Raw genomic sequence first — 144,179 nt, forward strand, 5'->3', positions numbered from 1 at the left:
TTGCACATACATTGAGTGTGCAACTTGTAACCGGGTTGAATGGGTCAACAGTTGAACCAACTGGGTTGGATAGTCTTTGACCAAATGATGGGTTTCATGCAAATCAGACCTAAAGTCTTGACTGAGTGATGGTTCAAACAATTCAACCAATGGGGTCAATGGTAGGTTGAAAACACTGCTTATAATATCCAAGTTTAATTGTTATTATTTAGATATTTGATATTGTTAATAAATTAAAATTAAAACAAACAAAATATCATAATTAATAATAAAATGGACTGAAATGATTATAATATTGTATATCTTCTATTAGACTTGAATGTATGTCTCTTTAGTAATTACACACCAAAGTTGTATTGAATAATATTTGGTGCTGATGTAGGCTAGCCAGGCCCAACCCACTAACACCTGATAGCGCCAGCCACAGTAGGGGGGAAGCCCCACTACCTTCGTACGGAGCCAACCGCGGAGCAGTTAGGTGTACTCGCAAGGACCTATCGCCTGACTTCGTACGGGCCTCATCTGGTGCGTTTATCTCCACCTGCCTCCAGCTCGCTCAAGTATAAATATGAAGTAATTCTCCCTTGACAAGGGATCCAAATCCCATAATTCTTGTACAACTCTCTCATTTACTTCCAGCACCTACCTCGCTTCCTTAGCATTTACTCATAGGGACCCAGTGCATCCGAGGACTACCATTGAGGCCTTGTCTGCACCTCTTCCTGCCTTACACCTCATATTAACTTGAGCGTCGGAGCTTCCACCTCAGGTCTCCACCTGAGGCGTCTAACACCTCTTGTTTTGTAGTACCTTGGATCTCCAGGAACCTCATTACCAAGGCGACGACCTACAGTCCTCGGCCTCGACTTACCCTCTTCAGAGTCCTCAAAGCCTTCGGCCTGCCTTCAGATTTGGGAGTGAATTTACCCCATTGCCCTCAACTAATCCGAGCCGCAACAGGTACCATTGTTGTTTTTACATAAAAAGTTTTAGGTTGATCAATATAAATTTGGTGAGAGATATGTCTTTTTCGCATCGCATAATGAGAGTCACTTAAAGTATAACTTAACCACCCCCCCCCCCCCTCCCCCCTTTGAGCAACTTTGGTAGGAATAGCAACGATATGATGATATCAAACCCAATCCAAGTTTGTGAATAAATGCAATTTAGTTTTATATGGAAAAAAACATTTATTTTAGGTCCCATTCTAGGTAGAGACAACAAGATGAATTTGACAAATCACATCACATTAGGCCAGGTTCAAAGTATTAGAAATGCCAAGTGTATCGGAAAGGCAATTTTAAGAAACGTAACGAGATACACCTTAGATACACATAGATACACTTGGAAACACTATAAATACTTTAATAAATCATAAAAATACATCAATAACACTAAATATAAGACCTCAATGAGGTGTATATACATTAAATTAATATATTTTAATTATACTTTCATTAAAAATCCTATGATTAACTATAATTTATAAATTATAATTCTAAAGTTTTCATGTTTTATGGGAGGGGAAAAACCCAACTCTCCTATCCAACCATAAAACATGCATTGGCACAAATTCTAAGTGAAAATATAATCAATAATTATTTATTATTTTTTTCTAAAAATTATAAAAAACAAATAAACATTATATATATATTCAAAAAAATAGTTATTAAAGAAGAAATTTCAATTGCTTTGTGGATATAATAGATCATCTATAGAATTATAATATATTTAATCATTGTGATCAAATGATAAAATTTATTTATTTATTTATTTATTCTAAAAATAAAAAAAATAATTATTAAATAAGAAATTTCAATTGGTTTGTGGATACAATAGATCATCCATAGAATTATAATATATTCAATTGTTTTGATCAAATGATAAAATATAATCAATTATTATTTATTTTTTAATTCTAAAAATATAAAAAATAACAAAAATATTAAAGAAGAAATTTCAATTGTTCTATGGATACGATAGATAAATCCATAGATCTAAAACATATTTAGTGTTTATAGGCAAAGACAAATTACATTTTCAAATTTTTATTAATTTATATTTCCCCAAATATCTTCATGAAATTTCCATAAATTTATTAATAACACAAAAAATTATGATTTTGAATGTAAGAAATGTAGATCAACATAAATTTAAACATTCAAAAAAAAAAGAAATCATAAGATATTATAAAAATTTTAAAAAACTTGCTTATTTTTGCCATATTTTTTCAAAATTTGAAAAATTTTCAAAAAAATTAACAATTCACACTTGTTTCTTGCAATTTTTTTTTTGCAAATCTAGCACTTTAGGAATGATGTTTGGAGTTTGAGTCATTCGAGGGTGAAATAAGGCTTATTTCAGGGAAAAGAAACTTGTTTTTCCCCTTTATTTTTTTCTTTAGTTTTTGGCCATATCTTTTTCGTCGATACGCTCCAATACATCCCCGATACGCCCTGATACGGGTCCGATACGCATGAAAAAAAGACAAGACGTCCGATTTCCATCTGTATCCCATATCTATTTTTCAAAGATACAATACGATACGCCCCATATCGAGCGTATCATATCAAAATTTTAAACCTTACATTAGGCATAAGTAGATAAATATAAAATTAGTCTCCCAAATCAAATTAAAAAAAAAAAATCCAGATTACATATGCTGAGATTTATTTCATAGATGGTGGGTCCCAAACAAAATATGCACTTATAGTGGCCTATACCGAGTGTAGGGTCATCAGAAAACATACATAAATAGTCTCTCTATCACTTCAAGCACTAAGACTGTATTTGGTTTGATAGGAAATAAGAGAAAAATAGAAATTTGAGAAAAAGCTATAAAGGAATTTTACAATTTTGTTTTTTAAAACAATCAAAACAAAAATACCTGCCACATCAGAAAACTAAATATATTTTTACTGGTGTGACAGTAATTGTTATCTTCTAGACGGTATATATTTGGATTTTCAATTTTGAATAAAACTCATCTATTCATCTATTTAACCCAAAACTCGCATATAAATGCAGTTCATATCTAACATATTTCATCATTTCTCAAAATGACAAGCAACCATGAACCATGCACGTATGTGGTTCAAACAAAATTAGGGCAAAAGCTTGGGCATGAGGTCACAATACTGGCTCCTCCCATCTATTACGGACAAGGCATGCTGACGCGTTAATCTATGATTGGGTTTAGATAGTCCATTCTACCCACCTCATTCAAAGGCGTCATTATCCAAGGTTGTGAAAGGGTACAGACCTACTCCTTTTCACTGCTTTTAAGAAGGTGAGACTGGTCCTTTTCATGGTAGATGTTAAACCCGAGCCAAACAATATATCATAATAAAAGTTCAAAACTTAAATTTTCAAAAAAATGTTTGGCCTAAAATGGTCATGGAGTAAAAGATTTTCCCTCTTAAGGACTAGATTGTTTTTCGGTTAGTCATTTATCGGTATTCTTTTTATTTTAGGAAATTGTCTAAAACATACTATGAGTTTTCAGCACTTCTCTTAAATTCACCACAACGTTTCAAAATGTCTAAAATTCACCGGGCCAGTAAGTTTTATTTTCCAAAACATACCTTCCGTTAGTGCATTGTTAATGCTTCTTAACAGAGATGTCTATATCAGCATAAATAAGAATTTTCATGACCAAATTATCCTTGGATGGCGAGTTAGAGGAAAAGGGTCTTTTCAGTTTTCAATTTTCATGTTTTTTTTTTACATTTTTAGTGTTTTGCTATAATTTCCAGTGTTTTTGACATTTTTCTATTTTCTACAATCTATAAATTTTCCTGTATCTTTTGTTATTTATTTGCAATTTCTATGTTTTTCTATAATTTTTGGTGTTTTTTCTACAATTTTTATTTTCTGATTTTGTTTGCAATTTCTATAATTGTTTATATTTTTTGAAACTTTTGTGCTTTTATGTATTTTATATTTGAAAATATTTTTTTGAATTTTTTCTATTTTTCATGTCTAATTATTAAAGTATATGTATATATTTTATATTTTTCTATGAAGGTTAAAATGGTAATATATTAACACCCATTAGTTTGTTTAACGTCAAGTTAGTGACATGGTGAGTTTTAGACATTTCGAAAAGTTATGATGAATTTAAGAGAAATGCTGAAAACTTAGGGTGAGCTTTAGACAATTACCCTTTTATTTTTAGGTAAAATTGTATAATGACCTTTTTATCCATAATAGGTCATTATTTAAAGGATAATATTGTCCTATAATGCATTAGCAATTTTCCACAATCAGAAAATTTATTTACACAAGTCTCTAGAGGGTATTGCTTAGGTAAATGACTCGTTCGAGAATTGTTCTTTTACATGGGACCCACTAATAACAAAACACAATTGTAGATTTTTTTTCTATAAGACCCACCAACTTACACACCCCCATACAAACACCCTTAATATTTGTACATGGGTTTTGATGATTGTTGGTCCAAGATTTTACTATCTAGCCAACCAATATTTTTTGATATTTTAATATTTTAATTTTTTTAATTAAAAATTATTTATTTTATTGATCAATGCAAAACAGGGTTGATTTATTGTTATCAAACTTTAGAGATGACAATTTGACTCGTGCCTCTGGACTCGTAAGGATGGGTTGACCACTGGTTGGGGTTTGAGGTGGGTATGGTATTTGTCCACCCCACCCCAATTATTTTATATGACAATATATATATATATATATATATATATATATATATATATATAATGTTATTATATTATATTATATAAATCAATTTTATATAAATTTTAAAAAAATAAAAAGAATAAATTTATAAATATGCAAATAAGAATGACCAGAGCTGGCCTATTCCCTGTGAAAACGGGGATGAAGTTAGAATTTCTAACTATGATAGAGTTAGGGACGGGGAGAGGACGGGGCATTTGAGTTTGGGATCGGGAACGGGCATACAAAAATCGGGCCCCGCCCCGCCCAGTTACATACAAAAATTTGGATGTAAATTAAAGACTTTTTATCCAATTCAATGTTAAAAGTGTCGTCCTCACGTGAGGATATCGCTACTATTCCAACACCTCCCTCATATAAGGTCAAAGTATTACGGTGTGACATGTCCCATCTTATTAATGAACTCTTTGACTCATTGGCATTCAAAATAATTTAAAAATGAATTTCGCTATTTTTATTCTGATTATGCATTACAACTGTTTCTTCTCTGGGACTGGGAGTTGGAGGAGTGCGTCGTCCAGCTTGCTTAGGTCGAGCCCGTGACCTTGACCGATTTGATTATTTAAGGGATCTTAAATCGTGCCGTGTGATGGTGATTCCAACAACGTGATTCTCTTAAATCCAACGGTACTTACCATTTCATTGCACCGAGATAACATGGTTTAAGTTTCACCTCGCCGGAATCGCACTTAACGGTCATCGAACGAACCGATTAACTACTAACAACCGCTCGGTAGAAAAACCGGCGAAAGCAATCTACCGAGTACCAACCACATCCACATGTTGTCAGTGGGTCGCTCAGGACTCAGTAACTACTACTGACTAGATGGGTCCCACCTCACTCACTACCATTGGTCATGGATGCTGTCAAGGAAACGTCTTACGCTATAAAAGAGTTGTACAGTTTGAGCATCAGCTCTGATCGTGTGGGCGGCTGGATTGGGTATCAACCGTGGAATTAGTATCGGCGGTGGGAGATGTGAATCTGACGGTTGCAGAGTGAGACCCTTAGGTGCAGGTAACCGCACGGCATTGTCAATCAAGGTAATTAAATTTCACGTGCGTCGCCGTTGATTTATTAGATAAATCAGGTCGCCTGTCCACCATTTATACTTCGCCACGTGTATTGTAGCTGTTCTTTTTGTTTTCCTTCACTTCAATCTTCTCTCTCTCTCTCTCTGCGCTAAAAGATTCTGATTTCTGAATCTGATATCTCCGTTCAAAAAGCAGATCAGTTAACAGTAATCGAAGCTTTTTATCTCTGGGTCTCTGGGAAATCGAAAGATTTTTAGGGTTTCAAAAACCTCAAAGCAGAGCTTATCCATTTTCTTTTGAATTTTGCAAGGTTCCAACAAAATTGAAATGAAGAACCCTTCTTTTTTAATTTCTATTTATTTTTCTTATTTTTGCTGGCAATGCAACTGATATTAGTTGGATCTGTTGCGTCCAGATGTCTGTCACTATAATCTATGGTTGTTGATTCTTTGTACGCATGAACGAGCTCTCGCTCTCCAATTGTCTATCCTAAAATAGCAGAACTGAGAAATTACATGATTTCTTCCTTTAGGAGCTCAGAAACTGTTACTCCTCCAATGTCATGGAACACAAGTACAAGCTCAAAGTCGTTCTGAGCTTAATCTCTACAACCTTTCTCATTGCTCTCATATGTTTGATTTACTTCTGGCGAAAGAGATGGGCGAGAGGTCAGACTGGAGAGAAGGACAACCTCGAGTACAAGGAAGAGTACATACTAGAAACAGAAGGTTTGATCGGTTTTCCAGGTGGTGAGAACCTCACCATTCATGATATCTTGGACGCTCCCGGAGAAGTCGTCGGGAAATCGAGTTACGGGACACTGTACAAAGCTAGTTTACAGAGGCATGATTCAGTGAAGTTGCTTCGGTTTCTCCGGCCGGCGTGCACAGCAAGGATGAAGGAAATTCTTCATGCAATTCAGATGCTGGGGTACATAAGGCATCCGAATTTGGTACCCCTTCAGGCCTTTTATGCGGGAACGAGGGGAGAGAAACTCTTCGTCCATCCCTTCTTTAGCCGCGGTACTCTGGCTCAGTTCATTCGAGGTGATTTTCTTCAACTTCTTTTCCAAATTTGTCTTTCTTTTATCTTGGGGAAATGGGTTTAGAGATTTTGAAAAAAAAAAAAAAACATTTCGGGGTCCTGGTTGAATTGATTGAATTGGCAAAATTAATTGAAATTAGTTGAAATCAATCTGCATCACATTAACCTCGAATTGGGAAAATTTTCAACTTGATGAAGAGTTGGCTTAAATTTCTGTTTCTTTTTTCCATTTCTGGGTCTCATGTGTTTCAAAGCTTTTCATTTTGTTTCTATTTCTTTGCATTTGCAACTCGTAAGCAATTTTTATGTTGTGTGGTATTGCAATTTGAACTATTTGCTCTTCAATTTCCTTTTTTCTTGCATTCCCCATCTTATTCTTTGTAGTTTATAGTCTTCAACCGACATGTTCATTTACTTCTTGCTCTCATTTTGGTAGTGTATATCCATTTTTTAATTAATTTGATTTCTTTTTACGAGATTCCATAAATTAAAAAGCTGAAATCAAGCTTAATTTGAGGTTCTTGATTGATTGCATCTCACTGACTTAGGCACAAAATATATTTACTGGGATCCCACTTTTTGCAATATTTTGTTTATTTTCCAAGCAAATTATAGGAGTCCCCAATTAAACTTGCACCGATTGTCTGAGATTATCCTGCTTCGTTCTTCCTGTGCACTTAGTCACGTAAAGAAATCACTTCAGAATTCCATCCTCAGTAGCCACTTCTTCTTTGTGAATTATCATGTCTATCTCGATCACTTTCTGCTTCTTCCATAATTCCATTACGTCTTGTAAAAGAATGAGATATAATTGCCATCCATCATTCTTTAGTTTTTTCTCTGAAACTTTTAGATTTCTTCATTTTAAACCAAATTCAGTTCCTATTCAAACTTTTGTTTTTCTCATCACCAAGTTGCAGTTTTATAAAATTCTATTTCAGGTAAAAAAAACTAAATGCAGAAACTATGTTTTCTTTATTGACAGGTGGAGATGGTGAATCACACAAATGGGGCATCATTTGTAGGATCTCCATTGGTATTGCCAGAGGACTGGATTATCTTCACACTGGATTGCAGAAACCCATTATTCATGGAAATCTCAAGTCAAAGAACATTTTGCTAGATGGAAATTACCAACCGTATGTGTCAGATTTTGGCCTTCATCTCCTTTTGAATCCAACTGCAGGCCAGGAAATGCTTGATGCTTCTGCTGTTCAGGGATACAAAGCCCCTGAACTGATCAAGATGAAGGACGTAAGTAAAGAGAGTGATATCTACAGTCTTGGGGTCATCTTACTTGAATTACTTACCAGGAAGGAGCCCATTCTTGCAAACTCATCACCAGCTCAGGATCTGTATCTGCCAAGTGCCATGAGAAATGCAATTCTTGATCATAGGCTCTCAGATGTATTTCATCCCAGCTTACTTATTAACCAAAGCAATGACCAGAAGTCAGTCATGGAAGAGCACCTTCTCATGTTCTTTCAGTTAGCAATGGCTTGTTGTTCTCCTTCCCCAACTTTGAGACCGGATATCAAGCAAGTTCTTACAAAACTTGAAGAAATTGGACAATGAGAGCTGTTGGATTTAGTATACGATGATGACCATTGATCACTATTAGAGATGATTTGAAGTAGAAAACTAATATTTCAATAATCTAATCTCAACAGAGTTGGTGGCTACTGGCCACCAAAGCGATGATGACTTAGTGTGACAGGGAAGGTTGGGCATTCCCCTCGAGCTAAAATGGAAAACTTAAGCAGTCTGAGGATGATGGTAGAGTTGGTGATTGGACATGTCATGTTCAAGGTTTTGTTTGGTTTTCCAAGTAAAGAACACAAAAGGATTGTGATCCCAGCTTGGAAAGCTACTGATGAATAATTCTACAGGACAGAGGAAGAACCCATCATAAAGCAAAGAATTGAATCCCATTAAATACTCAAGAACAAAATCCCTTGAGAGGGAATTGATCAAATTACTAAGACAAAGGAGTTCGGTCAAATTGCTTTCAAAGGTTTACTGACGGCAAGTAGGATCAAGTTCATTGGGGACTTTTTTCTTTCTTTCTTTCCTTTTCTTTTTTTTTTTTTTTTTGTGAGCATCAAGAAAATTTGTACTCTCTAACCCAAAGTTAGTCCTCTTCTTAGTTAAAGTATTTTTATCATTTCTTTTCTCTCAGTTGTGTGCAGTGTAGTTTCTTTTTCTTGAAATCTAATGCCGCAGGACATTGACTCTATTGATAGATGAGTGTCTGAGTTTCTATCAGAAAAACTTGATGATCAAATTCCTTTAAACCAACAGTAGCTTTGTCTCAGGTAGCTACCCATTCTTGAATCTATAGACACTAAAAACAGCATCAATGCAGGAAAGGCAATTCTGGGTCTGTAATAAAAACTATCTTCTAAACTTCCAGTTTTGTCAAGATTGGTACATACAAAACCTGATACACTGTTATCCACAGTATGTAATAGTGCATAGGATATTTTATTTGTTCCTTCTTTTATCCCAACTGTCCCCTCCCATTTGACTATCCACATGTCTCCCTAATCACAATATTTTAACCTTCAAGTCATATTCTTTGTTAATGGCTTGGTTGAATTGTGATCTTTTTGGTTGCTTTATAAGACATATTCAGATCATAATTCATTATTTTAATACTAACTTTTATACCAAGAATATGAGAACATGAATGTAATACCTAATTTATTATATTTTCCTTTTCTGGCATTCCCTTCCTTTCTCTTCCCCTTCATTAGCTTCGCTGGCATAAGGTGGTGGGTGTGAGTGGGTTTCAATGTGCTGTACTTGGGTTAAGGTTTAATAAATGATATATACGAACAAAGAACAGCTTGGTAAGTGTCCATCTTTTCCAATTAGATAGCCTTCTGAAGCTAAGCTAAAGGTTGTAAATTTTGAAATTTACTGGGATGTACTACTAGCTGTTTGAGAAGTGAGAGTACAAAGAGAGAAAACAGGCAAAGCCAGGTTTTGAATCCTGCCCCAATGATAAGAGCATCATCCTGCGGCTCTTGCTATTTGGGAATCCTCCTTGTAACACTGCTCACTCAGTGACCCCCCCCCCCCCACCCTTCCCAAATGGCATGTCTGAGAAGTGAGAACAAGCCAATGGTTCTATGCAACATGAACTGAAAAGCACCAGACAACATGGACCAAGAGGTCCAGTGCTGTATAGGCGATGATGTCTAGCGCGGTATGGGGTGTTGTTGTGTTGGCATCTAGTAAGGCCGGGTGCCGCCTTGTGGGTCAGGCTTTGCTGGAGTTTTAGTAGGCCTAAGTCTCAACCCTCAATCCATTCCTTTACAGAATAAACTCTGCCCCGTACTCTCAAAGTCCATGGATGGTCAGTAATCAGTACAAACCAACAAATTCAGCTCTCCAGTCTCCAGGGCCCTAGCACTGTAGGAAGCAGGAGGCTCTGGGCATTGTTTGTAAAACTGTCAGCTTAAACGAAAATTTGTTTCTGTCTTGGACAGTTAACAAACAATAGTATTGTATAATATACTTATACAAATAAAAATAATCTGATGATCAATTGATTAACCCCAATTTGGATGAACTGCAGCCCAAAAGGCATACAAAACAAAACCAGCCCAAAGTTCTTAACTAACCTAGCCAATAGTATTGATTGGTGAAAACTGATTTGATTAAACCTCCCCACCCACAACCACAAAAAGAAGTTAGAAAAAGGACTACTGAATGAAACCATATATTCTCTTAAGCTTTAACTGTGCTTCTGGACCCTGCACACAGCAAATTTGGTCCCGGTCCAAAGTACTTGTTGGCTCATTCTCTTGGCCGGGACCCCATTCAGCCGTAGGGTCTCATCCATTCCAAGAGCCCACATCCGTACTCCTTTAACCCAGATCCAATATATTCTCCCGCTTTTCAATTTTCTTCCCTTGAAAGAATCTAGACTAGATGTAGATGGATAGTTTGCATTTAAACAACAAGTGGTCCACTGACATTTACATGAATGACCAATATGACCCAATCATTCTTCTCTAGTTCTCTCTCAGAATTATTTAAGGGAATTTTTTTTACCATTGGCAACTTGAATTGAATATATGGGCAATTAAGTAATACGTATGGACAATGAAAAGTTAGTTCAGGCACAAAGAATCTGTATAGCATTCTGTATATGGGCCATAAGAATAAATACAAGCTAAGGTATAGAGGAACTGAAAGTCTGAAACAAACAAAAATACAAGAGACATAGTGGACAAATTGATGTCACCCCAATGATCTTTGTCGATAAAACCAATAGAAGCCTGATTGCCAGAGGCCCAAGCCCCGTCAGTATTAATCTTCAAATGATTAAGGGCTGGTTTGGACCAAGAAATAGTGCTGTGAGAGGGACAAATGGCAGCAGGACCAAGATGGGCTCTAATAGATAGCAAGACATATTTGTGAGAGAAAGAAAGAAATGAATGGCAATCAAATAACAAATGAAATGAATACATTACTTAACTTAGTACACAAAATATGTATTTAAAATAATAGGGTGATAAATGAATCTTGAACCAGGCCCTGCTTGTTTCAATTCTCATTATTTCTCATTCTTTAAATTTTAAAATGGACAAGATGAAATTCCAAAAAAGAAAACTCTATGCTGATTATCATAAACCGCCAATCCAAGTCTCTAAAACTGTTGGAATAGATGTTTACCAGCAGATGACTGGCGGTCAATGTCTGTCAAGATAAGTTTCCACAGTAGTCTACTAATAAATATCTATGGTAGTCGTTTTGTAGGCATAGAATTTCTTAAAAGAATAAAAATAAATAAGACGGAACAACATGGCTACAAGCAACATTGATTGAGGGTCAGTAGAGCTGCAACAACCATGGAGTAACATATTGACCCGTATCACAACCAGAGGAATCAGTGTCAATGATGTTGTTGCTGCCCAGAGCTGACATGCCCAATGAGAGTGAACCTAATTATAAAAAGAAAAGTTATGCATTTGTACAGTTGTCTAAAGTGATAGGTGAGAGAATTTATCAGGGTTAACGTAGCCTAAGTGGGGGTTTGGGACAATACATTCAATAAACCGATAAAAATTTGGGTAAATTTCTTAAATGATCGTTATACCCCTATGCAAAATTACATTTTTATCCCTATTTTTAACTTTAATCCCTCTCGGCTTGTAGTAGCGGCATTTCTAGGGAGCTGCAAAGGTTGCCTTCTCTTCCATCGTCTGAAGATCAACACAAATGCGAATCCTCGGATCTGGAGCCTGAGCCATGGTTAGGATTTTTGCAGCGGGAGAATCTCTCATCGGAGATCTTCGAGAACATTGATTCGAAAAATCTTGAACCAGCGGTGAAGATCTGCGTGGACAGTCTTCAATCGTCGTAAAACGCCCAGCCAGCGAAATTGCGCTTCTTGGTGAAGAATAGATTCGAAAACCGAGCACTGATCGTCTGTCCACGAAGGGAAAAGTCCCCCATCACGAATGCCGGAGGCATAAAGCCTCTCATTTATGTTTTACAGAGGTGTCGAAGCAGAATGCCGCATGTGCTCTACTCAGCCTCTCGTTAATCGAAGACAACAAGGTTTTAATCGGTGCTTGCGGAGCGATCCCGCCGTTGGTCTCTTTGCTCTTGAATGGATCAAATCGAGGGAAGAACGTGCTTACGATGCTCTACAAGCTCTGTTCTATGAAACAAAACAAAGAGAGGGTCGTTAATGCAGGAGCCGTGAAACCGCTGGTGGACTTGATTTTAGAGCAGGGGAGCGGTTTGACGGAGAAGGCGATATTGGTTATGAGCAGCTTAGCTGCAATTCCAGAGGGTAGAACTGCCATAGTGGAAGGAGGGATTGCAGTTTTGGTTGAAGCGATTAAAGACAGTTTGGTGAAAGGGGAAGAGTTCGCGGTACTGACGCTTCTGCAACTATGCGCGGATAGTGTTGCGCTCTCTCAGACGGGCACGACCGCCGTTCGGTAGAAGTCCGTGGTGGTTCCAGCGCTGTTCGTCGTCGACCGGAGTCAACTTCCGCTGGATCTCCGTCGTTCAGTATTTTGCAGCAACTGCCGTCGGTGAGGATAGCGATGGTAGCCTGTTTCAGAGGGAGTTAAAAACAGGGATAAAAATGTAATTTCGCATAGGGGTATAATGGGCATTTTACCTTTTTCGTCCATGGGTACACTTAGTCAATTGTTAAAAATAGTAAGAATATATTTAATCAATTTTCAAACAGTAAGAATTAACTAAATCACAAGGGTAGTTTAACTAAATCATTTGTAACAGTCCGTCCTTACCCTAAAAATGATTTTATTTGATTGGATTGTAACAGTCAGTCCTTATATAACAATACATTCCATAAAGAGAGCCACTCTACATTTCTATGTCCAAATGCATCCTCCATTCCAAGATTCAAAATATCGATATGCTGGTAGAGGCATATTGGTAGTTATTTTTTTTTTTTAATTCAGATCAGAGGGGCCAGTTTAAACCCCGTGTAGATATACGGAAGAGCTTCCGATACAATACATATCAATACTTTAAACCTTGTTCCATTCTAGTGTGCTGCCCTCTATGAATAATGCTCTGGTACTATAACTCGAGCTTGGCAACAACTAAGCCATTAAAATGTAGCGTGAGTTAGGCGGAACAATTTTTCAAGAGATTAAGAACAGATTAGCTGAGATTGTGAAGTGGCAAAACTAGCAAGCTCCACTTGGTAGTCCACAAGGTGAAACCAACAGAAGAGTATTACAGAGGGCCGCAACCAGTACAACTTTTAGAGGATGGTCAAGCTCAACCTCCCTAGATTCGATGGGACTCACCTACAAGAGTGGCTCCTTCTTCTGGTTAGGCTGTACTTTGAACTAAACTACATCCCAAAGCAGTTGGTTGTCGTTTCGAAACCCCTTATAGTGATGCAACCAACCCCTAGGGATTTTCTACTCACTTTTCATACCGCTTTCTGCCCGCCTTGGAATCACACATCTCTATTATGAATTAAGAGATGTGTGGCTGCAATTTATGACGGGTAGAGAGTGGGTAGGAAAAGTGAGTAGGAAATCTAGGCCCATCTCTTCATGTTTTTGTAAGGAAAAAGTTCACTGACTCTTTGGCTAAGAAAATGCAAATGCAAGCATTGCCTGTTTGGTGGTACTTTTGAAAGTACTTTTAAAAATATAAAAATAGTGTTAGAACGTGTTTATTAGGGTGTTTTTTTACTTAAAAAATATGAAGTAAAAGTATCAAAAAAAAAAGCACAAGCCAACTTTTGGTATTCCATGCTTTTTAGCCTTTTAATATAATTTATACTTTTCAAAACGTATGCATCCACAACACATATAATATTTATGCATTCCATAATAGGATAACATATATGAATGCCACGTAAAAGTATAAGCACATTAATGCATTTAGTGACACATAGTATATAATATCGTTGACTTACCTTCAGGTGCCACATGACATCTACATGTCATTAATCCAACATTCAAATGCCATGTGATATATATAAATGCCACATGGCATCTATATATTATTAATTTATATTTAAATGCCACATACCATCCATATATAATATCACGTGGCATTTGTACATATAAAACACTTTGTTGTATCCAAATGTCATCATTTATTTTTACTTTGAAAAACATGTTTTTAAAAAATTTTCATCCAAACGTAAAAGTATGAAACCAAAAGTATACCACATATCTTTTACTTCTGTATTATTGAAAGTACAAAACACGAAGTTCCACCAAACAGAACTAAGTAGAATTGAATTAGATTATATATCAGATTGAATAGGAATGAATAGCCATATATTTAATTTTTTGCTTTTAAAAATTCAAAGAAACAACAAAATTTTAAAAGGGTTAATAAAAAGCACTACGAGCAACCTGAATTGGACACTACATTTCTTTTTTGTAGAAAAGACGAGGGTAACTAACTCCTCGGCGCCAAAAATCACTCAAACAAAATAATGTCCCTGATATTTATGCCAAAGATAACAAAAATGTGAATGTGTAAGTATTAATAAAAAGATAAATTGTATATTAGCATTTGGCCACATATAATATCACATGTGATTTGAAACTTTCAAAATCCCAAAATTAAGAATAAGTCTACCTCCTCTCGAAGATGCCCCAATGCCATCTCAAAGTCATAACCAAGAATCCCTTGACTCAACACTTGATAAAAATCTTGGACATTTGGAGAAAGTTCCCCCGATATACGCAACATATAGAAGAGACCAAGGCATCAATGACCTACTGAGTATGAGGGTACTTTGTGCTTAGATTTGTTCACATGCTGGGCTGGGCTGGGTCGGGCTTGATAGGACACATTCAGGCCCGAGCCTGGTCTTCGTATAAACTCTGAAGCAAATTCAGAAAAAAGATTTTTTTTTCTTTATTAAACAACAAAACAAATTTATTTATATTAAATGACTTCAAAACTGAAAAGAGAAGATGAACAAAAAATATATTATTTTATTACATAAAATATATTACTATAAAATAAAATATTATCAAATCAAACTTGGGCTTGAACCTGACTTTTTTTTTTTTGAGAAAACCCAAGCTCAATCTAAGAAAGTCAAACTTGGTGTTTTGGGCCCGACTAAGACCGGACTAGGCCGGGCTCTTCCTCTATCAGTACATGGAATAGACCAATTCGTCAATTCCCTACTTTTTCCTTCAAACCAAACACACCCTAAACGTATTTAATTGTTTATAATATTAAAGGGCAATTCGATAATTTTACTACCCACCGAATGATATTGGACTAAAGTGACAGTTTTTTGGAAATTCGGGATTGCAACGACACTGTGGGTTTTAAAGCTCCAGCAAAGTGCGATTACCCTAAAGTACATGTACTAATAGACAATTTACCAAAAAAGAAACAAAGATCGGATAGAAATGTCCACTTCGCTGAAAATTGAAGATAGAGAATCTGGATTCGTTTCTGGAAGTAGAAGTGTACATTCTTCCCTCCCTTCTCTCGCGTCTCACTGCCTCACTGCGTCAGTTATTCACTGTTCGTCTCCCTTTCTCCAGCACCCAGCATTATCTTCAATCAGAAGGACTAACGCAACCCCCAGCAGATGCTGTAGAACTCGAAACCTTGCAAAGGAGCCATGCAAATGCTCTCGACCACTTTGCTTTTCCATTCGCCTGCATTTATATGTAATGCCTTCACCTTCATATTCCTTTCATTTTCTTTTTCCAAGAAAGAAAAGCGAAATTCGTTTCCCTTCTTCCTAGAAGGAGGCGGTTTGGCGTATTTTCAATATTTAGACTTAGATTAAATTAAAGATACAGAAGCAAGAGAAATATTTTGATTCCAAGTAAGTTGGTTTCTTCAATGTTTGTTGGTATCTGTCATTTCCCATCTGAGCTCGAGCTGGGCTCCAAATGAAGCTTCCTCATTTTCTGACTTAACTTTCTGCAGTGACAGTAGTTATTCTGGTAAGAACAATGGTTAGCGATAGGCTTTAGCCCTTTTTTTTTATATATTTATATCTCACAGTTCATCGCTCAACACCTTGGCATTAGGACCGTACCTGTCCAAGTTTTCAACTGATAAGGAAAGGGATGGCAGATAGGTTCCTACTAATCTTCGTACCTGTCCAAGTTTTATTTTTTCCCAAGTTTCGATCTGATAGTTTGTATTATGTATTAGTCAAAGCTGAGGATGAGAAGGGTTCCTACTAATCTTCGTAGTTAGCCTACCAATTTGTGGTTTAGGGTTTTTACTTAGTGAAGTAATAATATCCCATTTGTGTTTTAGTTGAACTGGGCCATACTTATATAAACAGGGCATTATAAACTAATGGGATCCTCCAAATTTTCGTAATCAATTCTTCGATCATGGTTAGCTTTCTCTACAGCCTACAATTTCTTAATTCATGAGAGGACTTGATTCTTTAGTCGTTGGGGTGAGCTGCGGAGCGTGGACAATAAGGGTTCTACTTTTGGTTTGTTGAATCAAGACATACTTGTATCAATAAACATGTTGTCAATTTCTCACATCTCAGCTCCATTTTTTTTAAATATTCATTGGGACATGTGAAAACACAAATTATCCTCTCTGTTGTATATTCAAAAGTTGTTGCTTTATATTTATTTATTTTTTAATAATTTCTCAGCAGGCAGACCTCTGTTGCCAAATCTAGCAGTTAGAACCTTCAATATCCGAAAAAAGAACATGCTGCTTTGCTGCTCCAAACCAAAAGATGAGAAGTAAGAGAACCTCATTTCACATTCCTTTTTTTGTGCTTGATGTAAATGACTTAACAAATATTATTGATCATTTCTTTAAGTGCAGAGAATGGCATACACTCGGACTGTTTGATGAAGATAATTTGAGACGTAGGTGCTTCCTGTTCATTTTGGTTTCATCTAGCATTTTTCCTGCCACTGCATTTGGAAAGACTAAGAGCCCATATGATGAAAGGCGTTTGCTTGAACAAAATAGACGGATACAAGCATCAAACAATGCACCTAATGACTTCCCGAATTTTATTAGAAAAGGTACAACTTATTCATTTTACATTGTGGTTTTCTATCATGTACACTGAGACACTGAGGTGTTGTTTCTTGTGTTTTATGATTTATTGGTGTGCAATATTGTCTACACCATATTAGCAATACTACCATACGAAATCACTATGATCATTTCTTTGATTTGGCACTCCATTCATTTGCATCCTTAGTTGTCTTCGTTTCCATCATCTTGATCCAAATACATACTGAAAACCTTAATCTAAAGAATGAAATTGGCACCAAGACTTTGAATTCTGAACTCTGGAAGCCGAGAAATTGATTCTTGTGTTCTTTCTTGGGGGTAGGGAGTGGGGGGATAGGTCAAGTGACTTGGTTTGTCCAGGTTGATTCAGATACATGTGATTAGTATTTGCTGAATTAAATTCAATAGGACATCCTCAAGCATCACGAGTTACACATGCTGTCATTCTTGAGTACTGGTGCTTCATTGGAATTTTTGCAAGCTTACTTTTGAATTTTCATGCACAACAATGATTAGAACTTTCCTGCAGAGCTCCATATGTTTATACTAACATTTCAAGTGCAACAGGTTTTGAGGTTAAGGTAGTAACATCTGATGATTATATAAAATGCGATTCTGGGCTTATATACTTGGATATTGAAGTTGGAAAAGGTGAATGCCCAAAGGCTGGTCAACAGGTTTCTTTCTGTCATTGGCTTCGAATGCCACTTTCTTTTCCTCTTTTTTGTTATGAATATTACCGTCTTTCTGTGGAAATGACTTGTAAATCTAGGAACATGATTACTAGAATAAATTGAATGACATTTTTTTCTTTTTATTTCCATTGTTGTTTCTATAATTGATTTGATGTCAATTGCCCAACTTGTTAAAAGTAGTGTATTCCTTAAATGAATTATCTGTAGAAAATATATTAGAGTTTGTTTAAATTGTTAGAGCAGGTCTTCTTTATAGTTTATCAATAATGGAAATTTCAGTAAGAACTGAAGGGAGTTGTAAAGAGAGAACAATTGTAATTTATCAAAGAGAGGTATAGGCAAACCAACAAAAAGAATAATCTAAAAGGAATCACCCATATACAACTAAGTTCTTGGCTCTCCATTCTTTGCAAGCTTGTCAACCAACTTATTGGATGACCTTGTATTCCATTGGAATGGGATGACCAACCTTGGAGGCCAGATCCAAATGTTGGTCCCTAATGCTGAGAAGCAATCCCTGTGGAACCATAGCGAGGGTGATGGATCAACTAATAACCACACGGCAGTCACACTGGACTATCATCCCTCAAAACTTAAACTGGTAGAAACTTCTTTTTTTTCTCCAGAAATGGAAGGTATCAATTGTATTAATATCAAAAAGATTGTAAAGATGTACAACAAGATGTCCTACAATGGGACCCAATACAAGTTACCCATAAGTACAGGACTATTATCCATGCACCATACACAAAGTATACGACTCAACACGATAAGAAGAAAATTTCACATCTTTTAGTTGTCTTAGAACCAGTTCCAGAGAAGAACTTTGGTGTTCTAAAATCCTGGCATCATATTCTCTCCAAACAGTCCAAGTAGTAGTCAATGGGATAATCTCCTAAAGAGATTTTCCCCTCAATTTCCTAACGAATCATCTCTCTGAAACATATTTAGAGATCTTGATGTTGGTAATTGGGTGAAGAGATGGGATTCTGGAAATTTTTAAATGGAAAAAAGAAATTTAAACAGCTGACTCAAGGCATGGAAATTAAGTTTCAATGGATTAAGAGAAGTGCAAACTCCTTTGCTGAATCACTTGCCAAACAAGGGATGGGAAGAGATAGTCTTTTTTTATTGCAAACGATTACATTAAATAACTTTCCAGATTTAAGTGCAGCTGTCAACCCCCAAGTAGGTGTTGAGCCCCAGTTATCTTTCTTAAAAACTGCCCAGAACATACTCTCCCTCACAGTCCCTTGTGTAGCCAACGTGTCAGCTAAACCATTAGCTGATCTCCTTGTCCATTTGAAGCATGCATCGATCTCCCTTGTTGTATTGTGGATTTCCCTTATGGGCTGTCTATAAATCCAGGCTCCCAACTTACCAGATTGCAGCCACTCGATCAACAATTTAGAGTCTCCCTCAATCTCAATTTGGTGTAACCCCAACTGTTTTGCATATCTTACACCTTGAAGCAAGGCCATCACCTCCGCTCTCAAAGAAAAAAAATCTGACTCTTAATATTCACAGGTTCAGAACCCAAATTAATGAAAAGGTGGCCAACTATTTTGATTTCCCCTCCTTCCTCTTGTATCTTACTTTCTTACTCCTATTCTTAATAAAAGTTTCTGTTATAGAATCATTGTATGAATGGAAATAAAACTTGTTTATAAAAGTTTCTTACTCCTATTCTTAATGAAAAGTTTCTTACTTTCTTACTCCTTTTTTACCACCTTCATGTATATTATATGAATGGAAATAAAACTTGTTTATATTTTTTGAAGGGACAAACTTTTCCTACCATAGAATCATTGGTTGGAATGAGAAATTGAAAACCTGTTCAAGTAAAAGAATAAATAAGATAAGAATTTAATACAGTAAAACTGTATTTAGTGTTTAAAAACAATGGTACTTTCTGTCAATTATAAAATATATTTTTTGGATTCAGAACTATTACTTTTATTATTAAGGGCACTTCATTAAAATATCCATTTGTATCAATTCCGTCTCTTTGGATAACAGATACCCTCTACTTTTGTGGTCAAAGGGAGTATAAGTTATTTGGTAAACCCGAGGAGTGGTATAAATATTTAACCAAAATCACAAGGGAGGTAGGTTATGTACTGAAAAAAGATGGGCATAGTGCCAAACTCATCTTCTCATACTATTTTGAATCTACAATAGCTTTAAGTAGTCCAGAAGAAATTTCTGATAATGATGAAGATTTGAACAGAATGGAATGGTGAAACAGGATTCATGTAGCTGGCCCTATATAGTTGCGATAAGGCTTAGATGACGATTTCAGCATAGGATATTTTTTTGACTTTATAAGGTTCATGAATAGAATCTTTTACTTACAAAAGAAACCATAAATTGGATTTACCGATCCTATCTTCTGATGAAGTATAGATCCATGTTTTTCGGAACCCATTGATGGGACTTCACTAGAAACTATCAACCCTCTTACAAGGCATGTAAGGTTCACCTACTTATCAGGCTGGGAGACTGATTGTTAATAGAGGCCAACTGTGAAGTGGTAATTAGATGGATGTCTTTGATTAACGAGTCCTTGTCTTTTCACACTGTAAAGTGGTCATTAGATGGATGCCGTTGGATGATGAGTGCTGCCTTTTCAGATTTATGCTTAGAGAGGCTGAGGCTGTTGACCTGTTGCTGCCCTCTTGAACAGCTCCTTCAACCAGATCCCACGTATAGCTTTTCTCTAGCAAGAGGAGCTGGTAGACACACACACACGTTAATACAATACTCAACCACTAATTCGGAAAAAAAATATGAAAAACCAAGACTGTTCTTCCTAGGAATTTCCCTTTTTATTAGAGTTTTGAAAACTTCAATTGCTGGCATCCATTAGTAACAAGTTCCAATATATGGGGATGAGTGGTATAGGGCTAATGTGAACAGAAAGTGAACACATGGCAAATCATGAGGTTTATCTGGTGGATGGTCTGGTTGTATGACATTTTTTTCTGTGGCTTAAATGGGAGATGCTGTCTAGAGAAGAACTAAAAGGTGGAAAACATTCCGAAACTTCAAAGAACAACACAAATAAAATCAACGACACACACGCACATATATATAAGCATCTCACTGGTCACCATATACTATTATATATGAACTGATGTTCTCCCAATGGCAGGTTACCTTTCATTATGTTGGCTATAATGAATCAGGTCGCCGAATTGACAGCACCTACTTACAAGGTGCTCCAGCCAAGATCCGGATGGCCACCAATTCATTGGTTCCAGGTGGTAGTTTATCTAATATATGTAATTACTTTTTATGTTCCCCTTTACATGATTATATTGGCTGATAGACATGGATAAAAATGATGCAGGGTTCGAAGAAGGAATTCGAGACATGAGACCAGGGGGTAAGAGAAGAATAATCATTCCTCCAGAACTTGGACCACCAGTAAGCTTCGTGGTTCCCAATCTCATTAATATATATATTGCTATGTTAATTTCCCTTCTTTTTTCTTTTCCCTCATTTTCCTATGCATAAGCTGTAATTTGGAATCTGGATGTACAAAAATAAAAAGATGTTTGGTATCTTAATTCACTTAAGTGTCTTGAATTAGTGAATAGTTTTTTTTCCTTCATGGTGCAACTTGGGCAGGCTGGCTCAGGTTTAAGATCAACCCACACCCAAGCCTGGACTGAGCCTGTGGTTAAGCCTGACTTGCCCAACCCAGACCCAGCCTGAACTGAAATTTGACATACTCGGGTTGGGCTTGGATGGGCTGGGGCTCGGGTTGGTCAATCTGAGTTACCTGTGCGTCAGGTTTACTGTATTAAAAAGTTACCCCAAACCTGTTTAGCATCAGCAATTTGAGCCATTAAATATGGATATAATACATTTTATGCATATGCATGCATGACTGTGCGTCAGGGTGGATTTGGCCTGGGCTAGGGTTGGACTAAAATTGGGTTAAGGGCTGGATCCAATCCAGCCTGAAAAATAAAAAAGAAAACCCACGGTTTTGTGCCCTTAATCCCTAGGTAATTAATTCCACTTTTATATTATCTCCAAGTAGGAGGCAATGTCAACTTGAACATGTCTTCTGGTTGCAATTTTGCAAACCGTTTCTGGTATAGTTTTCCCATATTGTGGTATCAAGCTTAGGGCTGATAAACTGAAACTGGATGATCTTGAATTCTGCAGGTGGGCCCATCAACCTTTTTCAGCTCAAAACAATTTGAGGTTTTCGATGTGGAGCTACTAAGCGTGAAAGATTGTCGGAGGAGGACCATAGGCTTTTATTCAGATGTTGTGTGCGATTAAATAATCTCATAGGCGGTGCTTCCAGTCACCTGATCCGTGTACACTCACTGGAATTGTACAAACAACTTTTAAAACAAATTACAGAATATTCGGTATGCCATTTCTTCATATTCATTCCCACATTTATCAAATCTTACCCTGTTCCACTAGTAAAAAATTTTGTTTTGACGGTTAGGGGATCCACTTTCGATTAATAATACGATATTCTTTAAATTAAACTCCACTTTGACCTAAAGAAGAAGAAATGTATTGTTCCCGTCTTTCTGACCCACCATTGACCCAGCCGGTTACACCATTCAACCAGATACCCAGAGTTGAAAATGGGTCCATTCCTCTAATCCGGCAATACTTACAAAAGCGTTACCTGACCAAATCCCCAAACAGATAAACTGGTAAACCGTTCAAACTGTCCATTGGCGAAGATACAAATAAATTTAAGTAATTAATTATATCTGACCCATTCAACCCATATGGTCAAAAAGAACAAGTTTTATATCTGATCCATACGTATCGGCAGTATCGGAGCCTTTCCAATGTGCCCATATAAAGGATGTTTCGGATTGGCAAGTGGTTCAGAGGATAGACCGGCCTTAAACTGGCCCCTTTGAACCTTGGTTAGACGGACAAAAGGCTTGGCACTGACTATGATGATAAGTAACAGTCAAAAGGGCCATTAGCCCTTTACCCATTGTTATATTTTTCTGTATTTTTTATGAACAGGATTTTATTAAGATTTAAAAGTAACTTGTTACACCGAGGGTAGCCTCGGTTACCCCTGAAAATTAAAAACTGAGATCCCATAAAACATTGCTATTGCAGTTACAACGTAGCCCTGAAACAGTATTCCCTGTGAACCAGCTATTTCGAGCAGTCTTTACAGCCTTGCATTGGGAATATCTCCACACTTATGTACTTTATTTTATGGGGAGATATTCCCGATACAAGGTTGCAAGAGGTTGTTGGACCGGTGTGATTACGAGCTTACCCTGACCGAAGCCGATCTCCGGTCTTGGTTGGGGGGTTAATAGCTTGATGCTCAAATTACCCGCTCTCGAATATGACCCATATTCTCGCAGCTCAAGATTTTACAATTGCTTATTCTTCCAAACAATGAAATTGAATTCCGGGTATAAATAACCAATCATTTTGTAACCATTGCCCCATCTTTTACAAGTTTGATTAAACAAAAAACTGAAAAATAAAGAGCGATTATATTTTAAATATTTATTAGATGCAAGATCATTGTATTAAACGAACCAATAAAATGAGAATAAGATACAATATTTTACCAAAAAATATTTATTTTCCCCCAAAACGATTAAGATATAATAGAGATACGCATCTTTTTTTCCCAAAATTTTGTCCAGAGCTCACAAGACCTGGTGAAGTGTATATATCTACAATATTTACCATCTGCATCCTCCTTAGGCTTTCCTGCTGACAATTGCAAATGATATCAGCCATACGGGGGAAAAACCAGGATTACACTTTGTTAACATAGTGGTATTGGCTGATACTTCTGCAGAGACTTGCTAATAATACCAGATTAATGGCAGGAGGAAACCAGAATCAAGCTTTTATTAGCATCATAGGTATTGCCTAAGATTTTCACCACTCAGTGTTTCCATGTCCTTCAGAATATCTTGGGCCAAAGACTTAACAGGCAGCTCAACATCCTCGAGCAGTTCTCCGAGAAAAGGGATGGTCTCAGGCAGGAACACCAGGTATTCCTCCTTCAGATGCTCCAGTAGGTACTTCACAACTCTCAGACCCAAAATACGTGACCGGACTTTTTCACTCCGGGTCTGCATCAACACCTGCATTTTAGAAGAACTTGGAATCAAAATTAAAAACAAAAAACAAAAAATTAAAACTTCAGAATTTCCATACGATGGTGGTGACAGATGGTTAATGGTATAGTCAATATTTTTCTAGTAAGCCACCTAATTCTGTCCAATGCAACGAGTAAATGCTCCAGATTGATGATGTCAAGAAGATATTGAATAATTAGAAGATGAAGAAAAGAGCATAAATAATATGAAGTCAATGAATTTATGAGAAGAAAAAGAAGAAAGCAAAGAAACCATGGAAAATAAAGTGGCTGAACCCTTGTTTTTCTAAGATAAAAAGAGAAGAAGGTATTCTTCAAAAAGGAAATTAAAAAAAAAAAAAAAAAATTAAAAAGTAAAATGAGAAGGGGTGTAAGCCCACTAGCCCCAATTTTTTACCCAGAAAAAAGAAAAAGAAAATCTTCAAGTTCTTTACTTTTCGAATCAAGGTTTTGAACTCTGTAAAGGTTCAGGACTACAACACCAATTGGAATGATGACTTCAAGGAACCGGAATCTACTTTCCATCGCATTATTATAATTTCATCTTATTTCCTAACAAAATAACTAGAGTAGGGTGAACCTTGGGCCTCACATTCTACACTATTCTTTTTCTTCCTAAATTCTCTATGTTTTTTTATTTCTTTTCCTCTCTTTGAAAACCATTAAACATGAATTAAGCAACGCCATATGTAATTAAAAGCAAGATGTACAATTAGGATAGTTATTTTCATTCTGTGACCTTCTGTTGGACAATAAAAACAAGGCATGCATCAATTCCTATGTAACAAGGAAAATGGCACTTGTGTTCCAGGGAATGTTTAGTATCCAGAAGTAATCTGCAACTGATATTAAAATGATAATAGAAGCTAATTGTGTGTACAAAAACCCTTCACTCACCTCATGATTAAGAGGTTTCCATAAAAGGTCAGAGCCTGCAGTAACAGCCATCTGTCCCAGGCAAGAAACCAATGTGTCATCAACTTCGTTCAAACATGGCAGATCTGGCAACTCTTCCAAAGATGGTGGTTCTACTACAAGCTGTGCAACTATAGGTTTCAGCAGGATCTGCAAAGAGGCATGTCATTATAAATAAAGCCTGAAATCAACCAAATCAAAGATGGATTTAAAGAGAGAGATGCTCCTTCACTCTCTCTTCACATCGTTCCTGTTCTAGTTTTATTCATTTGTATATATTGACAGCATCCATGGCCCTCGTTGATGCCAAGGAAAGGAACCAGTACGAGACCCACCATAACTGACTATGAACAGATGTATAAACAGCAAAACACATGAGAAGAAAGAAAATAATATGCGGATAATCAACTCAATAAGATGAATCACAACATATGGAAATTGGAGTAATAAATCCATACAAAGATAAACATCCAAAGGGTCTCCCAAATGAAAAGAATTCATATTCCAATCAATTAAAATAGAATCTTTTTACTTCTGAACTATTTCAGCACATCTATTATTTTTTATTGTCTTATTAAATGCAGAAGCTGGTAGGAGCACTGGAAAATATTCATATTTGTGTTGCTTATAAAAGGGATATAGTTTACAGGACTGAATACAATTGGACATGGTCACTACACCAAGTTCTTCCAATTCAAATTTGGAGTATATATAGGGGATCCTCTGTCAAAACCAAGAAACAGCCTTTCAAAGTGAAGAAAGACATGGAACACATGAAGGGCTTGACCAATCAATTATATGTGTCCCTTAAGTGCACATCCTAACCAAAAGCCTCAGTACTTTTTCTGGCAAATCAATTTAGTTTATCAGATCCCCTTGGCTATACAGAAAAATACTGCTTATGTTTTCAAAACAGAGAATGTTAACTAAATGAATCACAATAATAAATCAACTAAATTAGTATTCCTTCGACATGTAATAAGGGTTGTCTTTGACTTTTTAAGTAGCCTTTTTTGCATGAGGGTAGTAGTAATCAACAAAATTACTACCCCATGTTTTCTTTTTCTTTTCTTCTATTTGCCTATTTCCAAAATAAAACTAATATCTCATGATTGTATTTGTTTGTAAATGCTAGAAAAAAAATACTAAGGTATGTCCACTTGTTTCTCAGTTATCATCATTATTTAAAATGAAAAAGCAGATATTAATCACTTGCCTGGAAATTAGATGAATCGAGAAACTTCAGGCTCCCAGTATCATAAAGAAAACATTTATGTAAGGATGATAAGATAAGTGCCCTGAGATGCCACTGTCCAGGTGATAACACTTCTTTCCCTGCTTTTTTACTACTGTTCTCCTCCTGAACTTTTGCCTTCTTTCTCTTTTTGGAAATTCCATCAGATGGTGTATTGGAACCATACACTAGATAGCGTGTGCAACTGTCGAGCAAGTATTTATAATAGGGAACAAACAAAGACCTGCAATAAAAATCAAAATTCATTTACAAAACTAATTCACCATAGGCCAAACCCCTAAAATTGAAATATATATATAATATATACAAATTTGTAAAATTAAAAGTTTTTTCAATTAAACTGTAGATGCATTGTACCTTGATTTGAAGTGCCCATGAAATTAAATTAAACATGAAGGACAGTGATCATACAGGGAAAATGGTGTTGTGTAAAAATTGCCCAACTAGTAGTTGTGTAAAAACAATCAATCAGATGGAATGTGACGATAGTTAAAAGAGTTCTCTAGGTTAAACAACAAACCAACCTCAGATTTAGTACCCTTATCTAGGGGTGGCAATTTTTAACCCAACCCACCCATTTACTTGGCGGGCTGTGTGATCAACCCATCACCCAACCCACCCATTTAAATGGATTGGGTTGTGGAACACCATTGGGTTAACCATTATAGACATAAGTATTAATTCCTTAGCCTTTTTTTTTTTAATTTTCTCCATTTGAATTAAATAATTTATAATTAATGCATTAATTTTCTATTAATAATTTAGTTTTGTCATGAATCAATACACTTCACCCAACATAAATCCAAATCAATTTGACCCAAGTCCGGACAAGTTCAACGCGGTCTGACCCGATCCAACATATACTGATCCGGGTCGACCCGAACCCGAAATAGACCTCGAGCGGGATGGTTCGGTGCTACTTGCTCTGTCCAATTTGGGCCGTCTGGTCCAACCAATATTCACACTCCAACCTGACTCGGTACATGTCAATCCAGGTCGACCCGGATCCGAAACGGTTTTGGGTGGGATGATTCGGCCTCCGCGTGCTTTGTCCGCTTTGGGAAGTCCATCTGACCAATATTCACATGACCCGACCCGATTTAGCTACATTGACCTGGTTCGGGTCAGCCGGTCCGTTCCCAAACCCGTGCACAAACCTCATATGGTCCGGTCCAAGTCAATCCACCATTGACTGAACCGGTCCAGTCCAGTCCGACCGAATTGATCCAGATCTAAACGATTCAACCACCCTTGAACCTAAGTGGTTTAAGTTGGTCTGACCGGTTTGAACCTAAGTGGTTCGGTCAAACCCGGAATCCGAACATAGTCAAATGGCTTCGCCGCTTGTGTAAAAATAACATGCATGTAATGTGATTTGAACCTTCACCACTTATGTAAATAATATATACAATAACCACGAAGCTACAACCAACTTATTTGTTAAGAGAGAGAGAGATTGTTTTTAAGTCCATAAATATAAGATTAATGCGTTTGGGTGGGTTGGATTGGGTTAAAGCGGGTTTGGGTTGGCCCAAACCCAACCCATTTAATTTTATATGACTGGGTCACTAATGGGTTGGCGGGTTAGATGGGTTGGGTTGAAACTCAACCCAAACCAAACCCAACCCAACCCGCCCAATTGCCACCCCTACCCTTATCCGTCCCTTATAAAGTACAAGCCCAAAAAACCAATAAGACTACTTGCACTCCTATTCTTGAAAAAAAAGTTCAATGGTATTAATCAAAACTCACAAACAGAAAATAAGTGTTGGCATACTCAGATGAGATTCAATATTGAAAGACTCACCTTTGTTGCTCAGCAAGTTTGTTGACCAATCTGTAAAAGGAAATAATTCTATCTAAATTCCTCCTTTCTGCACAGCCACTTTCTTCCACTTCTGACTCTGCCCATTCAAGACTCTGAATAAAAAGAGGCCTGAACATGGTCTCAGTAAGCTTCATTGTTAGGGCAACCATTGCATTGATAACACTATGCTCCACAAAATCAATATTTTTTACTGATACAGGATGTTGTCGACGAAGATCAAGTGCTAGTAAGCATTGTTCAAATATTCTAACATGATAAGATCCAATAGATGATCTATCCATCATGCCAACTAGTCCTGCTAGCATTTCAAAACAGACTACCAAACTGGATTCCCCATGCTTGATAGCTTCAGGGTATATCCTCACCAGAGGTGAAAGAGTAAGGCGAACCTGTATAATTCAGATGAAATGTGATAAACAATTTCTCAAGTTATTAAAAGGGGGAAAAACAGTGCTTGTTGCTTTAGTAGGGATTTTCAGTGGGTGAAAACTTACTGGGATTTTCTCAATGACAAGTCTACGCACTACACCAGCTTTTTGATTCATCTTAAGATCCAATCCGGAAGCAAATTCTCGATGCAGTACCAACAGCTCAATAATATCAGCAAGATAAGGATTTAGGAAAGAACCAAGCTTGTCCACAATTGCCTCCAAGGTCACAAGAATTGACATCAGAGGAGATTCCTTGAAACTAGAAGATCCAACGAGAATGGTATCCTTCCCATGTTTAGATTTTAGAGACAAGCTCGAGGCATCACGAGCCCTCTTTAACAAGCTTGCCATAATGTGGGGGAGAACAGATAATGCCCTTGGACCAAGCACATTGATCAAAGCACCTGTCGTTCGAAGACAGCTAAAAGAAACGGCTAAGTTGCATGAACCAATGTGCTCTGCTACAGATTTAAGGCATGTGCTGAAGATGGAATTATTATAGGAAAACTTGTTTGCTAAAATTTCCAGTGCAGAGAAAGCAGCCAGCCTGACAGGGGTTTCCGCATCGTCCATAGGATCATCAATCAAATGAATAATTTCCAAACACATCTTGTCAAATGTCTCCAAGTCATTCTTGTTTAAATGAAGCCAAGAACTACTTGAGTTTTTGTTCAAGTTTCTTTTCTCCTTATGCTTCAGTTTATCCATGTCATGATCTTTTACCGTCTCACATAAAAGGCCCAGAGCCTGCACAGAAAAGTATAAATTTTCCAGCATCATAAAGCAGCTTTAAATAGTCTAATTGGGATAATTCACAGACAAACAGGTTGAAAAGAATTACATAAACAGGGGAACCTAGCATAAACAGTAAATCATTAGAACAATTAGCTACTGGTAAAGCAGTATGGATCTGATATTTATTATGAAATAGATGAGCTGGTTAGATCATCCAACAAAATTGACCTTAGCAGAGTGGACACCTAGGATCACTATATGATCACTATAAAGCCTGAATATGACTCAAGTAGGTAGTTTAATTATGCCACTATACCTTCTTTCTCACATTTCTGTCAGAATGCCTGAGCAACAAAGTAATGCCTTCAAAATATGCTGAGGGAATCACACTCTTTGTAATTTCCCTAAGAACAGTATCTACATACTCTTTTAGTTCTTTCCTTATGGCAATAGGAATATTTATTTCCTTGCTTCTACTGCTGAAAATTTGCGTGTAAGAAACAACCTGCTCCATAAGTATTCCAAGCATTCTCTGTAAAAAGTAAAGAATTAATAAGGTTTAAGTATCAAAAAATATGCCAAACAAAAATGTTCCCCATAATAAAAGTAATTTAAAATGATGATGTTGGTGGAAAAATCATTCATCCAAATATAGTAAACATATAAAAAATTTCAGAAATATCATATTAAAATATTGTAAAAAATTAACAACTGATGGAAACATTATAAATATGCATGAATACAGCCATTTAGATTATAAGTTTGTTTTAAATCATCAAAAAAAGCAAACAAACTGAGGTTGAAAGACAAAGTAATACATTGTGAAGTTGTTTTATAGACAATTCAAAATTGATAAAAAGCTGGTTAGAGAAGGATGATGAGATGTGGGATTACATTAATGAAAGTAGGAAACTTAAGTAGTTGACCCAGGGTATTGAAGTGAGATTGCAGTGGGTTAAAAGAAGTGTTAGTTCCCTCACAGATGCACTGGCCAAACAAAGAATTGGAAGGGATCAAATGTTCTGGGCTATTCTGTCATAGTTGTCAAGGTGACATCTAGGCGGGCACCCTTTGAGGCTCACCTCGCCTAATCGCCAAGCAGTTTTTTACTTCCTACTATAAAATACTTTTTTGTTCATTCTTTTTTGAAATTGTAATTATAAAATAGACATTATTAAACTAAAATAATCTTTTTATTGTTTTCTTATTTATTAGGGTTTAATCAACACAAACATTGCTAAATGCTGTATTGAACCCTCAAAGACTTCAGAACCTGAACCAATAAGGAAAGGAAGAACTTAAAATTTTATCTAGTCAGCACATTTTATTCTTCCATATACTACTACTACTACCATTACTTTTCTTTTCTTCTTTTCCTATAACAAAAATAAGGGTTCATCCCCTATATTTTTTGAATTTTATTTTCCTTCTTTTTCTTCTCATGAATATGTTGATTTTCTATACTTCAATATGAACTTTATATTTTTCTTATGAGAATTATGAATAATTATTAAGGAAATATGGTTATGGTACCTAGGGAACTACCCTAGGATCTATGTTTTCAACATAAAAAAATCCATCGCCTAGGCGACAAGGCACCCCCCCCTGTCGCCTAGCCACGCCTTGGCACCTTGAAAACCATGCTTTCTGTACTTGTATCTTCTTTCATAATTCTAATAAAATGTTTCAGTTATTGCTAAAAAAAAAAGAGATTGTTTTATAGACTTTAGGAGTTAGAACTAGTGAACTACAATAACAGAATAAGCTCAAGAAAAAATTGAACTCATAAAATGTGCAATTTATGATGCAAACTTGCACTAAACACCACAATGCAAACCTGCACACCCAACACATTCACACAAAGACCAAGAGTAAAAAGAGCAAAAGGCCAAAAAGAACAAGTACAAGGAATTAATGGTTCAGCCACTTCTTTCTCCAATCCCTACCCCTTATTGCTTTACCTTGCTAACCCATCAGTAGGCCTGTTGAAATTTACTTAATAAGTTTCCTCAACTGCTGTATTTCATTGTCGTTTTATGTTGCTGAATTTCCACAAGAACTCACCACTTGAGGATGCTCTTTCCTAATAAAACAAGAACTACTCCACCATTCTCAACACCCCCATGGGCATTTCATGTTACAGTTTAAAGTTGCAGCCTCCATTACTTCTTCATTAAACAAGAATCCTCCTCCATAAAACCACTTTTGCTGAAAGACAATGATAACTATCTCTTTCCACTTCATCTAAAGAATGATAACTTATTGGTCCAAGTTTTCTTTAATGTCCATACCACATCATCTGAAGAATTATTAACAAGTGGTGGTAACCTTAAGGTTCAGTCTTCTAGAAATTTACTATAACGCCCACAATAAGCTACTGAATTATCAGTTTCCACATGGAAGGGCTTTCCCATGGTGTCTATCGGCTTTGGAGGGAGGCCCCACCCAAACAGCCCATAAGAAATTTTTGGCTAAAAAAAAGGTTTCCATCATTGAAGATTCCTTAAGGCTATGTTTGGTTTGAAGGAAAAGGTAAGGAAAGACAGGGAAACCAATACAAGGGTTGTAAAGGTTTCCCTACGTTTCCCATCCTTTCCCTACATTTTCCTTGAAATCGAACGTAGCCTAAGTAGCTACTCCAAAGCAGACCAACCAAAGCTTCAGCCCATCTCAAATGAGCCATAAGAATTTTGAGCCCAATGTTCCATGGATGTAATCGACACGAACAAGACTTATCGTCAAGTAGTTCAGCAACTAAAAGTAATCATAGGTTTGTATATAAAACAGTAGGGGCATGTCACAATAACCATTTTCATCATAAATAAACACCACAAAAGACCACTGGTTCCTAAAGGTAGCACCATTTAAATTCCAGAAAGACTCCATCATCCAAACCTTATCCCAACTAAATGGGGGCGGTTACATGAATCCTATTTCACCATTCTGGGCTGTTTAACTTCTAGAAAGACTTCTTAAATCAAAATTGTCAAAGCAAAACACATATTGGGGCTCCAATCACGCAAGTGCAAAGCTTTTCTATACAAATCTTTATAGCATTTTGATATTTTGTGCACCATATCACTCTTTTCATTACATAATAAACCAGTGTGTTTCTATTATTTTCTTATTTTGTTAGGGTTCAATCAACAAAGATTGAGGACTTTGAAGACATGAAGCCTTGTAGCAATAAGAACTTGAAGTTGAAGACCTTGACTTGGAAACAAGGAAGACCAACCCGATTGCAGGTATATTCATTTTACGGCCCCATTTTCTTGTTTCTCGAGGATAAAAACTGAGGCTCCACCACTTCTATGCCCCTTCTTATTTTCTAAATTCTTTTCCTTCTTTAACTGGTACAGAAACAGTCTCTATGCCCCTTCTCAATTCTGAGGTTTTTATGCCTTCTGTTTTCTGATGATAACTGGGACTCTGCCACTTCGCTGATTTTTGTCTTCTTTTTCTCTGAGACATAAACAAATGATCCACATCCTTATACCACCTTCTAATCTTCTTCTTCTCCTTAATAACCATGCAGAACATGATTTTTTTAACTGTTTTTATTCTTTAAGCAGGAAAATGATGTCAAACCATTAGTCCCTTACTGTAGGGCTGCAGCTTGGGTATGTTTGGGACGGGGATTTGTTAAAATTTGACCATGAATTTTATTGTTGCTTTTCAGAAAAAAAAAAAAGATAAAAAAATGAATGGCCACAGTTCAAGGGCCCAATTGAAATAACACTTGAATGTGAGCCTTGAGGTATATTTTTATCCTTTAACTGTGCTTCATTCAACCTGGAACAGTTTCTAGATAATCCATTGCTATGAACCGAAGAGAATTAGCTTAGGATTTAAATCCCCCCTCCCAACTGAAATAACATAAATAAATCTGTTGTTTAGGCAACTCCCATTTGGGTGCTTAGAAAACTAGGTGACTAAACACTCCACTGCCACCTAGCTTTGCCTTGGTGCCTTGACAACACTGTTTACATGGTATATGTCTCAAAGAAGACAATAAAACATAGATGCAGAGTGGTGGAGAGTGGTGTTTTTGCAGGTGATCTATGGTCACCTTTGTTGTATCCTTTCTTTTTTCTTTTAATAAATTCTATTTTATTACCAAAAAACGTCACACAAAGATGAAATACCTGAATGCTCTCTGAATCTTCCCCAGATTCAATCTTGAATATCAATTCTGTGTCTCTTAATTTGTGCAGAATAAATTGTAAAGCAATGAGCAATTCCATAAATTGCTGTTGGCACTCATTATGCTTTCCTATTTGCTGAATAAGGATACCTAGAGATGGAAGCCATATAATACATGAATATTGCTCGACCACCTGTACTGCAAATGTGTACTCCCACTCCGTGCTAGCCATGGCACTAAAACATATACTTCCATCATAGCATGACTTACTTGTCCTTGAAACCAATGAACGAAAAAGAAGGACAAGCAGTGAAGCCAAGCTACTTTTTTCACCCAATGTCCTGTGAATTAAGAATAATGTAAGTAGATGTAGAGGGAAGTAACTAACTCTACAGTATTTAATGTAAAATACCTTAGTAGGTATATTATAATTGTCAGCCTTCTGTGCTCAGCAATTTCAGGCAACACATTTGTGAATATCTGGAAGATGCATTCAGGAAATTAGAAGAAGCTTATGTGACAGCATGGCATTCACCAATAGCAGAGAAGAGATGTTCACTGCTTTAACCATACCACTACAAAATAGTTTAATACCTGAAGCAATTCCACTGCATCATCTGTTTTAGATAGCCAGCATGGAACTATAGTAGATATCAGGTCCTCAAACACACGTTGTGAGTGATTATCACACTAAAATTGGTAGAAAGCAAATTAAAATGGTCAAATTGAAACTGATGACATGTAACATAAAATGATTGTAGTGAATTGCTTATGCATTTGGACAGAAAAAATGTCTACAATAAACAGAAACAATTACCAACCTGTGTAACAGATGACTCCCCAATGATGGTAAATATCTCACAAATATGATCTAAAACTTTATCAGGAATGACCTTTGCAATAGAAGATAATAATGAGAATACATGATTTCGAGTTGTTCCATCTTTTGCAGTATGTGCACATTCAACTAACAGTTTTATGTCAATTTTGTTCAGAATTTCACCCTGCATTTAATTCACATTCTCATGTTACAAAGATAAAGGTACCCAAAAACGGCAATTTAAGACAAGATAACTCTAGTTGTCCACCAGCTTTAATACAGGACAAACCTGAAGAGGAATATTAGATAGGAGTGAAGCATTAATGTCTTCAAGAATTAACAAAGTTGTCTGTTGAATATAACATATTTGACTGGAAACAGTCTGGGAAACGCCAGTTGAGGCTTCAATCCATTCTTGATCCTGGCCAACCAGCCTGAGAAGCCACTCATCAGTAAAGCTTTTCTTGAGAAGCTTAAATAAAGGCCCTATCAGAAAATGTCTGCCAATCAGAAATTGGATAGAATCAGTCTGAGAACATGAAAACAGACTTTGAACTATGCATGTTAATGAATTCTGGGAAAAGAACATGGATATAGTCACTTAAAAGGACCTGTTGTCTATATCTTTCTTCAGAAGCAAAACATCAAGAAGAGAAACAAGTAAAGAAACTACATCTCCCCCCCTGTGAAAATGATCAGGATGTAAGTCATATCTCTGATGCTTTGTATGTTTCTTCTTTCTCTTTCCATTTGATGAACCAATAAGGTGCTCCTCTTGTGCAAGAATGAGCTCAAGCAGCCTATCAACGGTTGTGCAAGATATCTACAAAAATTGAAGGCAAAGCTGTAAATGATCACATGTCAGATCCAAATGTTTAATCAGAATAAGGTACAAAATGACCCCATCCCACCCCATAGTAGTCAAGGAGAACCAATAATTCTAAGTGATAAGTGGTCACCTCCACCTAGGCAATGGAACTGACAAAGAAAAACCTTAAATTCTAGGTAAAGCTCCAAATAAACCAGCAAGCATAAAAATTGAAAAATGTCAATGTTTTTTACTAAATAATAATGTACTTCATATCACAATATAGCAAATCAATACCCAAATAAAAATAATATTCCAAATCTATTATTAATTCTAATATTTCAAACATCATATTACAATACAGTAAGTACTCTTAACAAAGCAACTGCACAAAAAATATTAGAAACAAAAGAAGACTAACTTTTTACTCATAGACTATTTAAAGGAGAGAATAGAACTGAAAGAGAAACAAAAAAGGGATGGAACCCTTGCTTCTGCTTAATGAGAAAGAGTAATAGCAGAAAAAAAAAAGGAGAAAAAGAAAAGAAGGGTTCCTCTTTCTTCCCTTTTCTTGCTCCTTAGAAACCTTTGATCTGTTATACGTCAACGGTTAAACCCCAACACAGTGATACATATAATTAGTATATCATGAGATGTATCAAGAAACATACTAATGAAATGCACCCATGATAAAATAAAATAAATTGAATGGCATATCAAATTTAGCCTGCTTGATAAGAGAAACAACCAAACTCTCATATAAGACAAATGAAAATAAGGGGGTCCAATCTATGCTAAAATGTCAAATTTAGCGGAAGACACAAACATTTAATCGAAGAATAGCCTCTCTGGCTGCATTCTGTATATCGCCATTATCATTGCGAAACAGAAAAATAAGCTCCTGGAATAGATGATCCTGCAAGGAATAAGAAAAAAGTATGAAAAACAAGTGAGCTTCCATGTTTCAAGAAAGAATAAAATGCTTTTAGCAAGGAAAGAAGGAAGGAGCCAATTGGAAACAAGGAGGATGTAGTTGAGAAGATACGTAGTCATTTTGAGTACTTCAAAGAACATCAATTACAAATAAAAGGTCAACATTAAATTATCACAAATAAGCTCTTAAAGGGCAATTTTAGGAGAAAAAAAAAGAAAACAAGGATTATCAAACCACCACAAGAGTAAAAATGCATTTTAGGTGATATTGCATTAAATAAATTATAATATTTATAATATCTGGCTTCGGTCACATTACGAGCCAATATCAGTTCCCAATGAAACTGTCAGTATAGTGAAACCTCAATTCCCATATATTAGAAAGAGGAGCCAGCTTTGAACAGTAGGAGGACCAGGGGATGAGCAAAGGATCTTGTGTAGAATCCTCCAGAAACCCTTAGAAGTAATAACCTGGCAATGTGAAGCAGAGGATGCAATCCTTCAAGGCTTCATAAGATGTTTTTCCACCTTGAAGATTAAATAATTCCTTTCCTTTTATACCCTCCCCCAAAATTGCCAACATGAATGATATATGTACAATAAATACAACCCCTAAAGTAGAGGACACATCTCTAACATTGTTTAAACATTTCCAAGACAAGTGGATAGATATAAACGTTTCCATCCAATAATTTTTTCTCTGTAGCCATTACATTCGATGATCTTCATTAAGCTGCTTTTCACACAAATTGTCATATCCTAGGTCAGGCAACGGAGAACCAAGTTTTTTTCTGAGAATAAACCAGCAACCGTTTTATACTTAATGGATTGGACAAATATTTAAGAGAAAAAAGATTTAAGGATGAGAAATCCAATAATGATAGATAATCAGCTTCTATTAGTTTCTACAGGGCATCAAAGAGATACAAAATTCTTCCTTTCAGCCAATAAAGGGCTTGATCAAATTCAAGTGCGATAAGATAATCAGAAATCATAAGATTGGGAAGGTAGCACACAAAGGGTTATCACTCCACTACCAGTTCGGGACTTTATAAGGTGCCCACTCTCCCAAACAGAAGACCTAAGTGAGGGTTGCACTTGGGGATAACAAAGATTAACATCCCATCCATTGTTATTCATCCTAAACTTGTAACAATTGATAATGACACAAACTAGCAAATTCAAGCACTCCCCATCCATTAGGAGTGCAGTGATCCTTTGAAGGCTTCAAAGGACTAAGGTTAGTAATTTATTTATTTATTAAAATGAATATAGATATATACAAACATTTATATTTGAAAAATATTGCATACTCTATTACTCCTTTTTCACTTTCATATATCAATGAAAATATCTATGGGATTAAACTGCTTTAATAGGTTCTAATTGAAGAGATAATGACCTGATCCTCTGCCTCCAAAACCCTATATAGTGAAGAGCTCATCTTTCGCAGGACAGTGACACAAGGCAATACAATGGCCAGATTTTCTGAATTAGTACCACCAACCTGGAAAGAGACATTACAACAACAATTAATATCACAAAGAGTTAGGAAAGAAAAAAACCTTAAACAAATGCTTTCAACCAATTATTGGTCAGGTCAGTCAGTCCAGTGACCCTACCATAATCCCAGTTCAGTTCAACCTCTAACGTGCTAAATTATTAAAAAAATAAAAAAGCATTGACTTGGTCAATAACAAGTCAAAACATCTGGTTGAACCATGTGCCCATCTGACCAGTCCAATGGATTACCAGTTTTATGTTTTTTTTTGGAATTTTTTTATAATGTTGACACCAAGGCTTGAATGGTTCAACCTCCAGGCCAGGTTTTAAAAAACTATCTTGAACACCAAATCACTCAACTGCAATTACTTACTTGCAAAGCTTTCAATAGAAAATCTATGAGAATATCTTGAGCAAGTGGAGCTTTCGGCATAGCGCATACCTAAGAAAATAAGGTATGGAAGTCTCATTAGAAACAACAGCAATGAAAGAGAAAATGATGTATTAGAAAGCGAGGACCAAAAAAAATTAAATAATTCCATTATATCCACCTCCAGTAAAAGACAAAGAATTTCAATTTCAATCTTTGATAATTCCAAACAGGATTTGTCAACCCCAAGATGATACTGACTGCGCCTTTTCAAAAGTTCAGACAGCAATAACTTTACGCCTTCTACATCCATTATTGCAGTGCCCATTCCTTTGAGTAAAGATAAAACCATAAGCTGCAAAATATAAAAATAAGAATATGGCATTTATATTGTGTATTTGAGACTTTTCTTGCAGAAGGCCACTGAAGAAACCATATGATGCAATTATCCTAATTTCTAGAGCCTTTAACCAACTGCAGAACAAAATCATTAGATCGGAAATGACAGAATTTGAGTACAGACCTTTCCATATGCAGAAAGTTTAAGCGCAGATGTCAAGATGAAATGAGAGATGAATACTTTTGTAGGCTTATCAAACCTGAGAAGGTTATTCAACAAAATTTGTCACAATAAACCATGAAAAATCTTGGCAATAAATAGAATTCTTCCAAAATACCAAAACAGAAATAACTAAACTAATATCTTCATGATCCACGTATCCCACCTAAACCAGAAATTCTTGGTAGATGTTTTTTAAAGGAGTCAAGCAGAAAAGGAAAGATCATGTGGCTTTTCACTTTGACCAATAACTGATTAGAAATTTATAAGACCACAAATAATAAAATCAATTACAAACAAAAGGTATAAAGGAGTGATAGTACAACAAAGTGAGCTGTCAAGTTGATAGACAAAACGTAGACCACAGTACTTCTACCCCAACATACAAACAACCCATGATTAAAAGCAAAGTAGCCTTTTATGAGGAAGGGGAGGATATCCCCATTATAAATACTGTCTAGCAACTCCCTCTCTTTCCAGAGAATCAGTAAGAGCGCTTTCTGATCAAGGAACCAAAATGATAGATGCAACTAAAGGCACAGGACTGCAGCTTAATTCCTATTGTACATGATATATGCACTTGAAGGCATATTAAAAAAATACATAGAAGCTCACGGCTCACAAAAAGAACTAACTAGGTTCCAGATGGAACTAAAACCTTACAAATCAAGCGATAAACAAAATGTTTCATACAGTGCCTACACTATAAAACAATTTTCCCAAGCTTTCTGCTATTATCACTAATCATCAAAATTTGAGGATACATAACAGAGTGGAATGACAAAATAGGATTCATGTGGCCAACCCAATATGGTTGGATGATCATTATTCTTCAACAGCCAAATCAATTACTGAACTTTCATAAGAGTGACCTAGAAATACAAAATGCATCATCACAATATGCCTGGGACAGCTAAAAGAGTGCAACAGAAAAGGACAAAAGCTAAAACTAATTTTGGTGAAACGATGATTTTGATAGTCTGGCCCAATACCCAAACTTAAATAGAGGACTTCAGCACCACCACCTAAGGTAATTCCAGAAACTCATGCATCTGAAAATGCATGCAACTAAAATTCCCCTTAGATATATGAATGCCATGGGTTGTTAAATATTATTCATCATATGATCAACTAGATAGGGATTTATTAATATAGAAGTCCTAGTCATAGTTGTCAAGGCGTCACCTAGGCAACTAGGCGCCCTTGGCTGGGCGGCTCGCCCAACGCCTTGACTTTTAGCAAATAGGCACCCTTCTAGGCGACTAAGCGCCCACCTAGGCGACAAAAATGACAAGGCAGGCGCCTTCTATAATGTCATTTATATTGATGCATCTTATTAATGTATGTGTTACTACATTTTATTATATGTTATATATATACACACATATATCAAGTATACTTGTTTTAATGTTTTACTATTGAAATTTAAAAGATCAAAGGGTTTTGAGGAGAGAAAAAGAAAAGGAAAGAAAGAATAGAATAATAAAGTTCTTTTTTTCTATTCTCTCTCTCTCTAATTAAATAAAACAGAAAATCCATCCTTGTTTTTTTTCTATTTTACTTTCTATCTTGAATATTTATCATATAAAGTTAATAACCTACTTTTGCTGCTAATTAATATGAATTTGCTCTATTAAATACTTATTATAGTAGTATTATTTTTGAAAATAAAGAAATTAATACATGTAAAAGATTTTTATCTTTTAGATGTGATGATTTGCCACATTTTTAGAGGAAATTTAATGTTCTTAATAAAGAGAATTGCTATTTTTTCAATTAACATACATGCTGAATGGTATATAAAACTAGGAAACTAGCCAAAAGTCAGTTTTTTATATTATAAAACTTTTACCACCTAGGCGACTAGGCACCCCAATGTCGCCCAGAATCGCCTAGACGCCTTGAAAACTATGGCCCTAGTTTCACACCTACTACTTAAGGCAATTGTAACTAGTCTCAAAAAGTTTTGGATTTGGTTATGGATTATTGGTGTAAGCAAATTTTCAATTCTAAAATCATTGGTACTCCACTAGTACAGTTGGAGTCAATATTAAGTCAAAAGTCAATGTCAACCTAGTTGAATTGTTTCATTCTTGCTTATTGTTGAAGATGGAGTTGTCAGTCCCTCGTTAGATTTGGGTCTCCCATGGTCAAAAGATACTGATGAACTCTCTATTTAAAACTAATGAACCAAACTGATTAATAAGTGTTTGTGAATGACATCCAGAGTATAGGTAGTAAAATCTTCATTGTGAATACCTACTCTCTTGACTCCATGATAGTGCATCAAATACCAGGAGCCTACTGGTCCACTACTCATCCAGCCAATTGTCCTATTTGTACTATAGTAAGCATTAGCAAGCATCTAACTCCACTAATCAGGAGTGAAGAAATATGGGATGGGAACTATGATGAGTAAATATATTTATAGGCTTGCAGCATGGTAACTAAGAAAGTGCCATGAATCTATCAAAACAGCAATTTGAAAAGTAGATGTTCGATCATGGATAAAAATTTGGCAGGATTTGGTTTGACAACCAGCAATGCAATTATTCCCTTCTTTATTTTTTGTTGCCACTACTAAGAATGCATTCATAAAAGATAACTAAAATGTGCATCCACATGGTGTGGTATGAAATCAACTATTCCTACATTATCCAACTAGGACATGGATATGCACCTAATTGTGTTTCCTGAGTTCATTCTTTCTTCAAGAAGCTGAGGGCTCAGTGAGGGTGACAGAGGGGTAACCTCTGACTGCAACAAATGTAGAGGCTCAATCCTAATGGTGTTTCATGAGTCCATTCATGGTTTGGACAGCTTTTACCATGAAATGCCCCATAAAGGATCAATAGATTAGAAGGGAATACTTCTTCAAACTGTTTCCTCCAGCTTATACAAATGGGTCCATGAATATATCAATCAACCTTTTTTTCATGGTGACCTTAACCAAGCCCTACTGGTAAATTTCTTCAATATCATTGGCGTATGCTGAATCTTTCTAGCTATGATTAGAAAACCTAGCTTGTGCAAGCAGATTAAAAGTGCCGACCAAAAGAGAAATGGCTTAATAGAGCATCGTTCCTTTTGAAATTACTTGGACATTGTGGAAGGGAAAATGAACATATCTATCAAAATTAAGATCAGCCTGTACCATTGTATATGACCTATCAACAGTTGTTGTTGTTTGTTTCTTTGTTTGTTGGGCAACCATGGAGCCCCTTGTATAAATCTAAATCTATCTTTTGATAATATAAGATACTTCCTCAGAAAAAGAAAGATATTCATCATCCTACTTCCAACTAATCCTTCCTTCACATCAAGGAATATATGTCCTTTGAACTTCTCATGCATATGCATGAGTGATACCAATGTAAAATAGCATGCAAAACATGATCCAGCATGTTAAATATTTCACTAAAGGTTCTTTACTCTTATAATGAGCACCAAAATAATTTATCCAATGAAATAGAGAAACAAGCCAGGCAGGAGATCAAAACCAAGGGGTTGACCACCATCAAAACCAAGGGGTTGATTGTGTTCCCACATCTAAAGCTACAACAGCATGTCAGAAAAATTGCAAGCTGGATGCCTATGATCAAGAAGATACATGATACTACTAAGTGTCAATAAAAGAAAGAATGAAATAAAAATAACAACAAAGTATATAAAGGAATAGAAAGGTGAAACAGGGACTCTAATGAGCAGCCAATGTATACAATAAATGTCATTTTTTTTATGATTCTCTAATACATAATATTTTCCTCCATATACATCCATATTACCATAAATGAACACCTAATGAGCAGTTAATGTAGACAATAAATGTCATTTTTCCTGTAAAATGTTATTAAAGAACAAAGTTAAACAACTAGACCTCTTTAAATGTATACCCAGGGTCTTGGGTCCATATCTGTCCTGATTCTTTCATCTTGCTGAGTCACAGACCTAGACACATCCATGCAAAACGGGTCCCAAATATCCAGGGTCTTGGGAAGGTGGACTAGATATGGACCCAACCTTTGGCATTTTGACATTCTCAGTCTCAAGCCTGCATTCTGACACAGCCTGATACGTTACCATGACACTAAACAATGACCCCTAAAAGCATCTCCTTTTCACAGAACTAAATAATTTTCATAATAGACGGCTTACAAATAGATGGGAATGATAATTTTGATGATAAAAACATTAAAAGGCACCTCTCATCAATATTATCTGGCACTAAAAGGCTACTGCTGGAGCTCAAGATAGAAGTCAAAAACGATGGAAGAAAGATTGGGTCTGATGAAATCAATCTCTTCTGCTGAACCATTAACCCCAAAAGCTCCTTCAGAGGTACCCACTTGCTATGAGCCAACAAAGTATCCCCACCTGTCATTTTACTATATTAGAAAGTGCCAATATTCACGCAAGAAGAAAGTAGAAACCAAAAAGGGGAACATAAGAACTTCTTCCTTGATAGAGAATACACACCATTTTTACCATTAGAAACATCAGCATGGCACCACAGCCTGTAGAGCCCTTCAATGCAATCCATGGCAGCAACTCGCATATCCTGAGCAAAAAGATAATGGTACTTTATGATTCAAGAAATAACATTTGAGAGGATAATGGTGTACCAGAAAGTATATAAGATTAAACGGACCAAGTAAATAAAAATGAATTTTGAAGACATCTGCAAACATAAAACCAGATTAGACTAGAGTGACCGGTGAAAGCACAAAATGAAACCTGGTTGTCACTGGACAATGGAACAAAAAAATAAGGAAAACCAAGTAGGATTTCTTCTGGCTGCAAGTGGCTGTTTCTTATATTCTTCTCCAAAGATGCAAAATGAAAACAGATGGCCGCAAAAGAATGAAGACTCTCAACCTGAAGTGCTATAGAGACACCTAAAAAGCAAAAAAAAAACAAACAAATATGAGACCACATATGGACAAGACATTCCCATAACTGAGTCATAAGAATTCAATCATCACCAGTTTAAGAGGCAAAACTCAACAATGCATTGACCTTCCACACAGAAATTTATGAACCAAAGCATACTAAAAAAAATTATATGGAATATTCAACCAAAACATCACTGATAAAAAAGCACAACTAGTTCTTGAATTCTATAAATAACATACAAAAAAATATGTAGAAGTAAATAATAAAAAAATAAATAAAGAACGTGTCAATCTGATGTTTTTAAGGATGCACCACAAAAGCAAAGATAAACAGGCTAAGAGAAAGTAATAAAGTTAACCTTCTTCTGTAAAAAATTTGGATAGGAAGTGGAGAGGAGAAACGTTGCACTTCGTCAAAAGGAAATGAAGATGTTCCTTAAAAACATGCTTCAATTGAGAAGCTGTAAAGAAAACAAAAAGATCCTGAAGTGCAAACAACCATTCCCTATTATCAACCTGCATGGAGAAGAAGATATATAATTAGCCCTAAACATTCTTGTACACATGTGACCACAGGGGAGTAAGGGAGATTGAAGGAAGAACGACAGACCAAGGTGCCTTGCGGAGCAGTAGAAATAAATCCTTTTAGCAAAGTCCAGTATATGCAAATCAAAAGGTTTGCGTTTAACGCTTTAAAATTGCAGTCAAACAGCTGGCAAAAGAATGCACTGCAACCCTTATCCAACTTTTCCACATTGAACTGCTAATAAAACAATAAAAGAAAAATGAAAGTAAGCAACATCAGAATAGCAGTATTCAATTTTACAAAACAAGTTCAAGTACCAATTCCATTACCTCTTCCACAAGTACAAAATCACCCTTAGCCTCAATCTCATTCCACTCTTGTTTAATAACTGGGAAGCAAACTTGAAGTAGTGCTAAAAAGCCACTAGTATCTATCAAGCAAAGACAAAACTATCAGTTACAGAAAAATAGTTGTCAAAAAACAGTTCCAATGTGATACGCTTTTCTAATAATAAATAAAATGCACTAAAATAAAATAAAAAAAAAAGAAATGGAAAAGCTAGATAAATATAGGCTTGGTAAGTTGCAGGAAAGGATGAGAGTGTTCTGTTCTAGCATGGGAAAGATGTGGTGGTTGAGAAAGTAGAAGCTTGGGTGGGGGGCTGGGTTTCGAATGGGAAAGAGAGAGCATTGGGGGTGAGGAGGTTGAATGGGGGGTTGTTACAGAAGAAAAACAGTCCCAAACAAAGAAATAAAAATCTGATTAGAAGATGAAGAAACAAAAAGAAGACAGCAAGAAGAGAAGAAGAGGAAGAGAACGATGCAACAGAAAGGGATGAAAGAAAAGAGTTGTCCGTACTCGCACTCCTTTCCCTAATCCTTTTAATTAAAAAGATTAATCACTAATTAACAGAAATTGCAAGTAAGCCCTTAGTGGGGCAGCTAGCTATTTAAAACATAAGAAACTAATGCCAACAGGCCCATAAGAAAAGGTCCATTAACAGAACATAACATAAACAATAATAAACAACACAACTGTGGGCTATGGGCCATTCGGCCCATCTTCTCTACACTCCCCCTCAAGCTTAGCATAGATGTCAATCATGCTCAGCTTGCTTGTATCATGTTGTAGCTTCGCCTTGTGAAACTCTTTTGGTAAGAATATCAGCTAACTCTTATTCAGATGCAATACAAACTTCTCCAAAAGTCACTCTTTGTCGGATGAAATGCTTGTCAACTTCTATATAATTTGTTCTATCATGCTGTACAGAATTGTGGGCAATGTTAATGGCGGCCTGATTGTCACAATACAGCATCAGTGGTCTGTCATACTCAACACCCAATTACTCCATCAGGGACTGAAGCCAAAACAACTCAGCAACTCCATGTGCTGAAGATCTGGCAACAACTAATTGTTTCTTGCTCCTCCAAGAATCAATATTACCTGCAACCATACTACAGTACCCCGAAGTTGACCTCCTATCATCAATGTTACCTGCCCTGTCAACAGCTTCCAGTTTCATTTGGTCATGCTTAGCAAAAGGAATACCTTTCCTTGGAGTACTCTTCAAGTAACATAAAATCCTCTATGTTGCTGCCATATGTGTATCTCTAGGGGCATGCATGAACTAGCCAATGCAACTAACAGCAAATGCAATGTCAGGGTGAGACATACATAGATATAGCAGTTTCCCTAGCAACCTTTGAAACACTCCCCTATCCTTCAACAGTTCTCCATCAAAAGCAGAAAGCTTGTGACTCGTATCAATAGGGGCAGCCACCGGTCTTGCTCCCATTTTTTCTGTTTCAGTGAGCAAGCCTAGCACATACTTGCATTGGGATATGAAGAAGCCATCTTTATACCGAGCCACTTCAATACCTAAGAAATACCTCAATTCCCCCAAATCTTTGATCTCAAACTTTGTATCGAGGAAGGCTTTCAAGTTATCAATCCATGTCACATCAATGCCAATCACTACAATGTCATCCACAGACTATACGATATACCACTAATGAACCTCTCCTCTTCAGAAAGAGGGTATGAACAGACTGAGTTTGTGTGTAATCAAAGTTAACAAGAGCAAACCTAAACCTCTCAAACCAGGCTCTAGGTGATTGTTTGAGCCCATAGAGAGACTTCTTCAACCTACACACCTTACCATACATATCTGGGCCATACATCCCTGGTGGGAGAGACATATAAACCTCCTCAGGTAACTCTCCATTCAAAAAGGCACTTTTCACATCTAGCTGATAGAGGAGCCAATCTGAATGAGCTGCCAAAGATAGTAAAACCTTTATAGAGGTCATATTCGTAACAGGAGCAAGTCTTCAGGTAGTCAATCCCATACATCTGTGTATAGCTTTTTGCAACCAACCAGGTTTTGTACCTCTCAGTGGAACCATCAGCATGATATTTGATGGTATACACCCACTTATAGCCCATTGGCTCCTTCCCTTCAAGCAAATCAACCACTTCCCATGTGTCATTCTTGTGCAATGCCTCTATCTCGAGTTTCATAGCATCCCTCCATTCTAAAGTAGAGAGTGCTTCTGATATAGACTTGGGCATAGGGCGAGAAGAAACAAAGGAAATGAAGGAATAATAATGAAGGGGAAATAAGACCATAAGAAAGGTGTATAGAAATACAATGTGTAGTACATTTTTGTTTACCTTCTCTAATGGCAATAGGAACATCGAGGTCGGGGACAGTGATTTAAAAGGCGCGCCTAGGCGCAAAGGGAGGCGCATTTTGGGGTATGCGCCTCACCCAAGTCCTAGGCACACCCCTTTCAAAAGGCGCACGCCTGGTGCACCTTGTGCCTCAGCCTAGGCGTGCACCTTTTTAACATTTTGTGTTTTTTGTTGTCCATTCATTCATTGCAATAAAATATCTTCTTTGAAGGCAATGAAAGTTACAAAATCATTATTTTTTATGTGAGAAATAAGAATTTCAGACCTTAACATAGACTTGTTTGGGCTTGCTTCGAGGGGTGTGGTACAAAGGCGACTCAGAGAATCAAGATGCAATATGTTTTACATCACATTAACTACTTGAAACAATGCAATTAAGGAGAAAAAAAAAGAGATTGTGGGTTTTACATGCTTGAAAATGCTTTATGTGTTTGCTTTTATTAGTAAACTTTCATTTGAATAAGCTTTACATGTTATGTTTATGTATTTTAATTTTAGATAATAGGTTTTTTTAAATATTTATTTAAACTTTAAGTTTATATTTTTTATTAACATTATGTTTAATATATTTTGAATTTTTTGCTATTTTTTAAATGTTTTCGCTTTTTTTTACTTTTTTTATTTTTAGCTTTTTTTTTGTAATTTTGCACCTTGCTTAAAAAGGTGCGCACCTCGCCTTGCGCCTTAGGCACAAATTGGCCCTTGCACTTTTAAAACACTGGTCAGGAAAGGGGGGCTGCAAGGGTGTGAGCTCAGCAATTGTTGTCTCTCTAGTAACTGGAAGTGTAGAAGGCTCATGTGATGTTGGAGAAACAATCTACTCACTCCTAGTCTTTTGCCACTGGTTCCACCTGTGAATAGTAGGAGGATGAGGAGGCAATGGTGGACAAACAGGAATAGTGGAGGGACTAGGGGATGATTGTTCCCCTCTGGACTTCAAGAGAAGAAGATTCAAGTGAAGAAGACTCAACAGGAACCGGAAGGGGGAGTGCAATCAACTGTGACAAATACTCCCCCTTTGAACGATGCTCCCCCTGAGATGAACCATAGAAAGGAGTAGACTCAATAAAAGTGACATCCATTAAGACAAAAATGAGTCCCACTACTAGGATCAAAGCAACAATAACCCTTCTATGTGGAGGCATAACGACGGAAAATGCACTTATGATCCTTTGGTTCAAACTTATGTTTCTAAGTACTAGAAATGTGTACATAGCAAGTACAACCAAAGACTCGAAGGGGAAGAGAAAAAAACCTTCTTATTTGGATAAAGAAGATTAAAAGGAAATGTAAAGCCCAAAACTCTAGAATAGCATGCAATCGATTAGGTATGTTGTTGTAAGAACAGCGTCCCCACAAAACTTTGTAGGAACATGTGAAGCAAATAAAATGCTCCTTGCAACTTCAACGATATGACAATTCTTCCTCTCAGCTACTCCATTTTGTTATGGAGTACGAACACAGGAGCTCTAGTGGATAACCCCAAAGTCAGTGAGATAAGAAGTCAGATTTTTCTCAAAATATTATGTTGCTTTACCGGATTGAAATATCTTGATTCTTGTATCAAACTAGATAAAGACAAATTCATGGAATTGTTTCACAAGTTTGGGAACCTCATCACAAGATCTCATAAAAAATAACCAAGCATACCAAGAAAAATCGTCAATGAACAAGATAAAATATCGATAGCCACAAATAGAAGGCAAGTCGTATGGCTACTACACATCAGAGTGCACAATATGAAAAGGAAAGGTGGATCTCTAATTACTCTAAGAATAAGTGTTTCTACAATGTTTTGATAATTGACATGACTCACAATGCAAACTAGACATGTTAACTCCTTTGAACAACTCTAGAAATAAATGACTCAAAGCAGAAAAGGATAAATGACCCAAAGGAAAATGACATAACAAGACACAACTAAAGACTATAAAGAAGTAGACCCAAAAGCAACTCTCTCAGGTTGTCCTTGGCTTTGTCCAGGAGTATCCAGCAGATATATTCCATTCGCCTCATGGCCACTCCCAATCACTTTCTGAGACTTCAGGTCCAAAACAACACAATAAGAAGGGGAAAAAAGGTTATACTATAGTTTAAGGATTTAATTAGGTTGCTCACTGACATCAAATTAATGTGCAGCTTAGGGACATGAAGGATAGAAATAAGGGAAAGGGAGTCGATGGCCTTGATGACTCCCTTACCAAAGATGGAAGCAAGAGAACCATCAGCAAGGGTAATCTTATCATGGCCAGAAAGTAAGTCATAAGAACTAAATAAGGTAGAAATGTTGGTCATATGATCAAAGCGCCAAAATCTATAATCCAAGGGATTCTACGATTACCTGAAATTGTTGCACGGTTGGCAGTAGCACATATACCTGAATGAGCAAATGCAAAAGTAATTGAATTGCTTGAAGAATTGGAGGTAGCTACACTCTCAAGATGACTAATCATCCTCCCATATTTCTCATACTCAGCCTTCATAAAAGATAACTGCTCACTAGCGGCTTTCTCATCAGTTGCACTCCTGTCATTATCTCGAACTATAGCTGCATTGGCATTCCTAGTCTTCCCATTTTCGGCCTCTTTTTAAAACAAGGTGGAAGGTTTGGATGCAACTTCCAAACATGTATCCTTGGTATGTTTCTACTTCTTGCAATACTCAAATATAACCTCCTTCCCCGCAACCACCTTAGGTTTCACCCCCACATTAGCAAAGTGGTCAACTGGAATTGCCCCTTGAACCTGAACCAGCCTCCTACTCTCCTCACTGCTCACCATGGCATAATCTTGAGAAAAAAATACATTGTCTTTAGCTAGGATATTCCGTCTGGTAATGTCAAATTATGGATTCATCTCTGTCAAGAATTCAAGGACTCCATTCCTCTCAACGAATTTCCTATATGTTTTCATGTCCTTTGTACTTTCCCAAACAACAGTTTCCATGAGATCTATCTCATGCCACAAGGATATCAGCATTGAGAAATAGACTACTAAAGGTCTCTCCCCATGTCTCAAATTGTTCACATCACTTCTTAATTTATATGCTTTGGCCACATTCAATTTTGCGAATAGGTTTCAGCAACACTATCCCATATCTCCTTAGCAGAATTCATACACAGATTGTGTTGAGTAATTTGGGGTTGCATAAAATTCACTAACCACCCAATAACAGTGTAATTCTCTTGCAACCATTTTTCATGAGATGAGTCATTTTCTTTTGGTGCTTTCTTGCTACTGGAAATATATACCCACTTGCCTCTACTACAAACATGTATCTTTACTGATAGTGACCATGCTAGATAGTTACTCCCATCAAGCTTAATTGTGGTCACAGCCAATAAAGAATCTATGGGTGCTCCTGGAACCTGTCCGGGCTTTAGCCCAACTTATTTTCAACTCCAGAACCATCCATCTTCCTCAAAAAAAAAAAAAACCAAGACAATTTTCAAATGACAAATTAGGAAGACAGAAAAGAAAAACACCAAGTACCAACCTTCACAGATCCCCAACAGTATAATTGTGACTTACCCAACACCCAGGAGAAACAGAGAAATAGCAACCGCTCCTTGTAGACTTCACAGAACTAAACTCTACTTGGATCGATCTTCAAGAAAACCAAAAAGGACCCCTTCAACCACTGAGCACCAAGGTGAAGCCTCATGTGGGACCCGCAATCAGAAATCTCCAAATAATTAGGGTTTTGGTCAAGGTTCCAAAAATTGTTTGAAAGGTGAACAGAGTATCTTCTTTTCTCCAAAAACCCACTACCAACTAGGCTAAATATCTTCTTCAATCATTCATTGATTCAGCTCCCCATACACACTCTGTATGGGATTAAAAGAAAGAAAAAAAAAAAAGAAAGAGAAAAGGGGTCTGCTCTGATACCAAGAAGACAAACAGTCCCAAACTAAGAAATAAAATCTGATTAGAAGATGAAGAAACAGAAAGAAGACAGCAAGAAGAGAAGAAGAGGAAGAGAATGATGGAAGAGAAAGGGATTAAAGAGAAGAGTTGTTCAAACTCTCACTCCTTTCCCTAATCCTTTTAATTAAAAAGATTAATCACTAATTAACAGAAATAACAAGTAAGCCCTTAGTGGGGTGGGGCTAGCTAATTAAAACAAAAGAAACTAATGCTAACAGGTCCATAAGAAAAGGCCCATTAACAGAACAGAACATAAACAAAAATAAACAGCGCAACTGTGGGATATGGGCCGAATGGCCCATCTTCTCTACAGTTACTTTTCGTGTTCCACAATAGGCAAGCAACAAAGTGGGTATTAGAGTATGAGAGCTCAAGAAAGAGAAGCCTTGATCTGCGACTTGATTGGTGGTTCCCAGCACTAGGTGAAGTGTCTGGAGGTAGAAGGAGACGGACAGTGTGGATTGCGGTCAATGGCATTCCGTTACACATGTGGAGTATCTAAACATTCGAAGAGATAGGCAATAGGTGTGGAAGACTTTCGAAGTACAATGATAAAAATTGATCTTGGGAGAAACTGGACATGGCGAGGATCTTGACAGAGGCAAAGGATACTCTCAATCTCTTTATTTTTTTTCCAATTTCATTACTTCAAATAGCTAATTTGATGTTAAACATTATGTATTCCTGATTCTACAAGCCACCTTTGTACCATGCCCCTCAAGGCAAGCCCAACAAATCCATATCAGGGTCTTAAGTTCTTAATCCCTATATAAAAAGATTTTATAAATTGTCTTTTAAAATATTGATATGCCTAGGACATGGGCAAGGCACATACCCTAGCAGCCATACAACTGATTTGATTTACCTGGTTGCCATCCCTCATTTGTGTCGCATTTTGTTAGAATAACTCTACTCCACAAGCTGCACCCTTGCTGCCCCTCCAATACCATTTGTCTAGTAGTGCAATATTCAGTTTTCTTAGTCTTCATATTCCCAACCCTCCATTTTTCTTTTGTTTGTAAACTTTCCTCAATTTAACAAAGAAGACAACACACTCTTGATTAAGGTGAGTTTGCCCCCTTTAGTTAAATATTTTGCTCACCAACCACCCAATCTTTTCTCCACCCTCTCTACTATGGGTTCCTAAATGGATTTTGTATTGCACTTAGCCCCTGAGGGCATTCCCAAATATTCGATTGGTAGCTTTCCCACCTTAAAACCCCAATAAACTGCCCATTGTTGTAGCTCCTGTACCTCCCCCAATACCATCAGCTCACTTTTATGTACATTTTAGATGTAACCCTTAAACCACTTCAAACCACCACAGGGTTGCCATCAAGTATTCTTCTCTCCCACAGTAAACCGTAAAAAAGGAATCTCTATTCTTCTCTCCCAATGGTAAAACCTTGTAATAAACCACCCATAGCTGCTCTCAAAACCATGTTACCCAAAGCCTCCATCATGCATAAAAATAATAGGGGGAACAAAGGGTCACCCTGTCTCAAACCCCTTGAACCCATGAAATGATCACAAGCCATGCCAATAACCAGTTCCTCCACCTGGAGCTAAAATTCATTCTTCCTAACAAATACACCAAAAAAAATCCCAATTTACATGGTCATAAACTTTTTCTAAATCCATTTTACATGGTAATCCAGCTCTTCCACTCCTAATCCACGAATCAATTAGCTCATTTTCTATTAGAACTCCATCTATCAGTTGTCATCCTTCAACAAAAGTCCCTTGAAAAGCTGATATAACACTGCCTATAATTGGTTTCAACCTTTTGGCCAACACTTATGATAAAATTTTGTAAATACTCCCAACTAGGCTAATCGACCTAAAGTCCCTAAGAACGTCAGCACATTTTTTCAAAGGGATTAGAGAGATAAAGGTACAGTTTAGGCTTCCCTCTAGTGCAACAGAAGAATGGAATTCTATGACAACATTCATAATGTCTTAAACCCCAACATCTTTTGAAGAACATCATTGTAAAATCATCAGGTCCCGGAGATTTATCACCTTCCATTTCATTAATTTCCTCCCATCCTCCGATTCAGTAAACTCTATATCTAAAATTCTGGCCCGTTATTCAGATAGTCCATTGAATTCCAACCCATCCACATTAGGTCTTCTTCTCCATTCTTTATTAGAGAACACAGAAAAAAATTGTATTGCTGCCTCTTTAATCTTTGCTTCATCTTCCACCACTTCCCCATCAATAACCAGCTTCTTAATCATGTTTTCCCTTCTTCTACAAATTTGCCATTTTGTGGAGAAAAAAGAAAAAAAAAAAAAAAACTAGTATTTTTACCACCCTCCTTCAGCCATAAATATTTTGATCTCTGTCTTCATTTCATTTCCTCTTGAAGAGCTAATTTATCAAATTCTAGCTTAGCTTGCGTTCACTTTCTTTTATTTTCTTATATATTAAGTTTTTTTTTCTTTTTTTTGAAGGTGGCACCTCACTTTGATCAGGTGTGTGCCTCACACTCAGGCTCTAACAAACCCTGGTGCTTTTATTGTACATTTGTACTTAAAAAATGATAAAGTCCACAAAAAAACTCTGTAGGAAACTTAGTAGTATAGAAAATTCTCAACAAAATGGAAGCTCCATAAAGAAAGAAATGGTGCAGAAAAACTACAGAATATATTAATGAAAACATGGACAATACTAAAAGACAATGATAATACAAAAAAAAAAACACATATGATGAGAACATTCAATGGCATTAAGGTAAAAAGAAAACCATCCAAATATAAGGTAGTGTACATAAAAGCAAGCATCAAAGGTAAAAATGCATAGCAAAAAACAATGTCATACTTACTTTCCCTATGGATCACAAATGACTGCATAATAACAAAGAAAATCAATGTCCTTGACAGATCAAAAGCATTGCAACAATCAGCTAGCCAGGGCATATATTCTTCAGGTTGTTTGTAGAAAGCTTCAGCCAATGCCCCAATAGTACCCATATTAATTGAAGCTACAGTGCTATGTTCCAATTTCTGCATAAATTCAAAATCTCAATTGAAAATCAGCAAGAGCATAGTATATTATTTTAACACCACCATGAAATTTAATTCTGAATGAACAAGTAGGTACCACAGGGTATCCAAGAATACCAAGATAATACCAATTATAAGAAAGAAATTAAATTATCCGTAATCCATGATATTTGCACTTCAACATCCAAATTAACAACTACTTAGTACTTACAAAATATAACAGTCACTTCGCAAGCAATCAAAAAGTTGATAGAAAGGAGATAAAGGTCTTTCATTCCTATGCATCTCTTTCCTGGTTTTTCTTTAGATTTTCACTGGTTAATATTTCTTAACATGCAAATTCACTTCACCACTTCTTCCCCACTCATGTGCTTTCTTCCTTTTGGCTTTTGGCTTCATTTGGGAAGACTGCAAATACAAATGTCTGGTTCATAAAAATGCAAAGTTGCTTTAATTTTGCAGTTGCAATGATAATTTCGTACTCTTGCCAAAGATTTTAGTTGTGATGCATGCAAACACAAATTCCAAGACTGGAATGAACTTTTTTACATTGACCAAATTTGAGTGCAAAAGCTTGCATCCATTTGTGGATGCAAACTTAGTTCTCATTTTGAATGCAAACAAGTCTTGCAATTCGTGTCTTCTGTCATTTTCAATACACAAATGGATTCTTATCAAATGCCTGCGAACCTGAACCACAGTGCATAAATGCATCAAACCGGCATTTGCACTCTTCCCAAATGGAGGTCTAAGGCTTAAGAAATCAGGTCTAAGGCTTTAGAAATCAGCATTGTCAAACTAGTTCAAGCTTGGAAGCTTGAAACATAATTAAAAGGTTTCACCATCATCTAAACCTTGACTCAACTCCCAACTATATGGAGACATCTACATGAATCCTATTTCGCCATTCTGTTCTGTTCAATGCCATATCCGTTTTTAAATTATGAACCCTTAAACATATCTTTATCTTACAACTTTAACCCATGTCCTTTTTAGTCTACCCCTAAATCTTCTAGCCTCTTAACTTGTAACAAACCGTTTCTTCTTATTGGTGCTGTAGATGGTCTTCTCCGCACATGACCAAACAACCTTCCAAAATAAGTTGACTTCTGACCCTGTCCTTTCTAATTTTTCCACTCGTAAATCTCAACATTCAAATTTCTACCACACTCATTTTTTAGACATGTTTCCTGACAATCCCAAAAAAATACTAACCAAACAAAGAACTGACTAATCTGGTGTTTTCAACTACCACTTGAATAGAGAGTGTTTTGGAAAAATATTTTGTAGCAGGGGCATATTTTACTAGCAAATATTAAGTTTCTGATGCGAACCTTAATTTATGTACCTTCTTTGTAGCTCACTGCTTCTAGCAGAGACTCCTCTTACTTTTTTCTCTCTTTTTTTCTTTTGAACAATAACTGCAAATTCATTAATATTAAGAAATATGTGTACAGAAAAAAAGACTGGGAGATAAACTCTCTCATCTACCCGAAAATTATATTTTTACAGTTGCGCCCAGAATATGTTTTCTCTTCCCACCCCTTGCTTTGCCAATACATCAGCAAAGCAGTTTACATTTCTCTTGACACATTGTATTCTCACTTCAATATCTTTGGTCAGCCAATTAAACTTGTTCTTTCACTGTTGTAGTCCCACGGCTTCATTTCTTTACTTGTTAACCATCCTACTACCAGCTTTGGATCTCCTTCAATAATTAGTTTTCTAATATTCAGCAGTCTTGCCCTTTGTACTCCTTCTATCATAGCCATAATCTCCGCCCTTTGTACTCCTCACTTTTTTCTCTCTTTGCAATAAAATATTGCCATAATAATAAATATTTGCACATATTACACAAGTAAATAAAAACAGACATGGGAACATCTTTTGCCAAAAACAAGATAAAGACACATGGACATTCACTGGTGAAGGCCAGTGAAGATCAAGTGCACTTAATGAAGTGAGTCATGAAGTATTCCTATCAATGTGAACCACATTCAAAATGTCTCCATGTAAATGTAGCCACATTTTAACTGACAAGCACTTCATGCACACTTCAATCACCACAGAATGCCAAAAATTTCCATGCAAATGCAAGCACATGAATGCTTGTGCTTGTCACTACAAAAATGCTTATCACTAAATACATTCTTTTAAAATTTCGATAGTGATGCATCAAAAATCTTACATACTTGTTTCTCAACCACATTAATAATACAAGGGCTTCAACTAAAATATATAATTCAGGTACAATGAAACAGAATAAAAAAATAGGCAAAAGAGATGGAGGAAATGTCATGCATTTCCTGTAAAGCAGCAGCAAGAAGCAACAATATAAAGGTGCAAACGAGAATAAGTGTTTGGTTAAAATGTAAATGCTTCAAGCAAATACAAGCCACGGCCATATAAAAAGGACAGTCAGTTTCAGATTCCTGAAAAGCATAGTGTAAATTTCAAAAAAATGTGTGTTCCTCTTGACTTCAATTTTCAAGAGAAGATAAACTCTGCCCCTTTATACAATGTGAAATTGAACCATAGTAATCACAACCACCAATTATCAAAGACATGTGAATCTTTTATAATGCTTCATTACAGATTTACAAGAGATTACATACTGATAAGTAGGAAATGATTGGTAGCTCAACCAAGAAACTTGGCAACCACACAGATACTTATCTTTAGAAGAAATGAAAAAAAAAAAAAAGCATGTTATATCCACAACAGAAATTCACCTTCTGTGTGGAGATCATATTATATGTTCCGTCAAGATTGTGGTAGAATGGCCATTTTGATCTCTTAGCCAACTCCAATGCCTTCATATTTAACCTCCACATCTGTAAACGAGGGGAAAAATTACAACCAATGCCAAAAGGACAAGACACAAGGAAAGTAAAAGACAGAGAGAACCTATACCAAATAAATAAACTTAATTAGTAAAGTAATGTGTGTGAAGTTTTAAATATGAATGCAAATGTGGCACCTTGGGTAGAATTAGAAGTAATGGAAACAACAAGGTAGCAAATTCCCGTGAATAGTCTAGCTGATCTTGGAAGAACTGAATTGCACAATCAAGGCATGACAGAGCAACATCAGAGGCTTGAGAAGTGTGGGCAGATGGACCTGTAAAAGAAAACAAGGAATGCGAAAAAAAAGCATACATTAAGAAATCTGTTAACTGGACACTGTGCACATATGAAATCAGTGTAGTGAAATTAAAATTATAATGGTTGTTTCTAAGTAAATAATTTTTCACAAACTATAAACATGAAAAAATGTGACTATACTAGTACTATAGTACATTTAGTTGTGCAGTTGTGCTAGCCAGTATTACAGGAGAAAGACTAAAGGGGTTTTTTTTTATCAATAGAAAGACTAAAGGGTTTGGCTCTGCAGACACTTGGAAAGTGTGCAGATACTCAGCATTTTGCATCACTTTTTTTTACGATTGGTAATGATGAACTTATAATTAAAAAAGTATTCATGAATCGAAGTTTTGTTAAATTGTTTCTAAGAAACTCTGATGTGGAATTTATAATCAAATTTTGTAAATCAAGGTTTTGATAAAACATCTCTTAGAATTTCTTCTTTGGGGGAAAAATGGTTGCAGAGATTGCCTGTGAAGCCTTGAAAGCTTTGAAAATCCATCATAAAAGGCATCCAACTATCGAAGTTCTAGTTGCCAATGGGTGGGATGTTGATCTTGCAAGACATGCTATGTTATCCTCTCCTTGAAACTCCATTTCAGTGCTCCTGGAGTCTATCTCTTCATTCATCAGATATAATCCATTGTTTATTCATGATGGATTTCCAAAGCTTTCAAGGCTTCACAGGCAAAGAGATACAACAATGGATGGAATGTTGATCTTGCAAGACATGTTATGTTATCCTCTCCTTGAAACTCCATTTCAGTGCTCCTGGAGTCTATCTCTTGATTCATCTGATATAATCCATTGTTCTGAAAATATATAATATTTAGGGAAGATTTGTCAAGAAAGTGGAAAATACTCCTCTTTGCCTATTGTACCCTAGACTCTATTTCCGCCTATAAAAACTTACATATTGTTCCTTGCTACTCAATTCATTGGGCTTGTCTTTGGAATTTGGTTTTAGAAGAGGACCGAGGGATTAGAAGCCCTTTGAGGTGATTCACCTATTAAATTGTTGGATGGAGTATGCCTTAATACCATTGCTTCGGAGTCTAGTGATTAATTCACCTACTCCTCTTAACAAGGATATCTGGTCAATGCTGATCACCAAAAGGTTTTCCTAATGAAAGAATAGCATTGGTTCCAAATCTGCATAAAATTCAAATTTTTGTTCCTAGATGGCCCATTTGAAAATTAATACTTATGAGATGTTTCAGTACCTTAAATCAATCAACCATAGTGATGGAGAGATTAAGGAGGATTTTGCCCATTGAATGAAAGCACGGCGGTGGAAGTGGAGAGGTGCATCTGATGTTTTGTTAAACCCAGCATACCAATGAGACTAAAAGGATAGTTCAATAAGACAATTATATTACCAGAAGTGCCATATGGGGTGGGGTGTTGGGCAATCAAGAAACATGTTAAAATGAAACTAGATGAGATGAGGATATTCAGAAGGATGAGTGGCAAGACTAGAAAGGACAGAAACAGAACTGAGAACAATAGAGAGGACTTGCAAGTAGCACCAATTAATGACAACATGGATGTCAACTAGGGTGATTTGATGTAACTGGAGAATGGAGGAGCTAAGGCTCCACTCATGGCATACCCCACTGGGGGTATAGTATTATACCATTATCTATTTTCCAATGGTATAATACTGTAATGAGAGTACAGTACTATACCAAACAGAAAAAAAAATAGATTTATTATACAGAAATTTATCACTAAGTTTCAGCATGATACTCTCCATTATCAAAATATTCTGATTAATCTATTCAACATTCCAATTATGTTCTCTATCCATCATTCCATCCTCACTTTCATATCCAAAAATGTGTCATCAAGGGTAATCAGTAATATGAGCAAAATAGACAGTAAAATATTTTCAACTATGATACACAGACATGGATACCGGAGACAGAGATACAACTCTTCATTTCCTAAACTTCAGGACACACAGATATGGGTACAAGAATCCAGTATGATCTGATTATATCATGCTTGTAGAAGGATTGAAGCTATCTGTTAGGTACAATTCTATTAAAGAGCATTCCAACTGCAAGTAACCTTTTACGTCTCCTTGAAGGATTGAAGCCATCATTCTAGGAGGCTTTGAAAGTCTAAAAAGGAAAGTGTTTTTGACTACGGCCTCTGAGCTGATATCTTCCCCTCTCTTTAAACATGTGAGCTTGAGCAGCTGAATGGGAATCTCTTTGAAATATTGCATTCTTGAGATCCTGCCTTTCAGCTCCAGAACATCCCCTAGCCCAGACCTGTTAGTGACTTTTATTTGAAATTTGATGGCAGTTTCAGAGGAATTGATAGCCGTAAAGGACTTTCTGGCATTGGAGGCATATTTCAGACTCTAGAGGAAACATTCTTTGGGTTTCAGTGCACCAGCTAGCATTGCTGATGCTTCAGAAACTGAAACCCAAGCACTGCTTACTAGTTTAAGACTGGCTAAGTCTCACCATGCTCAGTCTCTACTTATGGAAGGTGACTCGAGTAACGCGATCAGATGGGCATGCAGTCATAAGAGGAGGCCTTGGAGACTTGTCCATCTGCAAAATAAGATTTGGGAGATTTTTGAAGTTTTTAGCTGCAATTTAGATGGATTCTGAGGGAGTTGAATCCTTTAGCTGATTCTCTTTGAAAATCAAGGGTGGACAGCCTGACAGAGTTTATAATTTTCTCGGTATAGTGCTGACTTAGTACCTTTGTAACTGATTTGGGGTTCTTTTTTGGGTTTTTTGTACATCCTCATGTACGGCCCTCCCCCCCCCTTCAATTTTTTATTAATGAAAGTTATCTTTTTTCCAAAAAAAAAAAAAGGATTGAGGCCATCCTCCCCTAACAAGAAGACATACCATTTACTAATTTCCTGTCGGTTTTACTAAAGTCATTTGGGAATGCTGTACTTTGTTTGGGTGCAGGTGGACCCCCCCCCCCTTGAATGTGCAAAGCTTATTCATTTCTAAGCCAAATTGACCAACAAAAAGTGCCAAGATTATGTGGAGATGTATGAGGGCTGCAGTTTGCTGGATCGTTTGGGAGGAGAGAAACTTGCGGATCTTCCCAGAAAAGGAGAGAAGCTTGGAAGTAATATTGGAGACCATCCATATTAGGGTGAAACATTGATTAAAAACTTTGGCATTGTTTGCAGAATTCTCAGTCAATGAGATGCTAAAAAACTGGAAGGAGATTGCAGAATTAACTTCAATTAAGAAGGCATCAAACTCTTGTTGGATTCCTCCACCTAATGGCTTTATTAAACTGAATTTTGATGGCAGCAGTATGGGTAATCCTGGGCCATCCGGAATAGGGGAGCAATAAGAGATGAACAAGGGAATCTGTTAGCGATGTTTTCTGGACCAATAGGGGTGGAAGATTCCTTGAGGGCTGAGATACTTGCAGCTCTTGAAGGGGTACAAAGAGTCAAGGATATGCATTTTAAAAAGCTGATCATAGAAGGAGACTCCGAAGTTGTGGTCGACTGGTTAAAAGAGGATAACTCTAGGATATGGAATTACAGCAATGAAAAGAGAAAATTTAAGCGGCTGACTAAGGACATTAAAATTCAGTACAAATGGGTAAAGAGAAGCGTAAACTCACTGGCAGATGGTCTAGCTAGGCAAGGGGTGAACAGAAACTCTATATTTTGGGCTGTTTTGTAATTGTATTTTGGTGTTCAATGGTTGTACTCGGAAGCTAAGATGGTTTAGCCCCTTTGCTTTGTAATTTCTCAAATTTTTAATTCAATCCAATTCACAGTTATTGATCAAAAAAAAACAAGAAGACAACACCCCAAACAAAACTTCCACAATTCTTCCACCTGTCCTAAAATCTCCAAAAACAATATATCAAATTTAATCTCTGAAAACAGTATATCAAATTTAATCCATATTTGTTTTTGTCTTTGTTCATCTTCACTGCCTAAAAAGAACAAACCCAAATTCTTCCACCCTTGAACTTCTCTTTCAACAACCAATAAGCCCACCTTCGTTGGATTCTACCTCGCCTTCCATCTCCAAACAATCATCAGGATTTCATATAGAATATTACATAACTGATTAATTCTAAAACATTTATTAAGAGATTTACCTGTGGCTGCTTTAGTATTTTTGTTGGTCTTCTCAGAGCATAAAGTGTTTCCTTTACCCTGATCCAAATCTAGATAAACCTTGTAACAATAACAATCTCATTCATTCTACAACATCTAGTTTTTGAATCATATAATTTCTCAAGGCTTACATCTTGCCAAATATAACTAAGTTTCCACAATATACAGATTTTTTATAGAATGGTATGATTTTCCAAAACATGTCATTTTACATATTCTTAAAGTATTAATGCTAAAGAGTCTAGAAGTGTCAATTTAGATTCCAATGCCATACAAGTAAGGTATTGTGTCCAAACTGGTATGCTAGGCATGTATAGGCATCTAGGAATCATATATTGAGTCTATTTACCACAAAAAAAAAACTAAAACTAGGAGAAATTAGATCTCAAGCACCACAACTCGTCTTTCCACAATAAATTAAGTCAAAGTATCAGACAACTCACTGCTCATATAGAAAGGAGAAAAATAAACTGGCATCAAGAACTGAGGTTACAAACTACTCACTGCTCATTAAAATGTCAATACACCGCAAAATTATACTTCGAAATGCTTCAAGAAGGCAATTAGCATCGGCAATTCCAGAAAGACCATCCAAAGATAGAGCCTCATGGACTACACTTAGGTCATAATCATTTAGGCGGCGCAGTATTGCTTCTTGAATGGTTATAAGTTTCTGTACCATATATAAAAGGCTGTTAGAACTCAATGATGGAAAACACTTAATCCATTAAAAATTCTTCTGAAACAATGCATGGAACCCAGAAACCCAAAGAAAAGGTCCTACATAGAACAATTAAGACATAACAAGTCATAACTATAAAAACAAACATTAGAGCAAGACCAATTGAAAGGAAAGCAACTGTAGTTAAAAAGGGAAGCAAGCGGCATTGATGGGTGCCCTAGAGGGAGGTGAGAGAGATACTGAAGCTGATGAGATTTCTTTCTGTGCGCCTCAATTCTTATGTGACAGTGTTATGTGTCATATGGGCTGCGTTGGGCCCACCAGTCATTGGTTGGGTTACGTGAGTTGTTATACATAAAATCACGTTGTTAGTGGTGGTCGATATTGTTAGTAGTTGTTAGAGTCAGTTATTAGAGTTGTGTGGTACCACATATGTATTGGTTCCTAAGGAGACATGGAGTAGTAGAAGTTTATATGTATTCCTTACAATAAGAGGTCTCTCGTCTCCCTCAAAGTGCACAAAAATAACGTTATGTCTTACCGAGATGCAATAAAATGGTATCAGAGTCAGTTATGAATCCTGGTTTTGAACATCAACTTGCCCAACTACAAGGAAGGGTTCGACCGTTGGTGGTGAAGAAGAGAAGCTTAAGGAGAGAATGGACCCAAATGTTTGAGCCCCTCTCTGCTCATCTCAATCAACTAGAAGCATCCCATAAACCTTGCAGGTCCAGCCCCTTTACTGTTTACACTTCTAGCCACTATTTGAACAATGATGGTGATGACAACAACAAGAAAACAGTTATGCACTCAACTTGCAGTTTCTACTCTACATTGGAGGATATGAAAACCCCACAAGCAGAGCCAGAAACAAGAAGCACTCAAATCCAGAACCTGAAATGGTGAAGGAGCTAGAGTCAGAACTGGCACTAGATCCAATGGATCTTACAGAGAAAGAGATGGAGGCGGGAAATGCAGCTTGCAAGAAAAAGGATTTTGAGACAGAATTCGACCATTCTGATTCTTTAACAATTGCTGCTTCTTGCCATTTAAGCAAGAACAGGTTCTTAACTGGAGGATGATTGCATGGAATTCACTAACCGACCCACTACTATGTATTTTTCCTACATCCACCTCTCATAGGTAGGGTTATACTACCCCGGTTTCTTCTTACTCCGAGTGATGTAACCCCATTTCCCTCTACTACCCCATTTCTTCTTACAACTTTCATTGCCTTTTAAGAAGATATTTTAAAAAGGCACACGCCTGGGCTGAGGCGCAAGGCGCATCAGGCGCACGCCTAGGCGCACCAGGCACGCGGCTTTTGAAAGAGGTGCGCCTAGGATCTAGGAAAGGCACATACCCCAAAATGTGCCTAGGTGCGCCTTTTAAATCACTGCTGATACCAAGTTGTAAATCACATCTAGAAGAATCTGAATTTAAAAAAAAAAAAAAGGAGAAAGAAGGAGATTGAAAAGAGGGTAGTGATTGAGAAAGAAGAAGAGAGAGTAATTCAAAACCTCTCTTCAGCCCCAATGATCTCTTTTATTCTTTTGTTGTAAACAATACGAACAATTACATGAGTGCCCTTAGTAGGGCGTCCATCACTAAAGATAGCAATAAACAACAATAAAAAAAACAGAAACAGACCCATAACTAAGGCCCACTGCCTACTAACACAAGTCATAAACATAACTTAAATAAAAACAAAGAAACTAAGGCCCATTCAGCCCATTATCTCTACACTTCCCAAATTGTCCAGCACATGGCAGCTCTTGCACATCTCCATTATATTTTCCTCTTCTTTGGCCACCTAACAGAAGAAGAAGCAAACATACTTTGTACATATGGCAGGGGGTCCACTTATAATCAAAGAGAGAAACCAATCCCAAATAGAGCAAGCAAATGGCCAGGAGATTAATAAGTGATTAGCAAGTATCCTATGCCTTTCTTAATTTTCTTTACTTTCTTATACAATCCAATCCCAAATAAGACTATCTTCAACCTGTTAAAAAATTTTTAAACTAGAACAGTTCTTCAATTTTTTTCTTTTACTTTAAAATATGGTTCGTATCTACTTCCTTTCGGTCACAAACCACAACTCGTTCATTATCTCTTGCACTGTTCACATTTCACAATAGAACTCTTGTTGATATTAAGGTTTACTTCCACTTTATTTCCTTCAACCAACTTATCTCAACTTATCTCTGAGAGTTTTGTTTCCCTACTAACTCCAAATTATTCCTGAAATCTGTGTTTCCATTTCCTCCTTCCTCCATCCTCCAACTCTTTAAATATCTTCTTTACAAACATAAAAAAGAAGAAGGCAGGATAGACTGACCGTCTGACAGAGGTAGTTTAGTCTCACTATTCCACAGACTAGAGAAATGGCTAAACTTGAAACCTTTAAAGAGATTTTTGACTGATGTCAATTTGACCAAAGTGCTATCCACCTTGCACTGCACTTTCTCAACTACATACCAGCATACCCCACTATTCTATTTTATATGAGTATACCCCACTATTTTTTTTATCGTATGCCCACTTCTATTTTCCATGGCATACATACTAGCATAAGTGCTTAAAACTAGGGGTGTCAATGGACGATTTTTGGGTTGGATCCAATCCAGTCCAAACCTTATCAAATCGGATTTGGACGGTCCATTATAATTATTGGATTGGGCCAATCCAAAATAAATTGGTTCATATTCTTATCGTAATGAATCAGATCTAAACCAAATTCCCAATAATTCGATCATGAGGCCAAACCCTTGTCCAATTTGAAACCGATCAAAACTAAAGCCGACATGAAAACACTTTTATGAAAGCACTTTTTTGTGAAAGCACTTTTACGAAAACATTTTAACAAAATCGTTTTTATAAAAGTACTTTTATGAAAGCACTTTTACAAAAGTACATTTACGAAAGCACTTTTATAGAAGTACTTTTGCGAAAGCATTTCAATAAAAGCACTTTTACAAAAGAACTTTTATGAAAGCACTTTTATAAAAGCACTTTTATGAAAACACTTTACTGAAAGAATAGATGACTTTCAAATTGTTTGTTGTTTCTTGCATTCCCAAGAAGTGAGAAAGCCCCCTATAAAAACATACCACCCTGAAGTAGATCATTTGGTGTCGGGGCAACCTGCCTAATCTGCGTTAGCATAGGCCCTCAACTGAATAGGTGAAGAGGAAGAAAAGAATAGTCATGAGATAAAGTACCACGAACATAACGAATAATCCAATGTACAGAAGTCACGTGGGGTTGACAAGGAGCTAAAACAAATGGCTCACAGCCTAAACCGCATGAGAGATGTCTGGATGGGTCATGGTGAGATAAATGAGAGAACCAAGAAGTTGCCAATATTGAGTAGCATCAGGAAGAAAGTTGCCCTCTGTCTTAGACAACTTAACAATGAGCTCTAGAGGAATATCAACCTGTTTGGCGTCCATAATACCAGCAAGTTTAATAAGATCGTAAGCATATTTCTGCCAACAAACAAAGTAACCTCGATCACAATGTTGAACCTCCAATCCCAAGAAATAAGTAAGAGAACCTAGGTCTTTTATATGAAACAAATTATGAAGAAGAGATTTGAGTTCCTGAATTCCATCCTCATTATTTCTAGTCAATAACATATCATCAACAAACAACAAAAGAATTGTGATTCCTTGAAGCTTTTGACGGAGAAAGAAGGTGGTCTAAAGTACTTTATTTATATCATGCACCAACAACATCCCGAAATTTCTCAAACAATGCCCAAGGAGCCTTTTGAGTCCATATAGGGACTTCTTCAACCGACAGACAAGGGAAGGATCATAGTTGTATCCAGTGTTTTAAAAGTGCAAGGCGCAAGGGCCAATTTGTGCCAGAAGCGAGAAGTGCAAGGCAAGGTGCATGCCTTTTTCAAGCAAGGCACAAAAAAAACAAAAAAAAAAGCTAGAAATCAAAATAAAATGTTAGAAAATTAAAAAAATCAAAAATATTAAACATAATAATAATAAGAAGAAATATAAAATTAATGGTTTTAAAAAACCTAGTATCTAAAATTAAAATACATACACATAACATGTAAAGCATATTCAAATGAAAATTTAAAAATAAATTCAAACATATAAAACATTTTCAAGCATGTAAAGCCCACAATCTCTTTTTTTTTTGATAAATGATTGAAATTTTATTCATGATATTCAGAATGATATTACAATACAGCCTGCCCAAAGGAGAGGCGCGAGCTGGTACCTCTCCACAACAGCAACAACGTACTACCTCAGACTAGTAAAAGAAAGTTTACAGAGCTGCCCAGAATAAATGTTCCCTTGATACCCACCCATCCGCTATGGTATTAGCTGTTCTACCCACCCACTGATAATTAACAGTCATGTTCCTTGAAAACCAATTAGCTTTCCTCATAATATCCCTGTAGCACCAAATCACTGAAGCTGGATTTTTTAACCAACCCACAACGACTTTGAAGTCTCCTTCAATAACCCGCAATCTCTTTTTTTCTTCAATTGCATTACTTTAAATAGCTAATGTGATGTAAAACATATCACATTCCTAATTCTACGAGTCACCTTTGTGCCACGCCCCTCGAGGCAAGCCCAAACAAGTCCATGTTAGGGTCTTAAATTCTTAATTCTAACACAAAATAATGATTTTATAATTTTATTAGCCTTTTAAGAAGATATTTTATCAGGTTTAATGAATGAACAACATTAGCAAATACGGGGTTCTCGGAGCTTGGTAACACTGATTCACCAATATCCCCGCCCAAACAATCAGACGATGGTTCTCCCTTGCAAGATATTCTCTTCACATAATAAAGATAGCCCTTTTCCTGATTGCCCATCCAGTCCTCACATAGAAGTAAACTCTATCAAGTTGAAACGGATTGCAAGCAAAGGGACTATAAATATAACAGAGGTCCAGGGTCCTAGAAAAATCAGGACTAGCTGGTTCAAAGGGATTGCAAGCACAGGGATCCTATCACTTCCACTGGTGTTAAGACTCGGACTTTCAAAATCCACACTCTACTTGTTGTCAAAGGATATGCATTGAACAACAGAGATTCTTAAAATTGTACAAAATAAGCGAGGAGCAGGAACTCATGCATTTGTTAAGATGAGGGTAGTTTTTGTATATTTTTTGTACATAAGAGATACATATGAGTTGAGTAGCCTTAGAAATTGCTTCCTTTCTATTAAGTACAAGGGCCCTGTATTTAAATTTTACCCTTATACTTTACTAATATATTTTGTTATTGCAGATCAAATGGAAAATGTAAGTTATCAAAGCAAGATTACTAATACCTGTGGATCAACAGCCTTATCTTTCAAAAGACCAGATTTGCCCAAAGTAGATAGCATGGCTCGTCGAACCTCAGCCTATGCCATATCAGAAAATAATCAGACAGCATAACAAGTTTGATAGGAAATACATGTCAGTTATAGGAACACAAAAAAAAGTCCGTACAAGTCTTTCAAACAGGGAGTAAGGAAGAAAGAGACTTAACAAGAAATCAGAAAATACGTCAAACAACAGCATCAAATCTCTACCAAGTAGCAATATGGCGTACCTTTGGATGCTCCAAAGAGAACCAAATTTTCGAATCGGATATCTCCACCGGCCCTTGCAAATTCCCATCCAGCAACAAACACAAAATCTCAAAAATTGAACCTTCCATCATGGAATGAGTTTTGGAATCCTATAAATGTTTCAAATGTAACATTTCAAATTACAACTATATCAAACAGCAGAGGAAGAAAAAATAGGTAGTCATCTGTTAAACAGACCTCCAATAACTTGTAAACAGCTCCCCGCAATTCAGATGGATACTTCTTCTGGATAACAATCAGTATTTTTTTGGCCCAGCTCCCTGACAATTATTTCCAAAACATAACATAAAGCAAAAGCAAAGATCCACCAAAGATATATATAAAGCAAAAGCATTATGATGCAGATGGAATTCAGCAAGTTATGACTAATTCTCAGAAGAAATTAAAGAAATAATGCAAGAGAAGGCAGTTCAGCATAACAAATACAACTTCTGTGCAGAATTTACAAGCCTTATTAACTTATTTCTAATTAAGGAACCTAGGAATAGCTCCAATAAGTGATGAATGAGGGAAAGTAGTCTTAGATGATCTGGTCACATGCATAGAAAACCACCTACAGTACCCATAAGAAAAAGCGATCACAAGTGGCTAAAAGGGCTAGGGGTAGACCAAAAAGGCCATGTCGAAGTAGTAAGAAATGGTTTTAAGTGCTCATAATTTAACAATGGAAATGGCATTAAACAGAATGGAATGGTGAAATAGGATTCATGTAGCTGATGATTATTATCTTCTTTGACATGTTAAGAGTCCAAAGAGGGTACAAGAAGCCCTCAATATCAGAGAATCATCAGATCAGATTAAGGCCTTCATCAAAAAGACTTCCATGTGCAGGAATCTGTGGACTATCAATAATGGCCATTGGTCAAAGCCAACCACATGGACCCTTCACATTGACCTCCCATAGGTCTAGTGTTTTTCGTCAAAGTCTTCATCAGTTATCATTTGGGCACATATTATTTATGGTTAAATACTCAACTAGGAGAGAAGTTGGTCAGTTTTGTTGTATTCCTTTCAAGTAAATTAGTTACTCAGCTAGGAGAGAAGCAGGGAAAGAGATTATCACGACCAATGATGAAGACAATTTGCAAGGAAAGGACTATACAGTTGAACAACAGATGAGAGGACTTTCAGAGATTGCTGAGGAGGTGAAATGACAAGAGTTCGACCTTAATCAAGGGTTGGACAATTCAGATGTGAGCCAAAACTCTTTTCCAGAAGCAGCACAGAGTCAGGGTGGAAGTGAGCACTGGCAAGTCAGAGCTACCAACGCCAATAGGAAACAGGAAAAAGGATGAGGCTGGATCGAGAAATTTAGAAATGACCGCCTGCGTGAATACTGAGGTAAGCTCGATCCCCCTCTATGAAGCAAACCCCTGGAAGAAGATAGCAAGATAAGGGAGGAGAAAGAAATAGGGGTGGAGCCTGGAGGAGGGAAAGGAAGGGAAAGAAAATAAAGAGAGAGATTCAAGACTTGGAAGATATCGGTGGGCAGCAGATCAAAGTTTACAATAGAAAAAAGAGAGTTAGCATTTAAGCAGACAAGAAGAATGGGAATGGGAGGGGAAAACAGAGAGAGCTGGAAAGCTCGGGAGTGGGTTCAAAAGAGGGGAACGAGGTGGAGGTGGAAACCAAGAAGGGGGGAAATTCCAAAGGAAGTAGAGGGGAGAAGAGGGTGGAGATTGATAAGCTGCTGGAGAGACAGCTGGAAGTGGGTAAGTCACATTGCCTGTTCTTTTTGGGCGGAGAGGGTGGTTAGGAAAGCAATAGAGCAAAAGGGAAGAAAAGAATAATGGCCAGTTTGGCAAGTCTTTTTGAGAAGATCTTCTCGTAGCTCTGACAGTCAATAGACGCATTCAGCTTTTGGCATAAGATCTGGGCAGCCTGAAGACTGTTTGGCAGACGCGCATCTTTCTGTGTGTCGTTTCGGGTCTTTCCGCATGAGATTAAAACGCGGGAAGCTTCATTTGGAGCTTCCCAAAATCAGCCCAAAATGGACTCCCCACGTCTTTTCAGCACCCCATCTTTTGGCGGCAAGATCTTCCGCGTGCCAAACAGGAATAGAACGATTTTCAGTCTTCTCGACTTGTAAGCAGCCGAAAGACCGCACGAAAAGACGCACCTAACGGAGCCTAAGAAAAAACAATTGGGAGGGAGGAGAGGAATGGGAGGAAGGAGAAGAGAAGGAAAATGATTGGGTAGAAGAAGAGTGAAAGGGTTGATGGTAGAAAGTGACAGGGCATAATAGGAGGGGCAGACAAAAATGAGGCTGATTTCCTGGACTGTTAAGGGATCCCGAAATGGTAGAAGAAGGGTGTTAGTAAGGAAAGTGGGGACTTTTTCCCTGAAAAGAGAGGTCTAAGACAAGGGGACCCTCTCTCTCCCTTCCTTTTTACCTTAATAGTGGATGTTTTTGAGTGTTATGATTTCCGGAGCTGACTACAAAAATCTTTCTAATGGGTGGAGAGTAGAGAGGCAAGAAGTAGTTGTCACTCATTTACAATTTGCAGATAATATAATTCTCTTTTGTAAGGGAGAGCCTGAGGAGATGGTCAATCTGAAATTGTTGCTAGAAGGTCAGATGAGGAGGTGTCTTCCTTGGTAGAAGGTCAGATGGCTTGTAAAATACTTGGGTTTACCTCTGGGAGGAAACCCAAAGTCAAAAAGCTTCTAGTACCCAGTCTTGGAAAGATTCACAAAGAGACTAGCAGGTTAGAAGAGGAATTATCTCTTTAAGATTTAGAATCACTTTAATTAAGTCATCATTAGCAAATTTGCCAGTGTACTTCCTGTCTACCTTCAAACTGCCTACTAAGGTTGCAAATCAGTTGGAAAAAGTAATGAGAGATTTCCTCTGGTAACCTGGGGAGTAAAAAAAGGATCACCTAGTGAAGTGGAAAGTGGTATATAGGACAAAAGACAGAGTGATAGAAAGCATACATGGATTGGCAGCTAATGGATGGGATGTTTATCTCAACCCAAGGGCTTCTCATTCCTCTCCGTGGAAAGACATTGTTGGTATCCTGCCTGCCTTTTCTCCTTTCATCAGGTATGACGCTTCTTCAGGTAATAAGGTCCTTTTTTTGAAAGGACACTTGGATTGGGACCAACTCTAAAGGATAGGTTCTTGGCCATCTACTCCTATCCTTGAGCAAATTTAAAGTCATCTCTAACTTTCGTGTTTCTGGAGAATCGTGGGGTATAGGGTTCAGGAGAGGATTGAGGGAGTCAGAAATAGGATTGACAGATGATCTTTTCTCTCTTCTAAACTCGGTGTTTTTGGACCAATCTTGTCCTAATATTAGGAATTGTCTGAAGAGTCCTCCAGTTATTTTTCTTGCTCTTCTTTCTTCAATGCTTTAATGCACTCTTCCAATTTAGTTTACTCTTTTCCTGCAAAAAAAAGTGTGGAGTGCTCTTGTACCTCCAAAGGTGAGGGTCTTTTGTTGGGAAGTAGTTCTCCAAAAAATCAACACTTTGGATTTGCTTCAAAGAAAAAGACCAAATTGGTGTTTATCCCCTCAAGCCTTTGCTTGAAGACTGGTGGGATGGTAAATCATCTACTAATCTCTTATCCTTTTGCTACTCTCATTTGGGATTGGTTCTCCTCTCCACTTTGGGTGCAGATGGGATCCTCCTACAAGCGTGGTGGATCATTTTGAATTTAGCTTTTTCTGTCGACCAAAGAAAAGATGAAAGGTAATGTGGAGAACAAGAACAGCAGTTGTTTGGGCAGTGAGGGAAGAGAGAAATAACATAATCTTTCAAGGGAAAGAAAAAACAGCACATTAAGTCATAGAAGGGACCACCATCAAGGTTATACACTGGCTGAAATCGCTGGACCTGTTCAAGGACATCTCTGTAGATGCCTTGATTAGAGGGTGGAGTACAATAGTAGCTTCTTTCTGCCCTCTTTAGCAATTCAAGAGGATTTGTTATGTGCTTTAGGAGAACTCACCCCTAAAAACTAGCTGTTAGAGGGAGGGAAACCAAACACATATATACCCCATAACAGCATCCCATACTACCGATGTGGGATACCTCACATTAGCATCCCATACTACCAACATGGGACAAATGGATCGTAACAGGATTGGTCTCCCCTCCCCCTCTTTAAGCTAAACTTTGATGGCATCTCTGTAGGTAATCCAGGCCCCTCTGGAATTGGGGGTGTCTTTAGAGATGGGAGAGGAAAAGTCCTGGCCCTTTTTTATGGCTCGGTAGGCTTGGGGGACTCTCTTAGAGCAGAAGTTCTAGCACTCCTACAGGGACTCAAATTGGCTAAACAGCTGGGTTTTCAGCAGTTGGAAGTGGGGGAAGATTCAAAACTGGTATTAGGTTGGATGCAAACAAACAGCTTAGATGTCTGGTCCCTTAGACAACCTGTAAGGGAGACTATGCAAGTAACAAGGGAGCTTGAATTCTGTTTTAAATGGACTAGGAGATCAACCAATGCAATGCCCGTCAAAAAAAAAGGTCTAGGAGAAAAACTATGGAAACAATGGGGTTACAAAACCATGAGGTGGAGAGTTGAATTTGTAATTGTTTTTGTTCCATTTCTGTTATCAGGTGCTGCTTTAACACCTATCAAGAATGTACTATTTTTATTTTATTTTAATGAATTTTCTTTTTACTTATCATAAAAAAAAACACCTCCCCTAAGATTTCAATCAAATACTAAGACCTTCCTCAAGTTCACCTACTAAATTATTCAAAAAGCTTATTTTACCCTTTTCTCCAAACCTTCTTTTATGAAATATAGACAAAATACCCTTAGTTATCCTTTTAAGGGACAAATTCTTAAGTCAGGGTTAAAAACCTTAAAACAGGTTCAGGAAAAAAAAAGTAAAATAAAAAAATGAGATGGTAAAACTGTATTTAGTCTCTAAAAAAGAGGGATCTTTAACGACTTCAAAATATATATAGCCTAATTTATACTTTTCGAAGTGACAAACTATTTTTACCACAAGGTTAAAGTGGAAATGCAAAGTTGAAAATGGGTTCAGAAAAAATAAGATAAAATAAAACTGAGATGGTAAAATTGTAGTTATTGTTTATAAATAAGGGTATTACTATCAAATTCAAAATATATGTTTTGTAGACAAAAGTAAATATCTTAATATTTTAGTAAATTACTTATTTTTGTCTCTAATCTGTTTCTCAGTTAAGAAACCCCATATGGTTTTGAGGCCAAAGGGGATATATATTAGAAGGTAAACTCAGATCCCTCCCTATGTAATTATTGCCTAATACATTTCAAGTCTCTATTTTGCAAAACCATCAGCAAAATCAATGGTAAACCATTATGGACAAATATTACCATAAGGAAATAAAACCAAAGATGAATCATCAAATCAAAAGCTGAAATCTTTTACTCAAATATACCTGATTCACCTATCGCAGAAATATCACCTCCCTTAGATAATCTCAAGCAGGAAGTAAGAATCTTAGAGACGATATTACTGATAAAAAGCTTCACAGGAACTGTCTCAATTGTAGATATTAAGGCATGACAGGATAAATCATCAGAACAACTGTAAAAAATACAATAATCAGGTCACATTCCACAATACAATTATGCAAATGAAATATTTCCAATATAGTTGCTAAAATGCAAAGATTAAAACACCTGTTGTCAGCTAGCGACTCCAAATAAATAGAAAGAAACTTCTGGATATTGAACTCCTTTGACAGCTCCACAAGTACTCCAGATAGATCCCTTCGGGAAAAAGATAAAATAAACAATAAAAAGAAAAAACGAAAAGACAAGAATAGAGGATGAGAAAGTAGAAGCCACATAAAGTACATCAGAAAGGTCAAAAGCAAACAAAACAACAAAAAGGTAAACCATACCTAATTTCCTTAAGAATCTCCAAGGCCTTCTTTGGAAACAACTGAACAGATTGCATCTAAAGAGGAAACAAAAAGATACAAGGATGAGGAAATACATGGGCTAATTCTTTAAAAAATAAGATACACAGTAAATCCAAAAATCATGAATTTAAGTCTAGAAACAAAAAAAAAAAATCGAAGGATTAAATAATATTTCAAGCTCAGAAAGAAAAGTAAAAAAAATGGAAACCGAAGGATATAAAAAAGTGAAAATGGGAAATGAAAACAAGAAAATAAGTAAATAAACAAGTAAAATTCTAAACCTGAGGTGGTATTTGAAAATAGAAAACCAGCTTTCAAGGGTAAAATAAAGCTATACAAGCTCAGCACTAGAACAAGGAAAAGGAAGTATTATCTAATGGTTGTATGCAGCTTCATATAGATAATATCATATGGTTGGGACAAGGCTTTGTTGAGTTGAGTTGTATGTAAATTTATGTGTGTGTATATGCATGCATATACGTACAGAAAGTAAAATCTCATGGTTGTATATAGTTTCAAATAGATGACACCATATCATTGGGAATTGGTACAAGACTTCGTTGAGTTGAGTTGAGTAAATATGATGTGAACCGATACATTGTGATATTTTAAACCTTGAATGCATTTTTTTATCAGCAACACAGTAAACCTTGAATGCATCAAAGGACGATATCATCAACTTGATCAGCTAGTGCTTAAACTAATCAATGTACAAGAGAAAATGACAAAAGACAACACATCAATATGCTGATCAAGAAAAAAGGTAACACATAAATATGAAACTACTAACGCATGCTTTCTTTGAGGATTACCATAGGTAAGAAATGCCTAGTGGAGTAAAGAGCAATACCTGAACAAGGCTGATTATGGTCATAAGAGACATTCGGAGCCATGGCAAGTTAGCTGACTCTTTTTTATCCTCTCGAGCTACCTCAGAAATGGAACGAATCAAACTGTTGACGAGCTTAGGAGCCAACACAGTCCTATTTGCTAGTAAACCAACTACTATCAAAGCTCCAGCCTAAATAAAAAGTAACAAGGCCTTCTCAGAAGAAGCAACTATGAGCTTAATTTTTCCGAATCTTATAAATATGACAGAAAAAAAAAGCAATATATCAACAAGAGCAATAAAAACATTTAGGGCAAAACTGAAATCATTAGTGGAAAGAATAGTAACTTCGTAGTTCCCCATTCTTTTTTTTTTTTTTTTGAAAAATAAGGTATAGAGACACACACCCCAAAAAAAAACATGTTCCTGGTTGTGTATGTGTTGCTTGTTTTCAAAACTGAAACCAAAAACATGTTTACATCTGGTTATTTAATATCATGTTCCAAAAGTTATATAATTTCTATACTTGAAATTTTGGTTTTGTTTTTAAAACCATTATTTTGATGGTTCCAAAAACATATTGTTTTTGAAACAAAACCAACTTGTTTTTTTCCTTTGAAAAGAAAAACAGAGCTCAAGAACATGCTTTCGTTTTTTTTTTTCATTTTGCTGATGTGGCAATTCCAAAAAACAAAAGAAAACAAAAGCATCCATTTCGTAGAACACCCCTTTAATTAATAGTTTAGCTATGAGTAGGTTCAAAAGGCTGAAGTGAATAGAGTCATCCATGACAGGATAATCTTGTTTGTAGTTGTTCTTTATCATTGAATTCTCCTTTGTCCAAGGACCACTTTCTTAATAGGGTGCCCTTTGGGGGCAATTTTTTCTTCATTCAGTAATGTGAAATACAACAATTTGAAGAAAGTTCTGCAGAATCTGTCCATTTTCCCTTATGTATTGAGTAGATAAATGAATTACACATTTACGATGGACTATCAAAATAAGTATATGAATTGCAACAAATATGTAAGAAAGGGTGCATATCTAACAGGATGTACAAAAATGCACAACTATGCAAAAGAGCTCTGGTCTCTAAAAAACGAAGTAGGCATGGTCATCATCAAACAAGAGACCCCTTCCAAGTTCCAACACCAGTTTCCCTGTTTAAGGGCTGAATTATCAATAGTATGCAGTCATTAACACATACAGATTGGAATCTATTCAATCAGGTCTAGACATCAAGATAATAACTGACAAGGCCAACCACCAAGTTTCCTACACTTCAGCCTCCGTTGATTCTCATTACATACAGATCCTGGGAAATTTGCTCTAGAAAATCTAATAGAATTTGTTTTAGGCAATACAGAACACAACAATATTGAAGGGATGAATTACCAGTAGAATGTAGTCATTAACACATCCAGATCTACAGATCTGAAGTGTTAATACTTGTGCTCTATTCTCAAAGGATTGGCAGGTGGCTTCCATGTAGGGTAGCCAGGTTGTTTTGTATGGAGTATATTTTAGTTGATTTTAGGGCTGTCCAAAGCAACTCAAGAAATTTTATTAAGATTAAAGAGCAAAAATGTACAACAAGAAGTTGTTAGGGAAAAGACCCTTTACATCACAAATCCCCACACACAATTAACATTGAACCCAAAATACATGCTCCCAATGAATTCCATGCTTAGCTAATCCATCCGCCAACCCATTAGCAGACTTCCTAACCCATCTTACATGGAATTGCATATTTCTTGATATCATCTTGAATCTTCTGAAATCATTTCTGAATTGCCATAGAACCCCTTCTCCTTTTTTCAACCAACCAATGACTATTTTTGAGGCCCCTTCATCAATCAGGCTTGTATTCCCATATCCTTAGCTTTTTGCACCCCAACAATGGAAGCCATAAATTCCGCTCTTACTGAGTCAACTTGATCAATAGGTCCTGAATACAAACCACATATATTACCATTCTCATCTCTAAACACTCCACCAATTCCGGAAGGCCCTGGACTGTTAACAAGATGGTTGGTTTTAAAATGCAGTTGTTCATTTTCAGTTTGATAAACAGCAAAACCTGACAACTCAGCTCGGTTGCAGGTTATGTGTATATAATCCCGCAACCGAATTGATATATGTAACCAGGTGTCAGTCCTATGATATCAGACTATCCAGGGGCATCCCACCAGTGCCATCAGTATTTGTTCAGCCTTTATTTAAGTACTGTGGCTGTGTATATAAACTTGTCAAGTGTCGTCCCTCCCTCTCTTCTACCAAAACTCGGAAATATTTTTAGGGCTCATACTAAAAGTAGCATTTTGAACATTGGGATTTGGGAAATGCATATAAAAATACTTAAACAACTAAAAAGTTTAACGTTGGGACTTGTAAAAATCCAAACACCTTTTCATTCCTCATTCAACCGATTAAACCAACCGAATTGGAAACAAAAGCTTAGGTTGGTTTTATTTCCTTTTCAATCGGTTTCAGTTGACCCATTGGTCAACCTGAGAGTGAAGATTCGGTTGGTATAAATAAGTAAAACCGAACCAAACCAACCCATGTACGGCCCTAGTTGATTTGTAGTTGTGTAGAATTCTATGATTCCACAAGTTCTAATGTACAGGCCTGATTTGAACTGAAGCTTTTTTATTTTTCCAAAGGCTATACCTATGGTGGTAGGGTAAAGGTTGTTCTGTTGCACATTGCTTGTTTATCTTGGTTTCTATTTAAACAAAAAAAAAAAAAAAACAGGAAGTACAAGACGCAGTTCTAGCAATCACCGCAGGAAAGAACACAAGAAATTTATCAAACCTCCCTTAAACACCATTGTCACCACAAACAACTTCCAATAACACCCAATCCAAAAAATAAAACATCAAAATAACAAACAAAAAAATCAAAATTACATGTATGAGCCTCGTAGGAAACATGTACAGCCAGGAACTATACATCTCTGGGGCCAAATAAAACCTAGGCCCCTAAACCAAACCCAAAAAGACCCCTCCAAAGGGAAATACTCTGGTGTAAGCTTTACATATTAGCAAAATAAAATACTAGGATCAAAAAACTGATGATGTGGGAAACCTCAGAACTGCTTAAGGACTGACAACTAAAGGTGTCAATGGAACGGTTTTGGATTGGACCCCGTCCAAACCAAAATCAATTTGGACAAATTGGACAGACCTAGGAGTGTCAATGGACTGGTTTTGGATTGGTTCCAATTCGATCCAAAACTTATCAAATCGGATTTGGACAGTCCGTTATAATTATTGGATTGGGCCAATCCAAAATAAATTGGTCCATATTCTTATGGGTCTGAATCGGACCTAAACCAAATTCCCAATAATCTGATCATGAGGCCAAATCCTTGTCCAATTTGAAACTGATCAAAACTGAAAACACTTTTACAAAAGCACTTTTATGAAAACACTCTTATAAAAGTAATTAAGTACTTTTACGAATGCATTTTTATGAACAAGTTTTTATAAAAGCACTTTTATGAAAACACTTTTACAAAAGCACTTTCATGAAAGTACTTTTCTAAAAGCACTTCTACGAAAGTATTTTTATAAAAGTACTTTTATAAAAGCACATTTACGAACAAAGTACTTTTATGAAAGCACTTTTACAAAAGTACTTTTATCCGTTCGCTTTGGATTGGATTGGACCCAATCATTTGCATTTTCATTGGACTAGATTGGATTGAGTTTTTTTATATAATTTCTGGATTTCTCGACTCATTTTGGTGTTTGATTCAATTTGGATTGGATTGAACCCAATTCGGTCCATTTGCATTTTATTGGGCTGGATTGGACTTGGTTTGTATGGATTTGGTCCAGTCCATTTGTAAATGGACCAATATTGGATTCGACCAAATTCAGTCCAATTGACAGCCTTACTAACAGCCAAGAGTGTATAGTTGTTGTAGACCAACACAACACATCATCACTAGAGCTCCTTGATAACCCTGCATTTTGATGCCTTAAGGACATCAATTCAGGGGTATTTTTGGCCTTAGAGTAATCAAAGTGCACCTTTTTTCCCAATTAAAATCAATTATGTGACCTCTGAGGGTCTCTATGCAAATTATGTAAAAAACTGGGAAGTTTTCATGGCTGAAATACAGTTTTTGGGAGGCTGGTGTGAAGTTCAACTAAGAGAGGGGGTGTTTTTGTAAAGAACTGAGAACAGAAGGGTGCCACCTATCGCTAAACCCAGTTGGCGCCCATCCTACTGTATTACCATGCTCCCCTCTCATTAGCAAACCCTAGCCACCCTAGATGTGAAATCTCCATCATCCACTCCTAATCTCCACCATCCATTTTAGGACTCTCCTTTGTAGCTTCTGAACCCTAGGGTGCCACCTATTCTGTTAATCCTCACCATTAAATGTCAGCCACTCCCTCCATCTTATATCCCAACCATTCAATCTACGGCACCACATATTCTTTCAATCTTAACCCTTCAACCCTAGATGTTCTAATCTACACCCTCCATTTCTGGGCGCCCAAATCTCAGCCCTACATAATATTGGGTGCCCTCTCCTTACATTTTCAGCCATAGAATCACCCCAAAACCATCTTAGCCATCCATTAGAAACCCTAGGGCATCCCTAACTTTGCTAAACCCTAGGGCATCCCTATTTCCAGTTGTGTCCACCCTTCTCTATAAAAAGGGTCCCAGGGGCCCTGTAGAAGGGGTTGGATTCTGCCCCCAGGTAAGACGGAAGGCTGATCTTGAGAAGTTCAAGGGTAGAGGAAGAGAAGGACGCCTAGGCAAGAAGAGGGGTTCCTGCTTGCAGTTCGCCAACACCACTACTGCCACCTCTGGATTCGGATCCCAACCATTAGCTTTAGTTTTAATTTTAGTTCTTTCAATTCTAGTTTCGTTATTTCCTTTCTGCAAGTTATTTTCATTATGTTTGATCTTCGTTTTCTTTTCTGCAATTCGGCCAGGTAAGACGGAAGGCCTAGCTCGAGAAGTTCGAGGGTCGAAGGAGAGATCCGGAGACTGCTACCTCTGATCGGATTACAAACATTTTAATTAGTTTCTTTTATTTATTTATTTTTCTACACTTTAATTTTTGCAATGTCTGAATTCTATTTTTCTCAGTTTAATTAATTAATTATTATATTTCTACACTTCCCTCTTGTGTTCTCTTGTCCGGATTTGAGTGTATATTAATTTTTCACTCGCTTCCCTGTGGATACGACCCATTCTCATCCCTTTACTGCATTAGTAGTTGTTTGAGAGTCGGAAAAATTATAAATATTAAACTGGTGTTCTGAAGTGCTTAACGACACGCTTCCGAACACACCACTCCTCTGACCCAAACACCCTATGGTTCCTCTCTTTCCAAATAATCCAGTTGATCACTAGGGGAATTGTACCCCACAGCACTTTACCCCTCTTGTTCAGCCCCAACAGCTTCCGGGCTTTCAGCATATTGCACAAATGCCTTGGAAGACCCCAACTGACATTGAGAAGTTTATTGAAGTGGTTGTAAAGCAAAACCACAACCCTGCAATGCAGGAACAAATGATCCACTGATTCTTCTACCTGCCCGCACATCAAGCACTCCAGAGATTCCAACCCCAGGCCCTTCTAGCTAGCTCGAATCTAGTTAGGCATTTCCTATTCATAGCAGACCACACCAAAAAACTAACTTTAGTGGGGGCACAAGACATCCAAATCTCCTTCCATGGAAAATTAGGCTCCCTCCCTTCAACTAGATTTTTGTAAATTGACTGTAAATTTTCCATCCTTAGACCACTTCCAAATTCTTTCATCATACTGGTTTGGGGAATGGGGACACTTCATGCTCTAGAAGTTGTTGCAACAATCCGGCAAGGTCTTCAATCTCCCATTCATTCAATTGCCTCATGAACTTTGGGCACCATATTCCTTCCCTCCCCGCATTTTCCCATAGCTCAGCCACCTGTGCATTCCTGTCATCTGCTATTAATGATTTTTTTTTGGAAAAGGTAAAGTAAATTTATTCAGACAGAAAGGAGAACAATACAACAAAACCCAAGCCAAAAAGACTGCCTGAGCACAAATCAGATTACAGACTCATCCAAGATTGAGAACCAAACAAGTGATCCAAATTCTGATGCTTAAAGTCCTTAGTAACCGACACCCAAGAGATCAACTTGCCCACAGCTCTTTGCACTAACTCTTCAGGGCTTTTATCTCTACTACAGAAAATTATATTATTTCTCTCAACCCAAATAGACCACAAAACAGCTGCAGGAATGGTCTTCCACACTAATTTTCCTTTCTTGTTGAGACCTTCAACTCTCCAACAGTAGACCAGATCCTTGTTTGATCTTGGCATAACCCAGCTAATACCCAGAGCTTTCAGAATGTCCCCATACCATGGAGGAAGTCGAGCGGGGAATGCATAGGTGATCTGTCATTTCTGAAAAAGAAGCACGAGAGGGGTCCAGAATCTGAATGTCACATCTCTCCAGATTGGCTCTAGTCAAACATTTATCAAGAGCCATTGTCATACAAGGAAGTTAACCTTGAAGGGGCTAATTGGAATCCAAGTCTTATTTGCAGGAAAATCCGATTGACCTGAATTGTTCAGCTTTAGGACCAAGGACTTAATAGAGAAACAACCATCTGAATTCCATTTCCAATTCCATTCATCCTCCAAATTCATATCTATCTTCTGATTTTGAAGTAGCCCCAACAGCTCCACAGACTCCTCCAGCTCAACAGACTTCTTCTGCAAAGGGGGGTCCAAATAATGGTACCTCCAGAAAAATTATAATTCTCAGCTACTGATGAGTCTTGATTAACAGAGCATTGGAAAAGAAGAAGGAAAGCATCTGCCAAAGGGCCCTCCAAGCACCAGGGGTCCTTCCAAAACTTTATTCTATCTCCTTTACCCACCTTAAGACTGATCCCTTCTAAGAGGGTAGGAAGATTCTTCTTTATGCCTGTCCAGAGATAGCTGCCCCAGCTTAGAAGAGGATCCCTTGATCTCCAATTACCCCATTCCACCCCATATTTAGCAGCTACTAGGTTTCTCCACCATGCATTCCCTTCAGAAGCAAATCTCCATAACCACTTACTAAGAAGATCCGAGTTAAATTTCTTCACATTTCTTACTCCCAGCCCCCCTTCCTCCTTAGGGAGGCACACCTGATCCAACTTGACAAGGTGATTTTTCTTTTCATCTTCCCAACCTCTCCATAAAAAATTCCTTTGTAATTGCTCCAATCTTTTTGCTATTTTGTTTGGGATAGGGAAGAGAGAGAAAGTACGTAGGTAGGTTAGAGAGGGTGCTCTTGATCAAAGTCACTCTACCCCCAAAGGACAGATATTTTGCCTTCCAAGCCACCAGATTTTTCTCCATTCTCTCAATAATTGGGGCCCAAGCCGAAGAGGAAGACCATTTTGCCCCAAGAGCCAGCCCCAAATATTTCACCAGGAGGAACTCGACCTAGCAAGCCATCACCTCTGCACAATCCTCTAAATTTGAGACATGGCCCACTGGGATAATCTGACTTTTGCTCGAATTAACCTTCAGCCCAGACACCACTTCAAACCAGCTAAGAACTCCAAGTACCATTTCCAACTGATTCGGAGAGGCATCAACAAAACATAAGGTATCATCTGCAAACTGGAGGATGTTGACCTTTTCCCTTTCAGGCAAGGTTCAAAATTTTGCAATGTATCGGGCCGTATTGGCCGATATGTATCATTCCGACAAGAGCCTCATACACGAAGCGTTTAGAAATACAGCCCGATACACGATTTTTCCAAGTACCCTTCATTCATTATTCTCATTAATTACTTCTATATTTAATTCATAGTTGTCAAGGCGACGCCTAGGCAACAAGGCGCCCTTCGGGGCTCGCCTCGCCTAATCACCAAGCAGTTTTGTACTATGTATTGTAAAATATTTTTTTATTCTTTATTTTTTGACATTATAATTATAAAATAGGCATATTAAACTAAAATATTCATTTTGTGTGTTTATAAACTGATTTGTTTTTATTATTTTCTTATTTGTTAGAATTTAATCAATACAAACATTGCTAAATGTTGTATTGAACCCTCAAACACTTTAAAACCTGAACCCTATATTTTTTGAATTTTTTTTTCCTTCTGTTTTTTTCCTCTCATGAATATGTTGATTTTCTATACTTTAACATGAACACTATACTTTTCTTATGAAAATTATGAATAATCATTAAGGAAATATGGCTATGGTACCTAAGGAACTACCCTAGGATCTATGTTTTCTATATAAAAAAATCCATCACCTAGGCAACTAGGCGACAAGGTAACCCCTGACGCCCAGCCTCGCCTTGGCCCCTTGAAAACTATGATTTAATTCTAACTTTTCTTTCATTAAATAGTTAACTATTCATACTTTAAATTTGAATTTGAATTTTAGCACCTAATTCAAATTCTCTTATTAATTCCGCTAATTAACGATCATGTCTCATTAATTTAGTTTTGTTAGTATTTTTTTTTTTTTGATCAATAACACTTTCATTAAATCATCAATAGAAGATTTACAAAAGGAAGACAAACACGCTTATCTTCCAAGAGCAACAAAGAACCTCAAGAAAAGGAAAAAAAAAAAAAGAAAGAAAACACACTACAGTTACAACATGGCCCAAAAAAACGAGTCCCTTTCTGCCCCTTGTTTAGCAAAACCGTCAGCTAGGGAATTAGCCGATCTTTTAACCCAACGTATCTTAACTTCCATCTCCCGCACCAGCCACTTGAATTTCCTCCTCTCATTATTGTACTTCCATAAACCATTGTGATCTTTAAGCAGCCACCCTATCACCACCTCTGAATCCCCTTCGATTAAGAGTTTCCCGATGTCCAACTCCTTAGCTTTTTGGACTCCTTCCATAACTGCAAAGATCTCAGCTCTAAGGGAGTCACCCACTCCAATTGGGCTTGAGAACATGGCAGAAATGACCCCATTTTCATCCCTAATAGTTTTGTTAGTATAAAAACTACAACCTTTAAACAATGGCAAGAATCGAAACTTAGTCACAGGTTTTAACAACCATAACTTACCACTAGGCCATGCCCATTTGTTTGTTATGGTTGTATGTGTTATTATTTTTAAGTAAATTTTCTTAATGGATATTTATTAATAAATGCTAGAATTAATTATTAAAATTTATATACTAATAAATATTAAGATAAATTGATGTACACACATAATATTTATATTGGTTATTTGAAAATTGATGTATACAAATTCATATTTTAGTTTTTTTTTGTTTTCTCACATTTTATTTATTCCATCATTTTTCAGCATTTATTAATTGTATCCCAATCATTATATAAATTAATTCATATTATTCCATCACTAAATAAATTATTAAATTATGGATTTTTACATTTAAATGGCTTACTTACAATCATTTAAAACTTGTAATCATTGTTAGTAATGTATTTTTAGCATGGTTTCAAATGTCGCGAAATGTCGCTAATGTGGCCCAACGTATGTCGATGTCGAGGCTCACAGACATGAAAATGGATGGTAATATAAAAATTACATTATTTCGGAAATGTCGACCAAATTGGTCAGAATAACCAAAATAAAGACAGTTTTCCCTATTATGTCGACAAGATGTCGACTAGTGTACATTAATAATATAATATATTAGTACATTATATTATTATAATACATTATATTAATATAAATTATTCCATTAATAATTTCTATTTAATATTTCAAATAAAATATTTATAAAAAAGAATTAACAAAATATAAAAACAAAAGAATAAATTAATTACTTTATAATATAAAACACAAAATATTTTTCAAGTAATAAAATATTAACTAGTTAGTATTTTTTAAAATATTTATTAAAATCAGAAAATGTTTATTAAATCATATTCTACATTTAATATAAAAATAGAATAAATTTATTAAATTTTATACTAAATCATAATTTATTATAAGTTTAGTATTAAAAATCATAATAAATTCATTAAGTTTTATACGAAATCAGAATCTATCATAATCTTAATACTACAAAAAGGAGAATCAGTTTATTAAATTTATAATAAAACATAATGTATTATAACTTTAATATTTAAAAATTCAGAATAAATGTATTTCTATTTACTAGTGTGAAATAAATATATTAGAATTTATAATAAATCAGAATTAAAAATAAGAAAAGAAAATATCAGATAACCTTGTAAAAACATCAAAATGCATAATAAATTAATAAAGCGTCATTTACTAATTTGTTATTGATCTAAGTTTCTTAGCATTAAATAATGGTTGGGAATAAGATAATAGTCTAGAAATATGTACTAATGCTTCTTTTATCATTTTAAAAAATATCATTGCATATTTCCACATATTTCATAATATTTCCACAATGTCTCTAATTTTTACAATATTTCCCCTCGAAATTTCCGACATATGTCATATATTTTGGTAAGCAGCATTTCCATCGACATCAACATTTTAAACCTTGATTTTTAGGATATATTTGAATCTCCTAACATATTTATGCGTATCTTGATTTGTGTCTGTATCTATGTGTATCCAACGTGTATCCTGATACATCTCTTAAAACTGCCTTTCTGATACACCTTGCGTTTTCGATACTTTGAACTTTGCTTTCAAGAGAAATTGCAAAGCCGTCCTAACAACCAAAGGATGCGGCCTTTTTGCTAAAAAGGGTGAGGATTTCCATGACACAGATGAACAACAAGGGAGAGAGGGGATCACCCTGTCTCAAGCCTCTGGAACTGCAAAAAAAAACCTACAGATTAGGATTGAAAATTAGGGTATTTAATGCATACTTTTATCCAGTTTCTCCATTGTTGCCCAAAATTCATTCTTTCGAGTACAAAATCCAGGCATCTCGAGTTAGCATGGTCATAGGCTTTCTCAATATCAAGTTTACAGATCAAACCCATAGTTCCCTCTCTTCTTCTGGAGTCAATAAGTCCATTAGCAATGAGAGCTGAGTCAAACACCTGCCTCCCCAGGACAAAGGCATTTTGATTATTAGAAATTACACTGCCTAACACCCCTTTCATTCTTTCACTCAACACTTAAGCTAGGATTTTATAAAAACTGCGCAAAAGGTTGATTGGCCTAAAATCCTTGATATTCACGGCCCCGTCAACTTTTGGAATAAGGGTAATAAATGTGGCATTTAAGGTTCTTTGCAAAGAAGCATTTGAGTGAAAAGCCTGGAAAACATTCATCAAATCTTGTCTCAAGCCTCTACTATTAAAGATAGGGATGGATATTCCTCCATCAGTGCCCTGTTGCCACACCAAATTTCTAGCCAAGAAAACAAACCCCACTTCCATCACCTATTTTTAATTTCACCCCCCTCAAAGAGCTTGAGTGCACCTTCTCTAACCCTCTCCAGATGGAACAGCCATAAGAAGCAGAAGATCTGCCCAGGTCCCAACTATCATTGCTGAAACCAAATTTCTCCACTATTAACTTCCACCACAGATTTTGAGTTTGTGTATTGAAAAACCAGAACCATTTGCCTAGGAAGGCTGGTTAAACCACTCTTTTAACCAAATTTCTCCACTCATTACTAAATAAATTATACTTCAATACCAGAATTAACCAACATGGTCTCTATATTCTTTGATGAATAACCAACATGGTAACTTACATGGTCTCTATCTTTCTCCTTAAGGTAACTTTAGTTGTCTTAAAGAGACATCAGTCTCTGTACATGAAAGGATGCATAATGCTATAGAAAAAACAAATAATAAAGCCCCATCCTCGACATGAAAAACAGACATGCATAGGGCTTTAACTTTATCATAGCAATGACAAGAGTCCACACCCCATTTAGCTAGTCCACCCACAATTAAATTTAGCTTTCTAGGAACCCACCATATTTGCACAGGTAAATCAGAAAGTTTACCCTTTTATCACAAGTAAAATTTCTTTTTATATAAGTATAATGTCATTTTTTATAAGTACAATTTCATTTTTTGTAAGAATAATTTCATATAAAAAATAAAATATGAAATTATACTCATTTATTCAAAAAGTGAATATGTACTCATCAAAAAAGATGAAATTATACTTGGGAAAAAATGAAATTATACTTATCAAAAAAATGAAATTATACTTATCAAAAAATGAAATTACTCTTATCAAAAAAATAGAAAATTTACCCTTAATCTCATTAAGATGGTACACAGATCCCTATAGGCCACTGTCAATCCTCATATTGGTTCCAGTATGTGAGGTTGACCCAACCCATTTGCAGGCAGCAGGTCTAATTCCCATAGATCTTAAAAGAAGACACATCCAAAAGAAGCATTACAATCATCTGATTATATCTAGCTAAAGCAATGAAATCCACATACCTAACCTAATACATAAGAAATAAATCTTTTTTTCTCCTTTTTGACCAACAACAGATCACTCAAGCTAGTAATAAATAAATAAAATGAGTACCAACAGCCAGCTTAGATTATTGGAATGCATTCTTCAAAACAAACTTACCGTGAGCTCCATACAACAAGAAAACCAAGAAATCTTACAACTGTCTACTCCAAATGCAGATGCCCAGTAGACTAGTAGAGATCTTGCTTACTAGCCCCTTGTTCTTCAGTTTGAGGTGGATTTTACAAATTTGAATACTACTATTGACGGTTTAGCTAGATACAAATTCAGAAATCAATCAAGATGGAATTTACAGAGAGACCTTATTACCATAAGAAGCTTGTACTCCTAGTCAATGGAGTAGTTAACGGTTTCTTCCCAGCTAGCAGGGGTCTGAGACAAGGTGACCCCATGTCACCTTTCCTATTCACTTTAGTTGTTGATGCTTTTAGTAGACTTCTCTCAGAAGCGGATAGGGTCGGATCCTTAAGAGGGTGGAGAAAAGGTAGAGATAGAGTTTCAGTAACCCATCTTCATTTAGTAGACGACATAATAATCTTTTGTGAAGGTTGTGATCTGATGGAGGTAAGAAATCTGAAGGATTTGATAAATCACCTTGAAAGGGCCTCAAATTTGAAGATAAATTTTGAGAAAAGTTGTGTTGTGGGAATAAATTTGAGTAGAGAGGAGACGGAGTTTATAGCAGCCTCGTTAGATTGCACTTGATCTCAGTGGACTCTATCCTACCTAGGACTTCCCTTGGGCGCAAATCCAAAAGAAAGTAGGTTCTGGAACCCGGTGGTGGAAAAGTTCGAAATAAGATTGACAACTTGGAAGAGAAACTATATTTCCATAGGGGGTAGAGTTACTTTGATTAAAGCAACTCTAGCCAACTTGCCTTTATACTTCCTGTCAGTCTTTAGAATTCCTAAAAGGGAGGCAAAGAGGTTGGAAAAACCGATGAGGGACTTCTTATGGGAACCTGGGGAAGAGAAAAAAGATCACTTGATTAGGAAGGAGGTGGTGAGTAGAAGCAAAAATGAAGGAGGCCTAGGCTTAGGGAATGTGGTGAGTAAGAATAAAGCTCTTTTAGGTAAGTGGCTTTGGAGGTGGCCCTTGGAGAGGGAGAGGTTGTGGCATGAAGTAGTGAAGAGTATCCATGGCTGTTCTGAATCAAGTTGGGACGCGGAGGTATCCCGAAGGGCTTCACTCAAAACACCTTGGAAGGCTATTTATGGCATTCTCCCAAAGTTCCTCAGATTTGTAAGGTATGATGCTTGTTCTGGAAACTCCATTCTTTCTTGGGAATATATTTGGGTGAGCACTCAACCCCTAAAAGACCGCTTTCCTTCTCTCTATTCCATCTCCTTCTTCATAAACAAACCATGTTCCCTCCCAGTTTGCCCTTTGGATTTAAACTGGAATTTTGGAATTCGAAGAGGGTTAAGGGATGAAGAACTTCTTTGTGTTCCAGAGCTCTTGTTGCTTCTAGACTCAGTGTGCTTGGACCCCCCCCCCTAACCTGAACAAAAGGGTTTGGTCTCTAACCTCGGTTGGCTCCTTCACTTGTGCTTCTTTCTTTAAAGCCCTCTGCTCCAATCCCTCCTCTCAGGTGTTCCATGTTAAAGAGGTTTGGTCAAGGCCAATTCCTCCTAAAATAGCAGTGTTCTGTTGGGTAGCCTACTTGGGTAAAATCAATACGATGGAAAACTTGCAAAAGAAGACTGTAACCATTTACTAATATCGTGCTCTTCTGCTACCAATATTTGGAACTGGGTTGTTGCACTATTTAGGTGCAGGTGGAACTTGCCTTCCGAAGTAAAGCTACAGTTCATTCCGGCTGCTTTTAGGAGATTGACAAAAAGAGGGAAGCTGATGTGGCCGCTACCTTGTGGACTTTATGGGAGGAGAGAAATGCTAGAATATTTCAAAAAAAGGAAAGAAGTCTTACTGAAATTAAGGAATGCATAATGACAAGGACAGTCTCATGGCTAAAATCTTCACACTTGTTGGCAGATTACTCGTTTGATGACTTCAAGAGAAACTGGGCAACAGTGACTTCTACAGTCTCCACAAAGAACAAATCACAAGCTGAATGGGAATCCCCACCAGATGGAGTGGTAAAACTGAATTTTGATGGTAGCTGCCAAGGTAACCCAAGGCCATCTGGAATAGGAAGGATTATGAGAGACAAAGATAGCAACATGTTGTCTCTATTTTCAGGACCAATGGGTGTTGGTGATTCTGTAAGGGCAGAGATACTAGCAGCAGTACAAGGTATACAGATGGCCAGTCAACTTGGAGTGAATAATTTGATAGTAGAAGGGGATTCCAAGGTAGTAGTGGGCTGGTTGACAAGTCCAGAGACAGCTTGTTGGGGCTACAGGGATCTGTTAAAGAAAGTTAAATGGCTGACAAGGAATATGTCAGTCAGGTTTCAGTGGGTCAGCAGATCAGCAAAATGCAATAGCTGATTCTTTGGCCAAGCAAGGGGTGCCAAGGGGAGATCTGTTTTGGGCCACTTTGTAACTGTGTTTCAGGCTTGTGTTTGTTTAGTGTTTATGACTCAGTCCTAGGGGGAGGTAACACCTCGTGCCTCTTCCTAGGCTGAATGTACTACTATTTTTTGAATTAATAAAACTGCTCTCATTTATCAAAAAAAAATATGATGGCACAGTTTTATGGTATTCTCCTCCTTCTATTTGGCATCCATCTCTTTTTGATCAGCTTCTATTTGGCATCCATCTTGCACAATTATTAACCACGGTTTCTGTTTCAAAAAAAAAAAGGAAAGAAAGGAAACCTCTTTCCTTTACCCATTTGTTAATTCCTCCTTAAATTATAGCCCTGTCTTTAGGGGGTGATCGGTAGTGGCAAATTCTTCAACTGCAAAAATTGTGGTTCATGTGCAATGGACACACGCAGCACAACAAAGAGTAAAATTGAACTTTGGTGGCTCATTGGGCAACCTAGGGCCCTCTAGAGTTGAGGGAGTATTCAGAGACAGGGAGGGCAGGCTGAAAGCTGCAGACAAGAAGCATGGTTGTGCTGAAATTATGGCCCTACTTCAAGGTTTGAGGCTGGTCAAGCAATGGGGATTTCAAAATTTTGAGTTGGAGGGAGACTCTAAACTGATAATAGGATGGCTGCAGACAAAAAGCTTGGGATGGACCTTTAGATAGCAAATGATGGAGACTCTTTCTTAGCGAGGGAAGCTGGAGTAATCTTCAAGTGGTTAAGGAGGACAGCCAATGTTTTGGATGATACTTTGGGCTGTGTTGTAAACTTTGTAATATTTTTGGGGCCAACACTCACGCTGTGAGTGATTGACTTTGTATGTGTTAAACTGTTGTTTTAATGAAAGTTAATGTTTCCAATCTATATATATATATATATATATATATATTATAACCCTATCTAACCATTATGGTGACTTCAGTTCTGTAGTGAGCTACCTTACACCAAACGTCTTATCAACTGTAAAAGTATGTTGTCGTATCAAGTCAATCTCAAACTAGTGATATTATATAACATACATCCTAGGCAACCATCCCTTCTCCATGTCAATGTTTTAAAAGCAAGAAGTGTAGTTAAAGCACAAACGGCTTCTAGAACCTAAGGTGTGTGTCTAAAAGAAGTCCAATGCCATTTTGAAAAAAAAAAAAAAAACTTAAAATGCAAGAGCATCCAAATCAAAATAGACTAATTCAAAAAGCATATTAGCCCAATTGGTTAGAGTATCGTGTTGTTAGCATGAAGGCTGAGCCTTGTACATTTAAGTCCTCTATTGGCTAGGCTGTTTAGATTCTAAGCATCATCACAGCTATGCACCACAACCTAGTAAATTGCACAATCAACACCAAAATCAAGGTTCGTTCATCAAAATATAGCAAAACTCCAGATTGGTGCAGCTTTGCTCAAGTAGGGTCCGCCCTAACAAAACATGATGTACCTATGAGTCTAAGTGTGCACCTTTTATGGCACTGCTCCATGGTTGAAAACATGTGTGGCATTTTTCTCTTATAACTTCCAATTTAGTAATTTATAAGGCTTACTTGATGGAAAGTGGAAAAAAAATAATAGCCTGACTGTGTATAAGCAATACAATAATGGATTATAAGAATTTGTACTACAACTTACATACAAAGAAATCATAATGCTTTACCTTGAGATCTCGACTTCCCTTTGTAGTGGGGTTAAGTCCAGAAAGTACAAAAGGGAGGATTCTCTTCACTTTATCACTATCAACTGATGGAATGGCACCTAAAACCTCAACAACAACTGCAGTACAAAAGCTAACCACTGGTCTTGAAGGCCGGGACTTCTTTGATGGTATCGCCTGTTAAAAGAAACAATTAAATATGAGATGTCGTCATAATTAAAAAAGGGAAACATAATCAAGTGAGATGGGAAAAACTCACATAGTTGCATAAAACTTCCAAAACCCCCATATCACGGATGCATTGCTGAACTATAATCTTCCTTGGCGGTGGTGCACCTGAGACTTTAGTGCCTTCAAGAAATCTCCACTTACTGTTTCTGCATATGGAAAAGGGAGGGGAAGAGAATAAGCATTGCAAAGGCCACTAGTAACTTCTTTCTAGATGACACATTCTTGACAAGGAATAGTTTCCTTACCCCAAGTCTACTAATTGCACAATCCGAACAAAAGCATGGGTATCATGGTAAGGCAAAGCACAGAGGACCAGTTCATCTGTGTTGTAGACATGGGCCCTGTAATCCAAAGTACAAAAATAATTCAAATTAAACATAACTGCGAGGAATATGACCCTGTAATCCACTAGTAACTTCTTTCTAGATGGCACACAACTCAACCCGCCAAAACTTATAAATGGTAAATTCAAGATAGAATAACAGAATTTAATGCTTACTTGTATCTGCGAATTAAGTACTCAAGTGTCTTCAGTGCAGCATGCAGTTGGAGGTGCCCGGAAAGTAACCGCAAATACGAATTAATCGATGTGTCAATGCGGCTATTTTCTTCCGCATTCATCATTTCTCTATCTAATTCTCCACTCCTTTGACTAAATAAAACATCTTTGTAACATCTAAAACGCTCGTCCGTGTCTATTAGAACCTCCAAACCTGCAAAATCGATTTAAAACAACATAATATATTAAAGCAACCAATACTAAAAAAAAAAACAACTAGACAATGATGAGTAAGTCGAGCTTACCTGAGAGCGCAATAGAGAGTATTGTGTCAAGGTCGGTGTCGGCAGCCTCTTTGGGATTGAAGATGATGGAAGGCCGAGTAAAGGGTCTTTTGGTGGGTTCTGAATCAGCTTTTATATAAGACTTAATTGCCTGCAACTGAGAAGCGATCGTTGTAGCCATGGTTGATATCGCTTTGGAGATTCAAGAGCTCTTGCAAGAATATTGCTTTGGAGGTTTAGGAGCTCTTGCAAGAATAACGCTTCGAAGAATCAGGAACTTTTGCAAGGAGACCGTTTGTTTAATCCCTAAACCCCTAAACCCTATAACGGCGCCAACCGCACGGGAGATTTAGGATCGAATCCCGTTGTCACCAAGGGTGGGGGGAGGAGTTGTCATGATACATGAATCATGAGTCACGACTCGCGGGTTTGGATGTCGGGCTACCCACCGCCCCCCCCGCTCATCCTAATATAGTCAAAACCCTCGACGGTGAAGAAAATTAACCAATTGCACATGACTAGTACTACAATTTTGTCATTTCCTAATTTTCTCACTATGAAAATTTTCATAGGGGTGCAATTTGGGCGCGGCTTAACCCGAACCCGGACCGGTCCAATCCGATTTTTTCACGGGTTGGGTTGATTTTTTTGGGCCTTGGGCTTGAAAATGCGGGTTTTTATATTTTTCAGGTTGGGTTCGGGTTGATGTCTTGAGTAACTCAAGCCTGGCCCGGTGTGTTGTACATGTGCATTGATAAATTATAATATATGTGTATACAGTTTAATTGTATTTGTTAATGACTTAATGGTAGTTGTTTAATTAGTAAATTATTAATTTAGTATTAGGTGCCATGTGCCAAAGCCATTACTAGTTAGTTTCTTTTTCTAAACACTTACTTCCCTTTTCTAGAGGTGTACCCGTGGGCGGGCCATGTCATGCTAGCCCGCGAGCCATCATGGGCTGTGCCGCCCTCCCCAGTGGAAATTTTGGGGGTCGGCCCAAGCAGGCCCATGCCGTGTTGCGGGCCTGGGCCGGGCCATGGGCCTAGGCCAAACCGGACTACATTGTTTTTTTTGAAAATTTTGATTTCTTTTCTAAATAAAATTGTGAAACTAAAATATTTAACTTTCTTTTCAACTTTGGGAATTGGGAACCATTTAAAAAATTAAGAAATGAAAAATCTAAGTTATCTAACACATAAATGAAAGATAATACTTCACCAAATTGAAATAAGAATGATGCAATAGCAAATTGAAAGAAAAAAAGGAATTTTACTTCATTTAAATTTTAATGGTACAAATTATAAATATAATGATTTGATCATTGGATACTTGGATGAATGAAATATGAAAGTGTAATAAGTTAATAAAATATAAAAAATACAATATGGTTGCAAATTAAAAATACAAAAATACATTGTTAAAAATTTTAAATATATATCAAATAAATTAAAAATAATTACAAATAATTAAAAACAATTACAATAATTTGAAAAAATAAAATATTCTATACAAGTAGTCAAATTCATGAATCATCATTCATGACTTTCATCTTCTGCTTCAGGTGAAATATTCGGTATAGTATCATGCTCTCCATTGTCTTGTAATCTATCTTCCGCATATAACCAATCCTTGAAGCAGATGTACATCTCTATGCTTTCATCGTTCATGCAGCTTCTTTTGTCATCGAGCACCCTGATACCTGCACTAAAACAAAACTCCGATGTACTGTAGACACTAGTGGGGTTAGTAGATCATGTGTCATGGCGACAAGAGCTTAATAATTTTTCGAATGTTCACCCTACTAGGCTAAAAGAGAGAGTGAGAGTTGCCACCATTGGTAAAGAGAGAGCAAGAGCCATGGGAGTGGGGTTGTGCCCATCCCTGTCAGAGAGAGAGAGAGAGAGAGAGATGATGAGAAAACAAAAGTAATCAAACCAAGGCTCTGTGCTCAATTGCTCATCAAGTTGGTTGCTGTGTTGAATAGGGTTAGAGAGAGAGAAGAGGAGGGGAGTGGAGAGGGCCACCCCTGGCTACACTTCCCGGTCAGTGCGGATGACTACCTCAGCCCATTCATAGTCATCAGAGTTCAGATTTGCAAAAAGAGACACCGGTTGACAATTCAATTTGTGGGTTGGATTGTTCCGATGGAACCTCAGATTCTTGATTGAGGAAGGATTTAACCTTTAGAGAGGAAAGTTATTGGGATGATCGATCAGTTTTTTATTTTTGTTTGAGGAAGCTCGATCCACTTTCACATTCCTTCAATGCCAACAGAAGACGCACGGAGGGGTCAAGAGTTAGGATCTCGGAAGCGATGTAGTCCTTTTATTTGTTGGGTCTCGGAGTATTTGATGTCAGGTCTCACGAGATGATGATTCCCCACCTAGCGAGATACGGAATAAAAATGGCACCATGAGATTTAAGCATTGACAACCGAATAGAGGGGTCAAGATGACGGAAGTAAAGCCTTAGAATGGACTACAATCTCATGGATTTGGGGACTTTCAAGCTATAAAGAAACCAACACATGAGAGGACTAAAAGCGAGGAAATGGGATCCCTTCAGAGGTGCGACCCTATTTCCATGGTCTAGTAGAAAGAGAGAAAGGTCAAAGGATAAAGAATTAACTCTGGCTTCTTCTCCTCAGCATAGTTATAGAGAAAATAGTGCAGAACAGTCAGCTTTGCTCTCGCAAGTCAACCAAAGAGTTTGATTTGTAATCCTCATTTGGACCTCAAGCTCCTTAATTCCATTTAGAAGAGAGCAATGATCATGTCAATGAGCTCTCTACTCTGACTCCCATTGATGTTAACAAAGCTCATCGGATAAAGAAGCTCCATACTCTGGCTTCGACTCTCGTCGATCATCGAACCACAGGGAAGAAGCCAATAGGGTTTAGCCTTGTCACCGAACAACCTATCACTCAACTGGCTTTTGGGTTCCAACTCCATCAACGATGTGGTCATCAGGGGCAGAGCCAAGGGGACCAAGGGGAGCCATGGCCCCCCCTATGGTTTAGAAACTCCCCACTAAAAAACAACTTTCCATGTAAATTTTCTCCTCTCCCCACTCTCCTTCTCAATGGTTGTCCCCCCCTTTATGGGCCCATCCATATTTCATTTATGTTTTGGCCCCCCTTATAACAATTTCCTAGCTCCGCGCCCTGGTGGTCATGCCCATGCATAAGTTGCAACTTAGTAATGATCATCTGGCCAAGATCTTTGGTTGCAAATGTAGAACCGCTCTTTTATGGTGATACCACGTTGGGAAAGAGAAGTGATTTGGGTGACGAACGAACGAAGAATGAGAGACATCAAGGTGGTCATGGTGTTCCATCATCCAGGAGGTGGTCATGGTGTTCCATCGTCACTGTAATTGCCACTGGTGACGGTGTTCCAACGTCGGTGATGAATAGTAAGGGCATTTTAGAAATTTTAAAATAATTAACGCTCACGTGATGTCACATGTGAATGAAGTGTGACGGAAAATTAACGGCAAGGGAGGTGTTAGACAATTGTAAGAAAACTTAAGGGTAGCTTAAGACAATAACTAAATAGTAAGGGTACAATTTGTCAATTTCGTGAATAGTAGGGGTAGTTTAAGAGATTTACCCTTAAGTTGATTTATAGATATCATGATATGTTTATATTTTGTGCCAATGAAAATAAATAAATTACAAGTTGTCACCCTATACTTTACTGGTGGTAGGGATGGCAATGATGGCAATTTCTACCCTACTCATCGAATGCCTACTACCATGTAGGTGTGTGTGTTTTTCTTGAATGCCATATTTGGGTGTGTGGGCAGGTTTTGAAATTCTACAACCCATATAGGTATGGGCATATTGTTAGAAAACATATGAACTTTTATGTATATAGGTGTTGAATTTAATAATATTTTGAATTGTATGCAAAGGATATTTGACGTTTATGAGTTTTTTTTTTTTACGTCTTAACAAGAAATTGTATTTTTTTGGTGTTTTTTAGTGTTATCTCACTTATTTGTTTCTTATGTACAATAAGAAATATTAGGAAATTATATTTGGGTTCTAAACCCAACCCACCATACCTTGGAATGTGGGGAGGGTTTTGCATTTTCATGTGTGGAGAGGGTTTGGAATATCAAAATCCAACCCAATACAGGTTTAGGAGCGGATATGGGTTGGAAGGTTTAGGGAGGCGGGTTGTGTATAGAATTTACAAAACCTTCCCCAAACCTGCCATGTTGCCATCCCCAAAGGGGTAGTGACCCTTATCTCTCTAAACTTTAATATGTGACTGTTTAAGTTGTTCAAAAACACCCAATACTATGTTTGAAAAGAGTACAAATATAAATGTGTAGTGCAAAACCTTCTATCTTACATTACATAAGTCGTATTTGCACTATACATATTCCAAAATGAGCCTAAATAACTCCTTTAAGCATATTTCCACAAAGGTGCTCAATAAAAAAAATCTGAAAAAATGAATTAAACTAAGAAAAACAAATAAAAAAATCCAATTAATCGTACCGATTTGTTTGACGCTTTTCAAAAAATGATGATACCAATTTGGTTTCGGTTAACCTATAAGAAAACCCAATGTTTAAACTGACCTATATAGCTTTAGTGTGATTTGCCATCTTTTCAATAACCAATGGTGCCAATTTGGTTAAAAAAGGGCTAACGAGCCCACAATTCAATTAATCGAACCATGAACAACCCAATACTTCCCCCTCACATTTTTTCATGGTAGGTTTTTGTTTGAATACAAGTATCTATCTGAAGTTTTTTCACCCGTCATATATGACCTTTATAGCTTTAATATGACATGTACATGGTACACCCTTGTTGATCTAAAAATCGATATTTGTTTTATTTTTCAAAGCCAAAAGGCAAATTTCATTCAACAAGATCAACTATTATAAGTCATGGTCATTTGAAACAATTGGGATTTAGAAGTCCAGACGAGTAGACCAAGTGAAACAATTTGCAATAGGGCGACCATATTGGGCTAACTCATGGGCTGCTTTGTTTGAGGCTCGGAGAGTGTGAGTGGCTTGCACATGTGTAAAATTGTTTAAAAGAGTCCTACAGTCTGCGATGATGGTACGAATTCACTAATGAGGCTCATGAGAACTGTCCAACAGGAGTTGTACAATGGAGAGTACATCACCCTCAATCAGAAGAAATTAAATATTCAACTATGAAGCAAAGATAAGGCCCTCTCTGAACGCAACAACTTTCATTTCAACAACATTTTTAAGGGGATATTTTAGGGCTCTACTCGCTAAGAATTCATCAAGGGTATTTTGAACAATGATACCAATGCCACTAACTAGGTTACGAGTAGCCCCATCCACATTAACATTTAGCATACCGGTTGGGGGTTTTGTCCATTTGATCTCATTATCTTCAATAGTTGGCAATGGGGTAGAAATGGTAGTACTTGGAGATGAGAAGTTGAACAAGGCTTGAGATAACTCGATTACCATGACAATAGAGATAATTTTTCCTTCAAACATCAATTTGCAACAAGCCTTCCAAATACACCGCAGGGAGATCCTCTATTTATCCAAACTCACCCAACTATTTAGCTAATTATAAAAAGAATGATTTAGATATTCCATCGTTCTCAAGAAGAGACTAACTATGCCAAATCAAACTGCTTGGATAGGTGTACACGAGAAAAAGATGTATTCCATTGTTTTAGTATTCTCATTTCAAATGGGACATAATGGATTCACCTTGCTTGAACAAAGTGCTAACTTAGTGTTGATTGGTAAGATACCCTTCAAACAACACCATAGGAAAAAAAGAGGACACAAGGTTGTACAAATTTATTCTTCTAGAGCTCTTTCCAATATAAGTCCTGAAGGGCAAATGAATAATTGAAGTGTTGGCTTTCCCTAAACCAATCTTTTGTATCCTGAATTTATTGTGTACTTGCCATGAGGTGCTCATCTCCAAATAAGCTTATCGTCCATCGACTTTCCATTGATTAAGTTTGCCACCTTGCCATTACAATTCCAGTCCAATGATCCCTCTAGAACCACATGTTGCAAAGCATCATTCTGAAAAGGCCACGAGTCATAGAGAACATGGGTTTTCCAACCATTTCCAATTAGCCACTTGTCTCCCACTGTAAAGTAATTTATAATATCCACTATACTTGTCCAAATCCTTGAACACCCTAACTTGAAGACTAGTTTCATGATGAGTGCAATGTTGACAAAACGTAGATCTCTAAAGCCAAACCCACCCTTCTCCATATGGTACAAAAATTCTCCTACGCCCGCAGATAAATGTGAGGGGTATTTGACTTATACCCATACTAGGAATCTCTTATGATTTTGTTCATATCTTCATAGACTGTCTTAGGGATTAGAGACATTGTTAGATGATAAAGAGGACAGATAGGGTGGAGATTTATTTCATTGAAAACGTATACATAAAGGAGAACAACACTTGTCGAAACAATAAGGGTAATACGATCATTTTCCTTTATATTGTTAATGTGGATGGCAAACTAGATGGAGTCCCAATTGGTAGGATCTTATATTTGTTGGGCATGATGGGGGGATGGGCTACTCAGCCCCCCTCCCATTATGTAGCCCTTTGAAATAAAAAGGGAAAGACATAAAGGAATGAGCATGAGTAGGTTGACTTCTAGAGTAAAACTTGGTACCTACTCAGGAAAATTCCCAATTAAGTATCCTATACTTTAGGCCTAGTGCCACTTTGGTCCACAAATTTTCAAAACATGCCAATCTAGTATCCGTTAACCAGCCATTAAATAGCTTATGAAAAGACATAAATGCCCTTCAAGCATCATATATTTTTCTTTATCAACCAGCTAAAAGTTGATAAAAAAATGAGCAATCCCAAATCCTTGCCTCTTTTATTCAATAAAGTTGGGGTTACGTTGGGATTTTTCACTTTTTATCAACGTTTGACTGGTTGATAAAGAAAACTAGATGACATTTGAAGGACATTTGTGTATTTTCAAATTATACTTAACGTTTGGTTAACGAGTTGATTAACATCAGGTACTAGATTGGCATGTTTTGAAAGTTCGAATATTGAATTGTCGCATTTTAAAGTGTAGGGACCAAAGTGGCACTAGGCCTAAAGTGCAAGGTACTAATCGAGAATTTCCCCCTACTTATCTTGTAGGGACTGATTATAGGTTTTTGGAACCATAACCCATATAGTCAATACTAGCAAGGGGCGCGGGCGAGTTGTTACATGACTTGAGTATAGAACAATTTAAGGAAATAAAGCAAATTTCAATAATTGAATGGTAGGTAATAAAATCGCAATGTGCCAATGAACCTACTAAAACATTAAGGCCTTTCAATTTTCAACTTTCAACAACACCAACTGAAAACGATAGCGATTAAAATTACATTATAGTGCTCCAACGACACCTAGTTATTTTTTGTTAAAATTAGGGAACTTTGCCATTGTCATCTTCTTGTTGCCACGATGGCCCACGAAAAGTCTTTTAAGGAAGCACTTCTCGATCAAATCTACCATAGTGGTGTTATTGTGTATAGCCATGTTGTGCAAATATTCCTAGATTGACGACTGCCATCCAATGAGAGGATTAAATAGTCATTAAATTGATGTCGGGGATATTGATCGTCCAAAAGCATTTGTAATTCTTATTTTTGAATTCTGACACAAGGTGTATGAGAGAGAAGCCAGGGACTAGGGAAGATGAGGGAAAATGAAAGATGAGAAGTCCCTATAATCGCAAAAGAACAAAAGGAAAAAAATAAAATGAAAGCGAAGATATGAAGTACGGGAGCAGCAGTAGCTCCAACATCAACAGAGAGGAAGAAGAAAAAGAAGTGTAATTAGTGAATAGGAAGAAGATGATGAGAGAGTCACTTGTGATGGATTCTACCAAACAAATCCCCACATCAATGCCTCCCCGTAATGGTAGCTTAAAATCATCCTCACCACCACTTCACTTGGTGATTTCACTCAACTGTCTCAAGGACTGTAGCTTTGAACAAGAAACCCTTGTTGGCGTTGCCACTGTCGAACACGTTAGTTTCAGCCGCCTTGCCGACGGCTGGATCAAGGCCACAACTATCATTCTCCTCCACTCCCTTTCCTTCCTCCCATGCACTGCGCAATGCCGCCTCCAGCCATGGCAACTCATTCTATGCCTTGGCTCCCCAGACCGCTCTGTCAACTCCGGCCTGGCCTCACCCATTCTGTACCCCCTTGTAACAAAGGTAAAACACCGCATCAGTCCAGAAAGCTATTATAGATGCTTTGCAAGTGAAAGAAAGAACAAAGACAAATAGAGATGGGAAGATAGGGAGAGGGAGAACGAGAAAGGGTTTCAAAGCGAAGATGGGGTGAAGCCCCTCTTCATCAATCTACCGTTCTAAGGAGTTTGGTTGAGTTATTCTCGATGGAAGCTCCTTTGGTTGACTATTCTTATGCTCAAATCTTTGCCAAATCAAACTATAGACAAAAAATCCTTGTCATAGATGAAGAAACCCCATGCGTTTGAGAACAATCAATGTAACTGTTTGTTCCCTTCTAACTCCTACTTGTCAGGTGCAGGGTTTTCATTTGCCTGCAGGTTTTGCTTCCTCATTTAACTTCACACTTTTTGCGAGTTATCTTGTTTGTTTACTGCTAAATCAAGGAGTGAGAGAGGAAAAGAAAGGCAAAGAGAGGTTGAAGATGGACATTGAGAACGGGAAGATGAATAGGGAGAGTGGGAAGAAGGGTTGAAGAAGAAAAGACCAAAAGAGATAAGTGGTTAAAGGAGAGAGAGATAGAGTATTGACACTCGTATCTCATGCAATGAAAAAATAGAGAAGTGGTCATAGGAGAGATAGATAGAGTATTGACACTTATCTTTCATGCAATGAAATTTTTTTATATTTTTTTTCACTGAGTTTGTTCACACATGCAAGTCATTGATCTAAAGCGAATTACAGTACTAAAGCATGTTGTTGAGCTTAGGTGGAGTTTGGGAGTGCTTATTTAAAAAACAAGTGCTTATTCTAGTAAGCTTTTGGTGAAAAAACACTAATTTCAAACAAGGTTAGTATAAGTAATTTTTTTATTTTTTTTTTCAAAAAGGCATGCCCAGACAAGAGACAAAAAGGAAACAAGCACTTAAAAATAAGCCCAAAAATTGAGCTTATCAAATAAATACATCCTTGGGAATAAGCACTTATTCGAGTTTATTTTCCAAATACAAATAAGTGCTTATTGGTGTAGTCCTATTGAATAGCACCTATTTTTAAGCAATGCCAAACTTACCTTGACACAAAAGTATATATTAACTTAACTTTTTTAAACATTAAAATTAAAACTATAAATGTGACAGAATTACATAACCACAAAGTGCATCATTAATAATGTTACTATCAAATGTGATTGACTAGAAATCGAATTGACAAAATGTTTATACTAGATTTGTAATAATAGTAATAATAATAATAATTATTATTAGTATTATATAATTATAATTTAAAGTCTGCAAACAATACTTTCTCTACATTACCTATTTTATACATCAAATATTAAATTAAAGAAAAATGATCAATTCGCTTGAGTGATTTAATGGCCAAATGAGACCGTGATCTTTATAACCATAAGTGTTTGGTTTAGATATTCACATCCCAAAGTGTTTTCAAATTTATTGCAAATCCGGTTCTAAGGTTGGTTTGTCCGAAGTGACTTAAGCCCCGTTACACAAGGCCAATCAAAATCAATTCTTTGAAGTTTGAATCCGATTGGATAGTGTAAACCCTCACATTTTGTAACTTGCATGGGTGGGGTTGGTTACCCTATCTATAGAGTCAATTTGAAGCCATCTAGCTTTGGGTAAAACCGACCCATTTACCCATCTGAGCATGCGTCCAACCAAAGGGGTTTTGGGTCAGGGTTTATGATTTATGATTTATGATTTACGTTTTGGTCATGAAAATCTCAAAATCACAGGTGGTCGGAGTCCGGCCACCGGCCACGGTAGGAGCCAAGAATTGCCCGTGTTACCCGTGACTACACGGGTTAAGCAGATCCGGTATCGATTCTTAAGCATCCCCAGTTCCCCACATTTGCCTTTATCGGGTTCATTGCTCCAAGGTCCCTCTGGTTCGGACTGTGTTCAGTATCACTGGAACAGTTTTCTTTACCCTAGATCGAGATCATGGCAAAGAGGTTTTAGAGGGTTGAGTGAGCTCGGATTGTAGAAGGATCGAGGAACCGCTGGGGGTCTGGGGTGGAACATTCACATGCACCCTAGAGGAGGATCGAGGATTGTGGTTTCCGACTGTGAGTCTCGAGCCCTTTTCTTGTTTCCCGAACTTCAACTATTTTTTGTTGTCAGCTACAAAGGGTTTAGCAAGAATGGCATGGAAGAGTATTCTGCAAATTGCAGGTAAGATGCTCCACGGGGTTCTTTCTGCTGCATAGGTTCGTTACCAGTTACAAAAAAATAGGAACACAAGCATTGATATCATGAAGTCTCAAAACGGAAGAAGAGAATGGAAAACTGAGGAGGAAGCATTGTTGGCAAGAAACAAATTAGACACGCGGAGAGGAAGTGTTGAGATTTTTTGACTAGAGGATTTTGTGCATAGCGAGAAGGGAAAGACAGTAGGAGAATACAAATGTAAAAAAACATTTTCTAGGAAGAACAAAAAGGTAGAGATGAGAAACCATCTTTGTTTCCCGTCGATCCCCCTCTGCTTTCTTTTCCTTCTTTCTCCGACCTCGAGTTTTGCATAACAGCGGTAATGGCAGTCAGGTGACAGTGACAGTAACCCAGCAGAAGCATTTCTCTCTGAGGGTAGTGAACAACAAGACTTGCAGGTTCTTTCTTGGTTTTGGATCGATCTGTTCACCCTCAAGCTTCCTTTCTCACCGATAGCCATGAAATCTGTGCACTCGTCCAATGTATCCTTCTAAGGTGATTTTTTGGCGTTCTCCGTGACACTGGTTTGGTGCATCTTCGTTCCATCAAATTATTATTAATAACCCTGCTTTTTTATGTCACTGTGTCATTTCTTGGTGCTTCTTCCAAGAAGATGACATGGAGGAGAAGTGAATATCTTCAAATCTGTAACCGGAAATATAGCATGGAGGAGAAGGGAAGAACTTCAAGCAAAATCAGATACAAAAACCTGCGTGTTTACAAATATACAAATTTTATATTATAAAATAGATAAACAAGTAATGTTTTTCTGCATTTTGATATCTAGATTCTTCACGTTTTTACACATTTATGGAATTTTTTTTTCATGTTTTTTTTTTTCTGTCTTTGAATAATCCGGAACCTAATAGGTTCTCTGTTAGAAATAGTAAATAAGCATATCTATGGTCCACATTGATTGTTTTTTATTTCAAAGCCTTTAGGTTATATGATATTTTTTTGAAGAATCTATCTACTAGTCTTTAAAAAAATGATCAAATTCCAATAATTAAGTGCCATAGTATGTTTACACCACTTTTCATAATTTTCAAGGTGCCAAAGCGAGGCTAGGTGATAGGGGGCAGGGGCACCTTGTTGCCTAGTCGCCTAGGTGCCTGCCTAGGCAATGGATTTTTTTTAATAAGTAAAGAAACATATATCCTAGGGTAGTTCCTAGGTTCCATAACCATATTTCCTTGATAATTATCCATGATTTTCATAAGAAAAGTATAAACTTCATGTTAAAGTATAGAAAATCAACATATTCATGAGAAGAAAAAGAAGAAAGAAAAGAAAATAAAAAAAAGAGGCTGAACCCCTATTTTTTCCACAGGACAAAAAAGAAAAGAAGAAAAAATTAATGTGTTGATTTGATAAAATTTTAAGCTCTTCCTTACTTATTGGTTCAGGTTTTGAAGTCTTTGAGAGTTCAATACAGCATTTAGCAATGTGTGTGTTAATTAAATCCTAACAAAATAATAAAAAGAAACTGGTATATAATTATATACAAACAAAATGAACATTTTAGTTTAATAATGTCTATTTTATAATTATAATCTCAATCAATTAAGAATACAAAAGTATTTTATAACACAATGTACAAAACTACTTGGCGATTAGGCGAGGTGAGCCCCTAAGGGCGCCTTGTCGCCTAGGCGTTGCCTTGACAACTATGCCACTTTTACATGCCCATGCAATTTATCTTTTCACTTTCTCACACAATATGCACCCTCATGCATTTTTTTTTCTGCTTGTAAGTCCTTGTGGACATCTTTTTTCTTGGTATTTCATAATTTATAGGGTTATAAGATTTTGCCTCCAATAATATGAGGTTACAATTTGTGGATATCTTTCTAATCCAATAACGTGGAATTATGTATATTTCTTCCCAAGGCAGCTTAGTGCTTTAAGATGTTGGAGTAAATAAAATATTACCTTCTCGCATTTATTGTTACTGCACTGTTCATTCTAGTTCCTACTTGTTTTTTACTTATCATATACGTAAAAACAGTCAGTCAAAATGATTAATTTGAATGAAACTTGACTTCTTATCTTTGTTCTTATCAATAATTGAAGGAATGAAAGGGATTCAAATTCCATGTCCTAAATGAATGAGCGGACTAGAATCTGCAGTATATGAAGTCCGATAGTATGGTAGAAAGAAAAATATGAACCTTTCTACCACACTATCTATTATTGAATAAAGTTGTACCATATTATAGATCAGTCTACAATATGTATCTTCAAATATGTATGTATCACATGTACATATTACCCCCCCCCCCATTTTATTTCTTCGCTACATCCATTTTATTTGTATTGATTCCGATCAATCAATCGAATGTCAATTTTTACTTATGGTTCTAATTCCCAGGTCTCTGATTATTTCCAATATGGATCCCTTTCATGTACATTTATAGGCAAGCCTATTAAAATAAAAAATTACCACAGATCAAAATGTTGGTTGTGATTTACATTTACTGATCCGGGGCTACCTGTATACCTATGGTCTTGCTCATAACATTTTATGTTTGTATGTATGTATGTATGTATGTGTGTGTATTATTTTTGTATATTTCATTCAAATATTTAAACTTCTTTTACCATAAATTTTCTCAATGACTCAAGTGCTCCAAGAATCTAGGTTGCCATATATTGAATCAGTTCAGGAGCCAATCTGGGGCATACTTATGCTCTAAACTGTAGAGACATTCCCTTATTTAGTATAATTCATGCTTTAGATTGCAGCTAAAAGAGAAGGAAATTCAGGATAATTCAAGGCCAACCAATCTATCACGTTTAAAAGATATGGGTTCTCATTGAGTACAGTTTATTAGAAAATGATTAGAACCTGGTTGCTTTCGAAACCAGAGCTTTGAGATCTCAGTGTCACTACTTTTGCTGAGGTTATTAATGGAGTTCACAGAGGCTTATAAACAGACAGGTCCTTGTTGTTTCTCACCAAATGCACGTTATCTTGCTGTTGCTGTTGATTATCGCCTAGTGATTCGGGATGTTCTCTCACTCAAGGTACTTACTTCATCCAAAACATTGGTTGCATTAAGAAGTTATGATCCAAATTTTAGAATTAATGGGCTTATATCAGGACTTTTATGCATTTTATTTTATTTGTTTTTTTTTTTTGTTTCTCGTGTGAAACTATCATAGAAAATAAATTTGTTGAAGAAAAGGAGAAAATTTGCATTTGACCTGAACAACAGCACATATTTTAAGTCCAATTTTTGTTATGCAGTGAAGTTTTTGTTGTTGTTGTTGGTTATTTGTGCCATACCAACAACATCTGATAATCACTAAGTATGCATTCTGAGCACATCTAATAAGTCCCCAAAATTTACGTGGACAAAAAAAATTAACACAATTTAGAGGCAAGATGATATAGTACAAGGACAACGATTTTTTTTTTGATCAGCAACACAAAATTGGTTCATTAGATTAAAGAAGGCAGCAAAAGATGAAGAGATTAATGGCATGTAACTTAAAGTGACTAATTATATAAATAATGGTAGAAAAAGACGTTTGGTGGAATGAAGAGAAGGTCCACAATATAATCAAAGCAGAATATGCATGTTATAAAGATCGTTGAAGACTAAAAATGTAGAAAACTTGGAAAATGTAAACAGACAAGAAAGGAAGCTAAAAAACAAACCTAGACCAATGATTTAAAAGGCAGTTAGAAAGAAGAGGTTTTTAAATAAGTAGAACTAAAACAAAATATATGCAATGTGAATTTAACAATAATAGGAGTGCAAATCAGGATGCCCTTGGGATTAGAGACCTGGAGATATCTCAATGTGATATTTTCTGTTACCTTGGTTTCAGAATCCATATCGAGGAGGATGCCACTCACAAAATTAGGTCAAGATGGACAAAATAGAGGGGTGCATCTGGAGCCTTACGCAATTGGAGAATACCATTCAGGCCAGAAGGAAATTTTTATAAAAGGGTTGCAAGGCCAATAAAGTTACATGAGCTTATGGGCCAGAGTGTTGTACAATCAAGAAACACCATATCTAAATAAATGAGTGTAATAGAAATGCAAATGTTAAGATGGATGAGTGGGAAAACTAGAAAGGGTAAGGTTAGAGATTAACTTTTTTGAATTTACCTTGGTGTATCTACAAAATTCTGGATAAGGTATTGTCTTTGAGGTTAAAGGAAATTCTCCCCTCCATCATTAGTCAAGCCCAATGAGCTTTTGTGCAAGGGAGACAAATAATTGATCAAATCCTGATAGCTAATGGATGTATGGAGGAAATGAGGAGGTCTTGTCGACAAGGTATTGCCTGTAAGTTGGGCTTAGAAAAGTTTTATGATTTGGTGGACTGGAATTTTTTGATTGAGGTACTAAGGAGTTGTGGATTTGGAGAAAGATGGTGTAATTGGATGAAGGGTTGTGTCAATTCCTGCCACGTTTCAATGTTGGTCAATGGCGTGGTTAGGGATTTCTTTCTAGTTTGCAGAGGCCCAAGATAAGGTGGCCCTCTCTCACCCTTTCTTGTCACCCTTGTAGCTGATGTCTTTAGTAAATTAATCACAAAAGCAGATAGGGAAGATGTAATAAAGGGTTGGAGGATAGGTAGAAATAGAGTTTTGGAAACCCACCTCCATTTTGCTGATGACATAATAATTTTCTGTGAAGGGGGCGACCTGGGTAAGGTGAGGAATCTAAGACTTCTAGAGTGTCTCCAATCTGAAGATAAATCTGGACAAGAGCTGTGTGGTGGGCATTAATACGGATGAGAGGGCTATTGGTTCTATTGCAGAGTGTTTAGATTGTACTAGCTCTTCTTGGCCTTTGTCTTACCTAGGCGGCTAGGCCTTCCTCTAGGTGCTAACCCAAAGGGGAGTTGCTTTTGGGACCCAAATCCAATATTGGAGAAGTTTGAAAAAAGGTTGGCAGCTTGGAAAAAGAGTTATATCTCTATAGGGGTAGAATAACCTTGCTGAGAGCTACCTTAGCTAACTTGGCATTTTATTATCTCTTGGTGTTTAGAATTCCCGTTAGGGAGGCCAAGAAGTTGGAGAGATTGATGAGGAACTTAAAGGACCATTTAATAAGGTGGGATGTAGTGAGTATGAGCAAAGAAGAAGGTGGTTTGAACTTAGGCAATCTAGTCCATAAGACTATAGCTCTTTTGGGGAAATGACTATGAAGATGGCCGTTGGAGAGAGAGAGAGAGACTGTGGCATGAGGTGATTGATAGTATTCATGGTTCTTTGGAAAATGTCTGGGATACTGGTGTATCACGTCAGGCTACTTCATCCTCCTTGGAAAGAAATTCATGACATTCTTCCTTATTTCTGAACTTTATCAAGTATGATGTTTGTTTTGGTAACTCTGTTTTATTTTGGGAAGATATTTGGGTGGGTAATTCAGCTCTAATGGACCTCTTTCCTTCCCTTTATTCCATCTCCATGCTTAAATTGAATGTTGTTTCTCATTCCTCCCCTTTCCTGTCCTTCCTCAGTCTCTAAGTTGGAATTTTGGGTTTCGAAGAGGCTCAAGGAACTATGAACTTCTGTGTGTTTCAGATCTTCTTCTTCCTCTGGGTGATTTTTTTTTTGGACCCCAATCAATTGGACAGGAGGATTTGGAGCCCCCGTCCAAAAGGGTCCTTCTTTTGTGCTTCCTTTAAGTCCCTTTGTTCTTCTTCTGGTCAGAAGGTTTTCCTGTTCAAGGAGGTTTGGACTAGGCTTGTTCCCCCTAAAATTATGGTGTTTTGCTGGGAGGTGGTTTATGGAAAAATCAATACTTTCGATTGTTTGCAGAAGAAAAGGCCTTTCATGTGTTTGTCTCCTAACAGGTGTATTCTTTGCAATGCGAATGGTGAGGATTGTTTCCACTTACTTTTATCTTGTTCTTTTGCTGAAGCTATCTGGAATTGGATTTTTGCTTTGTTTGGGCGCAGGTGGACCCTACCTACAGATGTTTGTCTACTGTTTGAACCTTCTTTCTTTGTGTGGCCACAAAAAGGGGGTGGAGCATGTGGAAATGTATCAAAGTAGCGACCATATGGACAATTTGGGAAGAAAGAAATGCAAGAATTTTTCAGGAAAAAGAAAGAAACATCCAAAGTGTCAAGGACTGCATTTTGACAAGAACAGTACATTAGTTGAGGACTATGGATTCCTTCCAATCCTTTTCCTTTGATGACCTCTGTAGAAGTTGTATAGTTGTGGCGGTGAGCTCGTCCAAAAAACATAGGGTGGTTGCTGACTGGTTTCCTCCGCTTGAGGGGAGTGTAAAGTTGAACTTTGATGGGAGAGTAATCAGGGTAACTCAGGATCCTCTGGAATAGGATGAGGTTTGAGAGATAAGGATTGCAACATATTAGCTCTTTTCTCTGGTCCAGTAGGTTTGGGAGATTCTAATAGGGCTGAACTGTTAGTGGCCCTGCAAGGTATTCAAGTTGCACATCAACTTGGAGTGGAAAATTTAATAATTGAAGGGGACTCTAAAGTTGTTGTGGGCTGGCTGGCTGATTCGGATTCAGGGGTTTGGTGCTACAGGGATCTCTTAAAGAAAGCCAAGTGGTTAACAAGAAACATGTGCATTAGTTTACAGTGGGTGGGAAGGTTGGCAAATGCGTTGGCTGATTTCCTTGCTAAAGAAGGGGTTAATAGGGAAAATTTGTACTGGGCTGCATTGTAATCTTTTCTCTTTTGCTTAATCTCTAATTTTTTTAAGGAGAGGTTGCATCTCATGCTTCTCCTTGGGATGTTTGTAACAATTTTCTCATCTTGTTAATAAAATTATTATTCAATTATAAAAAAAGTAGATTAAAATGGTTTTGCCATCTACAAAGAAGACCATCTACAGCACCTGTAAGAGAAGTGATCTGTTACAAGTTGGGGGGGGCTAGAAGAGCCAGGGACAGATAAAAAAGAACATGGGTTGAAGCAGTAAGAATTAATTTTAAGGGCTCATAATTCAAAAATGGATATGACACTGAGGAGATTGGAATGACAGGATTTATGTAGCAAACCTCATATAGCAGAGGCAACGCTTAGATGATGATACATAGATAGTCTGAAAGTTACCGTAAATGATAATTTTGAAGTAACAGTAAATTTCTGGAAAACTTACAAATCCTATTTGTGAGGTACCTACAATTAGAAAATAAACTAAAGAACTTAAAAAATACCATATCCCTATCACTCAAAAATTCTGAAATTGGTATAGGAATGCGAAAAATGATTTTTGTTTCCATGGATTCTTTCCTTGCTTCCATATCAGTGTTATTTGAAGGTCTAACTTCTTATTTTGTTTCTATATTCCTTCTTCTGATACAGGTTGTACAGTTATTTTCTTGCTTGGATAAGATAAGCTATATTGAATGGGCTCTTGACTCTGAGTACATACTATGTGGTCTTTATAAGAGACCAATGATACAGGCATGGTCATTAACCCAGCCTGAATGGACCTGCAAAATAGATGAAGGTCATGCTGGGATTGCTTATGCAAGGTGGAGCCCTGACAGTCGTCACATACTCACAACATCAGATTTTCAGTTACGTCTAACAGTTTGGTCACTGGTAAACACAGCCTGCATACATGTACAATGGCCAAAGCATGCTTCTAAGGGTGTTTCGTTTACACAAGACGGAAAATTTGCTGCCATCTGCACTAGACGTGATTGCAAAGACTATATTAATCTGCTGTCTTGTCAGACATGGGAGATGATGGGTGTTTTTGCTGTTGACACGTTAGATTTAGCTGATATTCAATGGTCACCGGATGATAGTGCTATAGTGATCTGGGATTCACCTCTTGAGTATAAGGTGTAAATATGATCTTTACCTTATTTTTTATTTTGAAAATTATCGGCCTAACATTACCTCACGAGTTCTGGTTTTAATATTTGCCACTAACAATATCTAAGTCTTTTGATGAGATTATGGATTTGTGCTTTCTTTTGTTATATATAAATATGACATTGTTTTTAATTTCTTAGTCATTCAGTTGCAGAGACTATTTCTAGTAGCGAAATATGCTTTATCCATTCAGTTCAGATTCATTTCTTTAGTCCCCATTTCATCATCATCATTATCATCCAAGCCTTATCCCAATGGGGTTGGCTACATGAATCCTATTTCTCCATTCCATCCCGTTTAATGACATATTCATTCTTAAAGAGAGATCTCTAGATGAAAAATTAAGCTGCTTAGATGATTGCATACATCCTATTACTATTGTTGCTTTGGGCAGTTGGAATTTGGAAAATGTGATAGGTTCAAACAAAATGGGAAATGTCATATGGTCAAGTTAGTTTTGGGTGTAGGTATTATATTTTGCAACCATTGAATTGTTGGCACCAATCCAACATGCCTTCGCTGCATGTATTAAAAAGTAGGAAATATTGGAGGCTATGTTTTCTGAAGAATGTGTTTGATCTTTGTGCAGTGTGTACAAATGTTCATATCATCTTTTGTATATTTATACATATTTTGTGCAAAGGGTGCTTTTGGTGTAAAATTAGTTTGTATTTTTTAAATTAAAATGCTTTAGGCCATGATGAAGCATGGAAATCTTAGAGTAGCATGGTATTATGCAGGTTCTGATTTATTCTCCTGATGGGAGGTGTTTATTTAAATACCAAGCATATGAAAGTGCATTAGGTGTGAAAAGTGTTTCTTGGTCCCCATGTGGCCAGTTTCTAGCAGTGGGTAGTTATGACCAGATGCTACGGGTATTGAATCACCTGACATGGAAAACATTTGCTAAATTTATGCACTTATCTTCAGTCCGTGCTCCTTGTAGTGCCCCTGTTTTCAAGGTAAATATATATATATTTTTAAATTTCATAGGACTGGTACTTTTTTTTTTTGAGAATTTGCACTTTTTTTACTTCAAATCATGGGGTTTCTGAAATTTGGGCAGGAGGTGGATGAACCTTTACAACTTGATATGTCGGAATTACGTATAAGTGACGACTTCATACAGGGCAATTCTGGTGAGCACTTATCACTTCTTAGGGGGTGTTTTCTAACATGAACAGATTCCTATGGCGTGATTCCTAAGAAATTGGACCCACACAATTTTGATTTCAGTGATTTTCAAAAGTCTGAAAAGTTATCAGTTTGTTCTTCAACATGGATTGGTCCCCATTTTTGTCAAGTGGATAACAAATGGTCAGAAAAAGAGAGAAATTTGGACTCTATAGAGTGAGAGTTCTCCAATTTCAAAAATGTCAAAATTTTGGTTTCAAAATTGGGAGAATATTCTGTTTTAAAATGAGTAGTACCATTGAGATGGATGATTGGCAAGCCTAGAAAGGACAGATTCAGGAGGTAAGGTAACACATTTGAGAGGACTTAGGAGTAGCTACAAATAATGACAATATAAGGGAAAGTCAACTGGAATGTGGAATAGTTTCCTCATGTAGATGGGTGACCAATAAACGCTCTGATGAAAAGTTACTTGGTACAAATCTAGCCTCCAAAAGAGAAAAGGAAGACAAAACAAAATGCAGTCTTAAGTTTAGAAAATGATTTAAGGACTTCAAATTTTGCAGAAAATGATGGTTTCAATCAATTCCATAAATCATATCTTGATCTCAGAAATCACTGAAATCAGAATGTCCATGTTGGAGAAAACCATGTTACGACCCCTTCTCGTTTCTTTAAAAATATTATCCAGGAAATGTAACTATAATGTAATGATTTTCTATATTTTTTACAGAGCTTTTGTATCTATTTATTGAGGTATTGTATCAAAGCATGCTTAAAAGTGGAACAGCTTCTCATCTATGTTATATAAAGTGATTGGAAGTTAACCTGTTGGTGGTTTGGTCATTCAGTAAATTAAAAAAATGTTATACAGGGGCACTATATAGATTTTGAAGAAATTCAAAAGAAAATAAAGATAACTATTCCAAGTTGAAAGTAATTGTGTTTGGAGTAAGTAGCAAACTGAACTGTCATTCTCATACTTCTTTTATCTATTTTGGCCTGTCTACCAATCATGTCTTGGCAAGTTCTCTATCTCATTGTTGACTTGAGTTCAGTTGCCTATGCAATAACCCCCAAATAAGTCCTGTAAGCTGTAATTAATCAATCAATAATCATCACCCAAGTCCTGTAATGAATAAGGTCTACAATTCCAAGATACTACTTTCAAATTTCAAGATAAACCTTGTCAAATTACGGATGCATTTGAGATATATAACAGCCAACACCTACCTAGAAGTCTAAGATAGTCACAACTCTAATTTTAAGGTGATTGTTCCTAGTGTTGTTTGAATCAGGACTCAAGAGGCCTTAAGCATATATAATCTGGCTTATCACTTATATAAGGATACATAAGCTAAGAGATTATCCCGAGTTTTCCTCAATAATTACCATGCTCTTTGAGTAGCTTTCCTCCTTTTATTGTTGACCAGCCTTCCTCCTGTTCTTTTAGAAGTTTATCTAATGGGAATTTTTAGCAGATGCTATATTTATGTACTGGGTACATTGGTTTTTACTACTATTTTTTTTAATCAGCAACAGTAGGCAAAGCTTTATATTGTTGATTGTATGGGAAATAAAACCAACGAACTAAAGTTACATCACAATCTGACGTGTTTCCCCCCACCTGATCATTTCTTATTATCCCTTCACTTGCTCACTTTTTGAACTTTGCAATGCTTTTTGCCAATCTTGGAGTCCACCTAAATTTGCAGTAACCAGGCTTTTTCTTCCCTATTAAAAATGTAGGGAACCAATGATCTTTGATATGCTATTATTGTTGTTTTTATTGTTTACATGATTACCTTGAGGTTTATGTGAAAATTCTAGCTCACTCTTTTTTTTTTTTATTTATTTTTTCAACTTTTCCAGAAAATGCTCCAGAGGGACACTATAGAGTCAGGTACAAGGTAATGGACCTACCCATTACCTTGCCTTCTCAAAAGCCTCCTGTAGACAAGCCAAACCCTAAGCAAGGCATCGGTAAGCCATTGTTTTATTTTATTTATTTTTTAATTTGTAACAAGATTAAAAGATTTTATCAATGGAGAAAATGCGGTTACATGATACCTTCTCTGGTGCAAAGAGGGAGGTCCAAGGAAGGAGAAGAAAAAGAAAATTCAACCAATACACCTTACGAGTAGAGGTGTAAAGTGGGCTGTGCCGTGCTGGTCCGCGGGCCGTCACGGGCTGTGCTGCCCTCCCCGATGAAAAATTTGGGGGTTGGCCCACGGCCCAGGCCCATGTGGGCCCGTGCCATTCCATGGGCCGGGCTGGCCCGTGGGCCAAGCCTTGAGCCAGGTCGGGCTGTGCATCGGGCCAAAGCTATTTATTTAAAAAAAATGTCAAAAAATTTAAAATTTTAATTTTATATGATTTTTGTGTATAAAATTGCTTATATATACAATAATTAAATAAAAGTATAATAAAATTATAAAAATATTTATTTTATTAATATATTATATACTATATATTATTATATAATTATAATTTATATAAATATACCCGCGGGCGGCACGACCCGCATGATCGTGTCGGGCCTGGCATGGCCTGCGGACCGTCGTGCCGGGCCACGGGCAGCACAACCCAATATACACCTCTACTTACGAGTTACCTACTGCTGTAGTTGAAGTTGTAATAGGTACCATAACTATATTCTTTGATGAGGATGTTTGCCATTTTATGTGGTTGGGTGAAGCCTAACCTGCCTTTTAATGGACCATACGAAATATACCTACTGCATAAGAATAAATCCATACACACATCTACATGCAAGGAGTTGGCAAATGGTACTTTATTTCTGCCTTGGAGATCATCTATACTAAAGTGACCACGTTTAGTGATTTTATCCAACCAATTTATGGCATTATCTTGGATTAGCAAAAGATGGTAGATTACTCAAAAATCCATTAATGTTCACTCCCAACAATCCAGTAAACTTTTAGGAGATTTCCTGGTGAGAGCCAATAAATAGTGCAACTACCTGATGTACTCTAATGTGATTGGCGTACTGCCTTTGTGATTTAACTAAAAAAGTTAATTATTTTCTGAGAACTAATATGACCTCAAATACTTAACATTCAAAGATCCCTTTCTGTGGTTGCAAGTAACTGAATCCAGTAATTTGTGATTTGATCAAATTATCTCCAATTAACAGGTCTATTGTCATGGAGCACCGACAGCCAGCATCTCTTCACTCGTAATGATAACATGCCAACTGTTCTCTGGATATGGGACATTCGCCATCTTGAGCTTGCTGCAATCTTGGTACAGAAGGAACCTATTCGTGCAGCAGCATGGGACCCAACATGCGCACGTCTTGTTCTGTGCACTGGAAGCTCACACCTGTATATGTGGACCCCCTCTGGTGCATACTGTGTGAATATTCCGTTGCCCCAACTTAACATTACTGATCTGAAATGGAATTCAGATGGAAGTTGTCTTCTCCTTAAGGACAAAGAGATGTTCTGTTGTGCCTCAGTGCTCATGCTCCCAGATTCTAGCGAAGATAGCTCAGATGAATGAATGTTGTTTTTATTTTCCAGCTGTAATGAGCAAATATAATGGTTTTGTAATTTTAAGAGCGGACATTTTTGGTGGCTTCCCTGATATTCTCTCCTTTTTTCTTTTAGCAATGTAATATTTTCATGCATTTTTATATTGATTACATGTTAGCATTACCAATCCTTGCCAAGACTAGTATGCTCGGATTATTTTATCCTGGGATGCATTGACAACATTCTGCTTCCAACTCTGCTACCTAGCTAACAGCCTAACACACTTCTGCAAGATTGTGCTTGAATTGATTGAATTCGGGTGTGGAAATAAAAATTGATCGCCCCAACTCTGCATGTTTCTGGGCTCCATTGATTGTCAAGAGTGCAGAATCAGAATTTGGTGAGTTAGGCCTGCCGATCCGTTTTAATAGTTTTCAAAACTTTTCGGTAGTATGGGCTAGTAGGGCTAGGGCCATCTAAACACTAAACGTAAGTTCAGTTTAAGCCTTTCCAGTCCGGCCCCGGCCTAAATGAGATTTTGGACTGCAGGCTTCCAACGACTGTCTTTGCACCAAATTTCTATGATTCTTTGGCATCATATTGGGATTTGTTCAGGCCACGAACAAGAAACAACGGTATTCATCTTTGATCTTCAAGACTTCATAATGGGTCGGATCGAAACCGACCTGGACAAATTGCAGGTTAAATTATAGGTGTCAATTCCAATTGGTCAAACCCATGGTGCAGATTATAGACGTTATAGGTCTGGTTTAGAACTGATTTTGCACAATTGCCTATCGAGTGTTGGGATTGGGTATACCCTGAACCTTACCCGGTCAGACCCATTGAGATTAGATATGCTCTTTCTCTCTCTCTCACACACACACAAGCTGATCCCAATCTTATCTAGACTCAACTGAACCCAACCCAAAAGGATTAGATGAAGGTGGATTTATCACTTTTTTTGGGTAAAATATAAAAAGTTCTACACAAGACGAGGGATAGCACAACCCCAGGAGTCACAAAAACAAATAAAACTAAGATCCCGAGGGATACATTCAACACAAATAGAACCTCTAACCAAAGCATTCCGAGTTAACCAATCTGCTGCTTGATTTACTTCATGATATGCGTGTCGAAAGTTGATGCTGTAGTTGATCTGAGAGCAAACACTAAGACACTCTGCGATGATATTCTCCAGTCTCCATGGTAGCTTCACGGTTTTCCTTAGACAGTCAATGACAAGCTTTGGATCACCTTCAATAATGATTGGGAAACCCTTGAAGTCAACAACAGTGTTGATTACTTCCCAAGCTGCCCAAGTTTCATCTAAGTTGCTTTGAGATCAAGAATTGAGCCAAGATGATTCCTGGCAATACATGCTATAGGGCATCAGCCATTAACATTGCAAGAGGCATCAAAATTGATTTTTATTGACTCTGGTTTGAGATTTTTTCACTCAATAGACTTCCCAGCTTTCATATTATCATTTTCCTTATTCTCTAAAGTATTAATGTCCCTCAATAGTTAGTAGCTCTATCGAGAATAATAGTTACTAGATTGTTATTGAAACACTAATCTTTCCTATTTTTCCAAATAAACCATAACAAAATTGCTGGTTTTTCTTTGTGCATTCGATCATGAATTGTAGATTGTATCCCCGAGATTTGGTTCCATCAATCAATCTCTCACTATCAAATCCAAATCATTAGGGGCTGGGAGGTCATCATTCACAGTCATCCAAATTTGATTGGAGAGATTACATTTAAGGAATAAATGGTCAATGTTTTCCTCCTCTCCACAATGACTACAACTACCATCTATACTAAGACCTCTCGCCCTAAGCTTATTTTTTGTGGGTAGCTTGCCACTGATAACCAAGAACATAAAACCCTAATCTTTGGGGGAACTTTTCGATTCCAAACTTTTTTAACTCCTCGTTATATTTCATTTTTCACAGAGAAATTATCAGAGGTAAATTTCCAAACTGAATTCATCTAATAATATCTTCTTTCCATATGTTTCTCTCTTGGTCAATCATATCATTCACTGGCATCTCCAAATTTGAAATACCTTGTGGATTAACTTTATTAATAAAAGAGGTATTGCCGGTCCACATATCATTCCAGAACTTTATAAGATTCTCATTGCCTACCTTCCAACTTGTTCCCTTCATGAGCAGATCTCTAAAAGGTAGAATATCTCTCCATTCCTATGAAATACCTTTCTTTGGATGTTTACATCTCTAATTGGGGACCGGGTCTGCTCCTCGCATCTGACGCCTCACAGGTGCCTCACGCATATCCTACCATGCATTGGGAACATCTCCCATACTTATTAGTATTATTCATAGGAGATGTTCCCAATGCATGGTGGATGTGCCTGTGAGGCACCCATTTGTGAGGAGCAGATCCCATCACCTCTAATCGAGATACCATGAGTATGAGCAAACAAAAGTAAATTTAATAGAGAAGGGGTAGGTCCAATCTGAACTGTGCTTTCATCCCACTTGCTCAGGCAGTAAGTCCTTATCCTTTCATCTTCATACTATTTCATGTGGCCACTCCTTGGCAGGACTGCTAGTAAAAAAAATCAAGTCTCGATTTGGAAAGAGTACAAATGCAAATATGTAGAGCGCAAAACCTTATATTTTGTATGTATTTGCACTGTACATATTTACATTTGTATTCTTTCCAAGCTAAGCCTAAAGTGCTTTTCCACCCACTAACCTTTATGTACGAAGCAAATGAAAAACTAAAAGACGATGAATTTATTTTTGGGATCTATATAAAGGGAAAATCTATGATATAGAAAAGATATGATATGGAAAGAGTTTTGACCAATCAAAACCCATCCATGAATATTAATAACACTTTATTTACTCCCACGTTTGTGATTTCAGTTTATTGGTCAGTTATTTTTATCATATCATAGTCGAACCCCTTCTTAAATAATGGCTGTAATTCTGTTTTGCGTTTAGTTGCTAACAGAAGAAGAGAATCATAAAAAATTATATCAACAAGTAAACAACGAAGCACTAGTGGTCTAGTGGTAGAATAGTACCCTGCCACGGTACAGACCCGGGTTCGATTCCCGGCTGGTGCAAATTTTTTCACAATATTCCCTATAAGCTTCATTTGTAGCAATTGTTTGTTTTTTATGGAAAAATAAGTTAAAAAAAAACAGGCTAAAAATTATATACGCATAAAGTGGGTAGAGCTTCTCCACACTGGGCTTTCCTGCAATCGTCCAAAGGCACCTTCCCGTTTTTTGTGTAGCCCTTGGTTCCAATCTTAAGTAATATAAATTATTACATGCCTCTCTCTTACGTTGTTAGAGACTTTTATTGTTAATGTTCTGCCATTTTTTATTTTTCAGATGGGCATAGAAGGCAAATTATTTCTTTTTCCAATAGTGATGTAATTCTCATTCACCATTTTATTGCAACAACCAGAGTATTGGTCTTCTTGAGATGGTCCCTCATAGATGTCACTAGTGATCATTCATACTTTCTTAGTATATGTATGCACTCTTCGAAGATATAGGGCTCGTTTGGCACGTTTTTCGGCTGTTTACAAGCTGGGAAAATCGATTTTCGATCTATTTCCGTTTGGCGTGTAAAAAATTTAGTTGCCAAAAGGTGGAACACTGAAAAGATGTGAAAAGCCCATTTTGGGCTGATTTTGGGAAGCTTTAAAAGAAACTTCTCACGCCTTTCGTGTTTTATTCTTATGCAAAAAGACACAGAAAGACACACATCTGCCAAACGTGCTTCAGACCGCTCAAATCTTCATACAAAAGCTCAATGCATCTTTTGACTATCATAACTACCAGAAGATGTTTCCAAAAAAACACGCCGAACAAACCCATAATTTGCATCCTTAGTTCCTTTTTTTTGCGTATGCCCATTCCAAGTTCATTACTTTTCTCCTCAGCATTACTTCTGTTGCTAACTTATCATTTAAGAGGAACTATAAGAAAGATCTTTATTTTGGGGCAGATATACCCTTAGTTATCATTTTATATGCTGACCTTATGGAAATAATTCCTTCTTTGTTTTCTCCCCAACAGTCTGTCTTGCCTATTTGTCTAAGGTATTGGGATGCTTGGTACCAATTGATTTATTCTATCTATTTTCCGGTTCTTATTATTACTGCCCAAGAACTCAGAAACTTTAATATTTAAATGATTAAATCTCTATCTTGGATAAAAGGGCTGGGAAAAGATTCAGAGATTCAGTGATGATTTTGTCTGATTGTGAGTTTCTAGTGAGATTTGGATTATTTTTGTGGATATATTGTCTGATAAACGTCGCCTGTGTTGATAGTGAATTTCTCTCTGTTCCTTGCAATTTAGGCATGTTTAGGAATGTACAAGTTAAAAATAAGTGATTATTGAATAAGTAGTTTATAAAGTATTTTCATAAAAATACTTTTATAAAAGTGTTTTATAAAAATGTTTTATAAAAATATTTTTATAAAAATGTTTTCGTAAAAGTACTTTCATAAAAGTATTTTCTTAAACTGCTCTTATGGTTTGCTAATTGACTAAATGTACCCTTATTGTACGGATAATTTTATAAGAGGTATTTTAAAGGATAAATTTCTTAAACTATCCTTATAGTTTAACTAATTTACTAATTATACCCTTACTGTTAGAAAATTAACTGATACTACCCTGTTTCAAAAACTTACCTTCACCGTTAAAATATTAACAAAAGGACTAAAATACCTATTTTGCCCTTAAATCAAATTCGAAGAATAAGGGTTTCCCTTATACCGCCTCAATTGTTTTCACTGGTTTCGAGGACGTGCAACCGCGCCGCCGTGCAACTCGAACCAGCGGCGGTAGCAACTTCCTCTTCTTCTTTTTCTTTCTCCCCTGTTTCTCCTTCCTTCTTCCTCTTCTTCTTTTTCTTTTCTTTTTTATTTTTCTTTCTCCCATGTTCTGCCACCACCGCTGCAACTCGAACCAGCCGCGGTAGCAACTTCTTCCTCTTCTTCTTTTTCTTTTTTCCCTGTTCTACTACAGGTGCTGCAACTCGAACCAGCGGCAGTCCCGTTCTCATCAAGCAATTTCATCAAGCTCGACACCGATTGCAAGTTCCAATGCAACAACCATTCCGTCTCTGTTGCCGGATACAGCCACTGCCATTCCTTTTAAAAACAGTAATCCAGTGGTCTCTCTCCCTACCGGTGAAATTGACTCTGCTACAATACGCCCATTGCCCACATCTAGTCATGGAAAACAAGTAACCGAAGTTCTTTTTTTCAGCTAAAAAAACTGATACGAAGGAAGCCTTAGGCAGAGCATGTGCGGCCACTAGAACTTCTCACTTTATGATGGTGATAAAAGAGAGAACATAGAAAACGTTGTGGCATTCTCATCCTATCTTTGGTGCCAATTCGAGAGTAAGCACGACAATCGGTACGGGTGACTGTCGTTTCCGCCATTAGTGCCGGTAGGCCTGGGACAGGGTGGCGTGATTGATGTTGTGGCTGTGTTGTGCTCCTTACTTTTGTTTTGGTTTTGATTAAATTTATCACGAAGGAAGAGGAAGGCTGATAATACTGATCAGCCGGCTATTATGCCTGACGAGAGCATTTGCTGATTCTGCCTTGCGAAGGTAGAAATGAATCTGAAGCCTATTGAGACAAGCGGCGCCAAAGGGGAGAGAGAACGAATTATAGAGTGAGACAATCTAAAACCCGGTTCCGAGCTGCAATGGGCTAGGGTAGTGAGACAAGCGGCGCCAAAGGGGAGAGAGAATGAAAGGGCCAGAGGTGAAGGGGGCAATCACCGCCGCTGGCTAAGGACCGATCGGCTCAGTAGAGGTAACATAAGTTAATTTTCAAAGAATAAGGATATACTTAGTTAATTAACTAAAGTATAAGGATAATTTAAGAAATTTACCTTATTTAAAATTCAACTCGGGATAATTTTTGGATGAAAAAATCGAATAAATACTTATTGCATAAACACTTAAAAAAGTCAGAATTTGAGCTTAAAAAAATAAACACTTATTTCTGAGTTATTTTTCAAATATCAATAAATGTTTAATGGCCTAAATAAGCACTTATTTTGAATGAGCACTCCCAAACATAACCTTAAACAGGGTGGTTCATTATCTTGCTTGTATATCTCGTGGAAAAGGTTTTTTGGATGGAGTCAGTTATCTCCTCTCTTGATGTATCTCGCCTTTGATTAATGAAATTTAGTTTATTACTAAAAAAAATCTATCTTGGCTAGCAGTATTAGGTGTTCTTTAATAATGGTTCACAGGTCCACTTATCTTGCCAAAAAATATTTTTCTCTCTCTCTCTCTCCATTGCCAACTATCCATCCATCTGGTCTCTTTTTTGTATAATATTCTCCCATTTCCCCTTTACGACCAAGATGTTCCATTTTTCTCTAGGGCCCCAAACAGACCGGTCTCCCTTGAGTATTTCATTCATATGATTTTGATCCACATGACTTTACCTATTTGGCAGGCATAGGAACACTAAGGGGGCATTCATTTTTTGGATTTTGAGAGGGGAAAGTTGGTCAATGGAATTTTGGTTTCCATTTATCAATAATCACATTTTCTTTTTTCAGATTTATGTGGAGGCCAAGGAAAGTTTATTTTTCTTGGGGGAAAATAACCCCCCCGGGCCCGAGTAAGTAATACCCATCTCTTAGGTGGGTAAATAACTTTCCCACTTAGGGGGTTGGAGGGAGTTGCCAACACTTGAATAGGACAAAAATACCGCTTTTAATAATGGATTTTTATGGCTAAAATGATCATTGCCTTATTTACTTGGAAAATAAAAGGTCATGGGAAAATGTATTACCGAGGTAAATATTTCCCAAGAAAAACTTACCCAGATAGGCCTACATGTGCCGTTTGCTTAATTGCTTTGCAAGTAGCTTCACTTGAATACTTGTCATTTCCGACCATTTTAAACGGTCTCAGCAGGAATTTTGAAAAATACCCAAAAAAATAAACTTGTATTTCTTCAATGCCATAACGAATGAGGGAGAGAATAAAGCGTATCCAGAAATTCCTGTTTGTTTTTAAGCATTCCAGAAATTGCAACAGGCGCTGTAAATTTCCTCCAATCAAACAAGAAAATGAGAACTTTGTTAATAACATTTGAGAGTTCTTTTAGGATAGCAGGAAAAAATACACCAACCTGATCAAATAGAACATGTTGCCAGATAAATTAGCTTGACAGTATATACATATACATTTTGCCACCAAACATCTCTACATGCATTCTTCTCATATCTTTCCAATGTAAAGCCCGCCGATTACAGCAAGTGATAAATGTTATGATACAACATTCCCACTGCACCATACTCTGACTTCAGAAATACAAGGCAGGACATTCATGGAATCAATAATATAGAAATACACCATAAACCCAATCAAGAGGCACAGCTATTCATAAACGTGGCTGTAATTATTAAGCTTCTTCTGAAGGTGCACGATGATAAACTATTGCCTGATGTGAACTTACCGGGTCAGCATGATATTGCCCATAAAATGCATAGATACCAACTGAAATGATGCTGAGGACAACAAATCTCAACCATGCTTCATGGTGTAACTGCAAAAGGAATCCCACATGATTATCAATCTTCCAAATCTTTCTCAACAATGTTATATTCATGATGGATTGTCAGACTGCCTATGCTAATTATGTGAATAATCAGGTCTGGTTTTAGAAGCAAACCTGAGCAAACAAGAAAATATTAAAGAAGATGCAAACAGCTGGCACAATAGGAACTCCTGGACAACGAAACCCTGATGGATCTGTGTAGACCTGAATAGAAGGAAAAATAAAGAGGCAATTTAGAGAACAGGTGAATAATGAAACAATATGATCAAATGCATGATCCATTCACAATCTTAGAAAATGCAATAGTGAACATACTCAACATTACAGCCAGTGCATCAAACATATTTCCCACTCAGGAAGAAATAGAGAACAATAAAAACAACAAAAGAACAAAAAATAAAGGAAAAGATTACAATCAAGAAGGGAATTTGATTAGATTCTATCCAATAAAGAGAAGATTAATTTGACGAAGTGGCTAGACACCAATATCATTTACTTGATTCAATCAGGACTCTCATCATATTATCAACTTATCCACATCTTAGCTATCTATTAATTATTTTAACTCTCACTAAGCTTTAAAAGAATATATGAAACATAAAGGGATAGTGTGTATACATAAATAGTACTTACCTGACGATAATGGAGAACAAGGGCACCAAGCATTGCTATTAGTATAACTATCATAAGCATGATAAATGAAGCATTGAAACGATAGCATAGCCCGGCACCGAATCCACAACAGGCAACTAAAAGAAGGCAAATGACACCTTCATTCCATGTTGAGATCCATCTTGGAGACACTTGATTTGCTGCCTTATCATTCCAACGAAGGGTTATGACACATGCTGAAACAACAGAATAACCTGTCTGCATGGGGTGGATAATGTCTATGTGAGATGCATGAGTAATTCATTTTTAATTATAGAAAAGGAAAACAAGATAAAATAAGAACCTCAACATGCATGAATAAATTTATTTCTGTTGACTATCAAAAAAAAATGTTAGGGTTAAGAGATCATCATACCAATGAGCCAACAGAAAGAATATGTGAAAGCACATGCACATTAAATAATCCTGACAAGACACCAGCAACCACACCAACCCAGACTTGGGAGTGAACAGGAGTGTGAAGTGATGGGTGTATTCTTGCAAATATGGAAGGTAGTAAACCATCTCTTCCAAGACCAAGATACAACCGAGACTGTTCATAAGAAACACTGTTAGGTTAAATCTCATGATATGCATGATCATGCATGTCAACTACATTGGAATCTGAGTATACCTGAACATACAAGCCAACCAGAAGTGTAGTAGTAAGGCCAGCAACAGCACCTATACTGATCAAAATAGAAACAAATTTCAAGCCCTTTGATGTAAAGGCTTCAGCCAAAGGAGCATCTTCACCAAGTAACTTGTAAGGAACCATCCCAGTAATCACTAAGCAGACAGCAATATATAAGACTGCACAGATGAGAAGGCTTCCAAGAATGCCTATTGGTAAATCCCTCTAAAAGTAAAAAAAAAAAGAACAAATAAAAGCAATTAGAAAGAATTAGAAAGAATCAGAAAGAGATATTACTTGTACAGAGTACTGAACATGCCTTAAATTGGGCCACCCAGAACCAAGTTTGCTAGTTTACACACCTGTGGTCTTTTAGATTCCTCGGCAGAATTAGCCACTGCATCAAATCCAACATATGCAAAAAATACTACAGTTGCTCCAGTTACTATTGCTTTAAATCCATTTGGTGCAAAAGGAGACCAATTTGATACATCAACCTCAAAAGTACCAACCAGGATGACTAAAAGAACAATTACCACCTGCAACAGGATTGGTGTTCACATGCCAGTCAAGAAAAAGTGAAAAAAAAGAAAAAGAAAAATAAACAGCTTTCATATTGGCATCATATGACAATACTTTTTAAAATGCCCCTACACTGATGTAACTGTGACCTTAGGAAGATTAAGTAGAAATGAAACACATCATGAGCACTACAGAGGTCTAATAATCCAAACAAAGAAATAATATTGCAGTAAGAAATCTTCAACTTTATGAAGTAGAAATCTTCTACTTCATCACCTACCATACAAGCAGTTTGGTCCCCTCCTATGCAGTGTAATGTCAAACTGAACTTTGATGGCAGCTCTATTGGGAACCCCGGATCTTCTGGAATAGGGGGTGTGTTTAGAGATGCGGAAGGAAAAATCCTAGCTTTGTATTCCGGTCCAATAGGTTTGGGGGACTTGCTTAGAGCTGAAGTATTGGCTCTCCTCCAGGGGCTCAGATGGGCCGAGCAATTGGGTTTTCAACAATTAGAAGTGGAGGGGGATTCCAAATTAGTAGTAGGTTGGCTGCAATCAAATAGTTTGGGAACGTGGTCCCTTAGACAACATGTAAGGGAATTATTGAGCCTCACAAGGGAACTGGGTGCACAAGTGTATTGGTCTAGGAGGTCAGCAAATGCTTTAGCTGACAACCTAGCATAACAAGGGGTGAATTGGGAGGTTTTGTTTTGTGCAGTGTTGTAAGTTAGTTGTTATACGGGTCACCTTTTACTTTAGAAGGTGACAGTTGTTCCTCTGGTTTTATCTAATGAAAGTTACCGTTTCCTATAAAAAAAAAAAAAAAAAAACAAGCATAGCTATGATAAGGATTGGTCTCTTGGATATGTTAGCCTCAAAAACTTGATTCCAGAAACATGTTTATGCACATAAAACACTAGATCATAAACTATTGAGAGAATCTCAAAGGTACTTACCGGCTAAACCACAACAACATTTTACTGGTAAAGAGACACAAGGACAGCTTATTCAAGGTATAAATAACAGAAGATACTGCACATGCTCCTCAATAAGGGACACAAAGGCTGCCCCCAATCAACCCTCCCCACAAAAATAAAAGCCCAAAATACAAAACTCAGAACCATACCATGAGGGGTTCCCAAAAAAACAGCCCATACCCATTGACATTCTATCAAGGCATCGATAATTTTTTGGTACAAATAGTGAAACCTGGAGCAGGGTACAGAGGGAACTCTTGCACCAATACCTTTTTCCTCTTGGTTTTCACGGCACTAGTTAACTATTCAAATAACCATATTCAAAATGTTCATCTTATAAGAGTTCTTTTTCCTGAACTCACCACATTGTCTCTGAGGAATACAAAGGATACAGTGGCTCAGATAATAGATCAACTTAAAAGATAGCAGATCTCCTTATGCAACACATTGGATGATGAATACCATCCCCTAGCACATGCAACACATCATTAGCCATTCATATCTATGTCCTACTGAGCAGTTACTATAAAGTACTTATAAAGTCATACTTTGCATTACAGGCACAATGCTTTGAAGGATAATCAGGGGAAAAAAGGTTCTTTGATAAAGGAGTAACCTTTGTCATTGTCATGAAAGAATTCAATGCAGATGATTCTCTCACACCCCTGCATAAAATTATTGTCAAGAGTGCAAAGAGAATTGGAGCCAATATATTGATTGATAGAGCTCCTCCAAAGAACTCTTTGCCCCCGTGTCCAATCCAACTTGGAATGTTCTCTCTGAAGATTGGGAATAACTCTAATATTGTCACAAGATAACTAGCTAAGCTTCGTGCTATGCTCGCTGCTCCAATATGGTAGTCAAGCATCAGTTGTGTGAAAACAAGAAAAGCAGTGAGCTCATTGAAAGCTGTGTATGTATACAAGTATGCTCCTCCGACAACAGCAGGAAAGCGGGAAGCTAATTCGGCATAACAAAGTGCATTTAGCATGCACGCCACCCCAGCAAGAATAAAGCTAATTGTGACACCTGCATTAAAACAGTTAAATATAGAGAGCAGATTACTACAAAAGCAAGCATCCTATCAATTGAATGCATTTTGATGCAGGACCCACCTAAATAGCAGCTAATCAGGTGGCTAAAATGGGTACTAAGAAAGGTGAAAAAACAGGCTACAAATCCCTTAGCTTGTCAGTTTGAAACTTATCCTTGATTTGCACAACAAAGTAGGCTGGACAGAACTTAAAGAAATTAAATAACTAATAAACAAGTGAAAGCAGAAATCATAAATGGGTGAAGATGAGTGTAGAGTTGATAGGTTTGTAAGTAAAGAACCGGTGATGAAAGCTGCTGTACCACTTAGAGAGACATTTAACAAAAGATAGCAGAAAATTAAGTAGGCCGTAATGGATTCAGCACCATTATGCTTCTTGATGCAGATATTGAAACAAAGAAAGAATTCATAGAGAAATAAACCACTTTCCAATTTCTAAACCAATTTTAGAATTTTTGGATGATAGGGATATTGGTATTTTTTAATTTTTAAATTTACTATTTAATTGATGGTATCTTAGAAATAGGATTTTAAGTTTTCTAGTAATTAACTGTTATTTCAAAATTACCATTTCTGGTAATTTTCCAACTTATTATTTATAGTAATTATTGTATTTGCTATTTATAGTAAGAGCATGATTTATCATTTTTATTAATTTTTGGCATTTCAAGAAAAGTGTTATTAGAGTTATTTTAAGAGTTAGAGTCCTTATTTAAGTGTCCCTATGGATTTGTCTAAGTTTAAAGCAATTAGAACTTTTAGAAGTTGCTTTGGGTCAGTTTCTGAGTCCAAATTGGACTATTGGAACTACAAAGGGATGTCCAAATTCTTATAGTGAGTCTATAAATAGAAACATTATAATTGACAAAAGAGAGTTGATTTATGAAATAAAGTTTGTTTTAGTGAATTCTGGTTCATCATCATCCAAGCCTTATTCCAACCATATGGGGTCGGCTATATGAATCTTGTTTCACCAATCCATTCTATTTAATGCCATATCCATTGTTAAATTATTGGTGCTTACATCTTTTTTTACTACTTCAACCCATGTCCTTTTCGGAGCCCCTTTCCCTTCTAGCCTCTTCAACTTGTAACAAATCATTTCTACAGGTGCTGTTGATGGCCTTCTATCCTTTTTAGTTTTTCCACTCATCCATCCCAGCATACACATTTATGCCAGAGTCATTTTCTAGACATGTTTCTCAACTGCCCAACACTTTGCTCCATACGGCATAGTTGGCCTTATAATTGTTTTGAAGAATTTTCCTTTTAACCCAAGTGGTACTCACCTATCACATATAACTCTAGATGCATCCCTCCATTTTGCCCACCATGCTCTAATTCCATGGTCAACATCCTCAATCTCTCTCTTGTTATGAATTATCATTTATCAAACCAAACAAAAAAGGTCACATTGAGTTATCTCTTGGTCTCCAATCCTATGTGTACCCTGATTTGCACTCCCATTGTTATCTATACTATCTATAAAAGAGCGAATGCCCTTTTTTTCTGGAATTTTCACTGGACATTTTCTACCCCTCTTATCTAAGCATATAGTGGGCACAAAGAGGGCATATATGTCATTTACTCTCACTTCAGAAACTGCCCACTTATAACCGTTCAAAAACTGTTCACTTATAACCGTTCAGAAACTGCCACGTGCAAATGCACATACATGTTTACTAGTTAAATTACGTGCCATATATTCAATTTTAGTCCTACTTACATTAAATCCTCTTGCTTCTAAGGCATTTTCTCCATAAGTTTAATTTTGCATTAAATCCTTCATTAGTTTCATCAATTAAGATGATGTCATCAGTAAACAATATGCACCATGGGACCTCCTCCTGAATATGTTTAGAATCCATGACCAGTGCAAATAAATAAGGGCTAACCAGCTAAGTGCTGAACCTTGGTGAAGGCCCATTGTAATGTAAAATCTGATGCCTCTCCTATAAGTGTTCTAACATTGGCTGTTGCACCATCATACATATTCTTAATTGGGACTATAAACCTTTTTTTTTTGATAGATAGAAAGTCTATAAACCTATTTTTAACCCCCTTTCTTTTCCAAAACCCATCATATTATCTCTCTAGGAACTCTATCATATGCTTTCTCTATGAACACCATATGGAGATCTCTTTTTTTCTCTCTAAACTTTCCAATCAATTTTCTCCAAAAAAAAAAGATAGCTTCCATGTCTCTGATATACTTGTTTCATAATGTGGGTCATGAGCTTAATTCCTCGATAGTCATTACAAGTTTACAACTTTGTTGCCAGGAATTTTTCTCTCTATTCCCCCTCCCTCTCACCTATTTCTTCTACTAAGTGATATATCTCTTTGATATTTACCCCAACAACAAGAGCTTGTTTCCTTTTTTTTAATCTCTTGCTCATTCTTTGATGGACAGCAAGCTGTCTTCTTGCTTCTCCGTCCCTATTCTCATCCTTAGTCACATAAAGCCCCTCCTTCACCCCACAAAGCTCACCACTAAACCTGAAATTTGTAGGACCCCTACAATGTCTTACATCATTTCTCCAGGATAAAGCATTAAAAGATAAAATTGCAAGAGCAATTCAAATTCATTGCTTCATTCATCAATTTCTTAAAAAGAGTTTTTGCATAGATTTATATAGTGAATTCAAAATATCTCTTTTGAAATTACAATATATTTAATTTCCTAAATAATGAGACTAAGAGAGAAATACTTGTTAGAAAATAATCATTTAGATCCTTCAAACACTCAGATAATCTTGAGGAACTAAAGATTTGACTATAAGAATCTTGAGAAGATTTGATTGAGAGTGAATCTTTTGTATATCACACAGGATCCACATAAGTTGTAAAGTTGGTAGTGTCAACTTCTTAGGCTTACTGGAATGGACTCAATGTTGTTGACCCTTGGAGCAACCCATACATTCATTAGGCTAGAATTTGTTGAATACATCAGCATCTGTGAAAATTTGACTATGGGCCCACCCATACAGACACTAGAAAGCCCATACAAATCTAGAGGAAGGATTGAGTTTCACTTCCCTTTCCTCAACCTTTGGTTTTGCACCACATTCCACGCATTATAAATTCTTAAAAGTTAGAACATTCTGAAGCTCTTTTGCATGTATCCTTAAAAGCGTATGAAGTACCAGCAATGCCACTTCTTGGATTCTAAAGCTCTCCCACATTATATTGTGGAAATCTACAGTTGCAATTATCAGGGGAAAAACCACTGGTTATCATTTCCTACTTTACCAATTAAAATGCTTCTGTGACAATTATAACATTATCGTAAAATCATTTGCTTGTGTTTAACCCAATATTACCTTCAGGAAAAGAATGAAATTAACAAAGTTGACTCCTCAATTTGTCTTTAATAGTGAAAGTAGAATATAATTTGAGGAGATAAACATTAAAGCCAATTGATCTCTACAAGACAAGAATTCTAGCTTCCCAAGCCAACAGAATAGATAGGACAACCTGATAGAGGGGGGATCAGAGTCTAATTTCAATTTATGATATTTTTATTGACTCCACTGATGAAGCACCTCTAATATCTTTACAGGTCCTGTAGCCACATGTGGAGTACATTGTGAAGAAATGGGTCTACAATTTTTCAGGTGGTTGGGAATCTAAGTTTGGGATCTTAAATATAAACAAGATCAAGCTTAAAGTTTTTAAGCTAGAACACTGGTGATGCAGCAGACACGTCTCGAGGGCCTACCCTCAATGCAACATTCCCCCCAATACCTTCCCTGGTTAGGGAATCAACAAGAAAATTAACTGATCTTTTAATTCATTTGAATAATACAAAGTGGTTGCACCTGTTGCATGGACATAGACACAGGAATCAGAATCTGATGTGTGTTCGTGACTCTATTCAGCAAGAGGAAAAAACTTGGACTTGGGGAAACATCCAAAATTAGCATTTATTGTCAAAACTTTTTTGGTAGTAAAAAATAAAAATTTTATTAAAATAAGATAGAAGAGTACAAGGAAGGAGACAAGAAGTCACCCGAGAGGAGAAGAAACCCTACACCCAACTAAACAACTCACCGGCTCCTACAACACAAAACCCACCATTGGCACCCAAGCCACCAAACAAAGTAAAAACCAATACATAAATAACTCTTAAACAATAATGATACAAAATCATCCCAAAAACAGACCCAATTCCCTTTGAACAAAACTACCACCCAAAACCAAGAAAAAGAGAACACCACAACCCAGAATCAACCACCACCAATCACTAACCAAAACTTACTTCCTTAATCAGCAGCAACAGAGGCATTTATCGGAACCTCATTAGACCTCTTGAAGACTTTTTCGACTTTCTTCAACTTTCTGTTAGGCTCCATCCCAAACACACAAATCCTTTGAATCTTGCAAATACTTTTAAGATTGGAATAACTTGATTGTGTTCACACCTTTTAAAACGTTTCAGTGCATTAAGATTCTTCTTACACTCCTTCACCTGCTTAGAACTGCCATTAATCCTTTCCAGCTCCAAAACCACATTCTTTTCAAATGTCTTCAACTCAACTCTCCTCATTTGTTCTTTATTATTCACTCCAACATTTTTATTAAACCCCAGTGCATCTAGAACCTCTTGCTCCTTCAAAATTGAATCAACCCCATCATAAACCAGTTTCTCTTGCTCCCTCTCCCTCCAACTTTTTAAATGCCTTCTTTGCAAAATCTTCACCCCCTATAAAAAATAGCCCCAATGTTTTGTTCACCTCCACCTCACTATTCACAATAGTCTCCAAATTGATCGATCTTTCAATTGCATGTGTTTCATCCATCTTTATCTCCTCATTCTGATAATCTTCCTCCACTGCACCTTCTCCTTGCTCACCAGAATCCTCCATCGGTTTAGTTCTCCTTTTATAGATCCATATGCTTCCTCCTTACCCTTCCCGTTCAACTCTTCTTCTACGTCACTACTTTCTCTCCCACCTCCCCTCTCGTTTTGTTCTCCAATTTGACCCTTCTTTTCTTCAACCCATGCTGGTTTACAGCCACCACTAGCTTTCTCCCCTTCATCCAAATCCCCATCAAACAGTAACACCTCCCATACCTCCTCCCCCATCTCATTTACACCTAGGGGTGTAAACAGATCGAATTCGAATCGGATCAGGCAATATCCGAATTCGAATCCGATTAAAAAATTCGATATTCGAATTCAAATCCGACTAAATATTCGAATATTCGATTCAATTCGAATTCGACTAATTAATTATTTTAAATAATTAATAAATATATAAAATAAATATTATATATATATAAAGTAAATAAATATATAAATTATTTATATAATTTAATTATTATATATATAAATTATATAAAACATTTACAAATTTTATATATTATATATAAAAATTAAATAATGGGTCGAATTTGGATATTTATCGAATCGAATCAGGTCATATCCGAATTCGAATCCGATTAGCTATTCGGTATGAATAGGATATCTGAATTCGATTCGATTATGTCGAATCTCAAATTCGAAATCGGATTTCCGAATACCGTTGACACCCCTATTTACACCCTCCCCAATGGCTCTATCAACACCCAACCCCTCTTCCACTTTCTCGTTATCTTCCTTTTCCTCTTTCTCCCAAACAATATGAATTCCCCTGTCTTCTCAAAATCAGATAATACTTACTTGTCCTTGATAGTTGTCTTCAAAATCGTTTAAATTTACATTGCCACCTCCCACATTAATCCCAACAGCTATAGATATTCTGATTCTTCAAAATCCTTACAACCATCATTGTCTTCTACAAACTTCATCTGCACCCCCTCTTTCTGTTGGCATTCTTTGGACTTTCTTTCCTTCTCCTCCTGAAACTTTCTTGCTGGTCACTTCTTCTTCTATCCATATCTCACTCCCTCTGCTCTTTTCCATAGGTTTGTCCCTGTAAATGAACTTAGTCACACAGCAAACAAAATGATTTCTTTTACAATCTCTACCTACATTGTAAAAGTGTTTCAGCCTACTTTTAGTAGAAGTCTTTTCTCAAGAATCCAACATCGATGCTTGATCCACTTAGGAAAGTCCTTTTCACACTCAGTGGCTGTTGGCAATGAATAATTGCCAACCCTAATTACAAGTCCCCAGCCAACCAAATAGAAAACACCCCAAGTACAGGTAAAATGTTTGAAATCCTACTGAAGAATGAAATTGTACTATTTTCTACCCAACTCAACAGTTTGCAGAACTAGTGTAATCCCTGGAATATTTTGTTGTTGATGCAAATTTCAATGAAGAAAGCGTTATCTCTCTAGATTGCAACCGATCTTCGTCAAGCATCGACAAATTATGGAGATAATAGTTCTCAAATGTGTGATATATTGATATTGTAAAAGGATGTCCTGCAGTTTCTGTAGAATAAGAGCTTCTAGGTGTTACTCATAGATACTTGGTAAGGTAATGATGATAATCTTTTATTCCCCTGGTTCATGCTATGCAGAAAAATAATGAAAAGGAAAAGAACAAAAAAAAAATTATATTTGCTGGTAAACTGACGAGAAAATTAAGACCAAATGTAGTAAAATGTCTCCCAATGAATGATCCCAATAATGATGTACAGAAGCATCCAAATTAAAGTTAAACAGAAAATTGGGTGCAAAACAAAAACAAGTATGTTTTGAAGAAGTCACGACAGAAGCCACTCCTAGCACATAATTTAAAGAAAAATATACTCCTCGAATCATACAGGATCAGATACTATAGAAGATAACTGACATATAGCATGTATTCGATAATACAACATGAAGATAGGAACTGAAATCATCGCAACAACGAATTTAAGAAGCCAACAAAATTAAGTCAAACCATTCCCGAAGAGGTAAACGAAGAGATTAAAAACATAAGATGAGAAGACAAAAGGAAAAGCACGAAACTACCTGGTCCAGCATCGCGAGCAACGGTCCCCGTGACGACGAAGATTCCAGCACCGATCGATGCGCCGATACCGAGCAGGATGAGATCGAAAAGACCAAGACGACGAACGAGGCCTTCACCGGAGGGAGTACGGATGTAAGTATCCGATGAAGAACCGGTTAGGGTTTTGGTTCTGAGAGCTGAAGACAAAAAAATTGCGAACCAAGATGACGACTTGGAAGAAGCAGCTGCAGCATCATCATCGTCTACGTAGGCGTTCCGCACACCCATCTCAGAAGAATTCGGAGTTCGGACAATGAAAAGAAACGAAAGCAAACGTGGAAAATGAATAGAGGGCCGATACCAGGAGGACGGGATAGAGTTGACAATTAAGCACGTGAACTAAAATACTGCTCATCTAGATGCATTCGCGGGAATGTTCAGATCTGCTTGTTGGTGGGTCCCGGACAAGGCATGGGCCCGCTACGCTTGTTGTCTTGAATCTCGGAGCCAGAGCCGGTCGGATTTCCGGCGGCCGAATAACGGCGAGGAAGGCTTCATTTTTTTTTTTTTTAATCTTTTTTTTTGAGAAGAAGACACAGGGCTTAATTCGCGGCTCTATGGGTTTGGGCCCATAAAGGCCAAAATTGCAATATGGGCCATTGCTAATCAATTTTTTTTTAACCGATTGGAGTTCAGGATCCAATCGGTATATAATGCACATTCATTGCTACCCGTATAAAGATAAAAGGGGTCTTAAATCCCTCTAAATACCTTGCACTGCCTACTAATTTGGGTAGATCTAAAGCTGCCGTGTTTAATAACATCCTTGAGAGGATTGCCCGGTATGATCGCTGGAAAAGAAGTGCTTATCAAATCTGTCCTTACAGCAATCTATACAATGTCATGTTTCTTAGGCTGAGTTTGGAAAGAGTATAAATGCAAATATGTACTGTGTAAATACATATAAAATAATGTAAAATATGAGATTTTATACTCTATATATTTGCATTTGTACTCCTTCCAAACTGAGTCTTAGGCTGTGCTTGGAAACGATGCAAATGGAGTGTAAATCCCGGTTCAGGGTAAATTTGCACTCTGATTCACTTTTGCCTGTGTTTGGAAACATTACATTCATGCATTGACAAATGACAGACCAATGCATATTTACATTGCTAATAAGATGTAAAAGTACATCAATAAAAAAAAGAAGTAAATTTGCATTCAAGTAGGCTTTTGATAAAAAAAAATGAGAATGTGCTTTATTGAAATTCATGTTTAAATCCATTACAACTAAAAGTTTGTTTGGTAAGAAGGTAAATTTGTCTGTGCAAAACTAACCAACTTTACAATTTATATGAACCGTTTTACACTCTACATATTTGCATTCACACTTATTTGCATCATTTCCGATCGCAGCCTTAATCCCAAATCCATTTGTGACAAATTGCAGCTCTGTAGAGAAAATTTTAGTAGGGCAAGAACTTTAATGGGAATTAAAAAAAAAAGTCATTGGATAAACTGGAATCTAATTTGCAAGAACAAGTTGAATGGAAGATTAAGTTTCAAAGACCCTTACTCTTTTAACACAGCCTTGGTATCCAAGTTGGCCTAGAGGGAAGCTTATGGGGGGAGATAATCTCTACCAAGTACATAGAAAGTAAAGATTTCCTTAGGTTGCATTTGTTTTAGGTGTAAATTCAATTTTACACCAATGGGAACCAGTTTAGTTGTCGATGGAAATTGGGACCGGTAGATTTTGAAAATTTACACCGACTATGTTTGGTTGTCAAGGTGTAAATTTGGTGAGATGGGAGCTACTGACGAAACCTAAGATGGGAGCTACTGTAGTCGACACAGAAGGAGGAGGGAAGCAGAGGAAGAAGAAAAAAAAAGGAGGAGAAGAGAGAAAGAGAGAGAACGAAAGAGAGACAGATGGAGAGAGAAAGGTCGGAGGTGGGTTCACAGATTTGCCGTTGCAACTGGTTGTAGTGGCGGTGACGGAATAGAAAAAGAAAAAAAAGGGGGAAGGAGAAGAAGAGAGAGAGAGAGAGAGATCTCATATTTTCGTTGTAACTGGGTTTTGTCACTACTGCCCTGGGTTCAGATATGCCCTAGGAGAGAGGAATCTCATACTGCCGCCACCGCCCTGGGAGAGAGAAATCTCATACTGCCACTGCCGCTGCTGGGTTTTCCTTCTGGATGTTTGACAAAGACAAACGAGAAAAAAAAACAACAAGAAAGAGACGTTAGTTTTATACCGACAATTTCGATGTATATTTTACATTGATTATCGGTATAAAAAATTTAAAAATTAGTTTTACACCAATTTACGGTGTAAAATTACACACTTTCCAAACACGTGTAAAATCGAACCGGGGTGTAAATTTTACCCCGGTTCGATTTTCCACCCCAAACAAACGTGGCCTTAGAGATTCTCTCCCTAAGAAAGGTTTGTGGGGGGTGGAAAGCATTCCATTCTTGAAGGTGAAATTCAAGAGTAGGTGTATCTATTTGGGATGACCCTTGGCTCCCTTCCCTTAAGGGCGAAAGAATCCCTTAGCCCCAAATGAGGCCCTGGATTCCCAACTGAAGTTAATGATCTTATTGACCAACACAATAGAAACTGGAAAGAGCAAGTTGTTCATTCCCTTTTTTGTTGATGTGTTCACAAACCAATTTCGTCATTATGAACCTTTCCCCCTTGTTTGAGGCTGATAGTGAAGAAAGAAACTTGAAAAAAAAAATCAATTGGAGGAAGTTGTGGAACATTCCAGTTGAACCAAATGTTAAATCCTTTATTTGGAAAGCAGTTCATTAGAGCCTAGTTATGTGTGCTCTAACCTCAGTAAAAGAAGGTTATTGCCTTTCAATACCTGTTGGAATAAATGTGTTTAGTGACGTATTCCCAAAGGCCAGCCCATGATAAAGATGATTGTTTTGGGGGAAATGCATTCTTTTTAGCACAGATAATTTTGTTTCAACCACAAATTGTCTCGAATTTAGTTCATGTATACTCTCTTTCCATCTCCCCATACACTTTCTATCTTGTACTTGCCACCCAATCATTATAGGTATAAGCATTGAGAAACATAAGAATATATCTTGTACTTGCCATCCACTGAGACTACTGTGGAAAGCCTAGAATTATATAGGTTTGATCCCATACCTCCCTTTTTTTTTTTGAATAAACAAACAAAGAAGGATCTATTCAATGAAACAACAGTACATCAAGGAGTTAGGAACCTGGAGCTACCACCATCAGACTGAGCCAAGGACCTTTACCAATTAGGGCAGTTAAAACCAAAATGCCTCTGATCCTGGAGGCCTCCTTTAACAAGAAGATGAGCCAGAACATTACAAATATGCCCTTTAGAAGGAAGAACACATGAGGATTGAAGTCTGAGTTCTACCTATTAGCACATTGAATTAAGTTTAAACAGTTCGATTTTAAAATAAACTGAGAGAGACCACTTTGTTAAGCCAAAAGAAGCCCTTGTCAGATTGTGATAGCTTCAGATTGAATAGCTGAGAAGGATGCGCATACGGGCCATACCAAGCTACAACACAATTGCCTCTCCAATCTCTAATTACTGATCCAAAACTAGCTTTATCAGAGCCTAAGAAGCCTCCACTAGTATTTACCTTGAATTGTCCAAAACCCAGAGGATGCTAAAATGGGGGACAAACACTAGTTTAAATTATTGAACCATTTGACATGGTTAGTCGGGTCATGTATTAGATGTTAATGCTATTTATTTTTTATCCTAATTCTTATTCCATTTCTATCATTAATGAAAATAATTCTCATTAACCACACTTTTTTATATAATGAATATATAATATTATAGAATGTACCCAAAATTATCGACAAATTTCTACATTTTCTAGAATTTTATGTATGTTATTATTTAATAATAGCATCCATTTGGCATGGATAGTTTAACCACTAACCCACTACTTGGATATAAAAACCATTTTGTTTTTTTGGTTGATTTTAAATCATGTATTCCATTTTCATCATCGATAAAAGTAATTCCTATTTTCACACTTATTTTTTTAAGATGGTGAATATATAACAATAGAATTGTATCAAAATGCTTTATACAAATCTTATATTTTTCTTTGAACACACACACACACACACACACACACACACACATATATATATATATATATATATATATATATATATATATATAATATTCGTTACTTAGTTATGACATTATAGATTGACCCATTTGACCCAGAATGTTAGATCATTGACCTATCTACCATCTAGGTATGGAAATGGTTTCATTTTCAAACTATTTTTAAATTTTTCATTTCATTTATATCATTAATAAAATTATTATTATTTATCATACTTATTTTTGTTTATATTATTAGTATATAATATTATAGATGTACCCAAAATTGTTTCATTTTTGTGTACTATTCTATTTTAAAAGTTTTATTTTTAATTATACATCATGGGTTAACCTATTTGACTTGAAATGTTGAACCACTAACCCACCCCCTAGATAGGAAGATGGTTTAATTTCCCATCGGTTTTAAGTTGTATATTTGATGCCCATCATTAATAAAATTTTGTCTATTTTATCATGGTTATTTTTTAACATGACAAATATGTAATAATAGAAACATGTGCAATTTTGTAATTTTTTTTTATATTTTTTATATTTTTGTATTTCTAAATTTGTATTATTTATTTATAATATCATGAAATTATCCATTTGACCTAAATGGTCAAAGTGCTTACCCTTGACATAGATGGAAAATATGATTCTATTTCTAGGTTTATTTTGAAAATATAAAATTGCATTCTATTGATATTTATTGTGTATGGATTTATTAGTGAAATTTAATGATGATAAACAAAAGTATTTTTTATATTTCTAAATTTGTATTATTTATTTATGACATAATGAAATTATCCATTTGACCCAAATGGTTGAACTACTTACACACCACCTATATGAAAAATGTGATTTCATTTCTATCTTTATTTTAAAATATAAAATTCCATTCTATTAATAATTATTGTGTATGGATTTATTAATAGGATTTAATGACAATAAACAAAAGTATAAATGTTGGATTCAATGAGAAAGAATATGATTTATTTAATGGCTTAAATGTGAGAGTTAATGAGATGTAATTGAATGTACTTAATGGTATTCTTTTAATTACATTTTCTACCCTTTCAATTGAGATGAACTAAATTCAAGAGGAGGGGTATTTTAGTAAAGAAAAATTGTAGAAGTCAATACCTCCTCATTCACACTTTTATAAGTAGTATAGATATGTGGTAAATAGCATGTGAACCAAACAAAGAAAAAGTTTAGAAAGAAAGAAAAACAAAACACTAGCAACTACACCTATTGATGAACTTCGACAAAATCCAAACAAAGCACTTCAAAAAGCCAATAAGGACACTAGTCTAGCCACAAGCCAGAAGACACCAATCCCTTTGAGCTAACTAATGGGCTGGAACATTCTAATCTCTTATAACAAAAGAATGAATCACAAAACTCTTTAGCCAACTTTAAGCAGTCATGAATCAAGAAAGATAAGTTCAAAGAGTATCTCTGTTCATTGTTAGCCAACGAACCAATTAAAGATTAGTTATCTCCTTCAACAACCACCTTAGTCCAACCAAGAGATTTTGCTAGTTGTAAACCTTCAAAGATGGTTGCTAAACAAAAACCAAGATGATCACGGGCCACCAAACCAAAAGCTCCGCCAATATTTGATTTTAATCCAATTTACCCGAGGAGGGATCCAAATAAATGAAATGCCCTTAGTTAGATTATAATGGGGTTGTATTGGTAATGATGAAGCTTCTTGATTTTGAAGTTCCTTTAGTTGAGCAAGAACCCTGTTAATGGCAGATAATGAATTAGCATTAACATTATTGAATATAACATCATTTCTCATAACCCATATGTTATAGAGCATTAAGGCAATGTACATTAAAAGATCTTCTTTCTTGTCCTTCAAGGATTTACATAACTTTACCCAACCAAGGATCTTATTTTTAAAATTTGGGTTATCATATGAGGGGGTTAAAAAATAGGCCCAATTTCCCACCAAACCAACACCTCCTAGCTTAATCACAAGAACATAAAGCATGAAAAATTGATTCCTCGCTAATGTTACATATTGGACAAGTCCCACTAACAAAAATCTTTCTTCTAAACAGAGATTTATTAATTACTAAAGCATTCAAGCATGCCTTCCAAAGGAAGTGTCTACTCTCTCCTATTTGGCAAATAGAATAAATCAGTAACTTTGGACACCCTAGGATTCCTCAGTATGAGACCAACTATTCTATAACTTGGTACCAAGGATCCATGGATCATCCCTATGAGATGGACTTGCTTGAACCAATGGCCCAACATGGATCTTCTAAAATAACTTTCCTCCCTTTGAGAGTCCCCAAAAGCCGCAATCAATGAATTTATCATGTAAGAAATATTTGTTCTTTATATATTTTGACTTTATTACCTTTGCCCACTGGTCGTCCTCACCATTTTCTAATCTCCAAAGCCGGTTTTGCCAAGAGAGCCATGTTAAAACAACTAGGACCATTTAGCAGAAAAAAAAAAAAACTAGGATCACAGAAACCCATACCTCCATTTTATTTATTTTTACTCAGTTGTTCCCATTTCAGCCATGAGACTCACTCCTTATTTCCTTCCTTACCCCACCAAAAAGATCTCTAGAGTTTACATGACATGTTGTAAGTTGGAGTGGTGTTCTATACAGCTTTTATCATAACTTCATTACCAACATGGTTATACAAATTGCGATGATCTAGCTTATCCATTATCATCCTGATGAAATCCCCATTCTATCCTATCATATGCCTTGCTCGTAGCCACTATACCTTTATTTGTTTTTGTTTTCTTCGTATAATGAAAATTTTCATGAGCTATCAAAACATTATCCCCAATACTCCCTACTTCTATAAAGGCACTTTGATTTGGAGATATTAAACAGCTTTGGCTTTAGTCCATCTACCAAAATTATTGTTATTATCTTGTACATGGTATTGCATAAACTGGTTGGCCTAAATTGGTTAAGTTCTTCTGGATGATCAACTTTTTGGGATTAAAACTATGAAGATTAGATTCAAATCCCTTAATAGCTAGCTTTCAGCAAAAAATTGCTTTACCGAAGTTTTAATGTCATCACCCACTATAAACCAATACTTTTAGAAAAACATGTTAGGGTATCCATATGAACCCGGGGCCTTCATCGAGTTCATTTGGAAAAGAGTCGTTATAATATCCTGAGACATCTTTTTCTAGGGCCACTAAGTCTTCATCATCAATGATTATATTTTTTGTGGCTCATCCTCCAAACTACCATCCTTGTTTTTAACTTTTAATATTATGTTTCTCACTCTTCTTCTCAAAGCTTTATGGTTGAAGAAACTTGTATTTCTATCTCCCCATTTAAGACAATTGCATTTTATTTTTTGTGCCCAAAAAACCTCCTCCCTTTTAAGGCAAGTGCTTACATTCTCTTCACATTGTTCCACTCTTTTAGGTGAATAATGTGAGCCCCTTTATCAAAGAATTGATGATGCGCAATCTGGTCGATCCTACCTGCTGGTTACCTCGCCTCTGATGGAATTGGAGGTGCCTGAAACAAGGAAGAAAACAGAGACTTCCGGGGAGGAACCCGGTTGGAACACTTCGAAACTCAAGTTAGTGCTCTTGAGAAGGCAAGGGAAATGAAGAACTTCAAGACCAGAAAGCGCAAGAATCATATACCTCCTTCTTTGAGAGATGGGGGCCTTTTATAATCACCCTGTACACTTACTTCCATACCTCTGCCAGTTCGGGTATCATTACCTCCGCCAGATCGGGTGTCATTTCCTCTGCCAGATCGGGTGTCATAACCTCTACCAGTTGCCAGTTCGGGTGTCATAACCTCCACTGCCAGTTGCCAGGGCTATCTCTGCCCCGTCTAAGATGGCGGTGGCAGGTGGCCGTTGGAGGGCAGCTGTCATGTGTCGGACCCCTAATCAGTCAGGTGCACCGCCTCCGTGTACGGGTTTCCTGGGCGTCAGGTACGGTTGTTCAGTTAGGCGACTTGGAGCCGAAGTGGTGTGTGAGGTGAAGTCTTGAGTTCAGATAGAAGTGTGGCCCGAACTACCCCTGGGTGGGCAGTTCGGTTTTTTGCCTTTTGTGCTCTTTGTAAAGCTCAGGACCTCGAAGGGAGAGCTTGGGTTCGTCCTTGGGGAGCTCGGGTTGTGGGTTCCTTTTTTGGGGGAGCTCGGGACTCCTTTTCTCGGAGCTCGTGTTGTGGGCCTACTGCCGTGCTGATCTGGCACTTCTGCCAGGTCGCCCTGGTTGCTTCCACATGTCATGTGGCCAAGGGGTCGGGCCAAATCTCCCTCCATCAATTGCCCCCCACTCCCCATGCCTGGGGTCCTGACCTGGCGTGGGGAGTTCACGGGATGACGGGTGAATTTGCCTCGTGACGCTTTGGCCTTGGTTTGGAACTTCTCTGGTCTGACCTGCTTGTGTTCTTGGCCCAACCAGGGTCGGCTTGGTTCGACCAGGGGTCAATCCCGGGCTGCGAGCAGCTCACGCACGTAAACGATTTCAAATTTTTGAACGTAAAAAATGCGCGCCAAACTGACTTCTCCTCGGGGGGTGCGCACCCGGTTTCGCGGGGAGCCATTGGATGGTTTCGATCTTGGCCGTTGATGCGCGAGTACAGTGGCTATAAATAGTGGGGGGGCCCTGGTCACTTTCCTTCGCCATCCTTCAGCACTCGTTCCTTGAGCTCGCATCCCAGGCTGTCAGCTCGCGTCACCTTTCGTAGTCTGGTAGCTTTTCCTAGTGAGTCCTCAACCCTCTTTGTTTCGATGTCTAGCTCGGGTAGTTTAGATAGTCTCCTGGGGGGGTCCGATGCTGGTTCTACGAATCGAGATGCTGCCCCCGACAGCCTTAGTGAGTCCGAGGTGGGGCCCGAGGTAGAGCTCGAGGAAGAGCTCGAGTTTGAGCCCGTAGGCCGAGTCACCTCGGGTGGTTTGGCATCCACCTCCCGTCAAGGTCAGGTGCCAGATAAGTTCGGACCTTCCACTATGACGCCTGAGAGGCTTTGGTCCCTTATCGCCCAGTACAACCAGCCCGGGGAGTATACTTATATTTTACCCTCGGGCGACTTTCCTTGGGAGCACGGTCCGGACGAGATCGTGATATTCTGGGAGCAGCTTGTTGTCGGGCTGCGCCTTCACTTCCATCCCCTTATCGTCGAGGTTATGAACCACTTTGGCGTCATTGTAGGTCAGCTTCACCCGAACTCCATCCGTAACCTTGTCGGGACCATCTCCCTTTGCTGTGAACACTGCCTTCCCTTGGACCTGAAATTTTTTTCCGCTATTCTCATGCTTAAGAAACAAGCGGGTCCCCTGCCCGGGTGTAGGAGGGCGTACTACTTGTCACCTTGCCCAAGCTTCAACCTCTAACACGATCTCCCAAATAAGGTCTTGGTATGGAAGCGGGACTAATTCGTGGTTCGAAGTGCTACGGGGTGGTCGTTTCCTACTGAGTGGGGGTTGGTCGTTCCTAACCCCGGTGTCGCACTAGACAAAGATACGGTGAAGGGCCTCCAGAACTAGGCCCGGCTTGGGCTCAAATGCGAAGTCTACCTGACGGAGGACAAGCTTATCCAGGCCGGTCTGAGTTCGAGTAGGTTTCTTGCTCAGACAAAGATGCTTTTGCTTTTGTTTTTATTCTCATCTTTTGACGCCGAGCTCCTTTTTGCAGGTGTTATAGAGGCAGAGAAGATTCGAGGTGCGAGTCTGTTCAATGGCCTGAAAAGGAGGAAGTGAGCTGCTAAGCGGGTCCGCGCTGATCCTTCTCGGGTTGCGGAGCCTGAGGCACCGAGAATGGAGCCTCCTGGGGAGCCTGAGGTGGCCCCTCCAGTTCAGGAAGCGGCATGGATCCCCTATGCCGACACTGCTTATACCCGGGTTGTGCCTTCAGGCTCGGGAAGTCATGATGAGGTTGGGAGCGTGCTAACGCCGAGCTACACTCTCCGAAAAAGCAAGAAGGCCATTTGCCCCGAGGAGGTCGCGGCGTGGGCTGATCTTCTTACAAATCTCATAGGCGCTCAGGCTACCTCTCACGCCATGGTGGTAAGTCGAAGTAGTGTTTATCCCCCCTTTTTGCAGTCGAAGTGTTTTTTTTTTTACCGAGCTGATTTGTCCTCGTTCTGGCAGGTGAACTCCTCTATCCACGCTTTGGCAATCCAGGTGGAGAGGGGCTTGAAGCGAGCACAAGCTGCCGAAGCGGCTTCTCGTGCTGCGCGAGTCGAGCTATCGAGGTCTCGGAGGGACAAAGAGGCCTTAGGAATGGTGGTGAGACACATGGCAGACCGGAAGTTGGACCTGGAGCATCAGGTCGAGTACCTTCAAGATGATATCAGGGAGAAGGCTCAGATCTTTTCTCAGGTCGTCGTGGAGGCGAAGGTGAAAGCCGTCGAGGATTACATCGCTTTGCTGCGCTTTGACGACATGATGGTGGGCTCGTACAGAAGGGGTTTCAAGTTGAGCCGATGGATGATAAGGAACACGTACCCCGTGCTCGACATTAGTGCCATAACCACTTCGCGCATCACTTCGGAAATGGCTGCTGCAGCTGATGATGATGCGGATTCCGAAGACGAAGCGGGTCCTTCGGGTAGTGTCGAAGTCCCTTCTGAAGGTGAGGAAGATGTACCTTCGGGCTTGTGAGCTCGTTTGTGTTTTTGTTTTTTGTTTTTTTTTTTGGATGAAGTGTAAACAAGTTTATTTTGCAATGAATAGTTCCCCTTTTTTTGGCAAAGTGTTGGGCAGTTATTTTCTTTTTTGTCGTGCTGACTATGTTGTCGAACTGCTAGACTTAGGCCCCGAGGCGAGTTAACATAGTAAGGCTATGTGCCCGATCTGTTTTCCGCCCGGGTTAGTTAACATAGGCTGAATTGGGCCCTGGGTTATGCACCTCGGGATCCATACTTGTGCAGATAGCTTTCGTTGATGAGGTGCCGAGGTCCTCTTTGGCTTGGTATTCTAGCCCTTACGGTGCTGAGGTCCTTGTTAGCTCGGCATTCTGTCCCTTAGGCTCTGGTACTGGCTCATGGCCTGCTTAGTTTGATCATTTTATAGGTAAAATCTTCTTAAGTTGACGATATGCCCGGGGTATCTGTTTACCCTCCAGGGTCTCGAGCTCGTATGCTCCCCTGAGTACTCTCTTTACTTGGTAGGGTCCTTCCCAGTTTGGCCCGAGTTTGCCAACGTCGGGCTCAAGTACCATGACCTTGCGGAGAACCAGGTCACCGACACGAAAGTTTCATTTCTTAGCTCTGGCGTTGTAGTACCGAGCTACCTTTTGCTGGTACGCTGAGATCCTGATGTACGCGAGGTCCCTCACCTCGTCAAGTAGGTCGAGGTTGGTACATAGCTCGTCGTTATTATTATTGTCACTGTATGCTTCAAATTGAAGTGAGGGGATTTTGATTTCGGCTGGGATGACTGCCTCCATGCCATAGGTGAGGTTGAAGGGAGTCTCTCCGGTGGCGGTCTTTTCTGTAGTTCGGTATGCCCATAGGACGTTGGGCAGCTCGTCTGCCCATAACCCTTA

General features: G+C 37.2%; 5 protein-coding genes, 1 non-coding gene and 1 pseudogene across 12 annotated transcripts; 5 read left to right on the forward strand and 2 right to left on the reverse strand.

The window, feature by feature from the left end:
• The first annotated feature begins 5,922 nt into the window (after positions 1-5,922).
• On the forward strand, positions 5,923-8,973 carry LOC104610469 (Protein kinase superfamily protein). The gene is made up of 3 exons (XM_088895852.1): positions 5,923-6,061; positions 6,167-6,797; positions 7,781-8,973. Exons 2-3 carry the CDS (start codon positions 6,314-6,316, stop codon positions 8,368-8,370), a joined length of 1,074 nt encoding a protein of 357 aa, XP_088751978.1. The 5' UTR covers positions 5,923-6,061; positions 6,167-6,313; the 3' UTR covers positions 8,371-8,973.
• A 2,974-nt stretch (positions 8,974-11,947) lies between these two features.
• On the forward strand, positions 11,948-13,171 carry LOC104610531 (uncharacterized; annotated as a pseudogene).
• A 2,535-nt stretch (positions 13,172-15,706) lies between these two features.
• LOC104610470 (FKBP-like peptidyl-prolyl cis-trans isomerase family protein) lies at positions 15,707-22,406 on the forward strand. Of its 2 annotated transcripts, none has more exons than XM_010277092.3 (7): positions 15,707-15,962; positions 16,925-17,018; positions 17,104-17,309; positions 17,872-17,981; positions 21,154-21,262; positions 21,352-21,428; positions 22,179-22,406. In XM_010277092.3, exons 1-7 carry the CDS (start codon positions 15,914-15,916, stop codon positions 22,296-22,298), a joined length of 765 nt encoding a protein of 254 aa, XP_010275394.1. In that variant the 5' UTR covers positions 15,707-15,913; the 3' UTR covers positions 22,299-22,406. The 2 variants fall into 2 exon arrangements, with proteins under 2 accessions (XP_010275394.1, XP_010275396.1); XM_010277094.3 differs by having other exon boundaries at positions 16,928-17,018.
• A 1,084-nt stretch (positions 22,407-23,490) lies between these two features.
• Positions 23,491-91,680, reverse strand: LOC104610471 (ARM repeat superfamily protein). Of its 4 annotated transcripts, none has more exons than XM_010277096.3 (39): positions 91,329-91,680; positions 91,024-91,237; positions 90,770-90,865; positions 90,553-90,670; positions 90,297-90,470; positions 73,771-73,941; positions 72,900-72,955; positions 72,676-72,765; positions 72,432-72,580; positions 67,227-67,309; positions 67,010-67,138; positions 66,744-66,818; positions 61,251-61,419; positions 56,458-56,597; positions 56,210-56,311; positions 53,297-53,477; positions 44,178-44,278; positions 43,933-44,082; positions 43,682-43,838; positions 43,165-43,325; positions 42,907-42,988; positions 42,633-42,804; positions 38,395-38,470; positions 38,053-38,226; positions 37,875-37,943; positions 37,401-37,505; positions 35,892-35,981; positions 34,869-35,080; positions 34,547-34,757; positions 34,259-34,441; positions 34,032-34,127; positions 33,850-33,917; positions 33,439-33,778; positions 29,610-29,825; positions 28,622-29,305; positions 28,107-28,516; positions 26,261-26,522; positions 25,027-25,194; positions 23,491-24,115 (listed from the first exon to the last, which is right to left on the reverse strand). In XM_010277096.3, exons 1-39 carry the CDS (start codon positions 91,486-91,488, stop codon positions 23,885-23,887), a joined length of 6,525 nt encoding a protein of 2,174 aa, XP_010275398.1. In that variant the 5' UTR covers positions 91,489-91,680; the 3' UTR covers positions 23,491-23,884. The 4 variants fall into 4 exon arrangements, with proteins under 4 accessions (XP_010275398.1, XP_010275397.1, XP_088751980.1 ...); XM_010277095.3 differs by having other exon boundaries at positions 43,933-44,085; positions 91,329-91,674; XM_088895854.1 differs by having other exon boundaries at positions 66,741-66,818; positions 91,329-91,673.
• A 9,712-nt stretch (positions 91,681-101,392) lies between these two features.
• On the forward strand, positions 101,393-114,394 carry LOC104610472 (Transducin/WD40 repeat-like superfamily protein). 3 transcript variants are annotated; one of them, XM_010277098.3, is made up of 7 exons: positions 101,393-102,238; positions 104,482-104,770; positions 109,055-109,543; positions 110,317-110,538; positions 110,643-110,715; positions 112,583-112,693; positions 113,868-114,394. In XM_010277098.3, the coding sequence occupies exons 2-7, from the start codon at positions 104,654-104,656 to the stop codon at positions 114,233-114,235; spliced, it is 1,380 nt and encodes a 459-aa protein (XP_010275400.1). In that variant the 5' UTR covers positions 101,393-102,238; positions 104,482-104,653; the 3' UTR covers positions 114,236-114,394. The 3 variants fall into 3 exon arrangements, with proteins under 3 accessions (XP_010275400.1, XP_010275399.1, XP_010275401.1); XM_010277097.3 differs by having other exon boundaries at positions 101,399-102,238; positions 104,612-104,770; XM_010277099.3 differs by having other exon boundaries at positions 101,519-102,238; positions 104,489-104,770.
• A 2,847-nt stretch (positions 114,395-117,241) lies between these two features.
• TRNAG-GCC (transfer RNA glycine (anticodon GCC)) lies at positions 117,242-117,312 on the forward strand. Its single transcript has one exon. It is a non-coding gene; the product is annotated as a tRNA-Gly (tRNA).
• A 3,986-nt stretch (positions 117,313-121,298) lies between these two features.
• CAT9 (cationic amino acid transporter 9) lies at positions 121,299-132,919 on the reverse strand. The gene is made up of 9 exons (XM_010277100.3): positions 132,558-132,919; positions 125,211-125,623; positions 123,459-123,635; positions 123,097-123,321; positions 122,839-123,015; positions 122,445-122,681; positions 121,926-122,015; positions 121,710-121,799; positions 121,299-121,554 (listed from the first exon to the last, which is right to left on the reverse strand). Exons 1-9 carry the CDS (start codon positions 132,823-132,825, stop codon positions 121,501-121,503), a joined length of 1,731 nt encoding a protein of 576 aa, XP_010275402.1. The 5' UTR covers positions 132,826-132,919; the 3' UTR covers positions 121,299-121,500.
• Between the last annotated feature and the right edge of the window lie 11,260 nt (positions 132,920-144,179).

The sequence above is a fragment of the Nelumbo nucifera genome, chromosome 1, assembly GCF_055504915.1.
Source record: "Nelumbo nucifera cultivar China Antique chromosome 1, China Antique-T2T, whole genome shotgun sequence".
In the NCBI taxonomy this organism is placed as follows: domain Eukaryota; kingdom Viridiplantae; phylum Streptophyta; class Magnoliopsida; order Proteales; family Nelumbonaceae; genus Nelumbo; species Nelumbo nucifera.

What these genes read in the sequence shown, in the direction of transcription:
- LOC104610469 (XM_088895852.1), top strand. Translation starts at nt 6,314, where the DNA reads ATGGAACACAAGTACAAGCTCAAAGTCGTTCTGAGCTTAATCTCTACA. An exon ending in TCTGGCTCAGTTCATTCGAG is followed by an intron (nt 6,798 to 7,780) that starts GTGATTTTCTTC and finishes CTTTATTGACAG; the next exon opens with GTGGAGATGGTGAATCACAC.
- LOC104610470 (XM_010277092.3), top strand. Translation starts at nt 15,914, where the DNA reads ATGCAAATGCTCTCGACCACTTTGCTTTTCCATTCGCCTGCATTTATA. An exon ending in CCCGAATTTTATTAGAAAAG is followed by an intron (nt 17,310 to 17,871) that starts GTACAACTTATT and finishes CAAGTGCAACAG; the next exon opens with GTTTTGAGGTTAAGGTAGTA. An exon ending in CACCAATTCATTGGTTCCAG is followed by an intron (nt 21,263 to 21,351) that starts GTGGTAGTTTAT and finishes AAAATGATGCAG; the next exon opens with GGTTCGAAGAAGGAATTCGA.
- LOC104610471 (XM_088895853.1), bottom strand. Translation starts at nt 91,488, where the DNA reads ATGGCTACAACGATCGCTTCTCAGTTGCAGGCAATTAAGTCTTATATA. An exon ending in TTCTGCGATAGGTGAATCAG is followed by an intron (nt 67,310 to 72,431) that starts GTATATTTGAGT and finishes AATAATTGTCAG; the next exon opens with GGAGCTGGGCCAAAAAAATA. An exon ending in AAGAAAGATATAGACAACAG is followed by an intron (nt 34,758 to 34,868) that starts GTCCTTTTAAGT and finishes TCTGATTGGCAG; the next exon opens with ACATTTTCTGATAGGGCCTT.
- LOC104610472 (XM_010277097.3), top strand. An exon ending in ATTCACCTCTTGAGTATAAG is followed by an intron (nt 109,544 to 110,316) that starts GTGTAAATATGA and finishes GGTATTATGCAG; the next exon opens with GTTCTGATTTATTCTCCTGA. An exon ending in AAACCCTAAGCAAGGCATCG is followed by an intron (nt 112,694 to 113,867) that starts GTAAGCCATTGT and finishes TCCAATTAACAG; the next exon opens with GTCTATTGTCATGGAGCACC.
- CAT9 (XM_010277100.3), bottom strand. Translation starts at nt 132,825, where the DNA reads ATGGGTGTGCGGAACGCCTACGTAGACGATGATGATGCTGCAGCTGCT. An exon ending in ATATTTTCTTGTTTGCTCAG is followed by an intron (nt 121,800 to 121,925) that starts GTTTGCTTCTAA and finishes TTCCTTTTGCAG; the next exon opens with TTACACCATGAAGCATGGTT. An exon ending in GGCAATATCATGCTGACCCG is followed by an intron (nt 121,555 to 121,709) that starts GTAAGTTCACAT and finishes GTATTTCTGAAG; the next exon opens with TCAGAGTATGGTGCAGTGGG.